This window comes from Urocitellus parryii, chromosome 9 (genome assembly GCF_045843805.1).
Source record: "Urocitellus parryii isolate mUroPar1 chromosome 9, mUroPar1.hap1, whole genome shotgun sequence".
Taxonomy (NCBI): Eukaryota; Metazoa; Chordata; class Mammalia; order Rodentia; family Sciuridae; genus Urocitellus; species Urocitellus parryii.
Genome location: NC_135539.1, coordinates 21,171,344 through 21,275,338, shown reverse-complemented (window position 1 = coordinate 21,275,338; position 103,995 = coordinate 21,171,344). Strand labels below are relative to the sequence as shown.

The 103,995-nt window shown below is 45.9% G+C and overlaps 6 protein-coding genes and 1 non-coding gene across 15 annotated transcripts; 2 read left to right on the top strand and 5 right to left on the bottom strand.

The window, feature by feature from the left end:
- Positions 1 to 1,221: 1,221 nt before the first annotated feature.
- Znf629 (zinc finger protein 629) lies at positions 1,222 to 9,911 on the top strand. Its single transcript, XM_026400420.2, has 3 exons — positions 1,222 to 1,389; positions 3,878 to 3,984; positions 4,137 to 9,911. Exons 2-3 carry the CDS (start codon positions 3,912 to 3,914, stop codon positions 6,677 to 6,679), a joined length of 2,616 nt encoding a protein of 871 aa, XP_026256205.1. The 5' UTR covers positions 1,222 to 1,389; positions 3,878 to 3,911; the 3' UTR covers positions 6,680 to 9,911.
- Positions 9,912 to 12,271: 2,360 nt separating this feature from the next.
- Positions 12,272 to 25,724, bottom strand: Rnf40 (ring finger protein 40). 3 transcript variants are annotated; one of them, XM_026400418.2, is made up of 20 exons: positions 25,673 to 25,724; positions 25,368 to 25,566; positions 24,766 to 24,933; positions 24,492 to 24,633; positions 23,344 to 23,550; positions 22,695 to 22,816; positions 22,426 to 22,572; positions 22,256 to 22,330; positions 21,482 to 21,601; positions 21,207 to 21,386; positions 20,906 to 21,041; positions 19,912 to 20,033; positions 19,397 to 19,824; positions 19,198 to 19,315; positions 18,940 to 19,089; positions 18,519 to 18,731; positions 18,304 to 18,429; positions 16,801 to 16,941; positions 16,590 to 16,691; positions 12,272 to 14,557 (listed from the first exon to the last, which is right to left on the bottom strand). In XM_026400418.2, the coding sequence occupies exons 2-20, from the start codon at positions 25,497 to 25,499 to the stop codon at positions 14,381 to 14,383; spliced, it is 3,006 nt and encodes a 1,001-aa protein (XP_026256203.1). In that variant the 5' UTR covers positions 25,500 to 25,566; positions 25,673 to 25,724; the 3' UTR covers positions 12,272 to 14,380. The 3 variants fall into 3 exon arrangements, with proteins under 3 accessions (XP_026256203.1, XP_026256202.1, XP_026256204.1); XM_026400417.2 differs by having other exon boundaries at positions 25,637 to 25,713; XM_026400419.2 differs by having other exon boundaries at positions 25,677 to 25,713.
- Positions 25,725 to 26,178: 454 nt separating this feature from the next.
- Cfap119 (cilia and flagella associated protein 119) lies at positions 26,179 to 30,131 on the top strand. 3 transcript variants are annotated; one of them, XM_026400358.2, is made up of 9 exons: positions 26,179 to 26,459; positions 26,795 to 26,826; positions 27,477 to 27,542; positions 27,674 to 27,843; positions 28,433 to 28,503; positions 28,691 to 28,807; positions 28,902 to 28,962; positions 29,047 to 29,133; positions 29,932 to 30,131. In XM_026400358.2, exons 1-9 carry the CDS (start codon positions 26,253 to 26,255, stop codon positions 30,108 to 30,110), a joined length of 990 nt encoding a protein of 329 aa, XP_026256143.1. In that variant the 5' UTR covers positions 26,179 to 26,252; the 3' UTR covers positions 30,111 to 30,131. The 3 variants fall into 3 exon arrangements, with proteins under 3 accessions (XP_026256143.1, XP_026256144.1, XP_077659095.1); XM_026400359.2 differs by having other exon boundaries at positions 28,902 to 28,971; XM_077802969.1 differs by lacking the exon at positions 28,691 to 28,807.
- A 107-nt stretch (positions 30,132 to 30,238) lies between these two features.
- On the bottom strand, positions 30,239 to 40,814 carry Phkg2 (phosphorylase kinase catalytic subunit gamma 2). Of its 3 annotated transcripts, XM_026400357.2 has the most exons (10): positions 40,484 to 40,814; positions 40,034 to 40,146; positions 35,316 to 35,491; positions 34,997 to 35,051; positions 33,584 to 33,649; positions 33,335 to 33,498; positions 31,326 to 31,416; positions 31,086 to 31,239; positions 30,888 to 31,013; positions 30,240 to 30,790 (listed from the first exon to the last, which is right to left on the bottom strand). In XM_026400357.2, the coding sequence occupies exons 2-10, from the start codon at positions 40,126 to 40,128 to the stop codon at positions 30,497 to 30,499; spliced, it is 1,221 nt and encodes a 406-aa protein (XP_026256142.1). In that variant the 5' UTR covers positions 40,129 to 40,146; positions 40,484 to 40,814; the 3' UTR covers positions 30,240 to 30,496. The 3 variants fall into 3 exon arrangements, with proteins under 3 accessions (XP_077659094.1, XP_026256142.1, XP_077659093.1); XM_077802967.1 differs by lacking the exon at positions 40,484 to 40,814 and having other exon boundaries at positions 40,034 to 40,319; XM_077802968.1 differs by lacking the exons at positions 34,997 to 35,051; positions 35,316 to 35,491; positions 40,034 to 40,146; positions 40,484 to 40,814 and adding an exon at positions 34,814 to 34,970 and having other exon boundaries at positions 30,239 to 30,790.
- A 4,504-nt stretch (positions 40,815 to 45,318) lies between these two features.
- Tmem265 (transmembrane protein 265) lies at positions 45,319 to 49,029 on the bottom strand. The gene is made up of 3 exons (XM_026400360.2): positions 48,864 to 49,029; positions 47,461 to 47,631; positions 45,319 to 45,781 (listed from the first exon to the last, which is right to left on the bottom strand). Exons 2-3 carry the CDS (start codon positions 47,626 to 47,628, stop codon positions 45,620 to 45,622), a joined length of 330 nt encoding a protein of 109 aa, XP_026256145.1. The 5' UTR covers positions 47,629 to 47,631; positions 48,864 to 49,029; the 3' UTR covers positions 45,319 to 45,619.
- An 81-nt stretch (positions 49,030 to 49,110) lies between these two features.
- On the bottom strand, positions 49,111 to 84,822 carry Srcap (Snf2 related CREBBP activator protein). Of its 3 annotated transcripts, none has more exons than XM_026400354.2 (34): positions 84,535 to 84,822; positions 83,030 to 83,103; positions 82,151 to 82,413; positions 80,483 to 80,734; positions 77,838 to 78,023; positions 77,480 to 77,620; positions 75,191 to 75,413; positions 74,798 to 75,075; positions 74,119 to 74,212; positions 73,894 to 73,983; positions 72,990 to 73,181; positions 72,571 to 72,899; positions 72,285 to 72,462; positions 71,898 to 72,034; positions 71,519 to 71,688; positions 71,188 to 71,380; positions 68,814 to 68,950; positions 68,539 to 68,725; positions 66,478 to 66,647; positions 65,825 to 66,090; positions 65,323 to 65,610; positions 64,589 to 64,753; positions 64,136 to 64,321; positions 63,653 to 63,919; positions 61,887 to 63,340; positions 59,008 to 59,273; positions 58,685 to 58,887; positions 56,387 to 56,556; positions 56,041 to 56,237; positions 55,833 to 55,947; positions 55,507 to 55,626; positions 52,950 to 53,144; positions 52,715 to 52,798; positions 49,111 to 52,617 (listed from the first exon to the last, which is right to left on the bottom strand). In XM_026400354.2, the coding sequence occupies exons 3-34, from the start codon at positions 82,202 to 82,204 to the stop codon at positions 49,855 to 49,857; spliced, it is 9,750 nt and encodes a 3,249-aa protein (XP_026256139.2). In that variant the 5' UTR covers positions 82,205 to 82,413; positions 83,030 to 83,103; positions 84,535 to 84,822; the 3' UTR covers positions 49,111 to 49,854. The 3 variants fall into 3 exon arrangements, with proteins under 3 accessions (XP_026256139.2, XP_026256138.2, XP_077659092.1); XM_026400353.2 differs by lacking the exon at positions 84,535 to 84,822 and adding an exon at positions 84,247 to 84,421; XM_077802966.1 differs by lacking the exon at positions 64,136 to 64,321.
- Positions 74,284 to 74,412, bottom strand: LOC113190928 (small nucleolar RNA SNORA30/SNORA37 family). The gene has a single exon (XR_003301839.1). It is a non-coding gene; the product is annotated as a small nucleolar RNA SNORA30/SNORA37 family (small nucleolar RNA).
- Positions 84,823 to 103,995: the final 19,173 nt, after the last annotated feature.

The window sequence follows — 103,995 nt, the reverse complement described above, 5'->3', positions numbered from 1 at the left end:
ACTACCACTTGAGCCACATCCCCAGCCCCAAAACTTCATTCTTTAACAATATCTGACACTTAGTTTGTCCCATTCCTAGCTCCTACATATCCCTGGGTAGATAACCCTTTGCGCATTCTGTGATATTCCTTTGTGTCTGTAATAGTCTTTTTTTTTTTTTTTTTTCCTGGTTGTGCTAGGGATTGAACCCAGGGCCTCCCACATGTTAGGTAAGTGTTCTACCACTGAGCTACATTCCTAGCCCTTTTTTTAAATTTTATTTTGAGACCAGGTCTCACTAAGTTGCCCAGGTTGGCCTTGAACTTGACATCCTCCTGACTCAGCCTGCAGAGTAGCTGGAATTGCAGGCATGTGTGACTTTGCCTGGCTATTATCAAACTTCTTGAGGGTAGAAAACCGGGTTCTCATTCCACTCTAAATTCTCTTGCTCCTGTGTTCAAAGAATGTGCCCTGAAGCATGTTGCTTCACTTTTCACACCTCGGTTTCCTCACTTGAGAAACAGAAATATGCAGTTCTGCCCCACTGTACTGAAGAAGGAATGAGATAAAGATAGTAAAAATTGGGAGCTCAGATAACCTCTGCTTTAGAAGGTCACCAATGTTCTTGAGGTTTTGAAGTTTTCTCCTGCTGGGAGCAGAGTGCCCCTTAAGCTGCTGGGAAGGGTTCTTGCTCTCCTTTTCCTGGGGAACCCTTTCTAAATTCTGACACTGTGGACCTCAGTTTCCTCTTCTAAGGAGAGCTGATAGAGGAAAGCAGCAGCACAGGCTCGCTGTCCCCATTCTTGTAGCCACGATTTATTTAATTTAAGCTCTTTTTGGTTTGTAGCGGGTTTTCCCTCCGCTCTACCCTGCCAGGCTCTGCTCCCACCCCAGAACCCAGGCATTCCAGCCCCATCCCAGGGTGAGTCCAAACAAAGACCGGCCCCAGGGGACTAGCAGCCGCCAAATCTTAACTGGCAAGGCTGGCGAAACCCCTGCTCTGGCAGGATGGAGAATGGCCAGAAATCCAGAGACCCTCCCTGGCACCTGGGTTTCCCCCAGCCGCCCGACTCGCCTGCTTCCATTTGAGACAGGGAGAGGGGTGTCCTCTCAGCCACCTCCCTGCTCCTGCCATCCCCTTTTCTTTTTCCCAGGCTGTGGGAGGCAAAGGGTTAAATCCCATAGAGCTGATGCTCTGACTCCAGGCTAGAGGGGCCCGGGAAGCTGGGGTCACTTCCTGCTCCGTCCCAGTCACCCTGAACTGGTCCCTGGGTCCTCAGCCTGGAATCACCCCTTGAGAAGGACCCCAGAGTCCTCGGCGTCTAGCCCGACCCCCGAGGCAGGGCATTGAAGGGGTTAAGTCCCCTGGGGCTGGACTCTGCCTTCCGGCTTTTCCCAGACCCCAGAGCCGTGAGTTGGGGACGCCTGGGTTCCTAGGGGGTGGCCTGGAGGGCCCGGGACGGCCACCGGGGAACAATGGGGCCCGGGAGGCGGGGGCCCCGCGACTGGGCCCGAGCCCCCCGCCCGGCCCTCGTCAGCCTGGGGCAGGGGTGGGGGCCGGGGCAGGGGGCCGCGGAGGGCTGGAGGATTCTGGGAAGAGCGCGAGGGTCCGGCGGTGGGGGAGGGGGAGGGCGTGAGCATTCTGGGAAGAGGGAATTCGGCCCGGCGGGGCCGGGGGCCGGCCGAGAGCCGCAGCTCTGGAAGGAACCCGGCGCCGGCGGGAGAGCCAGGAACCCTGGGTGCCGGCGGGGGAGGGGGAGGATGCCCAGGCTCGGGATTGGAAGCCGGAAAGAGGGTCACTGTGCCAGGGAGCACGAGTCCAGGGTCTGGCCTAGCGCGGACCGGGTGGGGGAGGCCGGGGCCGGGGTGGCCACGTTCCCGCTGCCTCCATGTCAGGGTCACCCTGGGCCGCTCCCACACCTCTCCCGGAGGCGGTCCCCTCCTCCGCGCCCTCCGCACTGGGGCCGTCCGAGGTCCGAGGCTAGCGCTCTTGGGCCTGGGCTGGCTCCAAGCACTTCTTGCCTCCCTCAATCTTCCCACTTTCATATTCCATGTCAGCCGGCTCATTAACCCTTTCCCTATACTCTGGACCACTGAGTTTGCCTCTCTCAGGCCATCAAGGTACAGAAGCTCTTACCTGTCCTCAGCAAACACAGCAGGTCGCCTTTAGCCCTCCCTGGCCTCCTCAGAACAGCCAGGCAGAGGAGATCTCTGCTTCCACCTCCCTAAGACAGTTACAGGTGGGGGATGGGGGGTTCTCAGAGCCTAATTGGATGCAGAGATGAAAAAATTAATTTACTTCCTAAAAATTAACTTCTTACTGCTCTTTGGCAGGGTTCAGCAGACTCTTGCTTCACCTTAGTCACCTCTTGGCTCCCTCCTCTTGAGTCCTTGCCATGTCTGCTTTGCACCATTGCCCCTGTGTACACAGTCCCATCCACACAGCCACCAAAGCCCAGGCCCTTCCCAGGGATTCCCATCAGGGTGTAGATGTGACAGGAAGTCCTCCTAGCACTTTGCTCCTGTGGTCCTGTTTCCCTATCCTGGAATCATCTCTGTGGGGAATGACAACTGCTGTGTTGTCAAGGGAAACCTGGGAGGGGGGATTACTGTGAATTTGAATTCCTTTACTGCCATCCCCTTGCAAACGGATCTTTAAAGGCATTGAAACAAACAGGTTTTCCAGGAGCAAGGGAGGTCTAGCTCATTCGTTCATCTTCATTCATTCAACAAAACATTTATTGAGCATCTGTTATGTGCTAGGCACTGTCCTGGGCATGTGATAACACATCAGAATAGAACAAAAGGAATAAAGGGGGCCCAAGATAGGACTAGTAATAGAAGGCTTTGACCAACAGGATTGTCTCCAGCTCATTGATGGAAGGCCTGGTCACTGGGTTCAACCCGTCTTTTTATAGCCAAGGAAACTGTGGTCCCAGAAATTTCTCCAACCCATTCTCATGGGCAGCCAGCAGGCTCTGTCTGAGCTTTCCTTGTCACTGGTCTTCTGCCAGCAGCCCACGAGTATGACTCTCACATGACTCCCAAGGTCACCTCATGCTCTCAGAGACAGGGGCAGGGCAAACACAGAACCTTGCATTTATGATCTAAGCTCTGCCACTTCCCAGCCTGGGACCTTGGGAGTGTCTCCCCCTGTGTTGATTTTACTAATCTGTAAAATGGACAACCCCTCATGGGGTTGTGAGAGGACTGGGTGGAAGAAATGAGGACACTCTGGCAGGCACCAAGTCCTCTGCAGGTGTTCTCCACACACTCCTTCATTCTCTCTTTGTGTCTCTCTCTTGAGGCTCCTGCAGAAGCCCCTGATTTTAAACTGCCCCTCCCACAACCCCTGACCTGATCTTTCTGTGCTTAGAAAAAGGGAAAGTGTCTCAGTCATTTTGGAGGGCTTCTGTCCCCTCTGGGAAATTGGGGTGGCTTCTCATTTTAACCCTTTAAGTGTGAACCTCAGTTCAGTCTGGGGCTCATAAGGGAAAAGTTTATTGGTCTCAATTAGCAGCCCCATTAGGGAGGAAAATTGGAGTCTTAATGAGCTTCCTCTGATTCGCAAAATAACAGGTTCCCCAGCCTCTGGGCATCAGAGGTGTGGGTGTCAGGTACTTTTCCAGCCCCCGGTCTGGGTTCAAAGGGTTATAGCTGATGAGTTTTTAATTGCACTCTTACATTCAGCTACTTGCTTAATTGTGATCTTAAGATCTGGAGCAAGAATCAGGCCTGCGGCAGAAAGGGGACCACAGAACCGGTGCCCAGAAAAATTAGGTGGTAGGACGCTGAAGTTTACATTAGTAGGAATAAGGAGGAGTGAGGCTAAGGGGGAGTAAAGAAAAGAGCAAAATCACCTTGCCATGTGTGCTATCTCTCCCTCCCCCCACCCCAGGGTCCCTGGAACCCTCCAAGTCCTGAGCTCTGGGATGGAGCCTGAGACAGTGCTGTGGGGCCCGGATCTGCAGGGTCCTGAAGAGAGCCTGAATGATGCTCACAGAGGTGAGGGGCACAAGAAGGGACTGTGGTCCAGACAAGACAATAGCCACAGTTCAAGGGAGGGACCCAGACTCTGAGGGAAATGGGAGGGAAAAGAAAACAGTCCCTGTGTTCTGAAAGGAGATGGGGGCTGGAGACTCCCTTTCTGTCTGTAGGTGCGGAGAGTGGGAACGAAGAGGAGAACCTTCAGCAGGAAAGTTCTGGGGAGGAGGTCATCTTGGGAGATCCAGCTCAGAGTCCAGAATCCAAGGACCCACCAGAGATGCCCCTGGAGAGCCCTTCCCAGGATCCTTCAGACCCCCAGGACTCCCCCACCTCACTGGGTCCCTCTAACCCTTTGGACCACCAGACCTCCCTGGACACCCCAGCCCCGGAGGTAGTCCCTACCCCGTCTGACTGGACCAAGACCTGTGAGGCCAGTTGGCAGTGGGGGACCCTCACCACCTGGAACAGCCCCCAGGTGGTCCCCACCAACGAGCCTAGCCTGCGGGAGCTGGTGCAGGGTCGTCCGTCTGGAGCCGAGAAGCCCTACATTTGCAACGAGTGTGGCAAAAGCTTTAGCCAGTGGTCCAAGCTGCTGCGGCACCAGCGCATCCACACGGGCGAGCGGCCTAACACCTGCTCTGAGTGTGGCAAGAGCTTCACGCAGAGCTCGCACCTGGTGCAGCACCAGCGCACGCACACAGGAGAGAAGCCCTACAAGTGCCCCGACTGCGGCAAGTGCTTCAGCTGGAGCTCCAATCTGGTGCAGCACCAGCGCACCCACACGGGCGAGAAGCCCTACAAGTGCACCGAGTGCGAGAAGGCCTTCACCCAGAGCACCAACCTCATCAAGCACCAGCGATCCCACACTGGTGAGAAGCCCTACAAGTGCGGCGAGTGCCGGCGGGCTTTCTACCGCAGTTCGGACCTCATCCAGCACCAGGCCACCCACACCGGCGAGAAGCCCTACAAGTGCCCCGAGTGCGGCAAGCGCTTCGGCCAGAACCACAACCTCCTCAAGCACCAGAAGATCCACGCCGGGGAGAAGCCCTACCGCTGTACCGAGTGCGGCAAGAGCTTCATCCAGAGCTCGGAGCTGACCCAGCACCAGCGCACGCACACTGGCGAGAAGCCCTACGAGTGCCTGGAGTGCGGCAAGAGCTTCGGCCACAGCTCCACCCTCATCAAGCACCAGCGGACTCACCTGCGCGAGGACCCCTTCAAGTGCCCGGTGTGCGGCAAGACCTTCACCCTGAGTGCCACGCTGCTGCGGCACCAGCGCACGCACACGGGCGAGCGGCCCTACAAATGCCCCGAGTGCGGCAAGAGCTTTAGCGTCAGCTCCAACCTCATCAACCACCAGCGCATCCACCGCGGGGAGCGGCCCTACATCTGCGCTGACTGTGGCAAGAGCTTCATCATGAGCTCCACCCTCATCCGCCACCAGCGCATCCACACCGGTGAGAAGCCCTACAAGTGCTCCGACTGCGGCAAGAGCTTCATCCGCAGCTCGCACCTCATCCAGCACCGACGCACCCACACGGGCGAGAAGCCTTATAAGTGCCCCGAGTGCGGCAAGAGCTTCAGCCAGAGCTCAAACCTCATCACGCACGTCCGCACCCACATGGATGAAAACCTTTTCGTGTGTTCCGACTGTGGGAAGGCCTTCCTGGAGGCTCATGAGCTGGAGCAGCACCGGGTGATCCACGAGAGGGGCAAGACCCCTGCCAGAAGAGCTCAGGGTGACACCCTGCTGGGGCTGGGGGATTCTGCCCTGCTGACCCCGCCCCCTGGAGCCAAGCCCCACAAGTGTTTGGTCTGCGGAAAGGGCTTCAATGATGAGGGCATCTTTATGCAGCATCAGAGGATCCATATTGGAGAAAACCCCTACAAAAATGCAGACGGTCTCATCGCACACCCAGCACCCAAAACACCTCAATTCCGTCCCCCGAGGCTCCCTTTTGGGGGGAATTCCTACCCAGGTGCTGCCGAGGGCAGAGCTGACCCCCCAGGACAGCCCCTTAAAACGCCTGAAGGTCAGGAGAGCTTAAGCCAAAGGTTGGGGCTGCTCTCCTCTAAGTCCTACATTTGTTCCCACTGTGGAGAAAGCTTCCTGGATCGCGCTGTGCTCCTCCAACATCAACTCACCCATGGCAATGAAAAGCCTTTTCTCTTTCCGGATTATAGGATTGGCTTAGGGGAAGGGGCAGGGCCCAGTCCCTTCTTGAGTGGCAAGCCCTTTAAATGCCCTGAATGCAAAAAAAGTTTTGGCCTCAGCTCTGAGTTGCTGCTACACCAGAAGGTCCACGCAGGCAGGAAATCCCAGAAGAGTCCTGAGCCAGGGAAGAGTTCTTCCGTCCTCCTGGAGCACCTCAGGAGCCCCCTGGGGGCCAGACCCTACAGCTGCTCTGATTGTGGGGCCTCCTTCCTCGATCGCCTGGCCCTCATCCGACACCAGGAAACCCACACCCAAGAAAAGGCCCCCAGACCTGAGGACCCCCTGCCAGAACCAGCCACCCTGTCCACGAGCCAAGGGAGCCAAGATGGTGAGGGAAAGGCTCCCACCCCTACAGGGAGCAGCAGCCACAGGGAAAGAGAGATCCCCAAAACCCTCTTGGAAGAAAAGCCCTATTTGTGCCCTGAGTGTGGAGATGGCTTCACAGAAGTTGCAGCCCTCCTTCTCCATAGAAGCTGCCATCCAGGTGTCTCCCTGTGAAATAGGTGTGGAGACCAGGGGCCTCTCTCTCCTGAGAGGAACTGGCTCCGAAAAAAAATCATGTGGGGAAAGGAGGACAACCCTATCAGATTGTAGCGAAGTGGAGGATAAAGAACCCTGGGAAAAATAGTGCTTTTACATCAGTGATAAGAAACCCTATAAAATTGTTGGTGGGAGCCACTTATAATGCAGTAGAGAAAAACTGTTGGGTTAGAAACCCTATAAATATGTAGGAAAAAAAAAAAAGCCCTTTAAGTCTGTAGCAGAAAAACCCTATAAACCTTAGTGGATAAAAGCCCTATTAATTGTAGGAAGAGGTCCCAATATGTCTCTAGACAACCCCATAAAACTGTATCAAAATCCTATAGGGTCAGGGAAGAACAGGGAACTCAGCATGGCATTGCCTTGGGATGGTGACCCTCAAAAGGTACAGGAAACACCTCCCACAATGCTGATTCTGCAGTGTCCTCTCCCACCGGCGAATGGGAGGAGCCCCTCTCCCAGCAGCCTTGGACCGTTACACTGAGAAAATTCTCAGCTGGGGAGTAGTGTGGGAGAATGGTCTGGAACTGAGAAAGGAAGAAAAAAACAGGAGAAAATAAGTAACGAGGAGCTTTTGAACCCACAGAGAAGATAAGACACAGAAACCGGGGAGGGAAAGGTGTAGCTTGTCTCACTGGGGGTACAAGGCCAATCTTAGATGAATTGTAGGTTAGGGGAAGAGGCCCATGGAATCTGTAAACATGAACCCAAAAATGAGGGAGAAAAATTATGTCAAGCCTTTTTAAAAGCTGAAGTTTGGGGTACATAAAATACTTGGAGTGTAAGAATACTGGGAAACCACCACAAAAATTAGGGGGAATTTCTGTTAGATTGCTTGGAGGGAGGCAAGGTAGAGAAACTGTTCAAATGGAACCCAGCAAACTCCAGGCCAGATTCTCCCCTTTCCAAGAACTTGTTAAACTGTAAATTCAAGCAGATCCCAGCCAAGGTTCTTCCTGAGCCAGGCAGGACCACTTTCCCCAGCCCAGCTGGGAAGTCTACTCCAAGAGGCCTCCAGGATTGGTGGGGGCCTCTGCCACATTCTCAGGTCTCACGGTCAGGAGGTTTTTCCTGAAATCTAACTGCCCCCAGTCTTGCTGCAGTGGCAGCTCATTTCCTCAAATTCTGTCCTCAGTGGAGAGGGAGAACCGCTGCTAGTCGACCTCCAAAGAATAAATCCCTTCAGAGACTCAAGACTTGTATGTGGTTGTCCTCCCTAGACTGAGTCAGCGAGAGCCACTTGAGGGTTCTCTGTGGTGACAAGGGATGGCAAGACAACAGAATAGAAAGCTTTGATTAGCCAGCAACCTGATTTTAAACCTCAGCCTTTCATGTGAGCCGGTGGCAAGGCTGTCCACAGGATGAGCCAGCCCATGTGCAGTGGTGGGTGCCCAGATTCCCCACAGACTGGACCAGAAGTCCCGAAAAAGTCTACAGAAGTCGGACCACCTTCCTCACCTGGTACCTGGAGCCCTCTGATGTGATCTTGGCCTTTGAAAGGGAAGATTCCACCCCCCTTGGCTCCTCTCTCCTTAGCTGGAAACCACTGGAGGGAAATGGAAGGATGAGAACCTTCTACCAGGCTCACTTCTCCTCACACACTGCACAGCTATATTTCATAAACCCAGCCAAACCTGCTTATGTGACTGGGGCTGTGTGATGGGGAGAGATGGGTGCCCTATAAAATGGTTAAAGAGAGAAGACTCTGAAAAGAAGCATCTGCAACAAGGATCCCCCCATAACCCTGGAAACCTTTAAAGATGGGGAGGACTCTGCTTAGTGCTCAGTTGGAAAGGAAGTGCCCCCTGACCCCACACTGGCACCAGCAATGCACTGTCCTGGAGTAGGAGGACTGAGAGGTGAGGTGGCTCTTCAGGAGTCACATGCCCAGAGAGGCGCTACCTGGATTCCTACAAAGCTGTGAAAGAGACCTCTAATCTCATTATCTGTAAGTTCAAAAGGTGAAAACCCTTCACCCTCATCTATCCTGTCCACAAAGGGATAACCCTCAATTCTAAAAGGATCAAAATCTATAACATTGTGGGAGAAAAAGATCAGGCCTGCTGCGGGAAAGGAAACGCAGGTCTTACGTAATTGTGAAAGGGCCTTGTTAACCTCCGCATTAAGCCCCACCCCACCCAAGTGCCAGGAAGGAGAGGTCCACTGAGGAGCCTGACTGCAAGTCTCTATTGTCAGAAATGTCCATGAAGGGGTGTCCCTATAAGACTCAGAGAAGATTAGTCCTCCAAGTCTAAGCCGATTTGTTCCCTTCTAAGATGGTAGCAGAAACTTCAGTTGTAGAGACAAACTCCTTAAAGCTAGGAGCAGATTCTCTCAGACACAGGTCTGAGAATCTGTCTTCAGAAGAGTGCTGGGGAACAGCTTTTGGGGGAGGTGGTCTTAGTCAAGGTCAGCTGTAGCCTATTGAGGACTAGGGTGTAGCGTACATAGTAGGATGCTCGCATGTTGTGGGGACAGGTGAAGGCTAAGGGTCTTGGCTCAGGTACTGAATGGATAATATGGACACTGCTGGTGGAGTCTAGGGCTTCCCAGTAGGAAAGGGGCAGAGTCAGAGACCTCTGGGTGTGGCCTGTTCTCTCTTGCCCACCTTCCCAAACTTCTTTAGCCAGGTTCATCCCTCCTGGAGCCAGCTACATCTGAGAAACTAAGCAGGGAGGTGGCAGTGTCAGAGTCCTGACTGGCTCAGACAGGGCCAGGGATCCAGACACCTGCCCACCAGAACAGTCTGGAAGGCATAATATAGTCAAACCCTCTTATCCAACTCCATGCCAGCCCCAGAGCCCTCAGAAGTGCCCTAGTGGAGGACTCCATCAGCCAGAGGCCAGGAGTCATTGGTGAAAGCAGAAGGGAGGGTCTAGAAACTGATCTGAGCTTAGGGTGAAACTTGAAACTGCTGTGGCTATGGAGGTCAGATGGGAACTCAAAAGAACTAGGCATGAATCCTGAAGTGGGGGGAACTTGAAACCATCACAACCAAGAGGTGGGGCTCCATGACCTCCACCCTGAGGTGAGCAGCTCCCAGACTCATTTGCCCCCATGAGGGAAGCCCCACTCACCTGACTTGTTCCTGTGAAGAGAGGCCCCACTTTTGAGTGTTGTGTGTCAATAACAGTGTTGTGTCACTGGTGGTCATGTTGATTAGTTGAAGAGAATAAAGGGAATAAGATTTCCCAGTGTTTTTTTTTTTTTTTTTTTTTTTGTCTTCTCATTCAGCCTAAAGCAAGTTCAAAGAGCTTGTCTTTTCCCTGAGCCAGGCCTGTCCAGTGGGGTTTAAGAAATGTAAAAATCCTGCTGAGTTGGGGTGTAGCTCAGTAGTAGTGTGCTTGTCTATCCTGTGCAAGGGCCTGGGTTCCATCCCCAGCACTGAAAGAAAAAAATAAATCCATACCCTTAATAGGAGAGGAGGGGATACCTCAGGGGTGGTGGTGGAATCTGATCAACTGGTGGCAAAACCAAAAAGCTTTTTTCAGCACCTGGCTTCAATAGCACGATGGCGTGCTGGCTGCTAGATGGCTGCATGGTGACTCTGGCATTGGCCAGCTCATGCCCAGCTGTGCAGCCCAGGGAGGCCTCTCTAGTTATAATACTCTCACTCTCCCCAGGGTGCCACTGGGAAAAGCTGCTCTGGATCTAGTTCCAGCTACTATTCCTGGTTCCCTTGGGTCCTGGCCTGGCTCAATCCCTCCTCTGGACTGGGGCTTCCTAGACCCTGAGGAGAGGTGGGTGGAGCTCTGGTGTGTCATCTCACTCCCAGGATGTCAGCTCATAGGTCCTCACCATATGGAAAGCTGAGGCTCAAGGAAAGGCAGCTGCTTGCTCAAGATCCACAGCGAGGGCTGGGGATGTGGCTCAGGTGGTAGCGCGCTCACCTGGTATGTGTGTGGCCCAGGTTCGATTCTCAGCACCACGTACAAACAAGGATGTTGTGTCCGCCAAAAACTAAAAAATAAATATTAAAAAAAAAAAAAAAAAAAGATCCACAGTGAAGTCAGCAAGTGAAACCAGAATGGCCAGGAATTTGAGTGGCTCTGCACCCAGCCAAGCCTTTCCTCCTATGGCTGGGCCTGCCTGGGCCTGGCCTGGGCTCCACACTGTCTGGGCCAGCTGGGGCTGTTCCAAGGAATTCTCAATGCCAGGTTTACTTCTGTGCTGTATCTCCTGAGCCTGGTTATGGCCACTGAGTGGCTGCCTGAAGTCAGGTGCTAGCCTGTCATCTGCCTCTGTCCACCAGGGGACTCTTGCCCTAGGCAGGGAAGTGTCTCCCTACAGGTGCCACTCTGACCCAGACCCCAGGGCAGGCTCTTCCTCTCACCTGGAAAGTAGGCAGGGTAGGAAGGGATAGGTGGAACGACTTGCCTACATACAGGGGAGGTTAATGAAGACTCCATATTCTGTTGGTTCCCAGCACTGGGGACACTGAGGTATATCAGAACAAGTCTCAGCACTGGAGTCCTCAGTAAGGTGAGGGAACTCCAAGGAGACAGCAGGAATTGGAGCACAGTGACTTAAAACACTCTGGTTCAGAGATGGTAAAAGTGATTGTGGACCCACAGATGGTGCCTGCCACAGTAGAGGGCCAGATAATACTAGAAGAAGTGACCTGAAAGATGGCAGTCTCAGGAACAGGAAATCAAATGTATACATGCCAGGAGTGGGATGGGCAATAGAGGGCACACACAGTTGAGTACGAACTTAAAGCAGAGTGAGAATTAAGGAACACAAAATTAGAGAGCAGAGGCCACAGTGGAGTACTTGTTTGAGATGACTAGGGAAGGTGTGCTAGTGGGATATTGAGAATGATATGATCCCTCCCACCCAATGAACAATGGTTATTTTCAGGCTCAGGAACAAAATTTGGTGGTCTTAATAGCTCTACTGTAGTCATAGCCATGGATAAATACACTTAGGGAGAGTAGCAAAGCAGAAATGAGAGTCTAGGTTAGGGGTGGAGAAAGAGGACCAACAGAAGACTATGCTTAGGAGGAAACCCAGGCAAGTGCAGTGTAACAAGCCCCAAGGGAAGCTCTGGGAGTGGTCCATTTTAAATGCTCTACTGGCCAATTGCAGGTAGTAGCCCTAGTCCATCACTGATGCCATCTGTTCACTCAGGAAAGAACAGCCAAAGTCAGGGTTGGCCAAAGAGGAGTTCTGGCCTTCCCATCCCTAGGTATCACAGTCACTGAGACTAGGGGAGCTACTGCTGGTAGTAAGCTGGTCAAGTCTCAGGATAGAAAGGCCAGACTAGCCATTAAGACAGACCCTGCCGGCACCTGGCACGCTCATGATAAATTATGGCTTATTGAGAGTTTCTGCCACGGCCATCAATGCGTTCTCCTCACAGTGAGATTCTAGGACCTTTAATCCATTCCCTTTGGTTTGAACTTGAGAAAGTGCTTTGAGTCCTACTTTACTATTTAGGTATGAAGTCTCTCAAAGTTTTTAGCACTTCCTTCCAATATGGAGACTAGCTTTTAGGGAAAATATCTAGAGATAATATTTAGTTACTTGATTTTACTTAAGGCGCCCACGCAGAGGTGACTCCTGAGAGGATCGTGCTCGCAAGACAGGCTGGTCTCCACCTGCGCCCAGGCAACAGGCTCCTTTCCGATGCTGGTCCTCTCCTCCAGCGCAGATGCCTGCATCTCTATGATGTAATACCCTGAGCCCGTCATCCCCGCCCCGCCCCACTGCACACCGGCCTGGGACACTTCCTCGGCGGCGGCCCGATGTCATCGCCAGCCTCGGCCCGTGCCTCAGCGAGTATGCCCATCGCTACCAGCCCCACACCCGAAATCTTCGTAGCCCGCATGTCCGTCTCCAGTCCGATTTGGTTCGGCCGCTGTGGCCCCCCCGAAACTCTAAGCCCCAGGTGGACTCCGAAAGCCGACAAGGGCGCGAATCCCCGCGAAGGCGCGCTGGCTGGCAAGGGTGCGGGGTCCCGAGAAGGCGCAACCGCAACCATAGCCACAGCTGGGACTGCTACTCCGGAACCAACCCCAACTCCACTCAGCACCGGCCTTGGCTCCAGACCTGTAAGGGCCCCGCCCGAGAGGCAGACAGCGAGCTGAACCCAGAAACAATGCTGGGGAACCCAGAGGACCCGGTCAGCGGCCCAAGCAGGTCGCAATGAAGGAAGTCACCCTGCTGATGTGTCCCGATCTGTGCGTCCATAGGGGAGGGACATGTTCAACCTTTGGGCGGAACAACCCGGTTCTCTCCTTGCGTTTAGAATATTCTTGTTAGGTAAGAACATGGGACTTCATTTCCCAAGATGCAGCTCGAGACCTCCCAGCATCCCAATGGCCAATGACTGCCGGAGGCGGGACCAGTATGGACCTCAAAGGGCCGGCAGCCTCCCAATGGGAGCAGTATCTGATCAGTTGACTAGAGTAACCTAGAGCCGTGCCCCGCCAAAGCACAGTTGGGATCCCTGGCTGCTGTTATGCATAACAGCCTTCGGGGTGGACAGAAATGGGCTCTCATATAAGCGCTGCCCTTCCCTCCCCAGGTCAAAGCAAGTCAGGGAGATGCCCAACAAGTAGCAGCTAAAAATGGACTACGTTTGGGGCAAGAGGTCTGGCTACTGACTGTAGGCCGAGGGCTGGACGTTTATTCATAACAAGTAACAGCCTATATATCTCTAGAGCAGAGGCTGCAACCAAATAGGTCTCTGCACCTGTCAGCAGCTCCACCTCCCAGGCCCCTCTGGGTGCTGTCACAGCTCACAGAGTGTACCTGGGCAGACAGTATGGATGCATCCTGTATATAGGCTGTCACAGAGTGTTTTGGGCAAAGCTTTTCTACCTGGAATGATTGGAAGTTGGCCCAGTGGCTGGGGCTGGTCTATTCCTTCCCCTCTGGGAAGTTTCAACTCCATTGCATTTAAGGCCACCAGGATGAAAGCGGTTAGAGCCAAGGACCCAGTGGACCATGGGATGGATGCCTGGGGTAGGGGTAAGTGGGCTGGGAGACAAGTAGAGATTGGGAAGGGCTTGATTAGAATAGAAATTGATGATCTTGGTTCAGCACTCCCAAGATGAGGGTAGTGACTGCAGCAACTGTAGAGCTTCCCAGAGGAAGAGGGTAGTTGCCCAGGGGTAGCTTCAGCCTATGGCACAAGAGCCAGACCAGTATCCAGAGAACTCCACAGGAAGGACAAAAGCCCTGCCCAGGCTAGGGGTTGATAGGTGAAGAAAGTCTCCCTGGGGCCTGTCCTAGTCTCAAGCAAGGGGCTGAGGATTGGCCCATCTCTGGTCCTTATTGTGGGTGTGTAGGTAGACAGTGAGCCTCCTCTTGGTGGGTGGTCAAAGCCTGGGGAACATCCCCCTTTGGGTTAGGATGAGTCCATGGAGAAGCAGGAACAGGGTTAGGGCCAGCTTCTGGGAAGCTCAGTTGAGTGTTCTGAGCCTCATGGGAGCACCCCCTAGGCTACAGGTCAGACCTTCAGGAGAAGACAGAACTGAGCCTAGTTGATCCCACTCCCATAGCATGCACCAGGACCCTAAACCAACTAGGTGGGCAGGGGCTGGGCCCATGGGGTCTGGAATGAAGGGCGGGGCCACCGCACCTGGGTGGGGAAGGGCTGGGGGCACAGCCCCCAGGGTCCACGGGTGTTCCAAAGTCCCCTGAGATTCAGGTTCAGCTGATGTAGACACGGTGGAAGTCATGGGCACCAAAAGCTGCGTTGCACTTGGGGCACTTCCTCTGGCGGGCCTCATAGCGGCCCCGCACGCACTCGAAGCAGAAAACGTGGAAGCACTTGGTAAGGACTGCATCCTTCTTGCGGGTGTTACAGCAGGGACAGGTCAACCGCGCCTGGACCAGGCAAAGTCATCAGCTTTGGAATAACTGCTGATGCCCAGACCCTAAACTGACAGCAGGAAGTGGTTCATAGTAGGAATTGGTTCAGGCTAAGCCCAAACAGCAGATGAATATAATCCTCACTAAAACCTTGGAAGTGGAATGAGTACTCTATGAATGCAGAAACTGAGGCTCAGAAGCCAACATCTCAAAACTAAAAGTAGCAGAGTCTGGATTCTCCCAAGGACAAGGATCCAAAGCCCCAGCCTGGCTCTTCCACCTGGGCTTCTCTTGTCCTACTGGCTTCCTCTGACAAAATCCCAATCCTGTCTACCTTCTCTTCAACTGTACCTACTGTCACATCCGGGTATGGCAGTGCCACTAGAAATGTGCTATCTCTGCCTCAAATGGGCCTAGCACTGGTGCAAACCAGAGATGCTGCTGTGGGTTTTCTCTCAGCCTGAGACCTCCTATTTGCCACTAGGAGGGTCTCACCTTCAACTCCAGACAAGAATTGCCCTGACTCAGCCTTGCTAGCACTCTTGGAATACCAGCAGGCAGCCTCAGATTTCTCAGCCATCAGCCCTGAACAGGTTCCCAAGTCTACATCAGCTATCCCTACCCCTTCAAGGTCCAAATGTAAGAGTTGTCTGATTTTGATTCACCCCTACACTCTCCTAACTCTAGTGGCTCTACTCTCACCCTTGCCCAAAAAATCTTCCCTCCCAGATCACCAAGTCCCAGTGGCATTTCTCATGGCTTGGTTCATCCATCAACTCCCCATCACTTTCCTTCCTCCCAACATTCAGGCTTTCTCATCTGCCCATCACTTAAGCTTCCAGGTTCCTGAGAATGACTCTTTTCTCTACTTATGCCATAAATCCTTACTGAGTGACCACAATCATATGTGACCCACACATGACTAGTTTCTCAAATCAAGAGTCTTCCCAGTATTTCCCTTTCTCAGACACTATGCATTCTATCTATCCCTGCATCCAAACAATTCTATTCCCTAACTATCTCCTGAACCCATCTATAGTAAACAATACCTTAAGCTAGCTAAACAGAAGTTCTTGCCTCAGTGACTGCCATAACCTAACAATCTTGGTGCCTCTAGCCTTTACCTCTTCCAGTTCAAATCCAACAGTAAATCTGACCATGTCACTCTCCTGTTTAAAACCCTTTTATGGGGGCTGGGGTTGTGGCTCAGCAGTAGAGTGCTCGCCTAGCATGTGCGAGTGCTGGGTTCTATCCTCAGCACCACATAAAAAATAAGAATAAAGGTATTGTGTCCAACTATAACTAAAACAAAATATTAAAAATTAAAAAAAAAACTTTTATGGGGCTGGGGGTGTAGTTCAGAGGCAGTATATATTTTAAAGGCCCTGCAAAAGGCTGTGGTTTCCATCCCTAGCACTCCCCACCCCTTGCCAAAAAAACCCCTTCAATGTCTCTACACTATCTTCATGTAGGCCAAGCTGCTCACCCCAACTCCCACACCCTTTGGGATCTGCCACTGCCTAACCTCTCCATCCTCTTTCCTCCAACCACACTGGCTAGCTCTGTCTGTCCAACACACCTCTCTCATCTGGAGGCTTCCACATTTGCCTTTGCTTTTGCCTGAGCCCTTTCATCCCTATCCCTCCATAATTAACTCACTCTTCAGGTCTTCCTTGGGTGACATCCCTTCCAGGAAGTCCACTGACCTCCAGGACCTTCAAGGGCTTCCCTAGAGTTCCCATGGCCCCTCTGGCTTCTGCCATCACATTACTCATCACTGGGCCAAAAGGAATAATTGTCCCCAAATGTCAATCTCAAGAGGTCTAAACCCTACCATCCCCCACCTCCTTAGGCACTATACCTGGTACATGGCATGTGTCCAACAAATACTCATGCCAACTGTCTGACTTCATAATCAGTGGACAGTTTTGTTTTGTTGCCATCCTACCTCATTTCTAGGGTCCCCAGACTACTCACTACAACTATCTCCAACCCCTCATGTAAAATTCCTGAGTTGAAGGGGCACAAGTCAGCCCCACAGCCGCACCTTGTACTCCTTGATCTCCTCCTGAAGGATTTCATCAGCATCTGCATACACCTCCACCTTCCTCTGTTTTTCTAGCTTGCGTCGCAGCCGTGAGATGTCCTCCTGGAGCAGCAGAGAGGCTAGGCTAAGGGAAAGGGTCTTCACCCTTGAACTGTGTGCTTCATAGTCCAACTGGGGACCCTTGCCCACCCGCCTTCTCCAAGGCACACACCTGAGCCCTCTTGAGGTTGAAGCTCTCTTTCTCGCGAGCAGCCCTGCTCTCTGCAAGGCATGGCTGGATCTCTCTCAGCCGAGTCTGCACATGCTCCAGCTGCACCTTTAGGTCCTCAGCCAGCTGGGCAGCTTCCACAGCCTTAAGTGGGTGGGAAAGGAAGGAGAGACCTTTTGCATGAGCCTAGGGAGTTGTGTTCCACCAATATTTGTGTCAAACATTTCAGTGATATCTGCACTGGAGTTGGTCCCAATTCCTGACCCTCAGCCTCACCTCCTCCTCTCCCTCTCATTCCCAACATTGTTCCTCACCTACAAGATGCTCTCTCTGTTCTCTGAGCCCTCACCAGGCTCTTCAGTTTCCCTGAACTCCCCTCAACACACAAGCAACTCCTTCAGGACTCAGTTCCGAATGTCACCTTTTGTGGGGGTTCCTTGCTATTCTTTCACACCACCTGAGTTTCCTTCATAAAACTTAGTGTGCTCTGAACTGGCACTATTTTATTGTTTACTGGCTTGCTATCTACCCCTCATTAGTTCCAGCCTTGACTGAGACTGAATGGCAGGGCTCGTTCCCAGTCTCTGCAGTGGTCAGCACAAGACAACAGAGGCATTAAAAAAAAAAAAAACAACCACCTTTTTATGAAAGGAATTAACTAGAAAAGAAGGTAAAGCAATAGGGAAAACAGGATGAAAATCAATGTTACAGGGCTGGTATATAGCTCAGTTGGTAGAGTGTTTGCCTTGCATGCACAAGGCCCTGGGTTCAATCCCCAGGGTAAGGGAAAAGGTCACACGAAAGATTAATAAATAAATAAATAATTTAAAAAAAATCAATGTTACACCTTTAGTATAAACTAGATGGTTCTTATGTTTAATAAAACTAGACCACCATTCCTGGGCTGGGTATGTAGCTCAGTGGTAGAGTGCTTGCCTAGCAGGTGCAAGGCCCCAGGGGTTCAATTCCTAGCTGTGCAAACAACAACAACAACAACAACAAAAACCACCATCCCCAAGTGACAAGTTATCCAGGGAGTGATTATATGGATCATGAAGCCAAGACCTGGATCCTAACCCCAGCTCCCCTCTTTTTTCTTTTAAATTTTTTTTAGTTGTAGATGGTTTCAACACTTTTATTTATTTTTATGTGGTTCTGAGGATTGAACCCAGTGCCTCATTTGTTCTAAGCAGGCGCTTTACCACTAAGCCATAACCCCAGCCCTTCTACCTTCTTAAGCAAGTCAATTTGACCTCCTGAACCTCAGATTCAGGGGGATGGGGATGATAACAAAAACCATTCTGGTAGGTTTTGTGACTGAAATGTGACCACACATCAAGCACAGGATCTGGCACACAGTAAATCTTTTGATACTTGTGAGCTATCCCTATGGGAAGAGACAGAGCCAAGGAATTTGCCCCAGGCCACCTGCATCAGATTCTCAAGCAAAATCAGGGATGATGGGGGCCAGAGGCCTCGGTAGACTTCCTATAGGCCCAGCCTCACCTTTCTCTTGTTGAGCTCTAGGGCCTGGCTGCGCAGAGTCAGCTCCTTCTCCACACCCCCTAGGCTGCCCTGTAAGGCCCGCTCTTTTTCCTCCAGTTTCTGCACGGTCAGCAGCTGGGCATCAACCTGAGGTGGGGGGGGGGGAGGTGGATTAAGTGCTAGGAGCCCTGCCTCTCGGGCTCCACCCTGCAAGCTCCACCCTGGGCCAGCCATACCTGGGACTTGAGGCCAAGAACCTGCTCGCCCAGCTCATCCTTCTCCTCCCGAAGCAGCTTGTGAATCTGGTTGGCCTTGATCCGCTCTGACATCAGCTTAAAGTTGGCATCATCCTTTTCCCGCAATTGCTGTAGCAGTCGCCCGTTCTGCTCCTGCATGTCCTCAAAAGCCTGACCTGTCACATCCATCTCTGACAGCAGAGCCTCTTCCTCCTGTAGCCAGTGGATAGGGACAAGATGGAAAGTGCCAGGTGGACAGATGGCCTTGGTGGGTGGGGGGGAGGAGAATCACAAGAAAACATGCCAAGCCAAGAATCACAGTGGACCCATGCCATCAAGGTGTCACATCAGCTAGAGGCATCCAACAAAGGGCTAAGAGAAGCCCAGTATCAGAAGCAAGGGGACCCAAAGGGGCTTATACCTGTTTGGTGGCACCCAATTTGCGCTGTAGGTGTTCGATCTGTTCCTCAGCCTGCCGAATGCGCCTCAGGGCGTCCTCATCTGCAATCTTCTTGCTCTCCCTTCGATCCCTTTCTTCCAGTTCCCGAATGCGGCTCCGTAGCTCATCAACCTACAGCCACAGAAGGGAGCTGTCACTGCTTTCTGCTGACCTACGTCTCTGGTCACCAGCCTCTGGGCTAGCCTCCCTGCATGCCCCACAAGCCCTACCTGCCCTCACCTCAGCCTTGGCCTTGCGTTCAGCTGCCATAAGCTGCACCTTATCCCGCTGCTCCTTGGGTGCCGACTTGTACATGTCTAGCAGCAGCTTCATCTCCTTCTGGCTTTCCTGGGCCTTCCTGGGGAAGGATGTAGGAGGAAGGCTTGGTAAGTAGGGCTTTAGGTCACTGGGATAAAAGGAGAGAGCAATAGGGCCTCACTTGAGCTCTGCTCGGAGACCCTTCAGCAGCTCTGACTCCTTCCTCTTGGCTTCTTCCATCTTGGCCTTTTCTCGATCCACCCTTGAGAGACCTGAGGCTACAGGTGGTGGTCCTAGGCCAGACCCTTCCCGTTCCCGAAGTTCCCGCTTGGGCCTGGCTTCAGGTTCTCGGCCCCGGGAGGAGGGGCCCTGGGCCCCTGGGGTTAGGGCCTGTGCATCCTCTTCGGAGGGGACCAGCTCCTCCTTCTTCACTGAGGAGGTAGTAGTGGTGGCACCAGAGACTGACGTCATCTCCTTTCTGCTATCAGGGGTACCAACAGGACCTGGCCCACCCTCTTCTTTCCCCGGGGTTGGGGCACTGAGGCCGGAGTCCTCTGGATGGCCCAGGTTGGGGATGGAGTGGGTTGAGCCACTAGCCTGGGCCCGAAGCTGCCAAGACAGAGAGGAAGAGGAATGAGGTGAGCCAATGCTTACTGGGGTCCAGCCAAAGCTTTTCCCAGGCAGTCTCTTCCTCACCTTGCCAATCTCAGCCTGTACTTCCCGAAGCTTCCGCTTATATCGCTGGGCATCCCCTTTTAGTTGGTGATTGTGATTTTGGAGACTGCTAATCAGGTGACGCATCTCACGATTAATGGGCCCTGGGGGAGGGTTGGGAAAGTAAGGGTGTTGGAGTGGTCCCTATATTACCCTAACCCTTCAGTGTGAAAAGAAGCTGACCCAGAACCAATACTCCTGCTGTGCAGGAGGGGAAACTGAAGCCTAGAGTGTGACTTCCACCTAAGTAACTAATATAGACTTGATTTTTTTTTTTTTTAAATACCTCCATATTTCCCTGTATGGAAAGACATCTAACACTCACTAGATACTCACTAGATATTTATACAAATGTCCTCCTAGGTGACATCTGCTTGATATCCCCACTTCAAGCTGTATGCACTTTCTCCTGATCCCCACTGTAAGCTGTATGCACTTTCTCCTGATCCCCATTGCAAGCTGTATGCACTTTCTCCTGATCCCCACTCCAAGCTGTATGCCCTTTCTCCTGATATTTCCTATCTCCCTTTCCTGCTTCACTTTTCTTGGTATCTTCATCACTATTTGATATACACACTTTATCCCTTCCCTATCATCTGTCTCCCCATTACTGCAACACTATTCCATAATGGCAGCAATTCTTTGTGCCTCATTCACTATCAACCCCAAAACCTAGAACACAGCCTGGTTTACAGGTGGTATTCTATAAATGTCTATAAAATAAATTTCTGATAGACACACCAGAAGATCAGAGAAATAGATGGAGCCAATAGTTCACGTTCTTGCTCTGTCAGCCACCTCAACTGAATGCAACCCTCACCATGCCCAAGAACCAGGTAGTATAGTCCTTTTTCCCAGAGGGAAATGAGTCTCTACAAAAAGAAATAGCTCTGCTTCCTGTATCTGAATGGCAGCAGCCCCAGCAGGACCCAGCACCCCAGATAAGGCCCCCCCTCCACCCAATCCCACCACATACCCGCCTGCTCATTCGCTGCCAGGTTCTGTTCAAACTCGATGCGCAACATCTCGTACTCCTTCCGAACCTGGGCCAAGGTGTCTTCCAGCTGAATAACCTCTGTGCGCAGCTTCTTCTGCAGTCCCAGCTCATCACTCTGTAGATTGAGGTGTAAAGATCCATAGAACCCCTCAGTCCCACCTTAGGCCTTGGTGCCTTAGAAAGAATTTTTTTGCAAGGGACCCTTGGCAGGTACACAGGGCTTCAGAAACCCAGGAATGTCTCAACATTATGGACTTGGCCCTCACTCTAAACGCCATACCTCCATATGCTCAATGTGTCTCAAGTGGGAGTTCTTGGTGGCCAGCAGCAGCCCCCGGGCCTCGTCCAGCTGGGTCTTCACTTGTAGAGACTCATTATAAAGAAGTGAGAACTGGGCCTGCAGCATGCGGTACTCCCCTGTCTCTCGTACCACCTCCTCAGGAAGGCTCCGAAGGGCCACCTAGGAGAAGGGATGCCCCAAATGGCAATCAATAGGCTTAGGGTTCAGTTCCTATCTTGCAGGCCCAGGCCCTCTCAGCCCCAACCACAGCCCACCTTGAGGCGTTCATTGGTCCTCACAGCACCCTGAAGTTCCATCTGCAGCTTCTCCAACTCTGCCATGCGGCTATTGGCCAATTCTTGGTTTTCCTCCAATTCTGCATTCAACATCTCAAACTATGGAGTGGGAGGGGCTGTGGTAGGCAGGGCCATGACAGGCAGCATGTTCCTCTCACCCACAACAACAAACTTTACCCAAGCAACCCTGTGCAGCACGCTGATGGGACTCTGAAGCCCTAAACCAAGGGCTTTCCCAAGATCTCCCACTTGTGGGCTGGGGCTCAGTGGCAGAGCACTTGCTTAGCAAGTGTGGGGTTTCAATACTGCATGGAGTACTGAACATTGGGAGCTAAAGTTCTTAACTGACAGGGAGTCAAGGAAGCATTCTCAGAAGACCTGAAAAGCCAGTTGAAGCAAAAGGCAAATAGCACAGTGACCCCAGAATGCTAAGGGACTCTATATAACCCCATTTATTTCTTTCTGTGCTTTTCCTTTGTGGTACTTGATAACCAACTGATGTACTATTTCATTAATTTGTATACTCCCCAGCTATAACCTAAGCTCCAAGGAAGTATTGATATTTTCTCTTTCCAATCTACCTAGTACTTAGCACTAGTTCTCTGTAATTATTTACTAAATAAGTAGATAAATGAGTGAAAGAAAGAGCTCCAAGAGTGACAGGGAAGGGGCTATGAGGTAGACATTTGCCTTTGGTCCTGAGGGATATTTTAAGGGAGGGACAGAGGGACTGGGAAGAATGATGTTGCTCACCTTCTGCATGCTGAGTGTGATCTGGCCCCCTTGGAAGCCTGAGGAGCTCCCAGACACATAATAGCCAGAGTTGAGCTGCAGAGAGGAGACAGGTGATAGATATGAAGGGCAGAAGCCAGGGTCCCAAGTACCCGAGCCTGGTTCCATCTTCCCCAGCACTTCAGCCTCACCTGCTCCAATGCCTCTGCCAAGTGCTTATTGAGCTTTTGCTCCCGCTTACGTAGCTTCTCAATGTCCCACTGTAAGTCTTCCACTGTCGTCTCCATCTCTAGCACCTTAGTCTCTGCTGACGTCACTTTATCTTGGAGCTCAGAATACTGGGGCAATGGATGGGACAGATGCTTGGATAAAGGGACTTGGAAGCCCGAGATCTTTGGGTGCCCATCTAACCCAAACCCTGCCCTGGTTCTACTTCCCCCACCAAAAGCCTGATTCCCACCTCCAGTGAGATGCGGTGGTGCTTCTCCTGCAGCTGAGTGGCCAAGTCCTGTAGCCGCCGATTCTCACGGCCCAGCTCCCGGGTACGTGCTCGAGCGGCCTCACCAGGGGGCTCACTGTCCCCTGGGAAGGCAAGATCCAGGTAAGAATCAAGCTCCAAGGGCAACAGGTCAAAGTACTAACTCATTCTGGAGTCTGATATGTGCCCAGAGTGATCCACCAGTGACTTGCCAGTTTCTCATGGCAAAACCAGGAAATTTTATCCCCTCTGTACAAAGGAGGAAACTAGCTCAGAGAGGGGAGCCATTTTCCCAGAAAGGCCTCACTATCGAAGCAGAAGTAAGGCTGAGAGAAACCAGCCAACCTACAAAGCCTAAGGACTTATTGCTCTGCCTTGTGGATCAATAGCTATCACTGAAATTTATACAAAGTGCTCTAGATAGGTCTCTAGCTGGAAGATGGTGGCACTATTAACATCAACAACTCTTCCATCCAGAAATCAAACAGAATCTCCATCTACAGACTATTTCCCCCCAAATCATGGCTGATTTATTCCTTGGGGAATTCTGGGCTTAATGCATTAATGAGTTAGGGGATGGGGAGACCATAAAGATGTAGGCAGAGACAGTCACTTCTAGGGTAGGACTAACCTCGGCTGTATACTCGCTGACACAGTTCCTCCACACGGCGCTGCAGGCGATCTGAGGCCTCTACGACCCGGGACACGGCTGCCTTAGAGAACTCCATTCGGCCCTGAAGTTGTAGCTCCACTTCCTCACTGCTGCTGGCACCTAGTGCCACCACAAAAGCCAAAGCTGGCTCACTGAGAGGGGGTCGCAGCTGCATTGGCAGGGACTCTGGGAAGGATGGACAGATCCTCATCAGAATAATAACAGCAGCAATGACTATTAATCTGTACCAAGTTATAGACTGAGCCCTTCAATATGTCATGACTCACTCAATTAACACAATTAGTAGTTATCTTATTATCCCCAACTTGACAGTAAGACAACTGAAGTTTAAAAAGTTAATGTAGTTTCCTCAAGGCTACAGAGCTACCAAATTACTTCCTCAGGGAAGTCATCTACCTTCCCAGTCTAAAGCAGGACTACACATATGTGTGTACAAATACTTATTCTCTTTCAGGACCTCAATAATTTCTTAAAAAATATTTAATTTTTAGGGACTGGGATTGTGGCTCAGAGGTACAGCACTGGCCAAGCATGGGTGAAGGATGGGTTCCATCCTCAGCACAACATAAAAATAAAATAAAGATACTGTGTCCACCTATAACTAACAACCAAATATTTAAAAAAAAATAATGTTTAGTTGTAATTAGACACAATGTCTTTATTTTATTTATTTATTTATTTATTTTTACATAGTGCCGAGGATTGGACCCCAGGGCCTCGCATGTGCAGGCGAGGCACTAACATTGAGCCACAACTCCAGCCCTCCCCAATAGTTTTTACTTATTACTTTTAGTAATTTCCTCCACGACAATAGGAACAGTATTTATTTCTGCTTGTCTCTGATTCCTTCTAATCCAAAACAGCGTTAAATACTTAATTAACACTCAGTGTTTTTTGGACTTGATGAATATCAACACTAGCACTATAAACCACATCAAATTACAGTCTTTGTTCTCACCCATGGCAATGTTCTGCCCAAACATAAAAACGATTTCTTGGGGGAGATGGATGGGGTGGGAAATTTAAGAACCCCAAATCAAAGTCTCCCACTCTCCAGAACATTTCCCAAAAGTTAAGCTCCACAGATCCTAAGGCTCTGGTCCTACCTCTCAGCTCTGATGTTCCTGGCTCTGTGAGAGGAATCACATCACGTGTTGGCCCCTCCTGAGTCCCAGGTGCCTCCATCCCTGCAGATGGCTCCCCCTGGCTCTCATGACATCGGAGAAGAGCTTCTACAATTTCATCCAGCTAAAGGGAGAAAGCACCAGAAATATTATAAATCCCTAGGTGCTTTCCAGCATGAAACTCTTTTCTCAGTAGGGTAATTTGAAAATTAGCAAATGAATCAAGGCTAGATCTTAGAAAGCAGAAAGCACCCACCTGGGCCCAGTAGCGATTGACAATGAGGAGTGTGGCATCATCTGTGGCCTGACGTTTCTCCAACTTTTCAATTCGTTCTCGAAGTTCATCTTCACAAGCTTGTCGCTGTTCCAAACGCTCTGCTAGTTTCTTGTTCTTGAACTGCAGAACCTTCAAGTCCATCTCCTCCTGCCAAGGGAAACAAAAGTGCCAAGGAGAGTGTCAAGCAAGGCTCAGAAACCATCACAGATGCAGAGAAGGAAAGCAACTGGAATGGATGGAAGGGTGGTATTCCCAAAATATCTGTGAACAAGACTTAAAGAGGTTCAGCTATTCCCAGAGAAAGCATCCTGGTTATGAGAAGGCTGAAGTTATGCGTCTTCCTCTCTCCCTAACTCTGAAGTTTTTTTAAAAATCACGCTCTAGGGGACCTGTTTTTGTAACTGCAAGGGGAAGGCAGATGTCGTGCTCTTGGTTTCCCACAAGAAAAAGTGTTTTATAACACTTTATAGTGAAGCTTTCTAAGCTTGGGGACCTGGCACTAAGATTCTTGACGGTTTGGGCGGACACCAGAGATAGGAGGGGTAGCTAAGTTCTGAAGACTAGGGCAAAAGACCACGAACCGTGGAGGAGATGCCCCCAAGCCGAATGGGTTCGATAAGAGTAGTTGTGGTCTTTTCCTCGCGGCTCAGCTTCTTCTCTGGAGGCCCTGAGCCCCCGTCGCCGGCGGCGCGTTTGTTGCCGGGCCCAGACATAGCTGCGGCGGCGAGGAGCGGCGTAGGGTCCCCCGAGGGTCGCGGGAGAGGGCGGCACTTCGGTCACCTGAAGAAAACAGAGCAGAGATGTGGCAGCGGCCGATGCTCCACAGCCCCGAGCGGTCCCCTGCACACACCTGAAAGATCCCGCCCCCGCCAGCCCGGGCCTTCACCGACAGCAGGGTCAGCCTAGCGCCGCCATCTTGGATTTCACCGGACGTCACTGGCCCTCCCACATAGGGCGCAGGCGCTAGAGACAACACCGGATGTGGCGAAGCGTCTTCATTTCCTGTTTTTCTCCGTCGCACTTGTCCCGCCTCTCGGATCATTTGATTTTTTCCTGAACACCTCCTCTTTCTCTGGGTAATTGGCCAATAGACAGTTCCCATGGCAACTGACACTGAACTCCTACTTTCCTGTCCAGAGGACAGTGCAAGCCCTTCTATTAGGAACTTTCAAGGGGATAAACAGGGGGAAATATCTTGCAACTTATCACGCATGCGCATTCTCCTCTCGCTGATTTGCGCGAGCCCGCACTTTCTACTTTGCTCTCACAAGCCTCTTAGCAACGGTCACCGTGGAGACCCGGAAGACGCCTTCCTGGCCCAGCGGATTGGCTACACCGGCCTAGCTGCCGCGTACAGTGGCTGGAAAATCGCTAGAGGGTCAGACCTTGGCAGTCGCTGCTAGAGAATAGGTTGTTTCCGAAACCCAGGTCGGAGAGAGCTGGTGGTGACTTGAGACTCCGAAGAGATGACCAGCCTTAAGTCCAGCCAGTACCTGGGAGTGAAGGTGCAGTCGGAACTTGAACAGCCCTCTGAACTGCGGCGGGAACTGGAGAAGGATCTCAGTTCAGCGGATGGATCGGCCATGATGGGAACAGGTGTGCGGACCGATTCGGCTACACTGGGCTCGGCTTCTATGGAAGCAGAAGATGATCCTGGAGCCAACTTGTTCCCGGTGAGGGTGGGACAAAGTGGTCCGCTCACGAATATGTATAAATGGTTTTCCCACGGGGCGTCACCCGTCATTACGTTCCCTAACGTTCGGGACGTTTCCCTTGATTCTTTGAGGAAGAGAGGTAGAGGATGTGTAGCCCAGATTCTTAATAATTTCACAAATAGTACTTAGGACCTGCTTAAGTCCAGCCGTGACCACGTTGCTCTACATAGACCTAGAGATGAGAAGGCAAATTATAGCACGTTCTCAGCCCCGCTGGAGATTGATGGCGGACCAGGGACTAAGGGCCAGAAACAACACAGCTCTTCCTTCCCCAATGCACTTTCTCTCCGCAGCCGCCACTGCCCCAGCCCAGGATCTGCATGTGGTGAGTGAGAAACCTTGGGGGAATGTTACACTTCATACTTATATTGTTCCTTTAGTGCTTCCCAACCAGGACATCCCCATTTTTTAAAAATATTTTTTTAGTTGCAGTTCGACACAATCTTTATTTTTATGTGGTGCTGAGGATCAAACCCAGTGCCTTACACGTGCCAGGCCGGTGCTCTACAGTCCCAGCCCCAGAACATCCCCATTTTACAGATAAGGAGACTGAGGCTCACACATGCATTACTCAAGGTGTGTATAAGCCACCTTTTCAGGTCCCCTAGTCCAAAGAGAGAGTGTGAGATGGGAGCCAAGAGTGAGGATGTAAAAGGAGTATCATAGCTTCCATGGAACATTGTACAAATGGGGCTACTGAGGATCACAGGGGCATTTAACCAAGATCATATGGCAAGGTAGTGGAAGAACAGAGACAAGAACTCATTGAGAGGATCATAAAAGTTCATGTAGGCCATATTCCTCATTTACAGATGGAGGAAACAAGGCCCACAGAGGTAAGTTACTTGCCAAAGGTTACAAAAGTTAGTCAAAGTGCCAAGCCTCAAACTCCTGAGCAATCTCCTGAGCAATCAGCCCCATCATGAATCTAATATGTACCAATCATAAATACTGTTTCCCCTTTTCCTGTGATAGGAAATTCCTGGACATCCATTGCATGCACCGGCTGGAGAAGACTGACAACATTGAGGAGATGAGGGAGTATGGGACTGAGCAAGGAGGGGAAGAGCTCTTGGGGAGGAAGACATGAGGAATGGCTGTCTCCAAACATGGCGAGTGTAGGGTGGTGAAACAAGGCTTCTATCGTCACTCACTCCTTTCCTCTCCCTAAGAGTTCTGGCTGAGCTGTTGAAGATTGGCTGTCCTGAGCAGAACCTGCAGGATGCCATCACCCTGGACCTTTACTCCCATGCGCTCATCTTCTGCCGCCAGCAGGGCTTCTCACTGGAGCAGACATCAGTGGCATGTGCCCTGCTCCAAGATCTTCACAAGGCCTGTGCTGGTGAGACAGCAGTGGCTACCAGAAGGTTTGAGCCCCAGGGAGAGGGGGAGACTGGCCTGGCACAATTGACTCTGGAAGCAGGAGTAGGGAGATTACCACCTGGAATCTCAATTTCTTCACTGATAGCAGTAGCAATACTAGCATACCAGTTATCATCTTTGAAATCCTGTTTCTTTGCCAGTAATTTAAAGACAGAGCACTAATGTTATATGAGACTGAGAAATATATGCAAATACATGCACAGTGTTCAATAAATGACTTCTGCATTTCCCTCCACACCCTTTTATTCCCCATCTTTATTCTGATTTCTTCAGAATATTTAATAACTGAAATTATTTATTTCTTGTATTATTGTATGTTACTTCCACTAGAATATAAGCTTCCTGATGGCAGGACCTTGTCTGTCTTATTCAGTGCCTACAACATCACATACTGAGGATTCAGTATTTGCTGTGTGAATTAAGGAAACGAACAAAGACTTAAACCTAGATCTGTCCACTTCTGAAGCTTGTGTTCCTTAAGTAGGCAGTGAACTGGAGGGATGGATAGCAGGAAGGGCCTCACTGCCATACCCTGCTTTCCCTACCAGCAACACCCTTGGGCAACGTGGAGGAATGCTACCGCTACTTTACCAGTGTTCTTTTCTGCCATGGAGTCAGGGTCAGTATCTGAGGGCAGAACTATCATTGATCCCCAAGACAAGGTCTAGCCCAATTTTCTACCCTCTCTCCCACTATTACCCTCCTCTTTCTCTAAAGACCTCAGTGGGCTCTCCCTGAACCTAGATAGCTTAAGGGCCTGGGCTTCTGGAGGCTGTCAGTGCTCTAACTCCCAGTCATCACCACAGCGGCCCCCATTCAGCATTGACCTCTTTAAGGAGGAACAGCTGCTGGCCCTGGCAGACTACGTGGTCAACACCTACTTCCGCCACTTCAAACTCTACAAATATGTGTTCACACCCCAGGTACTATGATGTGGGTGGCAAGAAACTGCCCCTCATCTTCCCCTTTCTCTCAATGCAGGTGCCTTTTTCTTAGTCTTGCTCTTTCTCTTCCCAGGTACGGCTGGATCTATCTTTGACTTACATGGGGCTACAGCCACCCAAGCCCCGGCCAAAGGGTAAGATGGGTACCAAAGAGGGCCAGGGCCAGGGCAGGGTTGGGCCAAGCCCACTGCAGTCCTCTTCTTGCTTCTGGCTTGCAGAGAAAGAAGGTGAGGAGGCAGAGGAGCAGGCACTCACCCCACAGGAGGAAGAACTGGAGATAATGGCCCAGCCAGAGCAAGAGCCATGTGAGCACCTGGAGGGTTTAGGGTGCCTTGTGATTCTGAATGAAGATTGTAGACCACATCAGGACTTCAGACTTCTAGTTTTAGTCATGGTCCACTTTCTAGAAGATTCCTTATGCAGTCCAAGTTGAATTAGTAAGAGCAAAACTGCGAGGGAAGGTTCGGGTGGCAAAAGAGGTAGCTCTAGAAAGATGATTAGAAAAACAATAATAGAATGCAGAGCTTTGGCAATACTGTGTACCACCAAAGGATGTCTTGTTTTAAGACTTTTTCTGTATATTAACTCACATAGTCTCTCTTACCTAGGTGTTATTACTATCTACTTTTTTAGTTTTTCAGTACTGGGGATTGAACCCAGAACTCAAGGCTTTGTGCATGCTAGGCAAGTGCTCTACCCTTTTAATTTTATTTTATGACAGAATCTTATGTTGCTGAGGCTGGCCTCTAACTTGCAATTCTCCTGCCTCAGCCTCCTGAGTAGCTGAGACTACAGCCATGTGCCACTGTGCCCATCAATATCTACATTTTACACAAGGAAACTGAGGCATGGAAAGGTCAACCTGCCTAAAGCTATGTAGCTACTAATTTGTATTCAGAATTTTAATCCAGAAAAGCCCAACATAGCTACTCTGCCTAATCTGCCCAACAGTCTCTCCAAAAGGGCTGGTTGATATTTCCTAGACTGAAGTAAATAACATTGCCATCTGTATGGGGGCACCATGGGGTTATGTTCACTCAGCCAGGGACACTCTGTCATTCTTAGAATGCATCTCTCCTGACCTGCCCCTTCCTTCTGTGCAGCCCAAGTCTGTGTCCTCCGAACCTACATCAAGACCCAACTTAATAAGGAGCTGGGGCAGCTCCAGCAGCTGGTGGAAGAGCGCCTCAAGGCCAGTGAGGAGAGGCTGAGCACCAAGTTGAGTGCTCTAGAGCGGCCTCACCAGCTACCTCCAAGCAAAAACAAGAACAAGACTAAGTGATCTCCAACATTTTCCCCAATAAAAGCCTGGGCCAGAGTGCCCCGTCCTGGGCTACCATCCTGAGCACCTTCTGGGCTGAAGCCAGACAACAGACATGGGGCACATGATCTTCCTAGCATGGAGCAGATTTTATTTCAGATGCAGCACAAGCAGTACTGACAAGGCCAGGCATGGCATTCAGAATGGCTCCCCTTCCACCCCAGCTTTGATTTCAAGCCCTAAGCCAATGAGAGTAGGTGCACAGGGCTGGTCTCTACAACAGTGGCATGATCAGTGGTGCACCTTGTTAGGCAGGGGAGCCTGAGGTCAGAGCCCAGAAGGGCTGGAATGATAAAAAGTCTCCTCCTTGAAAATCCTGCTTTCTGAGGCTGCCCAGGGCTAAGGTCCTAGCCCTGCACCAGTGCCGTCTCATCCTCAGTGATAGCAGTGGTGTTTCCCTCCTCTTCAGTGCCCATGAGGGGAAAAGGCCCAGGGGGCCGGTGCTGGAAAAGAGCTGCCCGGTTCTGCTGCTCGCCCTTCTTTACCCAGTGCCCGTAGAGCCGGAAGGCACAGTTGTCAATGAGGCGTCGCACTGGCCGAAGTGCATAGGGATCCCTCAACAATGCACTCTTGGTCAATGGCCGTACTCGGTGTGAGCTTAAGGCCACTCGTCCAGCAGCCAGCACTGTCCACACTGCCACCTGGGGAATGAGGGCAGTGTGAATTCTAGTGGAGCATCCCTCACAGGAAAGGTCACAGGTCAGGCACAGGTGCAGACCCTGATAGTCTCAGGCTTACCCGGAACCGCTGGCGGGGTGTAAGATTCCAGGATTGACTGCCTTCACAGCGCTCAAAGAAGGGGTGCTGCAAGGCCTGCTCAGCTGTCAGGCGCTCCTCAGGATTCACCTTTAGCAGTCTTGAGATCTAGAGGAAACCCCAGAACATGAAGGGCAGATCTTAACGCTTCCCCATTGTCCTCTCATAGCCCCAGCTCACCAGATCTTTGACGGTGTTTGAACGGTCATCCCACTCAGGTGAACTAAATCGATATTGGCCCTCCATGATCATGCGTAACATCAGGATCTGGCGCCGATGCCAGAATGGTGGCGAGCCAGCCAGGAGTGTGAACAAGATCACCCCACAGGCCCAGCTGAGAAAGAGACCAGAATCAGGTAGGTCTAGGTAAAAGGCAATGTGAAGGACAGTACACAGGGGAAGGGAAGACCAGACACTCACAGGTCAACCTCCTTGCCATAGCCAGGATGGGTTTCATCCATGGAACATTTAAGGATCTCTGGTGCCAGATACCCTGGAGTCCCACACAACTCTGTGAAGAGACAGCAGATTGAAGGGATGCCACTAGCTCCCTCCAAGGCCCTTAATACCAGATCTCTGCTGGAGCTAGCAGTGTTCCCATTCTGTTCCTGCCTGCTTCCTACTGAACCTCAGAACTAGACACTGCCTAAACAACTTAAATAGCCCACCAAGACTCCTGGTAACCTCGCTAAGAAAACCTGATTTGGGAACTGACTTCAAGGTCCTACCAACCCATATCATTTTCCTCCTTCAACATTTTAGCCAAGTCAACCTACCTACTCCTCAAACAACATGTTACCACATTTTGACATAGTTTATATATATGGAAAACTAAAATTTTTTCTGTATCCTTTCTGTCCCCAAATTATAATTTTACTTCTGGCTAGTAGAACTACCATTCAACCCAAGAAGAGCAAGCAGAAGAAATATGGGATTTCTTTTTTTGCGTGTGGTTCTAAGGATTCAACCCAAGGGTACTCTACCACTGAGCTACATCTTTAGTCCCACCATGCTTTTTGGCAATACCAAGGAAACATTTTTATTTTTTGAGACAGTATCTTGCCAAGTTACTGAGCTGCCCTCAAAATTATGATTCCCCTGCCTCAGCCTTCTGAATTGCTGATGCATGTAATCTCAGGCATGTATTACTACAGCCAGCAAAACATGGATTTTTTTATTTTATACTGGGGATCAGACCCAGGGGCACTTAACCTCTGAGCCACTTCCCCAACTGGGATTACAGGTGTGTGCCACCGTGCCTGGAAAAATATGGAATTTCTTACTAAGTTCATCTATTTCAGAATAATAGAGTAAGACAAGTATCATGAAAGGAGTATATATAAGAAAAATGGAGTACACTGGGTACATGATGTAGCTCAGTGGTAGAGCATTTTCCTGGCATGTGTGAGGCCATGGGTTCAACCCCAAGTACTACTTAAAAAGGAAAAAACAAACACAAAAAAAACCAACAGGGGTACCTTATCTGACCTGACCTGGAAGCTTACAGTGAAATTATAATTACTCAAGCCAAGGGAGAGGGCAAAATGTGAAGGGACAAAAATCATTCCAGAAAGAGGAAAAGTGTATTTGGAAATCCAGAGGAAAATAAAGCACAGCATCTGCAAGAAGTGTAAGTCCACAGATTAAGAGAATGAGGACTGCCCAAATTTAAATCCTGGCCAAATGACTTTGGGCAAATCATTTTGTCTCTTACTTCCAAGGGTTCTTGGAAGATTTAGAGAAATAAGTCATGTTGAAGGCTTGGTGTGCACCTGCCTCATGGCAAGTATCCAGGATATGTTATCTATTAATAATAATCCAGTGCAAAGCCATTGAAGGAGACATAGTAGCATATTAAAGGGTCTGAGGATTCTTGCAGATGAACTTTGCTTGAAGTTTCCATTTGCACTAGGACTATTTCTTATTCTTACTTCTATATTAATATGTCACAACAAATATATCAAGATTGAGTAAGCCTAAGTCCCAGGGCCCTAGCTGAGAAGTTGATGTAGTTGATGTGGCCAGGACATATCAGGCTTCTCACAGTACACTGTGGTGCTATTTTTTGTAGAACCTAAACATGCTGCTGAGCCCTACTAGTCCCTACTCCCTCATTCCTTTTGGGACAAGGATTCACCCCAGAAATCCCTACTCTGTGGATCCCTCGGGATAAATTAAGTGTTTCTTCCTCCTGACTTTCTTGGTGTGCCAGCTGTGTGCCCATCTACTCACTTGTCTGCCTCCATTCTCCCAGGTCAAGAAGCCCACTCTGAATTACACAGTATTTGCATCCTAGAGGATGCTTGGCAGATGCTTACTGACTTCCATTTCCTTGGTACCTGGGACTGACTACTCAGATTCAGCCAGTCAACCAACCTCAGGCCTGGGTCTCCTTCCCTCCCAAGCCACTTAGGGCAAGGTCCCCTCACCTCGAAGCTTCTCGCCAGGTTCCAAGTGGCAGGAGAACCCAAAATCTGAAAGTCGGATCTGCATATTGTCATCTAGGAGAATATTCTCGGGTTTCAGGTCTCGGTGCACAATGTTGTTGGCATGGAGAAAGCTCACTGCTTCCAGCAGAGACCTCATGATGGACCTGAGGGAGGTGCAGTCTCCTCCTCTGCTTCTCCCTGCCCTGCCCACTCCCTGTTCACCCCAAGGGCTGCAGGCTGTGCCATTACCTGGTTTCCTTTTCTGAGAGGGCCACCTTCTCTGTGAGATAGTCAAACAGCTCTCCCTTCCGCATCCTAAGGAACAGGAGGGGCATAGGAGACAGATGCACCCCACAGTAGGAGGCTGAGAAAATGAACAGAGCTCCCATAAAATACTATGGAAGAGGGCGGGGTTATAGCTCAGTGGTAGAGTGCTTGCCTAGTATATGTGAGGCACTGAGTTCAATTCTCAGCACCACATATAAATAAATAAATAAAAGGTCCATCAACAACTAAAAAAATAAATAAATACTATGAAGGAAGCCTACAGTAACAAGATTCCTCTGCTGACAAGTCAAAGTGCTAGAGAGAGATCATTCTGAGATTGACCCAGATCCCAGAGGCAGTTTGGCCCAGTGAGCTGGCTGAAGTATCTGCACTATGCCAAAATGGAGCAAACTGCATCATTTTAGCAAGAATAGGTAACTTCTTGTAAAGTATTAGAGAATAATTAAAACTGAAAAAGTCCTCTTAGCCAGGCTCAATGGTGCATGCCTGTAACCCCAGTGGCTCAGGAGGCTGAGACAGGAGGATCATGAGTTTAAAGCCAGCCTCAGCAACTTAGCAAGGCCCTAAGCAACTTAACCAAGACCCTGTCTCTTTAAATAAAATACAAAAAGGTCTGGGAATGGGGTCAGTGGTTAGGCTGCCCTGCGTTCATGGAAGGAAGGGAGGGAGGGAGGGAGGAAGAAAGAAAGAAAAGGTCCTCTTAAAAATGAATCTATTTAGAACCAAAATTTCAGCTAAGAGTGGTATGAAGACTGACTAGGACTTTATTTTGCAATTTTGAATTTTTTATCATGTCTTTAAAATTGAAGTTGTAACTCTAATTCTGCGTCAATCCTCAAAACAATGTCATTGTCCTATAAAGTTGTAGAGTGGTATAATGACTGCTCTACTTCCTTTCAGATTTCTGCAGAGTCCATACTGTAAACATATTGAAGTGGATTCAGGCAGGCCAAAAAGAGAACAAATGAGCAGAGACTGAGCAAAGCACTGGGTTAAGCAACAAGTGAGTGGTTAAGTGAGGATCTGTTTTATAAATGGTTCATTCACTGTTGGAACACTCTCCTCTTAAATAGCTTTTCTCTGACCGATCAATTTATAACCTTATTTCCCTTTATAAAGGGGAACTGGGATAGGGACCCCTTGGGTCACAAGAATTCTGTTTTTGGTCACTATCATCCTTAAAGAACTTGCCTTAATCATGGCACACAGGGAGAGGACCAGAGCCATGGGCCAGCCGCAGCTTGTGGTAACAGAGCCCTAGCTGGAGTAGAGGAAGATGTAAGCAGGGTAGTCTCCAGCCCACTAAGCTGAAAGAATGGGGACACACATGGCGGTGGGAATGAGGCTTCTCAGATGGGGCAGGGAGATACTCACAGGTCAAACACCAGGAACATGAAGCTAGAAGACTCGTAGGAATCGATGAGAGTGACTGGGAAAAGAGGCAGAAAAGCAGAGAAACAGAGATGGAAAGAAGCAGATACACATTATAGGATCTTTTCCACCCTGAGGTGGCAGTGGGCTATTACTGGGAAGGAAGGAGAACCAAAGGAGGGAGAAGGGACCCAAAGGCTGGCCACTCTCTGAGGTAGAATAGAGCCAGGAAGAAAGGAGGAGAGGCCTGGAGGCAATGTTGGGGAAATGGGCTGTGTGGGCAGGGGTTGTTAGCTAACAGGAACAGGGAATGCAGCCTCACTGATGTGGGGGTGGCCGGCGACCTGGCGAAGGATATGCGTCTCTCGCCGAGTAGCTTCCCGCACCTCCTCTAGCTGCTCAGGACTCAACCGCTCAGCTGTAACCTCCATGATCTTCACCGCAAACTCATCACCAGTGGCTCGATGAACACAACGGCGGACCACAGAGCTCACTCCTCTGCCAGACAACAGTGCAAGTTAAGGCCTTCTGTCTTCTCATTTTCACCCAGAATGGACTGATGATGCTAATGGAGAATGCTAATAATCTTCCTATCACTTAGGCCAGATTCTGAAGATCCATCTGGACAATGGGGCAACCACCAAAGGAAATCACCCTGGCTTACAGTAGCCTCAGCAACCTGGGTTTCCAGCAAGGTGCAACACAAAACTCACAGGAAACTAGGCAGGGGACCCTGGTTGAATCCAGGCTCTTACCCCCCAAGGGTAAGCCTAGGCAAGTCCTTTCCACATCTGAGCCCCAGAACGTGTCCCTTATAGGAAATGGGAAGAAATAAGTGAAGTCTCCTTCCATATTTCACTCAAGCATCTCTCATTTCCCAATCCAAATCCCAAAGATCCCCTATAACACCTCAAGGGTAGGAGGTACCAAATAAATATGGAATCATAGCCTGGAAGACCAAAGCTGAATATTAGATCTTAGTTCAGACTCCAAATTTGCCACCAACTAACCTCCAAGTCACTCACTGACATAAGGCTCTGGGCTTTAACTTTTATAACTCTGAAATGTGGTCAACAGTATCCTGAAGGGATATTGAAAGGAATTAATGAAGTAGAGAGGGCTTTCCTAAGAAAAATCCTAGACAAGGATTTCCTGTTAACCCCTATTCCCACCTTCAATCTCAGGTAATCATTAATCTCTCTACAGAATTACCTTTTTAAAAAATTCATATAAATAAGACCTTATGGCAGTGATCTTTTGTATCTGCAAGTGATTCATTTCCTCCTGTCTTACTCTTGGCCACTTTGAATTTAATTTCCTAAGCAACCACTAAGGGCATCTGAGTCTGAGGCCCATGATCTATTTATTAATTTTTTGTTGTTGTTGTGGTACTGGAGTTTAAACCCAAAGCCTTATCCATGCTAGATAAGAACTTTACTACTGAGCTAATTATCCCTAGCCCTCAGTCTAATTATTACTCACCCCCTTTTTTTTTTTGGTACTAGGGATTGAACTCAGGGGTACTTAACCACTAAGCCACATTCCCAGCCCTATTTTGTATTTTATTTAGAGACAGGGACTCAGTGAGTTGCTTAGTGCCTCGCAGTTGCTGAGCTAGCTTTGAATTCACGATTCTCCTGTTTCAGCCTCCCAAACTGCTGGGATTACAGGAGTGTGACACTGTACCTGGCTTACCTTTTTTACTTATAGTAATAGAAATTAAACCCAGGGCCTCAAGCATGCTAAGAAAGTGCTCTACCACTGAGCTACACCTCTAGCCCCTATTTATTACTTACCATATAATCAACCTCTTTAGAAAATGTGAAAGCCAGAGACCTCTACCACCTACATAAATTTTTACAATTTCAAGGGGTTCGAGGACCCCAAAAGCCATGGAACTAAGAATCCCTGCTTTAAGGCCTAAATTAAATGCTACCTCATGGATTCTGTGTTTAATTTTCCAACAAGGGACTACTCCCTCCTCTGGCAACCCATAGCCTTCTACCTATAAAAGCATTCACCCTTCAGTAATTAAGCCTTCTTACTGTGCATCATGACTACCTAAGCGGAACACACACGTCTTTGAACTCCAAATCCAAATTCTTTCTGCTGACACTATCCAGAGCCTTGTTCTCTGTCATTCCTTAAATGCCAGACTTGGGTGGCTTGTAGCTCAGAAGTACAGCACTTAATAGTCAGAAGACCCCAAGTTTGATAAATAAATAAATATCAGGCTTGCCAACCATGGCCCTATTCTCAGCCTAGGTACATTCTCCCTTAGTAATTCTCTGTATCTCCACAACTTTAAACCTCCTTACCCAGATATCTCCATTAAGTGTCAGGCCAATATCTCTTTTTAAACATCTCTCCTGTGGAAACTGGAGCTATTTCATAGACATCATGACCACTGAACACTTCATCTTCTCCTGGAACTAGCTCTTCTCTCTCTCTCTCCCTGATCTCAGTTAATGGTGTTACCATTCAATCAGACACCCAAACTGGAACTGGTGCTATGCTTGGCTTCTCCTTCTCCATCTAAATCTACAACCAACTACTCTAGTCCATACTCCACAGCTCTAGTTCTAGTAATCCACCCTTACTTTTCTCACCTGGAAAACTACATCAGCCCCCTCACCCATCTCCCTGCTACCAGTCTCAGCCCACACAATCCATCTTTTACATTGCTTCTAGAATTAGACTTCTAAAACATAGACCACACTGTTTAAAGCATACCCAGATTAATTTTTCTACCAGATTCTAAGTATTCCCTTATTCCTGAGCTGGACCCTAAATAACGGTTTCCCCTCCTTTTTGTGACACCTATATCTTTGAATCTTATGGTTAATTATATAATGCACTCAAAATTCTTCTTTCATGCTGTCTCCCTATTACTTACCAAAGGAAAAAAAAAAAAAAATCAAACCCAATTCTTTCACTGGTCATTCAAGGGCTTCACTAAAAAGTTCCTTTTTGGGGGGGGGGGGGCGGTGAGCCAGGGTTGTCGCTCAGTGGTAGCACGCTTGCCTAGCATGTGTGAGGCACTGGGTTCGATCCCCAGCACCACATACAAATAACAAATAAAATAAAGGTATTGTGTCCATATACAACTAAAGATTTTTTTTTTTAAAGTTCCTTTTCAGCTTCACCGCTGGCTATAATCCTGCTATTTAATTTTTGTTTCTGTGACTTATGACTTGTCATCAATTTCCAGAATGTGTCAAAGCTTCTATCCTTTATCCATGAAGAAACTAGGACTCAGGAAAATAATTTAGTGAGAATGTGCAACTAATTAATTATGCAGGACAAGAGGGAAATGGAGAAGAGAGGTGAAAAACAAGGGATGATACTACCATAATCTTGGGAGAAGACACAAGGTCCCTTCTCTCTGATCTGACTACTACAAAACTGGTCTTTCTGCTCCCCTTGGCAGGAAGTTATTTTGGTTCTTACCTATGGGCTCTTCTTCATCTTGGTGCATCCTACCTTACCTAGCCCACAAATGCTGTAGCACCTCAAGAGTTGGAGCTGAGCTCTATTCCCAATACTTTCTCATCCAGTTCTAGGGGCCTAACATCTACTCTGTGTAAATCACTCCCACTACCTTGTCTCAAACCTTGACTTTTCTCCAGAATTCCTGATTCTAACTTCCTTATTCATATACCATATGATAGCTTAATGATACCTAGCCAAATTAATGCCTGCTTTCCTGGCCTCAGGAGCACTTGATACAGTGGACTCTGCCAATCTTCTAGAAGGATATTCTTATGATTTTGATATCATTGTTTTTCTAGTTCAGATGGCATCTCCTCAGTCACCCTTCCTGGCTCTTCCTTCTCTAACTAAGCAAGCCCTAAATGGTGACATGCTTTAGGGCCTGAGCCTAGGTTCCTTTCCCTTCTCTATTTTCTGTCCCCTTCACCACTATCTAATTGCTGATGCCTCCAAAAATTACAGCTCCCATTCAACTCTCTTTTTTTGATTCCTGAATACATATACCCACTTGACAGTGCCTTGGCACTTACTGTCCCCTCTGCTGGGAATATAGCCTGCCTCAGCTCATGACCCACTCATTTTCAGCCTTCAGATCTCAGTTCAAAACTCACTTCCTTGGGGCAGGGGATGTAGCTCAGTGGTGGAGCACTTGCTACCACACACATCACCCTGGATTTGATCCTCAGCATCATAAACAAACAAACCTCCTCACTTCCTCAGAGGTCTCCCAGGCTTCCCAATCTGCAGTGGCATCATTAATTATTCACATATTATTGTCCTATTTATTCTCTCCCTAGCACTTAACCTTTTTTTTTTAAAGATTTTTTTTAGTTGTAGATGGACACAATATCTTATATTTATTTTTATGTGGTGCAGAGGATTGAAGCCAGTGCCTCACAGGTGAAAGGCAGGCGCTCTACCAGTGAGCTACAGCCCCAGCTCCTAATCTTTTTTTTTTTTTTTTTTTTACATTTATTATCTACCTCTACTGTTAAGCTGTAAACTCCAAAAGGCAGAAATCTTATGGATTTCTGTCACCCCTCACTGAGTATCCCCAGTGCCTAATATACTTAGTATACTTAGGAAACCTTTGATGAATATCTGCCACTGCCTATACAGGTAAGCTCTTCCTTCTATGCTGGACACCTATGCATACTTCAAGACCCAGCCCAAAGATCACTCCTTCCGGGAAGCTGTGGTTTTTCTGGTTTTCCCTACAGCACTTCATGCAGACGTCCACCTATCTAATCAGATACCTTTTGAAGGTCCACGTTTTTTTTCACTTGTAGAACCTCCACGTCATAGACATCTTTTCTACCCTCCGTATGTTTAGCTTTATGTCTGTCACACAGCACATGCTTCAACTGATTGTTTAATATATGAATGAATTAGTGAGAAAATGGAGGTTAACCTAGAATATGAATCTAATCACCAAATGTTCTCCAACGACCACTGACCTCTCCCATCTACCCAGTCCTCAGATGAAAACATACATACTGGCTAGGACCCGACCTCTCTGGGCCTCCATTTTCCCGGTTGTGGCCTCACCTGCCAATGACGTCCTTCGGGTCGTACTTCTGGTAAAACTCCTTGGCCGCAGCCCAGTCGGGCAGTTCATCCTCCGGCCCCACGTCCAGAGTCATTCTGAGGGAGGTGGGGGCCTGTGCAGAGGAAACGGAGGGCAGTGAGGGAAGGGAGGCCCACAGGCTCTGAGACGACGCACATCGCGGCTCGCGGAGGCGCAGCCCCTGCGGCTGGGGCGCCAGGGTCCTGGGGGATGGGGACGGGGGTAGGGTAAGGATCGGGACTGGGGAAAACTTACAGAAGGACCTAGGGGGCGGGAGGGGTGGCAGGGCAGGGAGGGGGACGGGGGACGGGGGAGGGGAAGGGAAAAGGTGGTCAGGAAAAAGGGAAAGCGGCACAAGGGCTGGCGGCTGTTGCCGCGCAGGCGCACTTGGCGGACGCTAGGAGGGGGCGCAGGGTCTCGCGCAGACTCACCCGCTGGGGAGGGCAGTCAGGTGTGGGTCCACGCGAGGCCGCTCTGCGAAAGGGTTCGCCTTTAGTCCCTGGTTTTGTCCCTGGCGTAGCCGGCGACGACCTAGGGCTCCGCCCCTATCCTGCAGCCAATGATTAGCGCCTTCCGAAGACTGAGATTCAGAAACCCTTCTGATTGGAAACTGGTAGTCTAATAGGAAGCCGAGAGTCCCGGGACTGGAGCCGGCGTTGGAGCTCGAAGTTAACCAAGACCGCGACCATAGGGCCGCGGTTTTAGAGACAGCCAATCAGCGAAAGGCGTTTGCTGCAGAGGGTGGAGCTTGTTGTCAAGCCATATTGAAGGCCTGGAATGGAACCCGGAAGCTTCTAGGCGGCCGAGCTGTAGGGCTTGGCTGCGTAAGGTTCCTGGGCTTAGGTAGGGCTCCCTCATTCTTTTCCCAGCATCCCTGTCTGAATTCGGGTCATATTTTATCTTAGCAGCCTAGTTTAAAGCGCCTGTTCTGTGGGGCGGGCTCCAGCCTTTGAAACGCTTGAACACAGGCAGTTTGGATACTTGCTCAGCCATTGATGTGGACTTAGGCGGCCATAAGAGATCTCCTTGTCCTGTGGCTGCTGACTTCTCTTGAGTATCTCCCAAGCCTTAATGTTTACCACCTGGGATTGTACACTTTCCCAATCTTCCACCGCCTTCCAAAAGCTGTGGGGGCGGGGATTTATCAAGCTCTGCTTTAAGCCCATCAGGTTGTGGCGATTTCTGCCAGGAGTGATGAATTCAAAGTCAGTTTAACCTGGCATTCACTTATTCAACAAATATGTGTCAAATGTCTGAGGCCTAGGTTCCACACTAGCAGCAATGAAAAAAGTCAACCACACTTGTGGAGGTTATGTCCTAGCAAAAGAATAACAGAATGAATGAATCTCATTAATAATGTAGATTGGGAGCCAAAGTTTGTTCTTTGGGAATATGAAATCGGTAATGGGAAAAGGAGAGGAAAAAATGAATGAAATTGGAGCAATGAAGCTAGGGTAGAGCACTTGCCTAGCATGTGCAAGGCACTGGGTTCAATCCTCTATCACATAAAAATAAATTTTAAGGAATTGTGTCTAATTACAACTAAAAAATGTTAAAAGAGGAATGATTAAAAATAGGTTTAAAATAAGTAAAATTTAATGTTTCTAGTTCTGGCCTCTGAAAAGACCATAGGCAATAACCCAGAAGAATGAGCACACCAGGTGTCTAGATACTGATTTCTAAATAACAGTCCCATGGGAGAAATGCTCACTACCCAGGTGGCAGCAGTGAAAGTATAATCATCTGAAACAATTTCTGCAAGTAGCTAAAGAATAATGTGGACTTGCTGGATGTGGTGGGGCTATAATCCTGGCAGCTCAGGAGGTTGAGGCAGAAGGATTGCAAGTTCAAAGCCAGCCTCAACAATTTATTGAGGACCTAAGCAATTCAGTGAGACCCTGTCTCAAAATAAAAAATAAGAAGGGCTGAGGATATGGCTCAGTGGTTAAGCATCCTTGGGTTCAATCTCTAGTGCCAAAAAAAGAAAGAAAGATGTGGTCTTATCAAAAGGAACAAGGACCATGTTTAAGAGGTTTCCACTGGTCAAACCAGGGAAAATACTCTGGAAGCTGAAACAGTAGGATTTCAAGTTAAGAGGCCAACCTCATCAACTCTATGAGGCTGTTTCAGAATAAAAAGAGATGAGGCTGGGGATATAGCTCAGTTGGTAGAGTGCTTGCTTGGCATGCACAAGGCCTTGGGTTCAATCCCCAACACCACACACACACACACACACACACACTCCTCCTCCTCCTTATCATCATCATCATCATAAAAAATAAAAAGGGCTGGGGATGTAGCTTAGGGGTAGACTGTGTGCCTAACATGTGAGAGAACTTGGGCTCAATCTCCAGGACTGTGCAAAAAAAAAAAAAAAAAAAAAAAAAACCCACAAACACAATCTGTTAATAAATAAATGTAATAAATAAATGTACATGCTAGACAAGCACTCTACCAATAAGCTATATTTGCAGCCCCAGATTTTGTTTATAGTCAAATACCAAGTAACTTAGAAAGAATGATATAAAGTTAGAACAGCAACATTTTGCAAGTTTCATGATAACATGATTTGGGCAAAATTAGTAGGCATTAAAATCATGGTGAAAATTCACTGCAGAAAGGATATTTACATAGGAACAAGATTTTTTTTTTTTTAACAAAGAAACAAAAGAATCTTTACCTTGCAAAATCTAACACTAACCAAATTGTTAATGCTAACACCAATAACAAGACAAACCAACAGGATAGGTCTTCTGATGTGATGGGGCCTTGCTTCAAAAACATCATGAAAGACAAAAATAAGGATGAAGAGCTATCCAAGACTGAAGGAAACTAAAAGCAACAACAGTGAATGTTCTCAACTGGATCCTAAAACAGGAAATGCATTGCTATTCAGGACGTTGCTGAGAAAAATTGGCAAGTTTTAGCATGGACTACATATTTTCTATTGTAATTAGAACTGTATACAAGTTAGCGTCTCTGAATTTTATAATTGTACTGTAGTTATATAACAAATGCAATTGTTCTTAGGAGATCATAAAAGGTCTTCAAATTACTCTCAGATGGCACACACCTATAATCCCAGCAATTTGGGAGGCTGAGGCAGGAGGATTGTAAGTTAGAAGCCAGACTTGGCAACTGGGGGACTGGAGGTATAGTTTTAGTAGAAACTTCCCTGTATTTAATTCCCATTACTAAAAACCAACAAAAACTACCCTCAAATTGTTCATCAATAAAGCAAATGTGAAATATTAAAAATTATTAGCCTAGGTAAAGGATATACATGAGTTTATTGTTTTTGTCTTTTATTGTTTTGAAATGTTTTCCAAAAATGTTTTAAAAAACAGCAAGACATCATTTAATTACATTGGGAGAATGGAATAGACTCTTTTAATAAACTGAAGCTGATTAATCAAACATTAGTTCAAAAAAGATTTCCATAAATATCTTCCTAAAATTTATTACTCTGGATCGTAAGGTGCAGCTCAATGGTAGAGCACTTGCCTCCCATGCACAAGGCCCTGGATTCAGTCCCCAGCACCACAGAAAAAGAAACAAAAATATAATGTGTTATTCTTCTTTCTCAATTTAGAAATCAATGAAGTGAGTTCAATAAAATTTAAAGCAGCACCTCATACTAATTAAATCAGCTCAGGCAAGGCATTAAATACTTTTTAAGACTTCACAGGGCTGGGGATGTGGCTCAACTGGTAGCTCACTCGCCTGGAGTGCGTGCGGCCCAGGTTCGATCCTCAGCACCATATACCAACAAAGATGTTGTGTCTGCCGAGAACTAAAAAATAAATATTAAAAATAAAATTCTCTTCTCTCTCTTTAAAAAAAAAAAAAAAAAAAGACTTCACAGGTGGTTCCATTGAGAAGTCAAGGGTGAGAATCACTGCCACCCATTATTGTCTTTGTGTGTGTGTGTGTGGGGGGGGGGGTGTACCAGGAATTGAACCCAAGGACCCTAAACCACTGAGCTACATCCCCAACCTTTTTTATTTTTTGAGACCAGGCCTCAATTGCTGAGGCTAGCTTTGAACTTATGATCCTCCTGCCTCATCCTCCCCAGCTGCTGGGATTACAGGTGTGCATTAGCACACCCAACCCACTGTTATAAACTAATTTCTGGGGCCACCAAGAATTCTCTTCACTTTTCCTTCTCAGAGCACTTCCTTCCTCTGAATCCTCTCTTCAGTGTGCACATTTCTAATTCCTTTAGGTGCTCTTCTGGTCTCTGAATTATGGTGAGGTAATCCCAAAATTCCATTCTCAAGGCACGAAAACTCCAAGAAGCATGTACAAGAACATCCATAGCAGCATGATTTATAACATCCCCAAACTGGAAACATTCCAAAAGTCCCATAGAAAATGAACTGATTATCATAGTCATTACAAGGAATACTATACAACAACAAAAAAACTCTATACTGAATATTGATGAATCTCATAATGTTGAGGTTAAGACAAAATATATATATATATGATTCCATCTATATTAAGTTCAAACATGGCCAAATTAACTACACTGATAGAATGCAGAATGGTAGTTACCTATGAAAAGAAAGGAAGAAGTAGTGATTGGGAGGGATAGAAAAGGCTTTGTGGAGTGCTGACAATGATCAGTTTCTTGACTAAATAGTGGTTATTCAGATATTTGCTTTGTGTTAATTTGAGCTGTGTATTTTGGTACTTTCCTTTGTGAAATATTTCACAACTTTGAAAAATGTTTATTGTCATGAAGTCCAATATAAAGGATATGAAAGCTCATTATAATAATACACAGGGTTGTTGTGACCGTCATCCATCCCTTTCATTCCTCAGCTCTGGATTCAAACTGTCTGGGTTCAATCCCAGCTCTGCCATTTACTGACTGAGTGACCTTGGGCAAATATGTGCCTATATGCTCAACTATAAAATCAAAATGATGGTACCTGCTATTCAGTCATTCTGAGGACTGAAGAAGAAATACAAAGTGCTTAGAACACAGCCCAGCACTAAGTACTCAATAAATAAATAGTAGCTGCTGCTACTAGCCTTCCTCTCTGGCCTCAGGGTACCTGCTTATGTATAGGGAGGGCGGAGGTTTTTCCACTAAGGGAAACTTCTGAAGAAAAAAATAATTTCCTTCTCTTGGAGCTCCTAGGTAGGCCAGAGGCAATATGCAGCCTTTTGCCATTAGTCAGATGTCCAGTTTGGCTCTCAACAATGGCCCAAGGGAAAGCAGGGAAAGAACAATTAGACAGGAACATTTTACCACCAAAAAAGATTTTTATTACAAAACAAATTCTAATAAAATCAGGCCTGGTCATCAACCCCTCCTCTGGGTAGAGGCCCTGGGATGGAGCAGGGTAGGGAGATAGAAGGTGGAGGGCATTGAAAGAACAGAGCAGGCTGACCTCCCTTCATCAGTCTCAGCTGCTGCTCTCCTTTTATAAAGGGCTAAAAGAGCTCTTCCAAAGGCCCTTGGGAGAGACACCATCCTTCCTGCCAGGAAGGACCACTGCTGTCACCAAACTGTTGGATCCAGGTCTCAGCTGACTCTTAGCAGAGGCCACCCAGGGTCACTCAGCCTGAGCGATGGCGTAGGAGAGCAGCCATAGCAGCAGGGGGGCCAGAATAAGAACAGCAAGCCAGACAGCAAAGCTGGCCAGGATGAGCCTCCGGGCCCGGGCCCCCCAGTGTACTGCCTCCTCGGACCGGCCTGCCTTATGCCGCTCTTCTGCCTGTGGGGGCAGGTTCTTGGTTAGGTTCTCCCCCTGTTTCTGCCCAAAATGGCCCATTGCCCCATTCCACTCCCCCATCATAATAGCTCAAAGCCTCACACCCAAATATTTCACCTTCCTTTTCAGTTTTTCTTATGCCTAATCTACAAAATAGGTACCCATCTTTTCAAGGTGGCCATTGTTAGCTCTCTAAATCACACATGGAAAAAGTACTTTTTTTTTTGGTACTTGGGATTGAACCTAGGGGTGCTTTACCACTGAGATACATCACCAGTACTTTTATAAATTTCAAGACAGGGTCTTAAATTGCCAAGGCTAGCCTCAAACTTTCGATCCTGCTGCCTCAGCCTCCAGAGTAGCTGAGATTATAGGTGTGAGCCTCTGCACCTGCCAGGAAAAGCACTTTTTAATCCTTTCATTCCTTATTCTTTTCTATTCATCTCAGATTCATTCAGAATTTGGAATTCTTGACTTTTTACTCATGTCCAGTCAAATTCCATTCTCGTAGCCCAGTAGGCATCATCATTTTCACCATTAAGAATCCTTTTCAGGGGCTGGGGATGTGGCTCAAGTGGTAGCAAGCTCGCCTGGCATGCGTGCGGCCCAGATTCGATCCTCAGCACCACATACAAACAAAGATGTTGTGTCCGCCGAAAAAACTAAAAAATAAATAAAATTCTCTCTCTCTCTAAAAAAAAAAAAAAAAAAAGAATCCTTTTCATAAATTTGCTCTAATGAAAGTCAGAAATTCTTATGAAAATAGAAATACTGACTGTTAAAATACATTTAGGGATGAGAATATTCCAGCATGATATTTAGCCTGAGTAGTAGCCTTTCAAAAGGTACATGTATGGTCTGTAAGTGTAGCTCAATGGTAGAGCATTGCCTAGGACATATAAGACCCCAGGTTCAATCCCCAGCACTGCAAAAAAAAAAAAAAAGAAAAAAACAAATGGTACATCTGCAGGTGAGGCCCTCTCAAAGACCCCATTGTTTCTTCCAGACTCCCATAGATTGCTCTCATTATTGCTCAGTTGACCCTAGTCTTGCCCATTTCAATTTACCCTCTACACAGGCCTTGAGAACTGATTTTTCTGAAACACAAATATTTCCAAGCCACTCTCCTCTGCAAAAACCTTTATTTTGAAAGTACTGGGGAGCCATTTAAAGTCGAAATTCTTAAACACGGAATCTGAGGCCCTCAGGAATGTGGATCCTCTGGCTTCCTCTCTCACTATTCCTCACTGGATCTGCCATGCCAAACAAACACTCAAGGCCTTTGTACACACTATTGCCTTTACCTGGAGTGACCTTTCATTCTTATCCACTCATCCTTTAGGGTTACTTTCCTGTCACCTCCCCTAGGCAGTCTTACCTACTCTGACACAGACACACACACAAAAAAACACAGACCCCTTCTGGCTCCCAGAATATCCTGTGCTTCTTCTATTACAGTACTGATGAACTAAACTCTATTAATAATTATCCATTTTCACTGCCATCTTGTTCATTAGACTATGGGTCCTTTGACAACAGGAACCATATCTTATTCTGGCACTAACCCAAACCCAAGTACCAATAGATATTTAGTAACTGTTCAGCCAATACAGACAGGTCAAATACACAAAACCATTGCCTTATACCCACTCCCCTGCTCCCATAGGAATTGCTTTCCTCACCTTGATGGCAAACACAAGAGCCATGACTCCCAGGCAAGAGCAGCCACAGATAATGCTAGTAGCTGCCAAGTAGCGGAGGCGGAGCCAGCAGCAGCGGATGGGGGATGGAGAATGAGCAGCTCCCGTGTTGCTCACCATGATCTCCACTGCCTTCTCCTCGTCCTCCATCACCTGTGGGCGATACAGTCAAGGTACTTGTAAGCCCAACACATGAGCTCCTGGCCTGGCTTGCTCTGACTCCACCCCTCAGAGAATGCTGTCCTCATGGCCTAGCCCAACTCTCAGGAATGCTGCCCTACTGGGAAATTCCTCTAGTGACTCAGAATAGGAGAGTAAATGTGTGGCTAGAATCCTTTTCCTTCAGCTTAAGATTCTAAGTCTCTGAAGGCAATCAAGTGTGAACATATTACTGTTTTGACAAGTGGGGAGAAGCAAAATGATAAATGCATACCTAGAAGCAGAAGAAACAAAATCTTGAAAGCTTAAGGCTAAGTGATTTAAAACTGTACTTCAAAGGGTTTTAAAGTCACCTGAAGTTCCCCAGAGGCCGCCTCTGAGTATTGAGGAACCAGAGAGCAGGACCCTAAGCTCTATACTCCACTTCAAGCAAGCTGCAATTTCACATGAAAAAAAAAAAAAATTCTGGCTGGTTCATACACACTTGTAATCATAGTTATTCCAGAGACTGGGACAAGAGGATCACAAATTTGAGGCACTCTGGGAAAATCAGACTCTGTCTCAAAATAAAAAGACTGAAAAACGGGGGTGGGGGGGTCTGGGGATGTAGCTCAGTGGTGGCGTGCTTATTTAGCATGTGCTGCGCCCTAGTCCAATCCTCAGTACCAAAAAACAAAGCAAAACAGAACAAATACCACCTCACATCTGGGAATGGAAAAGGAAAAATTCACATTTTTCCCCCCACAGCTGAAGAAACTGACCTTATTCCCCCAAATTGGGGCCTCCTTTTCTATGCCTCCTTGCCACCTCCTCTCTCCATTTTAACCCAAACCACACAACACAATCAGATTAACAAGAGTCCAAATGACCTCATTATCCATACAGAAACCTGCATAATGATGACCTACTTACTAATTTCTCACCTCCCTATTTCTCAGGCCCTCAAAGCTCCAGCATCAACCACTTTTCCACCCTAATGTTCAATCATTCCCCTTTAGATGGGACAAAATGAAACCACCTGTAGTTCCACATAGTAACAAGACAAAAGGGTGAAAAAGGCAAGACAAGTAGAGAGCAATAAAATGATATGTCACAAAGCTGCAGGGGAACAGGTACTGAAGAAAAGTCAGATGAGGAAAACACAGATGCCAAGTCAGCAGTGGGAGAAGAACCCAAGGGGCCAAGGTGTCCAGATCAGAAATATAAACATGAACAGGGGCTCTTACCTGGCTATAAGTCTTGAGGGACTGTGAGTTTCGGCTCCTGCCTCAGGTTTGATTTGGCTTGGGCGGTAGAGCTGACTCAGGGCTCCAAGCCAAGCCCAGGGGTGGGGTAGGGTGGCCAGCCACCATCTGAATAGCCCCAGGAGCTGGGAAGGGGGTGTGGCTGACTCAAACCAGTTTGGCTAGGAGAGGAGGGGAGGGCCAGGGGTGAAGCAAGTAGAAGTAGAGTACCTGCTTTTTTGTGAAAGGAAAGGAAGCACCTAAGCAAGAGGGTTAAAAGAAGGGAAAAGGTAAGGCATTGGAGAAAGCTGAGGGAAAGGCCAAGAGCCAAGGGGACAGAAGGGAGAGGAGAGAGGAAGTGTGTCTGAGTGACTTAAACTGAGATATTTTTTGGAAACACACCCTGCCAAATCAGATTTGCTTATCTTTCCTCCTCCTGAGGGTGTTTTCTGCCTCAAAGGTATACAATCCTGGTTTAGAGATCAGTTAAATATGAGGGTCTTCCCAAGAGCAAGAGTAGAAAAAATGATGCCCAAGTTCCCACCCAACCCTCCACCAGACCAGAAAATCAGAAGCCTCCTTACGCGGATGCTCGTACAGAAACTAAGTTTATTATTTTTTTTCTTCTTAAAAAAAAAAAAAAGAAAAAAGAAAAAAAAACTCATTGTAGAGAAGCCCCATCCCCCTTCCCCTAAGGGTGTGGGGCTGTGAAGATAGCTGGGGAATCAAGTACAAGGGGGTGGGGACAGACTATCTTGCCACCCTTAACACTGCCCAGCCATGTGGGGTGGAAGGGAAGGGGGATTGTGATGAGCCCCAATTCCATGACAACCAGTTGCCTACCCCCTACTTTGGTGGAAAGAAGGGAGAAGGCCCTTACATCTCCCTGGAGGCTTTCCCCCTCAAAAGACTTCAAGTAGTGGTTAACAGAGTCAGGCCTGGTCATGGAGGGAGAGCAGCCATGGTGGAAAGCCTAGGTGGAGGGGCAGCCCACTCACGTCTTGGCCTTTCGGCCTCTGTGACTAATGGTAGGGCCAGACAGGTGGGGAGGGGCACTGCTGCGCAGGATGCGCTGGTCCCCTTGGTTGGTGGTTCCAACAAGCCTGCGGGGGCCAGGCCGGCGCCGTGGGGTCCCATCCCCTTCTTCCTCCTCACCTGAGGCTTCAGCCTCAGACTCCTCTACTGAACCCTCAGGCCCCAGGGGACTTGGAGGCTGTAGACGGCTCCGCTTTGCCAGCCCAGGACCCCCACCAACTGGGGCCCCCGCCCGTTTGCGAGGCACCTTCTCAGTCTCTAGTGGGGGAACTAGAGACCCTGGACGTAGCCGGGTTGAGCGCAGTTTTGGGGCTAATGAAACCACAGGAGGTGTCAATTCTAATCCGCCTGGCCCACTATCTACTAAATCCAGGTCATCCTGAATTACAGCCACCACCATGGACCCTTCACTTTTCCGTCCCCGGGTTCCCTCAGCTTCCAGCCGCAGGCGGGCCAGGCGGGTAAGGGGGCGGCTTCCATCCTCATCAGAAGAACTACCCTCACTCTCCCCGAGGCCCTGGGCTTGCCGACGCCTCCCTAATCCACAGCTCTCAAGGACCGAAGAGCTGTCACGGTCCAAAACAGGAAGCTGGCTGGGCCGAGGTGATGGTGGATTCTTGGGAGGTCGGCCCCGCTTTCGCTTGGGTGGGGATGTTGAAATGGTGACGGTGGTGACAGTGTTGGCGACAGTAGCAGTGGGACAGGATAAAAGTGGTAGGGGTGGTGGCAATGGTGGTGGTAGTGGGAGTGGCTGTGTCCGGCTCTCTAAATTGCCATCCCCTGGAGAGGACATAGTCCCAGGGATGGGCAAATCCCGTGCCTTAGGGGGCCGCCCACGCCTTCTTTTCTCCACAGGTGACAGGATGATGGGCTCTGGTCTGTGAATTGGTGGGGGTCCAAGAGGCTGGGGCCCAGGAATAAGCTGAGGCTCCAAGACAGGCTCCGCAACAATTAGGGTCTCAGCTCCAGGAACTGGGTCAGCCCCATTGGTTGTTCCCTTAGAGGTGGATGAGGGTGCCTCCTCCACCCCTCTCCCAGGATCTGCTGGAGACCTGTTCTTCTTGGGGGGCCTTCCCCTCCGACGTTTCACAGCAGGTGGAGTGATAGCAAGCAGTGCCCCTTCTCCATTCTCTGGGCTGCCCCCACCAGTCATTCCCAGCTCAATGTGACGACGAGCTATGAAGGGTGGCTGGGTTGGCGTAGGCAGTGACGATGAGGGAGCAGCTTCACAGGGCCCACTGGTGGGAGGTGAGGATTCTGGCCCTGACAAGCTGCGGGTAGATGGGCTTCCTGGGCTGGCACTAGTCTCAGAGACCCCAGGTATTAGGGTGCTGGCAGTTCCCCGCTGCTGTCGCCTTCGCCTCACAAGTTCCTTTTCTTCCACCACAGTTATTAGCCGTCCTGGCAGCTTGCGAAGCACTTTGGGGCCTGGAGGTTGCCCTGAACGACCGGCCCCCTGACCCCTAATTTCTACATCAGCACTGGTGCGACGACGAGGGGGCCGGGCAGGTGAAGGACCCTCAGGAGAGGAGGTGGCTGAAGATGAGGTTGATGGGGCTGTGATCTCAGGTGCAGCAAGTTCTTGTGGCTTCTCTGGGCTTGAGGTTGGGGTCTGAACTTCTTCTACCAGTTCTTCCAAGTTCCTGTCAGCCTCCAATGGCTCCTGAAGTGGCTCATCAGATGTTGCTGTAGGTGGGAGCTCCAGCCCATTGCTCTCTCTCAGACCCGAGGGCAACTCCTCACCATCAGGCAGCACTGTAAGGATGGTCCCCTCAGCAGACGATGGTACCCCCTGCTCTTGACCATTGGGGATGCCGTCAGCCTCCAAGGTTGGGCTAGGTGCAGAAGGGATGAGAGGAAGGTTCTTCTCAGATACGGGCATGATCTCAACAGAAACTGGCAACAGATCCTTAGGGGGTACAAGAGGAAGCGGGGAGGTCTCAGAACTGGTCATGCCAGCCAGCTCCAGGGACTCCATAGATGCTAATGCTTGTACACGGAGTTCTGCCTCAGGCCCCAAGCCCAAAGAAAGGTTGGTGACCGGGGAAGAGATGGGCACAGAAGGTGAACCAAGCAGGAGAGGAGAGGAAGGAGTTAAAAGAGAGGTTTGGGTGGGTGGTGGGGTATGAGGTGGAGGAGAGGTGCAAGCAGGAGGAGGGGTACAGGCAGGGGAACAAGAGGGAGGAATCTGTGGAGGAGTTGGGGGAGAAGGCATGATATGGACAGGAAGAATGGCTATTGGATTAGGGGCTGAAATGGGGACTGGGACGGGGACTGGGACAGGGACTGGGACAGGGACTGGGACAGGGACTGGGGCAGGGACTGGGGCAGGGACTGGGGCAGGGACTGGGGCAGGGACTGGGGCAGGAATTGCAGCAGGAGCTGAAGCTGGAGCAGGTCGAGGCCTAGGTGCTGGCCTGGGAACTCGCTCCCTGGCAGGGCTGCAGCGGGGGGGTGTGGAGGTATTGCGGGTATGATGGGTGGATGTGACAGGAGTGTGGTTTGCCCCTTGAGTTTCAGCCCGAGCTCCTCGAAGACGCTCACTGACACGAGTCCCTGGCCTCTCAGGGGCCTTGACCTTCTTACTGCGCCGGTGGCTGCCTCCACCAGTCCCACAGGAAATCTCATCCCCAGCCCCTGGCCCCTCCTCCTCTTCTTGGGGTAAGCGAAACACCTCTTCCTTGGCTTGGTCCAGGTCTTTGCGGGCAGCTTCCACTTGTTCCTACCAACAACAGAACCCAAGGGGGGTCAGCAGGAGGCAAGCAGAGCAAGGAATATATAGAAATCAGCAGGAAGTCTCAGCCCCCAGAGATACTTACTTCTGCCTGCTTAAGCTCCTCTCGGCTCACTTCCTCAAGCGAGGCCTCCAGAAATTTCATGGCATAACGCTCAATGGGGGTCAGCTGCAGGGAAGAGCAGATGTGATGAACATAGGACCTGGGCTCTTGCACCCTTATCTATATCTTCAGGGAAGACAGATAAAAGGGTCCTGAGTGCAGGCGGGAAAGTTAAGAAGGATGAAGGAAAGAACTAATGGGTCTGTTCAACACTGACCTGTTCTACAAGGGCAGCAATCTCCTGCTCAGCCCTGGACATCTCCTCATCCTCAGCCCCAGGCCGACCAGCCTCCTCTCCCTCACCAGCAAGAAAACCATCATTCTCATTAAATTCTGCAAGTTCAGCCACTTGTTCAGCCTTGGCCTGGGTGGCAGCACGGATATCCTCTTCATCCTCAGCCCGACACAATGCCTTTAAAGAGTGTACAGAGGAAAAATAAAAATAAAAAACATTAAGACTTAAAGAAGCTTACACCCTAGGAATTAACTGTGGCAAAAATCTGAGGCCAGGTTTACATAAAACAAGGTTCACAAGAATTCAACCATCTAGGACCACAAGAGTTACCAAAGCAACTCAATGGTTCATTTAAGATGGAATAGATTTTACTAGCTCTCCCACTATGGAAAACAACTATTTTGGAGGACTCTTAACTCTACTTTGTTTCCTTAGGTGTCAGCTTCAAAGTTGCCTAATCAAAGACAGACAAACAAGTAGTCACAAAAAGATCTAAACAGCATTTTTCCCCCCTTTGAAACTACGGATTGAACCCAGGGTCACTTAACCATTGAGCCACATATCTCTAGCCTTTTTCTATATTTCATTCAGAGACAGAATCTTCCTGGATTGCTTAGGGCCTCACTAAATTGCTGAAGCTGGCTTTGAACTCGTGATCTTCCTGCCTCAGCCTTGTGAGCCACTGGGATTACTGGTGTGCACCACCGTGCCTGGCTTGAACAGCACTTTATGTGTATATGGAGGGGTACTGGGATTGAACAGCCAGCCTTTTTTCTTTTTTTGGTATCAGGGATTGAACTCGGGCACTTGACCACTGAGCCACATCCCCAGCCCTATTTTTTTATTTAGAGACAGGGTCTCACTGAGTTGCTTAATGCCCACCCATTGCAAAGGATGGCTTTGAACTCATGATCCTCCTGCTTTAGACTCTGGAGCTGTTGGGATTACAGGCATGCACCACTGGGCCTGGCCCTTTTTTAAAATTTTAAGACAGAGTCTCACTAAATTGCCCAGGCTGAACCCTCTGCTTCAGTCCCCGTAGCCATTAAGATTACAGGCATATGCCACCATGCCTGGCCAAACCCATGTTTTTTTTTTTTTTTTTTTTTTTTTTACACTGGGATGCCTCAGGACAATATACTAAACATATCTTTCCTTGCAATGAATATCTAAGGAAACCACTCCAAAAACCTCTGAGAGAATGAGCCCAGAGCATAGCCAGCAATGAAGGGAAGACACTTGGTAGGGAAAAACACCTCCATGATGTTTTATATCTGTAATTCTTTAAATACTTATCTACATCTGGAGAGCTTTGAAAAACTAAAATGCTCAGATGCAACATTGTTTTCAATTTAGTAAATTTTGAGTTAGGGCCCAGGAATAATTTTTTAATTTTGGCAGTGCTGGGGATTGAACCCACAGCTAGGCTAAGTACTCTACCAAAGAGCTACTTCCCTAGCCCTCAAAAGCCTTCCCAGCCACATGCAATGGTGCACACTTATTAATTCCAGATATTCAGGGAAGCTAAGACAGGAGGATCAGAAGCTTGATACCAGTCTGGCAACTTAATATGAACCTGTTTCAAAATTTTAAAAAAGGGTTGGGGATGGGGCTCAGTGGTAGAGCATTTGCCTAGCATGTGTGAGCCACTGTGTTTGATTCTCAGTACCACATAAAAATAAATTTAAAAAAATTAATTAAAGATCCATTGATAACTAAAAATATATTTTTTTAAAAAAGGGGGTAGGGTGGGGGATGTAGTCCAATGGTATAGTGCTCTATACTATTTTTTTTTTCCTTTTTTGGGTACCAGGGATTGAACTCAGGGGCACTTAACCACCAGCCACATCCCCAGTCCTATTTTGCATTTTACTTAGAGACAGGGTTTCACTGAGTTGTTTAGTGCCTTGCTTTTGCTGAGGCTGCCTTTGAATTCATGATCCTCAGACCTCAGCCTCCAGAGCCACAGGGATTATAGGTGTGCCACACCCAGCCAGATAAGAATGTTATTTAAAAAACAAAAAAAAACCTTTCTAAGAGACTCTGTTATGCTTCAATGCTTAGAAAACAGAGTTTTGCATCATATACAAGGTACTTCTTACATGCACTACATCACTTAATCCTAAAAGTTACTATTTCCTTCCCATTCATACTAGGTAGAAAGTAAGGCTCAAAAGAGTAATTTGTGATTTGGCTTAATAAATGCAATTAAGAAGCACTACCATTGAAGCAGGAAGATAGCTTGAGCCCAAAGTTTAAGAACAGCTTGGGAAACACTTAGCAAGACTCCTATTTCAAAAATAAAATAAAAAAAGTGACAGCATTGCTGGACACAAACCTAGGACTCAGAACTACAAATACTGTGTTGTTTTTTTCCTTATTAGATAATGTGAACTTAATTAACTTAAAACTATCAAAGGCTGACTATAGTCTGGAAAGCAACAGAAATAATTCTTTCCCCCAAAGTCAACATACTTATAAAAGACAAGTTATACTTCAAGCCATAGCTCTATTTTAGGATTGCCCACTCTTTTTTCACCTGCTCCAGAATATGGGTTTGCTTGCTGGCCACAGTCTCCTCTTCCTCCTCGGGGGCAGAGGATACAGATGAGCCAGATGGCTCCTCTAGAGGCATATCAAACAGCTCTCGGATGGTCTGCTATTGGACAGAAGGAAAAGTGTCAGCCAATAGAATGCTAGTCCTAGGTCTACAACTGTGAGGCTGATAGCTCCCCAAAATATCAGAGGTGCCACTAGGTGAAAAGTAGTCTGTGAAGACCAAAGCAGCAACTCTTTAACAAGCAGGAGGAGTTCCTACTGGCAGAGCAATTTCTTCTGCTTATGCCGAAAGATCTTACTTTGTACCTGTTTAAAATAGGCTGTTGTGAAGTTGCCTCCCTCAATGGCCATGTCTCCCAACATTCTCTTCTGATTTGCCTTTTTTAGGATGTTTTCTTCTACTGTCCGTTCACTGATAAGTCTAGGAGATGGAGGCCAGGTATAAACAGCCAAATATATCAAAGTAACCCCCTCTCAGAAAAAAAAAGTAAAGTAAGAAAAGACTAGGTAATACCTATAGATGTGGACATCTCGAGTCTGGCCAATCCGATGACAACGATCCTGGGCCTGAGCATCCATGGTGGGATTCCAGTCGCTGTCATAAAAAACAACAGTGTCTGCTCCTGTCAGGTTCACGCCCACACCCCCACTTCGAGTCGAAAGGATGAAGCAGAATATGCGTTTGTCTGCATTGAACCGTTCCATCAAGGCCTAGAGGGAAAGGAGAAAAAGATGGTATTGGGAAACTTATCTCCCCCAAAATCTCTAAGGTTTAGGAGGGCCCCTTCTAGAAGCCTAAGGCTTAGGAAAAAGAGACAGATGCTGAAGAGCCTCTAAACGACTACAGATGCCTGGGTTACCTGTCTCTGTTCAACTCTAGTAGACCCATCCAGACGCAAGTAGAGGTGGCCATGGTAGGTGAGAAACTGCTCTAAAACATCCAGCATTCGGGTCATCTGGGTGAAGATGAGTACCCGGTGGCCCTCTGCCTTGAGCTGCCGCAACAGTGCTGCCAAGGTTTGCAACTTTCCTGAAGAAATATGAAGGGGTACAAGGAACTAGCTACAAGCTGGAATGACAGAATACTCAAGGCTGTGGTCATGAGGTAATCAAGGGTAGCCAGGTATGGTGGCATATGTCACCAGCTCAGGAGGAGGCACTAAGCCACCAACTACTCAGCTATATTCCCAGGCCTTTTTTTATATTTAGAGGCAGGGTCTTGCTGAGTTGCTCAAGGCCTTGCTAAGTTGCTAAAGCTGGCTTTGAACTCCCCGATCCTCCTGCCTCAGCCTCCCAAACTGCTGGGATTACAAGCATGTGTCATTGCACCTGGCCAGTTTTACCACTTTTAACAAAGGCCTTTGGAGCTGGGGATGTGGCTCAGGGGTAGCGCGCTCGCCTGGCATGCGTGCGGCCCGGGTTCAATCCTCAGCACCACATACAAACAAAGATGTTGTGTCTGCCGATAACTAAAAAATAAATATTAAAAAATTCTCTCTCTCCTCTCTCACTCTATCTTAAAAAAAAAAAAAAAGGCCTTCAATTCATCACTCTGGTTTCAAATGTTTAAAATGTGTTTAGGAAAATATTTACTGAGCTGGGCACGGTGGCACATGCCTGTAATATCAGCAGCTCAAGTCTAAGGCAAGAGGATCACAAGGTCAAAGCCAGCCTCAACAACTTAGCAAGGCCCTAGGCAACTTAGTGAGACCCTGTCTCAAAAAAAAAAAAAAAAAACCAAAAAACTATTTTTTAATGTGGTGCTGAGGATTGAACCCAGGGCCTCACATGTGCTAGATGAGCACTCTACCACTGAGCTACAACCCAAGCCCAATAACATTTTTTTTCAAAAGTTAAAAAAAAAAAAAAGACTGGGGATGTGGCTCAGTGGTTAAGCACCCACGTTCAACCCCTGGTACTCCGCCAACCCCCCCAAAAAAACATTTATTGCACATATACGAATAAAAATTCTTTTGTTTTCTTACATTCTAAGATAAAGGAAACCTCCAAATATGTTCTTATAAAAATATCTCCAGATTTATGGCAGAAACTAATCACTATGATTCAACCGCCATTTTTTGGAATAGAACCTGATAAACATTGTGGACACCTGGCAGAGATTCTTTGATCCCGGGGGTTGCAAGCCCCAATCCAACCACAGAAAATAAATCATGATTGGTCTAAATAAACCAAGGTTGATCTTTGCTGTTCACCTTTGTCAGTGATTGCCCTGTTTTCGTGGCTCAGTATGAACCATGTGTTATAAAGTAAAGTCACCTGACAGGGCCTTCCCCCTACTCCAAAAAAAAAAAAAAAAAGAACTCACTAGAAATAAGTGTTTTTTATTTCAAACCCTTAATTTCTGTTTAGAGGACTGCTAAGCTACCTGGAGCAATAAAAGTCATCTCAATAACTTGAAGAAACAAGCAGAATAAAAAGATAAAAACCAAGGATGGTAGGCAAGGTAGAAAGATTAAAAGGTCCTAGGGTCAGTGAAGATAGTAAGCTGCTGAACCAAAAACACACCAACATTTCTCATTAAACAGTAAATGTTCCTGTGGTTTAATTCACTCTTAGTTGATTTTTACTTGCAGTCAAATGCATTCTATCCAATACAAAGGTCCTTTCCTCTTCTCAAACGAAAATGAATTGTTATTTTTTATTTTGATACTAGGAATTAAACCCAGGAGCACTGAGCTATATCCCCAATTCTTATTTTTGAGACAGGGTCTCACTAAGTTGCTAAGGCTGGCCTCAAACTTGTGATTCTCCTGCCTTAGTTTTCCCAAGTTGCTGGATTATAGGTGTATGCCAACTATACCTAGCAAATTATTTACCACCAAATACCTTTTCCCCATAAATTTAAAAACTATGCTACGTAGACTCACTCAATATTGGGTCCCAAATAATTTGTAAAATATGATAAATGTTCACAAAACAATCACTGTGAGCATAAATGAAATAGCAGTACATACTTTCAAGGAAGTTAAATTCATGAATGCCATAAATCCATTAAAGAGCCTACAATTCTCCATTTTGCTTATAAGCATAATCTAAAAAACTGCCTATAATGTACAGAAATTCTGAGGGACATGTGTGGTAGTCCTCTGATATAACAGTCCTGCTATAAGAGGTCCTGCACTAGCCAATGAACTCACCGCAATCATACTGGATGAGTCTCAAGTCAGGGAACTGGGTGCGCATGTTACATACAATGCGGTGCAAAGGACGAGCCCGGGGCCAGAGCTCACAGGCCAATTGCTCCTGGAAGGCTGCCTGCCGAGGAGCCAGCCAAGGAGGTGGGTGGCAGGCATGCAGGGAAGGGGGAGGTGCCTCCACAGGAGGCATGACAAAGATGAACCTGTGAAAAGGAAGAAGGCAAGCAGTGTAAAAAATGGGACTCTGAAAAATCCCAAAAGTTAGCACCTTCACCAGCCCTAACCTCTATATCCACTCCCCATTAGGACTTAGCCCTGCCAACCTCTCAATGATTTCTGACAGCTGGTCTAGTCGCTGCTGGGGAAACAGTACAGCCCGGTGGGCAGCCTCGGTATAAGTCCAAAAGGTGGGGTGGCTGGGGCCAGGAGAACGAGGGCCGATGGGGCTGGCAACAGGTTGGGGCAGGGTACAGAAATCCAGGACTTCAGTCCCATACACAGGTGCCAGGGCCCCATGAGCCTCACTAAGTTGGAAAATCCGTTCCAGGCGTTCAGACCTCTGCCGCTTCCGCTTTTCCTCCAGAGACTCCTAGGGATGGGAACAAAACCGAGAAAGTAATCAGTATCCCCAAGAGTTCATAAAAAAAAAAAAAAAAATACGGAAAACCTGATGGTTCTTCCCAAGTGGAAACAGAAACCATGAGATCCAAAAAGTTATACTATACTTTTTGAAGTTATCCAAGCTGTTAATGACAAGTATTCCTTTCTTAATGTTACATAAAATAAATCTCTCTCTACAAAAGATAACTCATCTTTCCCTGTATGCTACCAAAGCGAATGCCTGAATATTCAAAATTAAGATCTGAATATCCAGGGCTGGGGATGTGGCTCAAGCACGCTCGCCTGGCATGCGTGCGGCCCGGGTTCGATCCTCAGCACCACATACAAACAAAGATGTTGTGTCCGCTAAAAACTAAAAAAATAAATATTAAAATTCTCTCTCTGGGGCTGGGAATGTGGCTCAGGCGGTAGTGCGCTCGTCTGGCATGCGTGCGGCCCGGGTTCGATCCTCAGCACCACATACAAACAAAGATGTTGTCTCCGCCGAGAACTAAAAAATAAATATTAAAAATTCTCTCTCTCTCTCTGCTCACTCTCTCTTTAAAAAAAAAAATTCTCTCTTTAAAAAAAAAAAAAAAAAGATCTGAATATCCAACAGACTGTAACACGGATGATTTTTGAGAACTTTCCTATGTAACACTGAACTCAATTCATCTTCTTGTGGGTCCAAAACATTAGAAGGCTTCCTTCGGCTGGGGGTGTGGCTCAGTAGTGAAACACCTGCTTAGCGTGTTCAATCCCAGCACTGAAAAAATAATAATAATAATAATAAAAAAAAAAAGCCTTGGGCTGGGGATATAGCCCAGGCCTCACATGCACATGGCCCTGGGTTCAATCCCCAGCACCATTAAAAAAAAAAAGAAGAAGCCTTCTTCAAATCACTGACCCAGAAACAAACAGGTTAATCAAATCCACAGCAGATTTTTGCCAAGAACCAGAATGAAATGGGGTAGGATAGAAACTGCTAACCATATATTCAGGAGAGGAAAAAAGGCAGTCACAAGACCTGTATGACTTTGATTCAATTTTTTTTCATCTCTGTGGCTTCCAGTTTCACAGTCTATAAAACCACTTAATTCTCCTTTGTAAAAGCACTTACCATGCTTGTAGTTTTACATTTGCATAATTAATATCTTCATTGAAACTATCAAGATCCACATAAAATGAACAGTATCTATTCCTGAAAAAGCAGTGCAGTGCCCCAAATATTTCTTTCTGACTGCTATCTTAAGCTTTATTCCTTAGCTTGAGGTACTAAGTGAGGAATGAAAAATGTCCTAATAGAGGGAAAAACAGTAGCAAAATATTTGCAAACCAGACATTTGAAAGGGGACTTGCAACCAGAATATTAAAAGAATTTTTACAACTCAATATTAAGTCAAATTCTCTATTTAAAAATGCCAAAAGATCTGAATAGATATTTCTTCAAAGATACACAAATGGCCAAAACCACATGAAAAGATGCTCAGCATTAGCCAACAGGGAAATGTAAATCAAAAACACAATAAGATTCCACTTCAAACCCACTAGGATGGCTGTAATTAAAAAAAAAGGAGAAATTGAAACTCTCAGACAGTGGGTAAGAATATCAAACAGTGTAGCCACTTTGGCAATTCCTCAAAACAGTTAAACAGTTACCATATAACTAGCAATTCTTGTCCTTAATCTATATCTAAGAAAAATTAAAAACCTATGCTCATACAAAAACTTGTATATGAAATAGTCATAGAAGCATTATTTAAAACAGCAAAACAAATAATCTGAAGTCTCCATCAATTGATGAATGAATGCATAAAATGTAGTACATCCATACAAAGGGATATTATTCAACAATAAAAAGAAACAAAATACTAACATATGCAACAACACAGGTGACTCTCAAAAAATCATGCTAAGAGAAAGAAGTCATTCCAAAACTGTATATATATGAGTCCAAAGGCAAACATAGTGTGCTACCACTGAGCTACATCCCCAGCCCTGGCAGAGGGTTTGCCTAACATGCATGAGGTAATCTTGGGTTTAACTCCCAGTACAGGAGGGAGTTTGGGGAAAGTTACACTCAAAGAGCCAAGTGTGATAAATGTGCACCTGTAGTCCGAGTTACTAGGGAAACTGAGGAAGAGGGATCTCTTGAGCCCAGGAGTTCAAGGTTAGCCTATGCAACGCAGTGGGACCCTCCCACAAAAAAAAAATAAAAATAAATAAAACACGTTCAAAGGGTAGGGATATAGTTCAGTGGTACAGCGCATGCTTAGCATGCATGAGGCCTTGGATTCAATCCCCAGCACCAAAAAGACAAAGAAAAAAAAAATGAGCAAGCAACAACCAAACCTCTACCCCTTGGTCCTTACTCACCACTGAGAATGGTAGGACATGAATTAACATTCCCACTTTACAGATAAGGGTACAAACCCAAGAAAGAGTAGGGACTTCCCCAAATGTTACTCAAGCACTTGCTACATTAACACTAGGCTTTCCAATTTACCAGGTTAAAAGTGACATTATTCTGTTCTCTCCAATTTACCAACACATCAAAGAAAAAACCAATTTTCTATTCCTTTATCTGGGAAAATAAACTTACCAGATAGAAAGGGGAACGAGGTGGTGGGGGGGGCTGACGTCGAGGTCGGGGGCCACTGAACGAGGTAGCAGTGGAGGGAGGACTGGGGGGACCAGAGCGTAATGTCAGTGTGTCAGGCTCATCCTTGGGAACAGGCAGCCGGTTTACCATGGTGACAGGCAAGGAAGCGGCACCAGATGCCGAAACCACAAGGGAAGATGCCTGGGAAGCTGGGGCCTGTGTTGAGGCTGGGGCCAGCGCCAGGGTCTGAGCTGCAGCTGGACCCAGGGTGGGCAAAGGAACTGGGGCAGGGCTCAAAGTCAGTGTCTGCACTGAAGCTGGGGCCAGGAGTGGAGCAGATGATGTTGCTGGAGCCAAAGTCAGCGTGTGGGCTGGGGCCAAGCCCATCGGAGAAGCTGGAGCCAGAGACAACGTCTGAGTTGAACCCAGTGGTGTTCCTGGTGCCAAAGGCAGTGTCTGGGCTGGAGTAGGTACCAGGGATGATGCTGGAGTCAATGATAATGTCTGGGCTGGAAAGGGCCCTTGAAGGTTCCCTGTTCCTAAAGAGTGTGTCTGAGATGGAGACGAGCCACCCAAAGTGGATGCTAAAGCTGGGGCTAGAGCCAGTGTCTGTGTAGAAGCCAGGCTTGAGAGAGGTGATGGAACGGGGGCTGGTACCATAGTTTGAGTTGATGATGAAGCCAACACAGAAGGTGAAGCTGGCACCAGTGAGGATGAGACTAATGGGGTTCCTGGTGTTGGTGTTGGAGCCATAACTGGAACTGGAGTCTGCGATGGAGCCAGGACTGGAAGAGGAGCCAGAGAAGAAGCTGGAGGACCCAGGATTGCTGTCTGTGGAGCCACCATAGGAGCCAGAGTGGTGGCTAAAGCCTGAGATGCAGAAGGTGCTGGAGCCAGAAGGGAAGCCTGAGCAGGAGCTGGATTTGGCGCAGCCGAAAAGGGATTGGCCAGAGCTGAAGCTGGCACCAGGACAGGGGAACATGCTGGGGCCACGGATGAGTTTAACCCTGGAACATGTGAAGAGGTGGGAGCCAACAACAAAGGGTGACCAGGTGTCTGAGGTGGGGACAGGGCTGGAGTTGTAGCCAAACCTAGAGTCAAGGCTGATGCTGTTGGGGAAGCCCCAGCTGGTGCCAAAGAGGGAGGTCCAGGAGACACTGAAACAACGGGTGCCAGTGCTGGAGTCACATTGGTCAGGAGAGCTGGGCCTGAAGCCGAAACAGGCAAGGGGGCTGAAATGGGGATGGTTAGTGGAGTTGACGCTGAGGTGGGAAGCGTGGTAGGAACAGAGATGGGGAGTGAAGATGACAGTGGAACTGAAACTGTAGAGGGCACAGGACTAGCTAGGGGAGAGGAGTTGGGAATTGGCATTGGAGAAGAGGCTGGCCCAGGAAGTGAGGATGGCACATGAAGAGAAGAAGAGATGGTCATGGGAGCAGCTCCGGGTGCTGAAGCTGTGGAGACAGAGGACAAATGAGCTCTAAAATTACTTTCCTGATCTCTTACCCCAAACTTAACCTATTTCCCAGAAAGCCACCACTCCCACAACATAACACCAAAAATTAAAAGAACAGGACAACTTTATTTCCTCTCCTTCAAAAGGCAATAAATTTATCTTGGAATTAAGTTAGGGCTTGGGCAGCCCACTCTGGAGCCCAGTGCAAATTAAGATAGCATGCTGATAACAAGGGGCTCTGTTGTGACCAAGAAACCTTCAAGACCACCCCATCGCATCTCTATTCCTAGCATCAGTAATCTGGACTCACCACTGACATCAGGCGAAGGACTGTGGACCAGCTTGAGAAGGGGCCTCACCAGAGTGGGCGCAGGTATGGGGGCCCGGGCAGTACCCAGGGTAGGTGTGGATAGCCGACCAGGGCTTAATGTGGGGCGTGGAGTCAATGCAGCTTGAAGCCCAGAACTCGCAGGCCTGGGTGCTGGTGCCAGTGGTGGAACAGGAGTCAGTCCATCCCTAGGGGCCTGTCTCACTACGATCTTCACCACGCCTGTGTTATTCACCATGGATGGTGGCACTGCAAGAGGAAGCTACATTGAGAGGAAGGTAGAAAAAAAACAAGAGACCCAAAGGATGGAAGAAGTCCCCAATAGGGGCAGGAGAGGGTGGCAGACAGATACTGAAGATGCTGGCAAGGGAAAACAACAAGGGAAGGCTGGACAGACAATAGCCCAGGACATGTCTGGAAAGACCAAGGCCAGCAAGGGCTAAGTAAGAAGGCCAGGAGCCTCACCCTGGTTAGCAGCAAGCGGAAGGCTGAGGCCAGTGGGGGCAGGGGTGGTGCTGGGGGTCGAAGAAGGCAGCACAGAGACAGGGGTGGGGCCAGGGGTCGGGGCCACGGCCTGGATGAGGGCCACATGGGCAGGCTGGCTGATGAGGTGGTGCTGCCCCCCTGCTGACACCAAGTGCACCACATTCCCTGGGTTAAGGGAAAAGAGAAAGAGAGAGAAGCAGCTATCAGGAGGGCCGAGGCAAGAGCAAGAAAGGGAAAAAACAGGGAATTATGTCTTTAGAAGGACCTTTTTCCTATTTTTAATCAAAAGACCCCTTTTCCAACCATTCCCCTTGGCCCCACCAACTAAAAGCTAGAAAAAGAAACACAAAGGCTGACATCTAAAAAGAGCCACAAAAACAAGGGACAGAGAAGAGAAGGAAAAGGGCAGGACAGGGGGTGGGTTTTACCTACTTTGCAGCGGGCGGGGCTGCCCCACAGCAAGCTGGCGCACCTGGGCACCAGTCAAAGTGAGCTTGTTGCCCTGGATTTGGAAGGTGAGAGGTTTGCTTCCCCCAGCACTTGCCACTGGACGTTGTGCCAGTGAAGCCAACTGCCCAATGCTGACAACTTCACCTGCTACAAATAGAGAAGGTCATATTGTTCACAGGGTTCACATTGTTCAACATCATTTCTCAGAACCCCCTGAAGCACATACACAAATAAGTCTCTAATTTCTCCACAATTTACCATGTCCAAACAACCGAAGCCCCCACCTACATCCTTTCGGTTATTGAGGTACTGATTCTTCCAATCCCACTTATTTGGTTAACAATTTTCTTTATATTCTCTAATGGCACACTATCAAGACTGAATTGATCATGTCCTTTTACCCTCAGTTTTTGTTGTTTTTTGCATTTTGTTTTGCAGTGCTGTGGATTAAAGGGCCTTGTGCCTTAGGCACACTAATCAAGTACTCTATCAATGAACTATATCGCTAGCCCCACAAATACTTTATTGGTAGGCTTATCACTATTTACCTACCCATGGTCACCTCCCTGACCAGATTGTAAACTCCTTAAGGAGTCTTACTCATGATTTACCAGTGTCTGACAAAACACCTAACATATCTTCTATTCTCTCATTCCCTCAAATATAAATCTTCCTCCCGTCTCAAGTCCCTCACCATCAGAGTCCTGGGAACTTACAGGGCAGACGGGCCTGCATATCAGGAGACAGGATCAGGCGCTGTGGTGCAGGATTTGGAGCTGGCACTGATGTGGTGGTAGCAGTCGCCGTAGTGGTAGAGGTGGTTGTTGCAGCAGCAGGAGAGAAGGTATAGCCTGGCGGCACTGTAAGGGGCTTCAACAGGCTGGAGGAGCCTGGGGGCGGGACGGGGCTCAGACGAACTGGGGCAGGTGGGGCCGGCTTCAGGGACAGGGTTGGTGTGGGAGGCCGTGAGGTCCCACTCAGGACTCCCAAGGGGGATGGCAAAACTGTAGATACAAACCAAATACCTGTCAGAAATATCCTGACTAAAGCCTTAGCCTGGTCCCAGAGGCCTCCATACTTCCCCTTTTAGCCTATGAAATACCACACCCACTTCTTCCCAACCAGGTCCTCAAACTCATTGCATTACTTCTTCCCTAGTCAGAATAATCTTCCTGAAGTACCATTCCACTCATAACCCTTGGCTCCCTTTCAACTCACCCTGGGGGAGAGGACCACTGTTTGGCTGCAGGGGAGGCAAAAGAACAGGTCCAGGGGGTCGGGATGCAGGAACAAGCGGGGGTCCAGCAGGTGAGGCTGACATCATCAGTGGTGCTGGCAGTACTGGGGGGGTTGGGCCAGGGGGAGGCTGGGCTGAGAACTCAGGGCCTGGAGGGGGTCGGACTGGGACAGGGCCAAGGGGCGTCCGTGGGCTGTTCACCACCACCACCGTGCGGCCTTCTTGCTTGGGCACTGGCTGCAGCATCCTATGAGGAAAAATCAAGGGGGTGGGTAGAGAGGGGGGAAAAAGAAATAGCAAAAGAAAGGAAGAAAAGATGAGGCAGAAAGATTATAAGAGCAAAGAGGGGAAAGAAAAAGAGACCCAAAGAAGAACAAGGGAAAGAAATCCAAAATGATCAGAAAGCAGCAAGCAAAGACAGAGGGCAAACAAAAATATCAGTGACAAACATAGGAACCACTCCCAGAACCCTCTTCTAGTTATTTTCTTCCCCAATCCCTCCATAATACTTTATTCTTTTCCCATATAAACATTCTAGCCTAGTCTCCAACACTTCTTTTCTATCCCAAACCCCTCCAGCCAGCTGTAGTCACTTTTTCTAAGAACCCATCCCCTTATTCCTTGGTCCTGGTACCTGTTGACCTTCATCTTGACTGGCTTGGGCCGGGGAGGAGGGTCAGGAGCAGTGGCCACCTCTAGTAGTACTCGGCGAGAGAGGCGGTGCCGGGGCAGAAATGTATCAGCTTCATATCGAGAAACACGACCCTCCAGGCCAATAAGGTCAAACCGACCCATATCTATCCGCTGCCACAAAAAGGAACACAAAACATGGTGTCAAAGGGACCAATTTGGCCATGATTTCTTGGATATGACATCAAAAGCACATGCAACGAAAGAATAAACTGATAGGTTATATCAAAATGTAAAACTTTTGTGCATTGGTGGATGGCATCAACAGAATGAAATAGCAACCCACGGACTGGAATGATATCTGCAAATCATAGATCCAAACTGAGTCATTTTCCAAAGAACACAAAGAATAATAACAACAACAAAAAAATAACCTGGTTTGAAAACAATCAGTAAAGGTCCTGAAAAGACATTTCTCCAATGACGACATATAAATGGCCAATAAACACAAGAAGATACTGAACACCAATAATCATTAAGGAAATGCTAATAAAAATCACAATGAAATACTATTTCACGCACACTAACATAGTCATTATCAAAAAATATCCTTTGGGGCTGGGATTGTAGCTCAATTGAAGAGTGCTTGCCCAGCATGTGTGAGACACTGGGTTCGATCCTCAGCACCACATTAAAAATAAGTGAAATGGGGCTGATATTGTGGCTCAACGGTAGAGTGCTTGCCTCACACGTGTGAGGCACTGGGTTCAATCCTCAGCACCACATAAAAAAAGTAAAATCAACAAAATAAAGGTATTTGTTAAAAAAAAAAAAAATAAGTGAAATGAGGTATTGTGTCCATAAATTAGAACTCTTTTTTTTTTTTTAATTGCAGGAATTGAACCCAGAGATACTTAACCACTGAGCCACATCTCCATCAGTTTGTTTTTTGTTGTTGTTGTTGCTGTTTGAAACAGGGTCTTGCTGAGTTGCTAAGAGCCTCACTAAATTGCTGAGGCTGGCTTTGAACTTGTGGTCCTCTTGCCTCAGCCTCCCAAGCCACTGGGATTACAGGCATGTGCCATAGAACTCTTGTACACCACTGGTGGGAATGTAAAATGTCCAGTTGTTATAAAAAAACAGTAAGGGAATTCCTCAATAAATAAATAAATAAAAATTTTTAAAAATCAGAAGTAGAATCACCATATGATATAGTAATTCTACTTTTGGTCATATGTCCTCAAAAAATTGAAAGCAGGGACGTGTCCACCTATAATCATAACAGCATTATTCACAAGTCAAAAGGTTCAAACAATCCAAGTGTTCATTAAAAAATAAACAGATAAACATGTAGTATAGTCACACAACTGAATATTATGTGTTCTTTAAAGAAAAATTTTACATGTTACAACATGGATGAACCTTGAAGATGTCATGCCAAGTAAACAAGCTGCCAAGAATGAGTACTTTATAATTCCCAAACACCCTGACTAGTCAAATTCATAGAAACAGAAAATAGAATGTTGGATGCCAGAGGCTGGGAAGAGGAAAGGGACTGTAATTGTTTAACAAGTATAGAGTATTTTAATTTGGGAAAATCAAAGAAATGGATGGTGGTGATAACTGCACAACAATGTAAATGTACTGAATGCCATTGAAACATATTACTTAAAATGGAAAAGACAGTAAATTCTATTAAATGTATTTCATCACAGCAACAAAAAAAATTGGGAGGAGGGAATGTGTTAAAAAGTGGAAAGGAGTACGAAAAATAAAACATCTACAAAACATCTATAAGTATGCCATTACTACAGGTCCTGGCACTTCCAAAAATATTAATTCAATTCTCAAACACACTGCAACACAGTAGGCCTTACAATCTCTGTTTTGAAAGGTAAAAAAAAAACCCAGACACAGAGGTTAATAAATTTGCCAAAAGTCACATGGCTAGAAAACAATGAAGTGAGGGTAATGAAGGAATAAGTAAGGATACAAAGGTCAGACTCCAAAGAAAAGAGGTCTGAGACTGAGGTAAGGGCCAACCACCTTGGGGGCAACTACTTACCTGGAGCGGATGGACATCAGTGGCCCTTAGCACCAGAGAGGCGGTGCTGAAGCAGATACCTGGGGTGATGAAGGGAGAGGTAACAGGTCGAGGGTCAAATAGATTTGGATGATTGCAGACTTTTCGCAGCTGCATCAAAATGTTGATGACGCTCATGAAATGGCCTGTGGCTAGTGTCTCCTTAGTTCTGGAGAGAAGAAAAATAAATGGGACATTCTGACAGCCATCTGCACTCCAATCCAGGGTCCCAGGGCTCACCCTCTGTCCTCCCTTACGTGGTCTGTGCCATGAAGTCATCATAAAGACAGCGCTGACGTTTGGAGAGTCGGCAGCGGATAACATGCTCATACTTTTTGGGCATCTGCTTCTCGACATCCACCTTAACTCGGCGCAGCAAGAAAGGTCGTAAAACCTAAAGCAAATAAGCAGGAGGCTGACAGGAGACAGTGGGTACTAAGCTCCAGCCTAGCCCCTCTAGCTGGATCTTGGCCCCATGCCAGGTGAGTGCTGACTTAACCAGCTAACTATCATGGAGTCATGCAGTATGCCAGATACCAGTCAGATAAGAATAAATTAGAAGTAAGCCCTCTTCTCAGGAAATTCATTATCCACTGAAGGAGACAAAGATAACCATACCAAAACAAAGATACATGAGGAAGCAGTGAGAACCAACCCTACACAAGAGATAACTCAAACTACATTTCAAGGAGTGACTGTAAGTTTACGAGATTACAAAAATAAATCCAGGAGAGAAACTGAGAATAAATATTGTGGCTTTGGGGCTGGGAGTGTAGCTCATTGGCAGAGTCCGTACTTAGCATGCATGAGGCACCAAGTTCAAACCTCAGCACTAAAAAAATAAAGCAGAATAGAAAAAACAAATCTCTAATCTCAGTATATAAAAAAGTTCATAGAGGGCTGGGGATGTGGCTCAAGCGGTAGCGCGCCATGCCTGGCATGCGTGCAGCCCGGGTTCGATCCTCAGCACCACATACCAACAAAGATGTTGTGTCCGCCGAGAACTAAAAAATAAATATTAAAAATTCTCTCTCTCTCTCTCTCTCCTCTCTCACTCTCTCTTTAAAAAAAAAAAAAAAAAAAAAAAAAGTTCATAGAGAACACAATCTTCCATATCTCTAGTGACATGGAGAAGTAAAGGAAGAAAGGGAAATGAAGTGTAGTAGTTAAGGAAGATTTCCTGATTTCTAGCTTGGTTTTATAAAACAATGTAACTGACCAAGAAATTATTTGGGGCTGGGGATGTGGCTCAAGTGGTAGCATGCTCGCCTGGCATGCATGAGACACTGGATTCGATCCTCAGCCCCACAAAAAAATAGATATTGTGTCCACCTAAAACTAAAAAGTAAGTATTTTTTTAAAATATTTACGTTTTAGAAGTAGTTGGACACAATATCTTTATTTTGTTTATTTATTTTTATGTGATGCTGAGGACTGAACCCAGGGCCTCACACGTGCTAGATGAGCGCTCTACCACTGAGCCACAATCCCAGCCCTAAAAAATAAATATTAAAAAAAAAAAGAAAAAGAAATTATTAGCAATATTTGGCTAAGAAATAACAGGATGTAAAGGCCACAGATAGTTGGCTGAGAGAAGAGTGAATTCAAGAGAAACTTTCTGGGTTGTAGATGTAGCTCAGTGACAGAGTATCTGCCTCTTTCACAAGACCCTCAGTTTGGGGCTGGGGATGTGGCTCAAGCGGTAGCGCGCTTGCCCGGCATGCGTGCGGCCCGGGTTCGATCCTCAGCACCACATACCAACAAAGATGTTGTGTCCGCCGAGAACTAAAAAATAATAAATATAAAAAAAAAAAATTCTCTCTCTCTCTCTCTCTCTCTCTCCTCTCTCATTCTCTCTTTAAAAAAAAAAAAAAAAAACAAAAGCAAAAACCCTCAGTTTATCTCCCAGCAGCAAAGCACTCTCCCCCACAAAGAGGAACTTTTAATTAAAGATAGAAATTAAAATTTAGGTCAAGAGATCTAGAAACCCAAGGTGTTGTAATTGAAGAATTATTATCACATAGCCTTGGGAATGGTAATGCATATGAGATACACAGACTGAAAAGAAAATTAAGGACCAGAATGTTGAAAGACATTGTTCAAAAAGTGGGAAAAAGAGGAGGAACCACAGACAACAGACCAAGAAAGAAAAAATGAATGAATAAATAATGAGAATGAAAGAACACACACCAAAAACACAAAGTTGAGGAAACCCAGTGAAGAGAAATCCAATCAGGGGCCTGATTAATAGTATCATTTCTTTCTTTTTTTTTTTTATGTATTTTTTTAGTTGTTGATGGACCTTTTTAAAATTTATTTGTATGTGGTGCTGAGAATGAACCCAGTGGCTCACCACCCATACTAGGCAAGAGCATTACCACTGAGCCACAACCCCAGCCCCAACAGTATCATTTCATTCAAACAAAGTAAGGACAAAAACATCCCCACTCAAAACAAGCAGAATGATGACTCAAGTGAAGTCACTCTATTTAATAATGGGTGAGTCACTAGCATATTACTGTTTGACAAGTAAGTTCAGCCTAGTGCAGATTTCCCTCTCCCCACCAGGGTTTTCTGGTTATTGTCCTGAGCTCTTCACCAATACCCTTGGCAAACTACTACAGGCTCTACCTTGTGGAGGCGTTTGACTAATCCTTCATTATACTCTTGGCTGCCCTCAATCATGCCAGTTAGGGGGTTAGAGAACCATTCCTTGAATTCACGATGAGACTGGAAGACATGGGGCATCAAAAAGTGCATCAAGGACCACAGCTCCATGAGACTATTCTGCAAGGGAGTTCCTGTAAGGAGAAGGCGCCTCTGGCTGCAAAGAGACAAAGGGAATCAGAAGAATGGTCAGCAAGGTTCCAACCTTCTAAGTATCCTTAATATACTCCTCAACCCAGTAGTTCACCCTTCAGGTAAAGCCAATCCTCTCACAACTGCCCATCTCAATCGGTACCTATTAAAATTTAGCAATGACTGCCAGCGTTGGGACTTGAAGTTCTTGATATTTTGAGCTTCATCCAGAATGAGATAGCGCCAGTTCTTGCGGCGGAAGGCCTGGTGGTCCTGCAGCACCAGCTTGTAAGATGTGATACACACATGGAAGGCATTGGGCTTGGTCCAGCCCTGAGGGACCAAAGAGAGAAAGTAATAGCGTGTGGAATGAAAAGAAAACAAAGAGGACAAAGGGAAGACAAGTTAAGGTCCTCAAGGGATAGAAGTCAGGTTGGAAGAGGATGGAATAACAGGAAGAGGAAAGAGGGACTTTATCTGAGGAAAAGGCCAAAACTGAAGAAAGCATCAATATAAGAAAGTAACCACATGGATGATCGAACCTGCCGCTTAAGCTTCCTCTCTTTCTGGGCTCCATAGTAAGTAAGGATTTTAAAGCTGGGGCACCAACGTTTCAACTCCATCTCCCAGTTCAACATCACGCTGGTAGGAACAATGATTAAGTGGGGACCCCAGTTACCTGTTTAGAAAAAGAATTAAGACATAGTAAGGATAAGTAAGCTTTGCAGTTCTGGTTCCTAAGATATAACCCTGACCACCCTTTCCTAATAGCCCTTCCTAAGAATTCTAGAACCCACACTGTTCTCCCTACAGGGTTATTAACCAGAGTCAAATTAAGTACTTTACTCTCCTGCAGGTCAAGTCACCACCAAATAAACTCTCACTGAGTTGGCCAAGAGGGCCCAGAAAGGGACCTCCCTGCTACTTACCTTTTTCACAGGCCAAGTGGGCAAGCAGGGAGATGGTCTGGATTGTCTTCCCCAGTCCCATCTCATCTGCAAGAATGCCATTAAGCTTCTTCTCATACATAGTAACCAACCAGTCAAGCCCAATGTGTTGGTACTCCCGGAGTTGGCCCCGTAGGAGCAGGGGAATAGGTGTCTTTACCTTACAGAGAGAGAAAATAAAAAAGAATCACCATAGTTGAAGTGAGGAATCTGTCACTGGAAAACCACAGTTAAGATATGAGAAAGCAGAATATGGGTCTGGGGATACCTGGGTAGTGGCCAAGGTGTAACCCTTGGGCTGTAGACTTTCAGCTGCTGCAGCAATGTCAGTAATTTCTTTCTTAGGGCCCAGAGTAGTAGTGGGCCCCGGGGTAGGAGGCCCACTGCCTCCATCTGCCTCACTCTGCTCTTCATCACGGGCAAGCAAGTACTCAACCCCAAAATCATCATCTTCCTCCTCTTCTTGTTCTGTTTGGCTTTGTGATCCAGCATCTTCAGACTCATCAGATTCAGATTCCTCTGATTCTGAACTCCCACCTGTCTCTTCTTCCTCCGAATGCTCATCTTCCTCATCCTCACTCTGCTCCTCAGCAGAGTCTAAATCAAAAGACCAAAGCTTAGTGCTCACCGTAACTGTTCCTCCAACACCTGCCCTCACCAGTTCCTGCCTTATGACCACACCTTTACCTGACTGACTGCTACTATCCTCTTGAGGAGCTTCTTCAGCTTCTGTGGGACCCTCTAGTTCACAATCAGAGCTGTTAGCCTCAACATCCTCATCTTCATCATCTTCTTCACTACTCCCAGAGCCTGCAGCAGAGGCATCAGAGGCATAGGCTCCTGCATACTGCTGCAACAGTTCCTCCATAGATAGCTCACCTGGTGATAAAATAAAGGGTAAGTTCCTGGTTGCTTTGAAAGGAGGGAGAAAAGGTTTAAGAGTTATCAGTTCATTTTATCTAGAATTCTATAACCATTACTAGGCCCAAGTCTAAAGGAAGACAAGGGTGTACTTTCAGTACCAGCTACCAAAGCCAAGTCCAACCTGGGATACAACCACGGTGGTGCTGCCTTCTTCTGAGAAGTATGTTATCTATCTGGTAAACTTCCTTTCAAGATTCAGGTCAAATATTGCCAATATCCTTTATTATGCGGTGCTGAGGATCAAACCCAGTGCCTCATACATGCCAGACAAGTGCACTACCACTGAGCTACATCCCAGCCCCACCAATATCCTCTTAAAGTAGCTCTTCCCTGCACTAAACTCCAATATCAAGCTTCAAATTTCCACTATGAGTATTCAGCACTTTCTACTTCGTTTTTCCTTTATAATTCTACCTTTACCATTAGACCCAGAGTTACACCAGAGAAATAAATATTTTAGGGGGGCTAGAGTGGTGACTCAGTGGTAGAGCATCTATCTAGCATGTGCAAGGCACTGGGTTCAATTCTCAGCACCATATATAAGTAAATAAAATAAAGGTTCAATGACAACTAAAAATTAAAAAAAAAAAAAAGTATCTTATTCATTGCTCTGTTCTAGACCCTCTGCATCAAGTGGATGCTCAGTAAAATATCAAGGGACTATCACCTTCTCGAGCCAACTCGCTCAGTTCCATGGCATGATCCACATCCCCTTCCAACTGCTCCTCAGCTGCTATAGTATCCTCTTCATCCTCCGCTAGGAGACAGAATGAAGCAGGATCAAGAAAGAGACACAAGACAGTTCAAGAGAAAAAATGAAGAAGCCTGAAAGGTTAGGTCCAAACATTATTCAAGGGGTAAGGGGCAAGAGGATTAAGAGAATAGGGCTGACCTTCATCTTCATTGGCAGTAAACTCTTCATCATCTTCATCTGGATGCCAAGGTTGTTTGTTGCGCTGTGTGACAGAGGAAGGTGGGGGCTTCACCTAAATGGATGAAAAGGAGGTTAGAAGAGCAAGAGGAAGGTACAATGTTGAGTAAGACATCACAAAATGATCTCTGTTCCATTGAGTAACACCTGCTACTGCTACAGTACCAGGGGCAAGGACGCAATCAAGGGTTTTCTCTCAGCACCAGCTACCAAATCCTGTCCCCATTGCTGGGGCAGGATCTGTGAAAGTGCTAGGAAATAACAGTCCCCAACAAATGGACATATGGATAAACACAGCACACAGTTCCAGAGAAGACTTCAAGGTGACCATCCCAACACTCAACTTACAAACTAATACAAGGAGTATTATGGTCATTTCACAGAAGTGACAAGGAATAGCCAAAATAAGACCAAACTGCAATTTAGAGTACAGTAAGTAAACTCTTTTCACTATAACAGAAACTGCTAACTGCAGGCTAAAACCCAGATTCTTTCCTAGCCACTCCTAAATTAGAACTCAACTGTCCTTAACCAGGGAGAACTCTCAAAAATACATCCAATATCATAGCCCAGAACTCAAACCTGAAATTCTCCCTGTGCTTCTACTCTGAACCCTCCCCTCCAACTCCTGTTCCCATACCTCCAACACCTGAGAAGGTTCTTCTTCAACACTTTCTTCAGGCCCATCTCGTGTGTCACCATCATGAGAGGAAGGGGTTTGAAAGGGGCTAGAAGGCCCTCCCAACAGTTGAGGGGGGAGAGAACGGAGCAGCTCTTCCAGGGGCAGTTCTCCCTCACGTCGAAGCAGCTCAATCTCACGCCTCTGGGTCTCTGCATCATTGCCTTCCTGTTGTTCTTCAACCTCAATGGTTTCCTCATCATCTTCCTCCTCCTCCTCTTGGGGCTGGAAGTCCCCATCTATAGCAGGAGAACAAGGTCACAAAGTCCACGGGCCCTGCAAGCCACAGGGTGGGTTTTTCAGCTCTGGAAAGGGTATGAGGGGAAGAGTAACAGGGCCAAAGAGAATACACACCTTCATCATCCAGCCGGGAAGCAGCGGGTGGAGGACTGGAAGCAGCTGAGGAAGAGCCAAGGCAAGGGGAAGAGCCAGCTTTGCTGGAGGCTAGTGGTTGGTTGAGGCTCTGAGACAGAAGGTCTGAGTACTTTTCAGTTTGCCCCACAATGAAGTCCAGGTGGAGGTCCAAGGCTTTTTTGCGCTTTTCCTCAAGCCGGGACTGTTGCTTGAATTGCACCACCTGCCACCATCATGAAAGGGACTGCTCACCAAAATAACCATGTATATACTCTTTTGTCTAACTTTAGGAAGGCCTCTTCTATCCTAGACCTTGGGCTGACCACTCAAGAAGAGCTAAATAGTTTTTAGGAGGTTTGAGATGTATAACTCAATAGTAGAGTACTTGCCTACAATGCACAAAGCCCTATGTTTGACCCTCAAAGCCACAAAAAAAAAACAAAAAGAAGAAAAACCCTTAAATAATCTGAAGGATCTCATGATTTAATAGGATACTTCTGAGGGAAGCATAAAAGGAATAGAAGGAATGGAAGAATTTAGAATTCACCAGCTCGGGATGATTTACAGATGAATCTGGAGCTATATCTTAAAACATGTGGCACTGTGGTAGCTCAGTGCACAAAAGCCCTGTTCAACCCCCAGAATAGAATAGAAAAAAAAAAGTGGGTGTTTCCTAAGTACAAATGAGAAAAGTCTTCCCAGGTGCAAAAAGATCTCGTGTAAAATGGTCAGAAAGACGTATCAAACTAAGATGAAAAAAGATTCAAAAAAAGGGCTGGGGATGTGGCTCAAGTGGTAGCACGCTCGCCTGGCATGTGTGTGGCCCGGGTTCGAACCTCAGCACCACATACAAAGATGTTGTGTTCGCCCGCTGAGAACTAAAATAAATAAATATTTTTTTTAAAAAAAGATTCAAAAAAAAAACACTGCAAGTACAATTCGGTGGCAGAGGCAGAGCAAGAACTTAGCATGCACAAGACCAAGACCTTAACTTCAATTCCCCAGCATCAGAAAAAAAAAAAGGGCAAAAAGCAAGTCAGGCATGGTGTTGCATGATTGTAATCCTATCTACTTGGAAGGATTACAACATCCAGGCTAACTTCAGCAACTTAGAGAAACCTGTCTCAAAATAAAAAAATAAAGGACTGCGGATGTAGCTCAGTGGTAGAGTGCACTGCAGTCAGACATGATGGCACATGCCTGTAGTCCCAGCTCCTGAGTGGCTGAGATAAAAGAATCATATGAACCCATTAAGTTCAAGACCACCCTGTACAACATAGTGAGATGTCATCTCTACAAAATTGGGCATGTACTAAATTCTGAATTTGTATGTATTTCTTCATAGTTACTCTCTAAACAAAACATTGTAATCATGACTTATGTAGCATTTATGAATACATTATAAAGACTATTTTATTTATGAAGCATTTATTAATATTTCAATAATTATTTACCTAGCATTTGTGTCATACTAGTAATCTAAAAATATATTTTTAAATATTTATTTTTTAATTGTAGTTGAACACAACACTATACTTTATTTATCTTTATGTGGTGCTGAGGATCAAACCCAGGACCTTGCGTGTGCTAAGCAAGCGCTCTACCCATGAGCTACAACTTCAGCCCTAAAAATATTTTTTAAAGGACATGGGAAGATGTGGGTAGGTTATATGCAAATACTGTGGCCTTTTACATATTGGACTTGAGCATTCCCAAGTTTTGGTACCTGCAGAGATTGCTTGAACTAATTCCCTACGGATACTGAGGGAGGACAGAACTTGAAAAACCATTTACAACTTAACACACAGGCAATGGGAATTTTGATGGCATTCAAGAAAAATAAACACATATATGACATAAATTTGTTTTAGAAAAAGCATGTTAGTCAGGTGTGGTGGTGCATGCCTGTAATTCCAATGCACTCAGGAGATTGAGGCTGGAGGATCCAAAGTTCAAGGCTAAGGCCAGCATCAGCAACTTAGCTAGAACTCACATTAAAAAAAAAAAGGAAGAGGAAAGTAAAAGCATACTATAAGCCTTTCGAAGAACAAATGGGCCAAGGAGTCCTGTTAATAATCCCCAAACGCATGGCCCTTATCTTGCCACCATATTTCCTTCTTTCTCACAGCACTAAATGCTAAAAAGGCCCAATGCACAAGAGAAATGTCATTAGAGTTCCTTGAAATTATAATATTCATTCTGTCAAGGAAAGTTTTCATCATTCCTACTACCTTACCATCCTCCAACATGATCTAGGACCATTTCCTTTTTCCAATTCCCATCACTTACCTTTTCCACATTACTCCAGAACTGTCTGACATCCTTGGCCATAGTGGAAGCAATTCGGCGCAACTTTGCCTGTTCTTCCCTCCGAGCCCGTTCCTCTTTCTGCCGCTGCTCCTCGTGGTGTCGGATCACCATGCGCACCACCTAAGAATAAAGACCCAGAGTGAAAACACTCAAAGCCAGACCTCCATATCCATCCAACCAAAAGCAAAGGCCAAGAAATACAAGATGTTAGGCTTGCCTCTTAATTCTATAAGCATCAAAAAAATGTCTACACCATTCTGTTTGGCTCTCTTCCAACTACGCTACGCATTAAGGGAAAGCATACCTGAATGGAAGGTACACCCCACTGAGAACATACCTTACGGGCCACACCCCTTTTCCATCGGCGCTCCTGAGCAAAGTCAGCAGAGAGCCACTGCATCTCCTCACACAGGTAGTCCCAGTGGCCCTTGGGCCGAGGGGGCTCTGGCACCTTAGGCAACCTCTTCAGTGACCAGAAACCCTCTTTCCGCAGCTCAGCAATCCGAGTCTCAATTTCAGCTTCCTAATGAGGGAAAGTTAGGTCAACAACTCCTAGATATATAGGCCATCTCATTATAATAACTGAATTCCTGAGCACTGACTGGGCCGAGTATGCTATGCTTATATTGTGTCCATATGCCAATCTTCAGATGAGGAGAAACAAAGATCAGAGAGATTAAATGATTTGTATGAAATCATAAAACCAGATAGTAAAAGTTGGGAACCAAAAAAACAGTTCTAAGGATTACAGACAACATTTCATGTGATTTCCATTCTTTCACACAATCTCCATATCCTGTGGACAAAGGTGAAATTTGAAAAAACATACGTTTTTTCAAGCAGGGAGTATATTTCCTTCTCTCTTTCTTTCTTTTTTTTTTTTTTTGGTACTGTAAATTTAACCCAGGGCCCACTGAGTTATACCCACACCCCAGCCTTTTCTTTTCTGAGTTGAAGTTGCCGAAGCCAGCCTCAAATTTGAAATCCTCCTACTTCTGCCTCTTGAGTAGCTGGGATTACAGGCTATAAAACCATGCCTGGCTGCTTACTTCTTAACTCTAGATAAAAGGGCTCTTTATTACTGTACAATTCTATTTCCTCAGGATATGTTCAAGCTGTATTAAGATTATAAATATGGTACATAACCCAATTTACACAATCATCTTTCTGTATTTAAAGTCATTCTGGGGGCTGGAGATGTAGCTCAGTGGTAGCACTTGACTAGCACATACAAGGCCCTGGGTTTAATCCATACCACCACCCAAAAAAAAAAAAAAAAAAAAGGTAAAAGCACAGTTTTATGTGAAAACACTTTTAAAAGCTACACATAAAAAGATTAACAGTGATTAAGTATAACAGAAATACAATGAGATAGTCATCATTACTAAAATTTCTACATTGATTAAATCTGTAGTAAGATAAACATTAAAACCCTCTGAAATGTTTTAATAGTGGTGGCTTAAAAAATCCAAGACAGGGCTGGGGGTTGTGGCTCAGTGGTAGAGCGCTTGCCTAGCATGTGCGAGGCCCTGGGTTCGATCTTCAGCACTGCCTATAAATAAAGGTATTCTGTGCAACTACAACTAAAAAATCAATATTTTTAAAAAAAGGAAAAAAACCTATTTCTCTAACAAGTTCCCAGGGACCACATACCACTACATAAATAAAACAAGTTGCAATACAGAAATAATAAGTACAAATAAGTACAAACCAGTGAGCATCACCATTTACAAAGCACTTTCATGTCTAATTCCTTCTTTAATTTAAACCTCGTAACAGAGCCAGGATGTAGTTGTGTGGAGGAGTACCTCTCTAGTACTCGTGAAACCCTGGGCTCAATCCTAGCTCTGCTCAAAAAAAAGAAAAAAAAGAAAAGAAAAGAAAGAAATCCCAGCAACTTGGGAGGCTGAAACAGGAGGATCGCAAGTTTAAAGCCAGCCTCAACAAAAGTGAGGCACTAAGGAACTCAGTGAGACCCTGTCTCTTAATAAAATACAAAATAGGGCTGGGGATGTGGCTCAGAGGCTCAATGCCCCTGAGTTCAATCCCTGGTACCAAAGAGAAAGAAAGAAAAAAAGGAAGGAAGGAAAGACAAAGAAGCTAGACACAGTGGTGCATTCCTGTAATCTCAGCAACTCAGGAGGCTGAGGCAGTGAGACCCTGTCTCTAAATAAAATATAAAAAAGGTCTGGGGATGTGGTTCAGTGTTTAAGCACCCCTAGGTTCAATCCTCAGTACAAAAAAATTAAAAAAAAATTCTACAGTAAATCTCACACCATCCCTATCCCTATTTTAATAAAGAAGAATGATGATGCATGCCTGTAATCGCAGCTATTCAGAAGGCTGAGGCAGGAGGAACACAAGTTCAAGGCTAGCCTGAGCAACACAGTGAGGACCCACCTCCAAAAACAAAAAAGAAAAACATGGCTTAGAATTCAAGTTCCAGAGCTGGGGTTATGGCTCAGTGGTAGTAGAGTGCTTGTCTAGTATGTGTGAGGCACTGGGTTCAATTCTCAGCACCACATAAAAATAAAATAAAAGTATTGTGTCTACCTACCACTAAAAAAAATTATTAAAAAAAAAAATTCAAGGGCTGGGGATGTGGCTCAAGTGGTAGCGCGCTCGCCTGGCATGCGTGCAGCCCGGGTTCGATCCTCAGCACCACATACCAACAAAGATGTTGTGTCCGCCGAGAACTAAAAAATAAATATTAAAAATTCTCTCTCTCTCTCTCTCTCTCTCTCCCCCCTCTCTCACTCTTTAAAAAAAAAAAAAAAATTCTCTCTCTCTCTCTCTCTCTCACTCTCTCTTTAAAAAAAAAAAAAAAAAATTCAAGCTCAAGCAATTTGCTCAAAATGATATAAATTAATAAAGAGTCCATACTAAATCCATAAGAAACAGATATACAATATACATATACCCATGGACATGGAAATTAAGAGAAGACTCCTAAAAATTCTCATGAGTTTTCTTAGTACATACATGCTTGGCCTGCTCTGCGATTTCAGCATGGCTCTTCTCCCACTTTGGGCCCCTGTTAGCCAGGTCAGCAGCCTGTGGTAAACTGAGCCCCTCCAAGGGCACTGTGGCACCATCTGGGGGGCCTGGAGGTCCATCCAGAGAGGAATCTTGAGCTATGTGCTGGGGGGAGATGCCGCCTGCCCCACTAGAGGCTGGGGAACTAGATGAGGCAGGGGACACAGGATTGCTGCCTGTCATGCCGTCCGACACCATCTAGAAAATGGAAAAATGATGAAGAAAATGAATGTACCATGTTAAATGTTTTAAGTATATTATTCTATCCCATTTTCATACAAAATTCTGGAATAAGATTATCAATCTCGTTTAAAAAAAAATTAAGATGAAATTTTAACAAGTTGCTCAAGATGGTAGTGGCAATTTTATAGTCCTATGCAATAAATCTGAGTTACCACTAAAATCAAGAGACACTAGAAAAAAACTCTTCACACTGGGGATGTGGGGTTGGAGATGGATAGTGTTCTCAAACATCTACATATTACTTTACAAAGTAATGCATAAGACACACAAAGTTCTACTAAAATATGAATCCTCAGGGAACTCATGAATTTCACTCCAACACACAAACCTTACAGTACAACAAATTCCTACCTCAGCTAAGTAACACATTTTACCAATTGCTAAAGATACCAAATACAGGGGCTGGAGTTCAGCTCAGTGGTAGAGTGCTTGTCTAGCATATGTGAGGCACTGGGTTCAATCCTCAACACTACATTAAAAAAATAAAAGTTATTTTAAAAAGAAAAGAAAAAAATGGAATACCAAATCCATACACTCCAAAAATCTACTGTTAAGGAAAAAAAAAAAAAGAAGAAAAGGCCGAGTGTGGTAGCAAATGCCTATAATCCCAGTGGCTCAGGGGGATTGTGATTTCAAAGCCAGCCTCACCAACTTAGCAAGGCCATAAGCAACTCAGCAAGACCATCCCTAAATAAAATATAAAAAAGGTCTGGGGATGTGGCTTGTGTTAAGTGCCCCTGGGTTCAATCTCCAGTACAAAAAAAAAAAAAAAAAAAAACACCCTACTGTTCACAAACCTGGATCTATTGAGTCTGAAAAGTAATGCACTTGGGGGCTGGGGTTGGGCCTGGGGCTTGGTGGTGGTGAATTTGCCTACCACGTGTGAGGCGCTGGGTTTGATCCTCAGCACCACAAAGAAATAAATGGATAAAATGGAGGTGTTGTATCCATCTACAACTACAAATTTAAAAAAAAAAAAGGTAATGCTTTTTTCCTACCCTACACGCTTCTTTGGTATCAGAAAAGAGTAAATGCCACACATGAGACTTTACTCTTTTCTAGTTCCCAAAGAGGTCAAACCACTGGTAAAGCACACAGTCTTGAAAGCATGAAGCCCAACCTCCATTTCCCGCCTGGCCTAACTCAACCTTTTTCAGGTAGTATAGAGCTCTGCCCTCTTGGAGGTCAATACTGCATTAAAATGTGAGTATCCAACAGGATTAACATACTACAGCCCAGTCCACCTGAATGAGCACCAAAGATTCTCCAGACTCAGCTACTTGGGTAGCTAGGATCTGCCACATTTCTTCTGCCTCAAAGCCAGCAGTCCACAAAGCAGAAGCAGAAAAGGAACCCTCTCCATTTTCAAACCTGTGTATGTAGGACTGGGAGCTGAGGATGAGCAGAGGAGGGGCTGCTCTGCATGGTCCCACTCCCAGGCTCCTTGTTGGATGCCTGAAGAATGACTGGGTCGTTATCACCACTGCTGCACGCCGAGGGGATGGCGTCCGGCTGCAGGGCATGCTGGGAGCTGGCCTCATTCTGGGCCACCGGCCACCGGGACCCACCTTCCAGGGCCCGGGGCCCACCAGGGCGTCCCAGTCTCCGCTCAGGTCCACCAGCCTCTGGAGCACCTAAAGTTGAGTAAAAGAGAGGTAAGAAAGTTTTTTAAATCTTTTTTTAAAAGCCAGGAAAATACAGTCCTTATAGCTTATGTTTCTTAAGCATTTACTATTTCCGTCAGATATTTTATAAAGCATCTGTTTGATGTGTTCTAAAATCTTCATATCTTCCTTTTGAATCAGGTGCCTTTCATAACATAAATATTTATTTCCTTCTATACACTGAAAACTTGAGAATAAAGCCATAGAGAAAAGATCCCTGACCTAAATGGAAGTTATGCTCCAATGTTATATCTTTAGGAAACAAGGATACAGATCAAATGACTTAAATAAAGTCATACATTAAGGAAGCAGCAGAATTAAATCCAGGTAGTCTCATGCCAAACCCATGGAGAACTTGCTACTCTAACTGGTGAAGCCAAGGTGACCAGATCTTCCTCTATCCACAGCCCCAGCTCTGTTGTTGGACCACTATCATCAAAAACACTAAAAAAAAAAAAATCACATGCAAATATCCCCATAGTTCTGCAGAGCAAAAATTTACAAGTATTAACCTGCAATTTCTTGCACCATCTCACACATTTCTTTCCTTTAGCATGTGTACACAAAATGGTATCTGAACCCTCACCTGTGTGAGCTGAGACCACACCCCCTGTTAAAGTCTGCACTTCCACGGTGCTGCCGTACTGAGGGGAATTACACCTAAAATAGAAGGGGAGAACAGCAGCAGTAAGGAAACAATTCACATTTGCCAACATCCTCCAAAAGCTTATTTTTACTCCAGCTTTTTAAGGCTTTTAAATATACCCAAATCAGTTCTTGAAGTAGTAGAAAACTCAGAAAAATAAAAGCAAGTTATGTTTCATACAAAACAGAATTCCTTAGGGAATAAAATACGGGATGGGAAGTAGGAACAGGGAAGAAGCAAAAAAAAAAAAAAAAGGTTAAAAAGTTTAAAAGTAAAAGCTCCAATCATGGAATGAAAGCAAACAAAAGTAGCTGTCACATCCAGAAGCTCAAAATGATGCTGCTTTTTCAGTGAACTGAACAAACCAGGAAAATGAATGGAATTCTCAGTGAATAAGCAAACATACTGGCAACAAGATCTACTCAGGATTTAAGACCCATCCTGAATCTTATACACTTCCCCAGAACCTAGAACTATAGCAAGATACTTAGGAAGCAATAGGATGTGAGAAAGGCTCACAATGAAGAACCATGCTCCGGAAACAAGCAAAGTAAACCCCCAAAAGTCCCGGAAGTGTCATCCCCCCCCCCCCGTGTTTAAGGAAATTCCTTAACCTCGGTGCCTCTTTTGATTCAGTCCCTCCTCCACAACAGATTCCCAGGACCCAAGTTAACCAGACTCCAAGAAGCCTGAACTCTTGACCCCAGTGTTCATTACCATCTTCCAACCCCTCCCAGCAGACTGACCCAGCGTGACCCCTGACCTCTGCCCAAGTTGCCACTAGCCCTGATAGCCCCGCCCCCTCCTCGACTCCCACCCCACCCAACGTGCGCGCCAGACTGGGGGAGGGGCCCGCGCGTGCGCGCCTGGAGGCGGAGCGAGCCGGCAGCGCGCACGGCCCGGGGGCTCCCGCCAGAACCCAAACCCACGCACACAAGGGTCGCAGGACTGGAAAGTCCCTCGTCCACGCCCGTCAGGGAGCACCCCCCCATCAATAGACTGCGAAAAGCTGAGAGGTGGGAGGGTTCGTGCCACCAGGCCCTGGTCCAATGACTGGATATGGTGGGCGCGCGCCCCGACCACTCGTCCCACGCCCCCCTTCCTCTTCCCGCGCGCCCCTGAGGGGGCACTGGGTTGGTGGGCGGGCAGGAGCGCACCTGGGTCCGTCCTCTCAGGGCTTGCTCGCTCAGGCACGCGTGCGCAGAAGAGCGGGAGAGGAGAAGAGACGCGCTGGGGCCCAGTGCTGGCCGGACAGGCCCCCTCAGTCTGTCTCTATGGGCGCGCGCCGACAGCCTCGCGCACCGGCCCCGGGGCCCCGGCTGAAGGTGCGCGCGCAGCACCCCGGGAAGGTGGGAGGGAGGCGGTGGCGGAAAGATGCGCGCGCAATCACCCGTCAGGGGAGGGGGAACTGCGGAGCGTCCGCCATCTTGTCTCCCTCTCCTTACCTGCGTCCTCGGGGGCGTGTGCACCACCCCCCCTCCCGCCAAGGAGGGGGGAGGGCCCCCTCTTGGCCGCCGCCTTCACAGCCTTTAAATTCCCTTGGGGACCGCGGCTATTGCCACCGCTTGTTTCCACTGCCTCTTCTCACAGCACAGAGATGCGGGCAGTGGGTTGGAAAAAAGGGAGATGCTACTCCCAGCGAACCGCCGCCGCCGCTCCCGAGGCCTCACCAAAATGGCCGCCACCGTCTCGGCCGCCACCACCACCACAACCACCACTGCTCGCTATCGCTACCGCCGGCGCGGCCCGTCGTCTCGCGAGAGACAGTAACTGGAGGTTGGGGAAACGAGAAGCCTCGCGTTCTATAGCGCAGGGCGCAGCCCGATGCGCAAAGCAAGCTGGGAGATGTAGTCCCCTCGAGGCTCCGCGTTGGCCGGCATTCATCCGAGCTTCTCAAGACGCGCTGCTGAAGCTTTTTGGGGCTGCATTGCGGCTTCCAACTCCGACCACCGTCATCTCCACTCACTTTTTTAAAAAACAGATCCCCCAGTGAGATACAGCAAGTTAGCGAAACTAAGTCCTCCTAACTTTTATGGAAGCCTTCTTTTAACAGCTGTTCCTTAAATGTCAGAATAGTTTACCCATAGCTCCCCATTAGCACCTATGTCATTTGTTCGCAAACTTTCTAGGTTAAGAACCCTTTGAAGATCTGATAACCTCACCCCGGAATAGTACAATAACAGCTACCTTCAAGTGAGGCTATTTTGTCTCTTTTAATAGCAACATTTCTTCAAACAGATCTCCATTTTACAAATGAATTGAGACTCAGAGTTTAACCACAGCGACATAGCCCAAAGCCAACACTTGTAGCCAAACACGATCTCACAAAATTTTACTACCTTGGGAGACCAGGTTAGGAAACCCTAAAAAAACTTAATTCGACTCTTCCTTTTCATACAGTTTAGCCCTTCCCTGTGAAAAAGATATTGTTGGTTCCTTTTACAGATGTTTTAGTTGAATAAAAAGTGAATGATACCCGTCTTTTTTGGGGGGGAGGGGGTGCTGGGGCTTGAACCCAGGGCCTCTGGCACACTCTACCTCTAAGCTACATTGCCAGCAATGCCCATCTTTATAGACCTCCTCCCATTACACTTACAAGAGAGGACGTCAGGTAGAGTCTGAGTGAGTTGGACTTAGCCTTGTGCTACTAATTCCTTGTTAGTAACCTTGAGCATTTCACTTCACTTCTCTGATCCCCAGTTTCCTGATCTATAACATGGGGGTAGAGTCTCTGATGTAAAATTACTTGAAAGCCCCAAAGAACCTTCTGAATGCAGAATGTTTTTAGGACCTCTATTTCAAAGTCTTAAACTTACAGTATATGCTTTAAATAGTTTGTGTGTGTGTTCTGCAGTACTGGGGATTGAACCCAGGGCTTTGCACATAATAGGCATTATGTGCCTACCACTGAGCTACATCCGAAGTCCTATACAGTGTTGTTTTTTGTTTATCTGTTTGTTTGTTTTTTGGTACTGAGGATTGAACCCCCGGGGAACTTAACCACTGAACCACATCCCCAGCCCACTACACAGTGTTTAAATGTTCTCAGTATTAGCAGAAGTTCCAGGAGGAGAATAAGGTCTCCAACTTACTTGCACCTCACCATTCCCAATTCCTCTGCACTGGGCAACTTAACACATTTGTCATATCTGTCAAATTTGGCTCTTTTTTTATTGCTTTTATTTTTTAAATACATGACAGCGGAATGCATCACAATTCTTATTTCACATATAGAACACAATTTTTCATATCTCTGTTTATAAAGTATATTCCCACCAATTCATGTCTTCATACATGTACTTTGGATAATGATGTCCATCACATTCCACCGTCATTGCTAACCCCCTGCCCCTCCCTTCCCCTCCCACCCCTCTCTGTGTGGCTCTTGAAAGCAGTGGAATTTGCATCATCTCTTGCATATGGATGTTGGTGAGCACACTCTCCTGAATAGTATTTCCTCTATGCCATTTCATGTCATACTCTCTGCTGGGTGCACTGACAAAGACAGGAAAGAAGATGGCACAGTCCTTGCTCTCAAGAATTTAATCTTGCAGGGTGTGTTGGTGCACACCTATAGTCCCAGCTACCCAGGAAGCTGAGACAGGAAGATTGCTTGAGCCGGGAGTTAGAGACCAGCAACATAGCAAGACTCCAGCTCAAAAAAAAAAAAAAAAAAGATTACTTGTTCTCATTTGGGGATGAGCCGTGAGCTTGGTAAAAATCATGGCAGAATGTTCTGCTATGTCAGGAGAAGAGTTGTTAAAGAACTCACCAAAGGTTGGGTTGGATACTCAGACATTAAGAGGGCTGGGGTTGTGGCTTGATGGTAAGGCACTTGCCTAGCAGGTGTGAGGCACTGGGTTCAATTCTCAGCACTGCATATAAATAAATGAATAAAGGTTCATCAACATCTAAAAAAAATTTTTTTAAGGGTTGGGGTTCTGACTCAGTGGTAAAGTGCTTGCCTAGCACATGTGAGTCACGGGTTCAATCCTCATCGCCACATAAAAACAAATAAAGGTATCGTGTCCATCTACAACCAAAAGAATTGAAAAAAAAAAAAAGATGTTAGGGAAGTCACTTGGACCCAGATTGGTAAAGACCCAGCACGTATAGGTTAGGTATGGGCCTTTTGGAATGAGAAGGAACTACTGAAAGTTGTTGAGCAGGGGATTGGCCAGGTTAGAGATCCACTTTACAAAGACTAATCTAACAGGATGGCTGTAAGAATACCTGAATACCTGAAGGCTGGAGATGGGGAGGTTGTGAACATCACCCAGTGTAATGGAAGCCTTTTGCCAGGAGGTGGCAGTGGAGATGGGGAAAAGAGAAAGGAAGAATTAGAACTTGGCAATGACGGCCCTGTGAAGAGCATACCCCTTGCCTTCTCTGAAGCTGGCCTTTCCCAAGCTTCTCCTACCTTCCTGGCTTGGACCCCCTCCATCAATTGTTGGGGTGCCTAAGGATTCTTTCCTCAATTGCCGTCTCTCATCCAGTGTGTTCTCAAAGACAGAGGTAAATAGCCTGAAACTAATGAAGTTTCTGGGACTCTCACATGGACCCTTCATTCATGAGCTAGAAATGGCGGGAGGTTATTAAAAAACATCTAGGTGAGGTAGGGAAGCCACATTGTAACCAGAAAGCACTTGCATTGTAAGCATTTCTGCTAATTTGTCTAAAAACATCTCAAAAGAAAAGAACACTAATCTCTAAGGCTCCCATAATTTATCATATTCTTGTGCATTCTAATTACCATCTGATAAGCAAAAGACTCCCAAGAATTATTCCCAGCTTAGAACTTGGGTTCCCTGATATAATCATACTTCACTGGGCATACTGAAAATTGAGGTTTGTAATGGTAACCTGGAGTCAGTCAAAAACTCTGCAATGTACTGAATCATCACATAAAGATTAATATTGTTCAGTGTTCAAAAATCAAACTTGGATTCTCCTCTGTCTCCTGTATTCCTCCTACAGGTGGCCACCTAAGAGCCTCTGATTCACATATCCAAATGTGAACTTATGATCTGAAACACAAAACCTGTTCTGCTTCACCTCTTCATCATTTATCTGATTGCTCATACTAGAAAAGCTAGAAATGGCCAGGCATGGTGGCCCACACATGTAATCCCAGTGACTTGAGAGGCTAAGGGAGGAGGATTGCAAATTAGAGATCAGCTTCATCAATTTAGCAAGGCCCTAAGCAACTTAGTGAGACCCTGTCTCAAAAAGTAAAGGGCTAGTGGGGCTGGGGATGTGGCTCAAGCGGTAGCGCGCTCTCCTGGCATGCGTGCGGCCCGGGTTCGATCCTCAGCACCACATACCAACAAAGATGTTGTGTCCGCCAAGAACTTAAAAAATAAATATTAAAAATTAAAAAAAAAAAAAAGTAAAGGGCTAGGAGGAATACGGCTCAGTGTTTAAGTGCTCCTGGGTTCAATTCCTGGTACCAAAACAAAACAAAAAAAAAACCTAGAAGTGTAGATCTTCCCTTTTACTCTACCCCACATTATCCAGTCACCTAGCTTTGTCAATTACATCTCCCTTTTTTGTTTTGTTTTCTCTCTTTCTCTCTCTCTCTCTCTCTCTCTCTCTCTCTCTATATATATATATATATATATATATATATATATATATATTGATATATATTGTACCTAGGATTGAACTGAGGGGTGTTTAACCACTGAGCCACATCCCCAACCCTTCTTTGTATTTTATTTAGAGACAGGATCTCACTGAGTTGCTTAGAGCCTCACTGGTTTTGAAGTTGCAATCCTCTTGCCTCAGCTTCCCTAGCCACTGGAATTACAGGCCTGCGCCACCACACCCACCCTGTTTTGTTTTTTGCTGTGCTGGGAATTGAACCCAGGTTTTCACTCTTGCTGAGCAAGCACTTTTGTTGGGTACTGGGGATTAAACCCAGGAACACTGTGTCACTGAACTATGTCGCCAGCATTTTATTTTTTATTTTGAGACAGTGTCTTACTAAGTTACTTAGGGCCCCACAAAGTTGCTGAGGCTGGCCTCAAACTTGAAATCCTCTTTCCTCGGTCTCCCAAGTCGCTGGGATTACAGGTTTGTACCACCATGCCCAGCATCTTAAATAAAATTTTTAATCTTAAAAGAAATCTTTAAATCTTAAGTAAATCTTAAGTTCCTCCATACTATCCATTTATTGGAAGCCCCCCCTAAATCCTGACAGTTCAATGATTTATAATCAAGAACTAGCTGGTGAGAACCTTAGCCCTGGCCTCTGCCTCCCCACCTATACTTTGATATGGACAATTGATATTTCCTCAGTCTTATGTAAAATATTATGCAAATAAAGCTTCTTGGTGAATTAAGCTTTCTAGCTTCTTGCTCTTCCATTCAACAGCTGCTTCTAACCTCCTGGCAAGTAAGTGTTCTTGGTCTTTGGCAGTCTCTACCAGTCTCCTAATTGATCTCCCTGTAGCCAGTCTCTCCACCAAATTCCCAGTTCCTGTAGGGTTTCCATGCCAAAAGGTGAAACAGAACAATCATGTGAGAGTGTAACATAATATCGGGGCCAATGAGGATGCATAACATCATAAAGTGGTGGAGAGGGTTAGGGGAGATGCTATTGAAGACAAAACGGTCTCTTGGGAGGTAGAAGTTCAACAGAGACCTGAAGTTTTCTCTGTACCACAACCAAGGAAAATGTGATAGAGCCACTCTACTTCAAGTCTTTTCCTACCTACCAAGAAATTTCTTTCTGAGACCCACAACACACAGCATGGTGAGCCCCTGCCAAATTCTCCAGCCATTGCCCCCAGCCCTCTTTACTTCATCCACTTTCTTTACTGGCTCTTTCTCCACTCTGGGCTTTCTCACACTGCTTCTTTATTTCCCTCCACCCAGTTGAAACCCACAAATTTTAGCCCCAAGGTAATGTCACTACCTCCAGAAGCCTTCTCTTCCCTTCAGCTACATTAAGTCTCCTATAACATTGTGCTTGTTTGCTTCTCAGCACTTGAATAACATTAGAAATACTCCCTTGAGTTCTCATCTGTCTTGTTCACATCAGTACAGGGCCTATACCCATTGTCTAACTGAGTCCCAGACACATTGAAAACATCAGTAGTGAGGGCTTGGTTGTTGCCTGTTTTATGTACATGATAGCAATAATTTGTATGTGTTAAATTTACTCACAAGGGCTGGGTTTATGGCTCAGTGGTAGAGCACTTGCCCAGCATGGGTAAAACACTGAGTTCGATTCTCAGCACCACATATAAATGAAATAAAGGTCCACTGACAACTAAAAAAAAATTTTTTAAATTCATTTACAAATAAAATAATGACAAACACTAAATACCAACCTTTTTTTTGGGGGGGTGTACTGGGGATTGAACCCAGGCATGTTTAACCACTGGGCCACATCCCCAGCCCTAGTTTTTATTTTGAGATGGGGTCCCGCTAAATTGCTCAAGCCTTCGCTAAATTGCTGAGGCTGGCTTTGAACTTGCGATCCTCCTGCCTCAGCCTCCCCAGTGGCTGGGATTACAGGTGTGGGCTACCCATGGGGAACATCAGCCTTTTTATACAAAGAAAGCCAATTCTCACAATAACCCTAGGAAGTAGGTTACCATCTGCCTTTTACAGATGGTAAAAGGGATGCTAAAGTAACTTGCCCCAAATTCCGCAGGTGGAAAATAGGACAGGGACTTGAACCCAGAAAGACTGACATCTGTGCTCTCAACTGCCATACCTGTCAAGTTCAGGTGTATTATGTTCCACACATTAACCAAGGCACTGGGGAGATCATATTGAGAAAAAAATATCAAAATTCAAGTTTTTATCAAGCTTATGTTCCTGGTAGGGGAAAAATAAAGAGCAAACATATAAACAACAGTATAAAATAGTAATGGGTAATATGTTTTATGAAGAAATTAAAGCCAGAGTGTTATTGGAGAGTTGGGCACAGAGGCCCCCATCTCAGTAACTTGGGAGTTTGAAACAGGAGGACTGCAAATTTGAAGTCAGTTTCTGCAAATTAGTGAGACTCTGTCTCAAAATAACAAATAAGACAGGCACAGTGGCATTTGCCTGTAATCCCAGCAGTTTAGGAAGATGAGGCAGGAGGATTGCAAGTTTGAGGCCAGCCTCAGCAATTTAGTGAGACCATATCTCAAAATAAAAAAATAAAAAGAGCTGGGGTTGTGGTTCAGTGGTAGAGCATTCCTGGGTTCAATTCCTAGTATTACAAAAAGAAAAATCATGATAGAGGAGAAGGGGTAAGAGGCAGGGGACAGGTTGTCTGGAAAGTCCTCCCTAGTATAACATATGAACAGAAATGCTTTTGGGGGAAAATATTCTCAGCAGAAGTAAGTATTGCATCCAGCCTCTCCTGACAAGATTTAATCAGGACTCTGTATGTCATAGGAGAGCAGCAGGAGATGAGATCTAAAAGGAGATTCAGGGCTAGGAGAGGGCTTTGAAGACCAAGGAGTTTGGGATCAAATTCTAAGTGTAGCAACAGAGCTTGAAGCAAAGGCCAGATATACTGTGTTGAGAATGGACTATTGGGGTGAGATTCAAAAGTGATTGCTATAGTCTAGGGGAGAGGTTATGAAGATTGAAATCTTTAAGGAGAAAGGGAATCTGGAGGTAGGTTTGCCAGATTTAGTAAATAACTCTTCTCGGGGAAGAACCTCTGGAAGGAGCCCCCAGTAGGCAACTTTAGAGTGTCTGAGGTCCCAGGGGGGCTAGGAGAGGATGGTAACTGCTAACATCTGTCTCCCCTCTGGGAGGGTAAGGAACTGTTGAAAGAGAACACAGCCAATTCCAGAACTTTCATAGATTGAACTCAGAACACCTTAAGCAAACACAACAGTCAAAAACACACCAACCCTATAAGAAATTTTCAAGACACCTGTTCTAGGAAGGGTGTGGGAAATTAGGCGCATTCTTGCTGCCATTGGAACTATAATGTATATAATCTTTTTGACTGGCTTTTTTTTTTTTTTTTTTTTTTGGCGGGGGGAGTTACTGGAGCTTGAACTCAGGGGCATTCAACCACTGAGCTACATCCCCAGCCTGTTTTTGTATTTTATTTAGAGACAGGGTCTCACTGAGTTGCTTAGTGCCTCACTTTTGCTGAGGCTGGCTTTGAACTCTAGATCCTCTTGTCTCAGCCTTCCTAGCCATTGGGATTACAGGCATGCACCACTGTGCCCAGCTTTGATTGGCTTTTTGGAAAATTGTTCTTTTTTAAACTTTTTTTAGTTGTAGATGGACACAATATCTTTCATTTTATTTCTTTATTTTTAAAGAGTTTTTTAGTTGTAGTTGGACACAATGCCTTTATTTTATTTATTTTTATGTGGTGCTGATGATCAAACCCAGGGTCTCGCACGTGCTAGATGAGCACTCTACCACTGAGCTACAACCCCAGCCCAAAAAATTGTCCTTAAAAAGTATTGCTGGGGGCTAGGGCTGGAGCTCAGTGGTAGAGCGCTTGCCTGGCAGGAGTGAGGCATTGGGTTCAATCCTCAGTACCACATAAAAATAAATAAAATAAAGTTATTGTGTCCACCTACAATAAAAAATACATATTTTTAAAAAAGTATTGCTGGGCATGGTAGCACAATCCTGTAACCCAAGCAACTCAGGAGGCTGAAGCAGGAGGATTGCAAGTTAGAGGACAGCCTCAGCAATTTTGTGAGACCCTGTCTCAAAATAAAAAACAAAAAGAGCAGTCTGGGATTTTAGCTCAGTGGTGGAGCGCTTGCCTCAACATATGAGGCACTGGGTTCAATCCTCAGCACGATATAAAAATAAATAAAATAAAGGTATTGTGTCCATCTACAACAACAAAAAAATTTAAGTAAAATAAAAAGAACTGGGGATATAGCTCAGTGGTTAAGCACCTCTTGGTTAACTGGTACTAAATAAATAATAAACATTAAATTTTTAATTTTTAAAATATCTTTGCCTCAGAAATTCTACTTTTAGAAATTTACCTAAGGAATTCATCGAACAAACCAAGTATGCATGTGCAAAGACGATTGTCACAACATTGTCTATAAAAGCAAAAAATGTTCAACAATAACAAATAGAGAAAGAAGAGGAAAAAGTAGGTGCTGGGATTGTGGATCAGCGGTAGATAGCTTGCCTAGCACGGGCAGGACCCGGGTTCGATCCTCAGCACCACATAAAAAAAATAAAGGCATTGTGTTGTGACCATCTACACCTAAAAAAATAAATATTTTTTAAAAAAGAATAGGAAAAAGTAGTTGAGAGATAAGGAAATTCCAAAGTCCAGTAAATATATTGAAAAAATGGTCAGAAATCAAGGGTTCTAAATTTTCTCTTATATGTGAAAACTAGAAAGAAAAAAAAAGGGGGGACTCTCATGAGAATAGAAGGGAGACCAGTAAAGGAAGGGGACTAGAAATTAGGAAGGAGAAGGGAGAGGTACTGGGGAATTAAACCAACCAAATTCTGTTATGTGCAGGTACAAATATGTCACAATGAATCCCACTATTATGTATAATTGTAATACACCAATAAAAATTAATTAAAAAAAAAAAAGGTCACGCTTGGGCTAGGGCAGCTGCCTATCAAGATTGAGGCCCAGTACTGTGTAAATAAATAAATGTCACCCTCATGAATAATCAGTGAAATCTAAAAATGATGACAACCATTTCACAGAACAAAGAGAACTACATTACTATCTATAAAACTAAATTTTGTTTAACAATGCACTTTAGCACCCAGATTATGGTCTCTAAAAGGAACTTCTGGTTGAGGAAAGCTGAATCCATTTCTAGGTGAGAAGGTACAGGGTGAGCCCAGAAGATCTCTTTGAACAAGGAAACAAGGAAGCGTTCAAAGATTAACCAAGTCCTAATACAAAGACACATGAACCATCCCACTGGCCAATGTTAAGACCATTTTATTTTATTTTTTATTTTTTTTTAAGAGAGAGAGAATATTTTAATATTTATTTATTTATTTTAATTTTCGGCGGACACAACATCTTTGTTGGTATGTGGTGCTGAGGATCGAACCCCGGCCGCACACATGCCAGGCGAGCGCGCTACCGCTTGAGCCACATCCCCAGCCCCAAAAGTATTTCTTTTTTTTAAATATATATGTTTATTTCTTAGTTGTAGGTGGACACAATATCTTCATTTTACATTTATGTGGTGCTGAGGATCGAACCTAGTGCCTTCTGCATACTAGGCATGCACTCTACCACTGAGCCACAACCCCAGCCTGTTAAGACCATTTTAGCCTCAAAAGAATGTGGGTTGAAGGCTGGAATTGTGGCAACGTAGTAGAGAGCTTGCCTAGCATGTGAGTGAGGCACTGGGTTCGATTCTCAGAACCACATATAAACAAATAAATAAATAAAGGTCAGGTCCATCAATATCTAATAAAATATTTTAAAAAAGAATATGAGTTGGGGGCTGGAGTTGTAGCTCAGCGGTAGAATGCTTGCCTAGCATGTGTGAGGCACTGGGTTCGATCCTCAGCACCACATATAAATAAATAAATTAAATAAAGGTGTATCAACAACTAAAAAATATTAAAAAAAAAAAAGGAACATGGGTTGAGGTGAAGTGACATACAATCATTAAGAAAAACTGGTCTGCTGGGCACAGTGGTGCACGCCTGTAATCCCAGTGGCTCAGGAGGCTGAGACAGGAGTTCAAAGCCATACTTAGCAAAAAGAGAGGCTCTAAGCAACTCAGTGAGACCCTGTCTCTAAATAAAATACAAAATAGGGCTGGGGATGTGGCTCAGTGGTTGAGTGCTCCTAAATTAAATTCCTGATGCGCTCCCCCAAAAAAGAAAAACCATGATTCACTAAATGATTCATAAAATACTGCATCTTTTAATTTTTTAAAATTTAATTAATTAATTCTTGCAGTACTGGGACTGAACTCAGGGGCACTCTACCACTGAACTACATTCTCAACCCTTTTCTTTACATTGGGGATTGAACCTACCGGTGCTGAATTACAGAGACACATTACCAGCCCTTTTAATTTTTTCTTTTCTTTCTTTCTTTCTTTCTTTCTTTTTTTTTTTTTTTTTTTTTGAGACAGGATTTCACTAAGTTGCTTAGGGACTTGCTAAATTACTGAGACTGACCTTAAATTTGCCATCTTCCCGCTTCAGCCTCCTGAGCCTCTGGGATTATGTGGATTATAGGTGTGCATGCCCTCCAAGCTCAGCAGCCTTTTCTTGAATTTTTTTTTTTTTTTTTTTTTTTTGTTCCAGGGTTTGAACCCAGGGGCAATTAACCTGTGAGCCACACCCCCAGCCCTTTTTAAAAATATTTTATTTAGAGACAGGGTCTCCCTGAGTTGCTTAGGGTTTAGCTAAATTGCTGAGGCTGATTTTTGATTTCTTTTCTTTTCTTTTTTTTATTTATTTATTTTTTATTACCAGGGATTGAACTCAGGGGCACTCAACCACTGAACCACATCCCCAGTCTTATTTTGTATTTTATTTAGAGACAGGGTCTCACTGAGTTGCTTTGTACCGTTTTTGATGAGGCTGGCTTTGAACTCAAAATCCTCCCATCTCAGCCTCCCGAGCCACTGAGATTACAGGTGTATGCCACCCTGCCTTCATGTTTTATTTTGAGACAGGGTGGGGCTAAATTGCACAGATGAGCCTCAAACTTTGGCTTCTGCTGCCTCAGCCTCCAGAGTAGTTGGGATTACAGGTGTGCATCACCACACCCAGCTATACGCTTACATTTTTGTTTTGTTTTGGTACCAGGGGATTGAACAGGTGCTTTACCACTGAGCTACATCCCCAGCTCTTTTAAAATTATTTTAAGAGAGAGAGAGAGAGAGAGAGAATATTTTAATATTTATTTTTTAGTTTTCGGTGGACACAACATCTTTATTTTTTATTTTTATGTGGTGCTGAGCATAGAACCCAGCACCCCACGCGTGCCAGGGGACCGCACTACCGCTTGAGCCACATCCCCAGCCCCCCCGCCTTTTTTTTTTAATTTGGAGATAGAGTGTGGCTAAATTGTTTAGGGACTCCCTAAATTGTAGAGGCTGGCCTCAAACTTTGGATCCTCCTGCCTCAGGCTCCCAAGTCACTGGTATTAAAGGCATGTGCCACTACTCCTGGTTTATACTTATTATTTTTAGACTTAAAAACAACAAAAATATTTTTAGGGTAGAGGTAACACACGTGTGTCCTTTATGCATTTCTTTTTTTTTGTGTGTGTATTGGGGAGTGAACCCAGCATGCTTAACCACTAAGCCACATCCCCAGCCCTTTTTCATAGCTTCATTGAGAGAGTCTTGCTGAGTTCTTTAGGGCCTCGATAAATTGCTGAGAATGGCTTTGAATTTGGCGATCCTCCTGCCTCAGCCTCCAGCTGCTAGGATTACAGGCATTCCTTTATGCATTTTAAAATGTGTATCTGTTATACATTCTTGTATGTGTTATATTTCTCAATTTTATTTATTTATTAGTTTTCGGTGGACACACATCTTTATTTTATTTTTATGTGGTGCTGAGGATCGAACCCAGCGCCCCACTCATGCCAGGCGAGCGTGCTACTGCTTGAGCCACATCCCCAGCCCTATATTTCTCAATTTAAAACTTAAAACTGCAGCAGTTAGAGATTACTTGGTTCAGTTATGGTCTTATGGGATAATGTGCAACCATTAGAAAGAATGATGTAATGACTTAGAACATGAACACAGCAGAGTACGGAGCAATATATTTCATAATATTCCAGTTTATAACTTCACAATTTAATGAGACCCCGTCTTAAAATAAAAAAATAAAAGTTCTGGGGATGTAACTCAATTGTAGAGCAACCCTAGGTTCAATCCCCTATACCACAAAAATAAATAAATAAATAAATAAATATTATAGATGTAATAGATGCTTGTTCCTTGTGAAAACAAAATTTTAGAGTTCAAAGCCAGTCTCAGCAATGGTGATGTGCTAAGCAATTCAGTGAGACCCTGTCTCTAATAAAATACAAAATAGGACTGGGGAGGTGGCTCAGTGGTTGAGTGTCCCTAAATTCAATCCCTGATACCAAGAAGAAAAAAAAAAAAAAAAGGTTTAATGTTAGAAAGTACAAGCCAAAAATAATTCTCTTTCTCTCAACTCCTTAGTGCCTCTGCCCAGAAGTAGTCAATGTTTGTTAATAGTTACTTGTATTTCTTTCAAGAAATTGTTCATGAGTATGTCTTTTATCCCTACAAATGATATACTGTTCTACACTTTGCCTTTTTATCTTACAGATACATATGATATCTTAATAGGTCAATACATGTAGATTTATCTCATACTTCTAAATAGCTGCCTAATAGTCAATTGTGTGGGTGTATCATGATGTGTAGCAAACTTTGTACAATACTGTGATGGACAACCATGTACATTTCTAGCTTGAGTATTTTGAACCCAGGGGAACTTTACCACTGAGCTATATCCCCAGCTCTTTTTATTTTATATTTTTTATTTTGAGACAAAGTTTTGCTAAATTACTCAGGGCCTTGCTAAATTGCTGAGGCTGGCTTTGAACTTGCCATCTTCCCAAGCCACTGGGATTAGAGGTATGTAACACTCCATCCAGCTAAATATAGAATTTTATGTGTATGGCCAATGGATGTTTGTAAGGATTTTTACACAAAAGATACCATTCAGTACACTTTTTTTTTTTTCTTAAAGAGAGGATTTTAGGGGCTGGGGTTGTAGCTCAGTGGTAGAGCACTTGTCTCGCATGTGTGAGGCCCTGGGTTCAATCCTCCGCACCACATAAAAATAAATAAATATGGGCTGGGGATGTGGCTCAAGTGGAAACGTGCTTGCCTGGCATGCGTGGGGCGCTGGGTTCGATCCTCAGCACCACATAAAAATAAAATAAAGATGTTGTGTCCACCGAAAACTGAAAAATAAATATTAAAAAACTCACTCTCTTTTCTCTTTTTAAATAAATAAATAAACAAACAAAATTAAAAATATTGTGTTCATCTACAACTAAAATTTTTTTTTCTAAAAAAAAAGGACTTTATTGGTGTGTGTGTGTGTGTGTGTGTGTGTGTGTGTGTGTGTTTTAGTGCTGGGAATTGAACCCAAGACCCCTTGTGTGCAAAGAACTTTAGGCTAGGGATGGTAACACACACTTATAATCTCACCTATTGAGCTGGCTAAGGTGGGAGGATCGCAAGTTCAAGGCAAATCTCAGCAGTTTAGCAAGACCCTGTTTTAAAATAAAACTTGTTTAGGCCAGGCGCAGTGGCGCATGCCTGTAATCCCAACACCTCGGGAGGCTGAGACAGGAGGATCTTGAGTTCAGACTTGTTTTTTTTTTTTTTTTTGAGTTCAAAGCCAGCCTCAGCAATGGTGCTAAGCAAGTCAGTAAGACCCTGTCTCTAAATAAAATACAAAATAGGGCTGGGGATGTGGCTCAGAGGTTGAGTGCCCCTGAATTCAATCCCGGGTACAAAAAAAAAAAAAACTTATTTAAAAGGGGTCTCAGTGGTAAAGCGCCACTGGGTTCAATCTCTAGTACCAAAAGGTCTGAAATGTTCAATTTTACAAGAGAATTATAAAGTTTATTTTATTCCTCAAAATATCTTTATGAATGTATACTCTCACCAGTAATATACAGGAGAGATCATCTCCAGTACTTGGTATTTCCCCCATAGACTGGATATAAAATGGTATTTCCTTCTTTACTAATGATGTTGAACATCTTTTCATAAGCTTTTTTTTTTTGTACCGGAGATTGAACTCAGGGGCACTCAATCACTCAGCCATATCCCCAGCCCTATTTTGTATTTTATTTAGAGACAGGGTCTCACTGAGTTTTTAGCATCTCACCATTGCTGAGGTTGGTTTTGAACTTGCGATTCTCCTGTCTCAGCCTCTTTTCATAAGCTTTTAAGCCATGTTTACACTTTTTTGAAATGCCTGTTCAGGACTTCAGCTGAGCTGGTACAGTGGCACAAGCCTGTAATCCCAGCAGCTGGGGAGTCTGAGGAAAGAGGATTGCAAGTTCAAAGTCAGCCTCAGCGATTTAGCAAAGCCCTGAGCAACTTAGTGAGATCTATTTCAAAATAAAAAATAAGAAAGGGTTGGAGATATGGCTCAGTGGTTACCAATCCTTGGTACCAAAAAAAAAAAAAGACTTTTCTATTTTTTCCTACTGGCTTTTGTCCTTCATTGATTTTTACAAGGCATTTAACTTTTTTTTTTTTTATCATTTCATTTTCTTTAATAGAGTTTCATATATTACTATTTTCTTTTTCTAAGCAGTATGGGGCATGGAATCCAGGGCTTTGCACATGCCAGACAAGTCCTCTACCACTGAGCTATACTCCTCCCTAATTTTCTTTTACAGTGAACTTGTTGTATTTGTTTGTTTTTACCTTTTGTGTTCTGAGAGATTCTTTATCATTCTAAAGTCAAAAATTGATTCATCCTTTCTTTCTTTGCTTCCTCTTCTTCTTCTTCCCCCTACCCCTCACACCCTTCTGCCCTATTCTGGAGATTGAACTCAGGGCCTGGCATAATGCTGGGTGAGTGCTCTACCATATCCCCAGCCCCAAAATTTCTCTTTGAAAAGTTTTAGTTTTGCTTTGTTAATTAAGTCTTCATATCTGGAGTTGACTTGTGTAGTATGAAGCACTGATCTAATTTTATTTTTTCCCATATGGATGGCATTTTTTTTTCCCAGTTCCACTTATGGAGTAGTCCCTACTTCTGTCATTTATCAAAATTCATGAGTTAATATTGGTAAATTCCTTTCCCTAGCAGCAATACATAGTCTTTGTCACTACCACTTTATAACAATTCTAATAGAGCAAGTCTTTTCATTTTTCTTTAAAATTATCTTTCTGTTCTTTACCTCTTCTTTTATGTTTTTTTTAAAATATTTATTCTTTAGTTTTAGGTGGACACAGTACCTTTATTTTACATTTATATGGTGCTGAGGATCGAACCCAGTGCCTCATGCATGCTAGGCGAGCACTCTACCACTGAGCCCCAGCCCCAGCCCCGCTTTACTTTCTCTTAATCAGCTTGGCGAATTTCACAAAAAAACTTGGTATGATTTTCTTTCTTTTTTTCTTTTTTTTTTTTTTTTTTTTTAGCATTGCATTTTCTCTTACAGATCAGTTTGGAGAGAATCTATATTTTTTACAATAGTGTGTCTCCCTATGCAGGAACATGAGACATCACATTTACTTATTTTTTTATAATATTTACTCTTAAGCTTTAGGTGGATACAATATCTTTATTTTACATTTATGTGGTGTGAGGATCGAACCTGGTGCCTTGTGCATTCTAGGCGAGCGCTCTACCACTGAACCACAACCCCAGCTCACATTTACTTATTAATAATAATTCTTTTTAAAATATTTATTTATTTATTTATTTGGTTTTAGGTGGACACAATATCTTTATTTTATTCTTATGTGGTGCTGAGAATTGAACTCAGTGCCTCACACATGCTAGGCGAGCGCACTACCACTTGAGCCACATCCGCAGCGCTATTAATAATAATTCTTTAAGATAATTCGAGATCTGTACACTGGGATCTACCTCATTTGTTTTGTTTTGTTGTTTGTTTACTTGCTTGCTTTTGGTGCTAGGGATTTAGTCCAGGAGTGATTTACTACTGAGCTCTTTTCATTTTTGTTTTTATTTATTTGGTGCCAGAGACTGAACTCTGGGGCACTTACCCACTGGGCCATATTCCCAGCCCTTTTTTGTATTTTTAATTTTCAGACAGGGTCTCACTAAATTATTTAGGGCCTCATTAAATTGCTGAGTCTGGCCTTGAATTTGAAATCCTCCTTTCTTAGCCTCCCAAGTTGCTAGGATTGCAGGTATACGCCATGATGCCCAGTTGTTATTCGCATTTTTAGAGGTCATACTAGTCTATTGTGTGAATTTATCAAGACTTTTTTTTTTTTTTTTTTTTTTTTTTTTGTAGTTCTGGATATTGAACCCAGGACTTTGTGCATGTTAGGCAGGCATTCTAACACTGAGCTACATACACCCCCCGCTTTTTTTGTTTGTTTGTTTAAATTGACATCTGGCATGCTGGTGAACACCTATAATTCCAATGACTCAGGAGGCTGAGGCAGGAGGACTGCAAGTTCCAGGTCCTAAGCAATTTACTGAGACCCTAAGCAACTTAGTGAGATCCTGCCTCAAAATAAAAGGGTTAGGATGTAGTTCAGTGGTTAAAGATATATTTAACTGGTGCCTTATTTTGAACACTGGAGTCATTTCCATTCTCTAGATTTTCAAACAAGATTTCAGTGGAGACCCTGGTAGTGAATATCTTCACACACATGGAAAAACTCTGTGTGTGTTTTAACTATTCTTTATTTAATTGGCCTCAATTTTTTTTTGAATTTTTAATATTTATTTTTTTTAGTTATCGGCGGACACAACATCTTTGTTGGTATGTGGTGCTGAGGATCGAACCCGGGCCGCACGCATGCCAGGCGAGCGCGCTACCGCTTGAGCCTCATCCCCAGCCCCCTTTTTTTTTTTAAGAGAGAGTGAGAGTGAGAGAGAGAGAGAGAGTTTTAATATTTATTTATTTATATTTTTTTTAGTATTTGGCGGACAAAACATCCCTGTTTGTATGTGGTGCTGAGGATCCAACCCAGGCCGCTTGCATGCCAGGCGAGCGCGCCACAGCTTGAGCCACATCCCCAGCCCTAAACTGATTTTCTTAAGGAAGAAAATTTGGTTCTAGCAAATGCCAAGCTGTTTATACATTCACCAAAGCCTCTAGAGGTTAGCATCCTACCTCCCCATTTTTCCTGCATTAACCTGAAAAGTGGTGAGTTTGAGTAACGGAATCCAGTTCATTTAAAGATGGTTGGTCCAATCTGTGCTCTCCCAGCAGGTTTCGGGAAGTGTTTTTTCTTTTCTTCTTTTTGGTGCTGGGGATTGGGCCTGGCACCTGTTTTATAAGCCCTGAGCGGAGCCTCGGAGCTAGGGAGCTACGTCCACAACCTCTGGGAAGTGTTTAAGGACTAGTGAAGGTGGATATATTGATAAAAATTTGTTAACTTATTTCTCTCCTTTTAGAGTTTTAAACATTTCCATTGTATACTTCAACAGGGTCATTGTTTTGTTAATGGAGGTCCACATTCATCTGCATCACTGAGAGCTTCTGAAGCTCACTTACAGTGGAGTTGAGAAGAGAGAAACTGGTATTAGGGAGAGACAGACCAGAGTTCAGTCTCATTTGGGGACCTAACAGAAGGCTTGACACCTTGTTCCAGAATGTTAGCAGTTGTTGTTATTTAAAATATTTACATAATAATAACTCTAATAGCTGCTATTTCTTGGATATTTACTATGATCTAAGCTCCTTAGTAGCCTATTTTTTTACTTTTATATTTTGCTACTGAGGTTGAACCCAGGGGCATGTACCACACTGAGTTAGTTGCATTCCCACAGTCCCAGTCTTTTTTTTTTTTTTTTTTTTTTTTAGATAGAGTCTCACTAAATTGCCAACTTTGGCCTCAAGTATGTGATCCTCCTGCCTCAGCCTCCTGAGTAGCTGGGATTAGTTGTGCATCACCATATCTGGCTGACAGCAGCTTTCAATCCTCAAAGTCCTGTGAAGTTGAAGGCCTTGGCCTTGTTTCTTTTTGATATAAGTGGTTAACTCTCAGTCTGGGAGAGGTGATTAGTTTAATATCAAAAGACAACAAAGCCAGGATTCAAACTAGTACTTTTTTTTTTTTTTTTAAGAGAGAGGGAGAGAGAGAGAGAGAGAGAAAATTTTAATATTTTATTTTTTAGTTCTCGGCAGACACAACATCTTTGTTTGTATGTGGTGCTGAGGATCGAACCTGGGCCGCACGCATGCCAGGCGAGCGCGCTACCGCTTGAGCCACATCTCCAGCCCCAAACTAGTACTTTGTCTGACTCTAAACAACTGCTCATCTTGAACTTTTCACTAAGTCTGCAAGAGCCCTTTTCACTTTTGAGCCTCAGTGTACTCATGTATAAAATGGGAATAGTTGTATCAGTCCTGCCTGCTTTGCTGTATCATTATGAGAACATTTTATTCTTTTTTGTTGCTGGGGTTCTGGAGCATGCTGAACACATACTGTACCACTGAGTGTCCCAAGCCAAGTGTTACATTCTTTTTCTTTTTTAAGTTTTGCAGTACTGGGGATTTAACCCCCAGGCATTCTGCCACTGAGCCGAAACCCCATCTTTTATTATTATTATTATTGTTGTTGTTGTTGTTGTTGTTTTGAGACAGGGTGTCACAAAGTTCCCCAAGCTGGCCTGGAACTTGCAATCCTCCTGCCTCTGACTCTCTGAGATATTACAGGCATGTGCAATTGGGCCCTGCTCCTGCACCGCACATTAGCTGTCTAATGTAATTGGTAACAAACCATACTCTACACATAATTTTTTTCTTCTTTCTTTCTTTGCAGTACTGGAGATGGAATCCAGAGCCTCTCCTGTGCTACACAAGGTCTCTCCTACTGACCTCAGATTATATGCAATTCTTTACCTTAATTTTTTTAACTAAACATAATCACATATAGCTTTTCCATATCTTCCACATCTGCAAATGCAGACGCATCTCCTTTTTACCAACCCCCTGATGTTTAACCACTGACAGTTGTACCAGTTTATTTAGCAGATCCCTGAGGAGATACAATTAGGTTGTTTCCAGTCTTTGCGCTACGACCAGCAAGGTTCTGGGAGTATTCTTTTATTATCATTAGTGACAAAAATTTACATATCATAAAATGTACTTTTTGAGGGGTACAAGGAATTGAACTCAGGGCACTTAACCACTGAAGCACATCCCCAGCCCTTTTTTTGTATTTTATTTAGAGACAGGGTATCACTGAATTGCTTAGGGCCTTGCTAAATTGCTGAGGCTGGTTTTG

What these genes read in the sequence shown, in the direction of transcription:
- Znf629 (XM_026400420.2), top strand. Translation starts at nt 3,912, where the DNA reads ATGGAGCCTGAGACAGTGCTGTGGGGCCCGGATCTGCAGGGTCCTGAA. An exon ending in CCTGAATGATGCTCACAGAG is followed by an intron (nt 3,985 to 4,136) that starts GTGAGGGGCACA and finishes TTCTGTCTGTAG; the next exon opens with GTGCGGAGAGTGGGAACGAA.
- Rnf40 (XM_026400418.2), bottom strand. Translation starts at nt 25,499, where the DNA reads ATGTCTGGGCCCGGCAACAAACGCGCCGCCGGCGACGGGGGCTCAGGG. An exon ending in ACCACCGCATCTCACTGGAG is followed by an intron (nt 22,573 to 22,694) that starts GTGGGAATCAGG and finishes CCATTGCCCCAG; the next exon opens with TATTCTGAGCTCCAAGATAA. An exon ending in GACACATTGAGCATATGGAG is followed by an intron (nt 21,042 to 21,206) that starts GTATGGCGTTTA and finishes CTCAATCTACAG; the next exon opens with AGTGATGAGCTGGGACTGCA.
- Cfap119 (XM_026400359.2), top strand. Translation starts at nt 26,253, where the DNA reads ATGACCAGCCTTAAGTCCAGCCAGTACCTGGGAGTGAAGGTGCAGTCG. An exon ending in TCTTCACAAGGCCTGTGCTG is followed by an intron (nt 27,844 to 28,432) that starts GTGAGACAGCAG and finishes TTTCCCTACCAG; the next exon opens with CAACACCCTTGGGCAACGTG. An exon ending in CCGGCCAAAGGGTAAGATGG is followed by an intron (nt 28,972 to 29,046) that starts GTACCAAAGAGG and finishes TCTGGCTTGCAG; the next exon opens with AGAAAGAAGGTGAGGAGGCA.
- Phkg2 (XM_026400357.2), bottom strand. Translation starts at nt 40,128, where the DNA reads ATGACTCTGGACGTGGGGCCGGAGGATGAACTGCCCGACTGGGCTGCG. An exon ending in CCGAAGGACGTCATTGGCAG is followed by an intron (nt 35,492 to 40,033) that starts GTGAGGCCACAA and finishes GTTGTCTGGCAG; the next exon opens with AGGAGTGAGCTCTGTGGTCC. An exon ending in CAAACACCGTCAAAGATCTG is followed by an intron (nt 31,014 to 31,085) that starts GTGAGCTGGGGC and finishes GGTTTCCTCTAG; the next exon opens with ATCTCAAGACTGCTAAAGGT.
- Tmem265 (XM_026400360.2), bottom strand. Translation starts at nt 47,628, where the DNA reads ATGGAGGACGAGGAGAAGGCAGTGGAGATCATGGTGAGCAACACGGGA. An exon ending in CTCTTGTGTTTGCCATCAAG is followed by an intron (nt 45,782 to 47,460) that starts GTGAGGAAAGCA and finishes CTGCCCCCACAG; the next exon opens with GCAGAAGAGCGGCATAAGGC.
- Srcap (XM_026400354.2), bottom strand. Translation starts at nt 82,204, where the DNA reads ATGCAGAGCAGCCCCTCCTCTGCTCATCCTCAGCTCCCAGTCCTACAT. An exon ending in AAACCCATATTCTGGAGCAG is followed by an intron (nt 53,145 to 55,506) that starts GTGAAAAAAGAG and finishes CACTCTTTAAAG; the next exon opens with GCATTGTGTCGGGCTGAGGA. An exon ending in AGGAGCTTAAGCAGGCAGAA is followed by an intron (nt 52,618 to 52,714) that starts GTAAGTATCTCT and finishes TGTTGTTGGTAG; the next exon opens with GAACAAGTGGAAGCTGCCCG.